The sequence below is a fragment of the Melospiza georgiana genome, chromosome 3, assembly GCF_028018845.1.
Source record: "Melospiza georgiana isolate bMelGeo1 chromosome 3, bMelGeo1.pri, whole genome shotgun sequence".
Classification (NCBI taxonomy): Eukaryota; Metazoa; Chordata; class Aves; order Passeriformes; family Passerellidae; genus Melospiza; species Melospiza georgiana.
Window position 1 is genome coordinate 66,328,073 of NC_080432.1, and position 101,646 is coordinate 66,429,718.

The following is a 101,646-nucleotide window of genomic DNA, read 5'->3' on the forward strand; positions in this document are numbered from 1 at the left end:
ATTCTCTGTTACCCCCAACTCATACAATTAAACTCTGCCACTATTCATGTCTAATTTAAAAAACAAATATCAAAGACAATCAAATTTCTATTCTGGGTCAACACCATGCTGACACAAAGCCAGGAACACACAGTAGCACTGTGCTCTACTACTTATTTGCAGTCAGGAGGGTTCCATCAGCCACGAGCTGCACTGACCTGAATAAAGAAAGCTTCCAGCATATGTGTAGCCTTTGCTGGTTTGCAGTCACTAGCACTATTATACCGTCCAGTTGGGATGCCTGCTTTATGGAACACACACGGATGCTTCCTCATTCCTCAGCTGGCCCATGTGTAAGCTGGTAAAAAGCTACAGGGAGGATTTGCCTCGTACTACATTCACCCTGGTAAAAACCAACATGATGGTTTAAAAAAAAAAGATAAAATAGTCTGGTGGATATACATAAATATTTATTATCAGTTTAACTTCATTTTACTAGAAATCTTTAAACAGTTTTTCTTCTTTTTTTTTTGCCAAAATGTTGCATCTGACACAGTTGCTACTGTCATAGCTTCCCTGCACTGGGAATGCAGAGCTTACACTTAAGATTCCAAAACAATCTATTCAAGATAAAGAGCTTTCAACTTTAGTGCATATGGAACTATTTAAGGATTGGTAAAAAGAACCCCCTTCCCCCTCCCAAATGAAGAGTCTGTTACAAAGAGATTTCATTACCAAAAAGTGAATATACAAATGCTAAAAAAATGCTGGCTTGAAAAAGTGATTTCAGAATTTACTGTACACATTGTAACAATTTATTATATAAGCTGCTTCTACATGCAAGCAGATCTTACATTTGGTGTAAAACATTTATACACATTCTTTACAATTTGTACATATTTAAATGGCTGTATCAAACAACACTGCTCTATGGAATTTTGGAAGCAAACTAAAATGGGAGGAGAAAAAGACAAGGCTTATAAAAGGTGAACAAAACTCGTGACACTAAGAAGCATCTAGACTTAGGCCTAGTCTGGCTTGGTTTGGTTTCAGGTTATTCAGGCAGACCCAGATTTTCCTTCTAGCACAGAAAAGTAACACCAATGCAAAACAGAGTAAGGCAACTATTGAACTGGCAGAATGTACCCGTCACTTAGAATGGCTTATTGGTAAAATGCCTTTTTAGTTGGTTTTTTTTTAAACTAAATTATTTATTTTCTAGGCACATCTTAGTAGAAACTGTGTTTTGGCTTTCCTGCTTGCCTATGGCAAGAAATTAATTACTGTACTTGGTGCCCATTCTGAACACAGTAGTGGTGGCTTTTTTTGGTTTGATTCTGTGAAAAGCCAAGGCCTCAAATGGTATTTCAGTAGTATGGAAGAGGATACTGAGTCACTTGATAAAAGCTGATGATCAAAGAACAGTTTGTGTAATAACTAATGATGTTATTCAGTACTTTTGTCACCTCTGATTTTGCATTAGAAGGCAACAAAAAGTTCACCTGAACCAACAGCACACCATACTACTACACGAAGACCTGAGCTTAGCTGGAATTTGGGGATGTCTACTAGTTGGGGTTAGATGTGGCACTGTCCCCTCTGCTGAAACACTACAAACTGTCAGAGGGGAAGCTGGCCCTGTACAGCACTGAGAAACACCAGTGCCTTATGGCATAACATTGGGGGTGTCAAAGTGCTGGTATGGAAAACTGTTTTTCACACTTTCCTGAATGGCTCGTTCCTTGTTTGTACTTTGTCTTCTTACACAGTGCATAGTGAAAAAGTGAGCCTGACATAAGCTCTGAGGTGGTGTGCCACAAGAACAAGATTTAGTTAGAAGGAAAAAGAAGAGAGGGAAGAATGATTTATATTTACCAGAAGTCATACTGGGAGCAGGATGCCATGGCTGCATATGGGAAGCAAAACTTAAGAACAAAGCATTCATTCAGGAGATATCACAAACATGTGCCAGGAACATATATGAATATAATTCCTCCTGGTTACTGAATTGCTGGAGAGCTCAACTGAATATAATGAGTATTAGGTAATTTTCTTAAGTTTGTCTGTTTTCCCATTAAAAAAAAAACTACAAATGTGTAACTCTGGTGTTGATGCAGAGTTTTTGGAATAACATCTGATAGACAAGTCTTCGTGAAGTCCATGGCAACATATCGGTTTGATAATTTAGATCCCTATAAGTGACAGCATTACCCACCTGTTTTTATTTAAATAATGATATAAATGGGAGAGCTTTCAAGACAGGAGAGCCTTACTGTATGATTTAGGCTGATAAAGTAAAATTTGAAATAATACTTTTTAACAACTGATTCTTGTTGGTTTGGGGTTTTGTAGGATTTTTTTTTTTGCAAAGGCTAACAAGTTTTTATTAGCATTGCCCCCACATCAGAAAAGCACTTTGGAGTTGTTCTGTATTGTTGAATACTCCTTACTCTCTACATCACAGGAAAGCGGCTGAGTGCCTGCCTCAGCTTCTGTGCAATCTGAAACAAAGAAACAGAAGATATTTAATACGTAGTTGCTTTACACTGTGCAGGAATATGATTGCAGGCTAAGAAATTAGGTGTTCCCTCATGTGATGAAAAACTGCAGGCATTACTGCAGGTTTTGTGTATGCAGGACTCTCAAAACATTCCATTACATACACTTTCTGCCTTGTTAATTTGGTACTTTCACTTCTCCAGTTGTGTTGGAGAAAGCATTGTAGGCAGGGCTGTTACTCTGCCTGTCTAGCACTGCACTGCACCGCACCAGAGAGCTACAGGAACACAGCCAGATTTTCCAGGAAACCCACTTCCCTGCTGAAGCAAGGCTGAAACATCAAAACAGAGCTCCTGTGCACTCCCCACAGTTCTCATGGTAGCCATGACCCCACACATGAACATATACTGAGGGAGAGAGCATTGGTAGAAGAAAACTGGTGAGGCTGCAACCAGGATTGAAATAGACTGGACAAGAGGCTGAATGATGGTAAGGGGCAACCTAAGCCTAACCCCACCAGATGTTTCAAGGAAAGTAAGCAAAGTGACCTGATGGGGGACCTACAGTTGTCACCCACTGAAGATACCTTTGAAGTCCACTGGCAACTTTTATGGCTGTGAAGGGGCACCAGTTACTCATGAGACTCCTTTTAGTGATAGAAGTCAGGCTGCAGCACATTCAAACTCAAATGTTTTATCAGCATATCACATTAGAAAGCTTGTTCTTGGTTTATTTTTTAAAAATCACAAAGGATACATGCATTAGAACACTGTCAAATGAGAACTACAGTGGTAAGAGAGTGCTCAGATTGAAAATATTTAATGTCACCTAAAACTTTCCTGTCCCTCCTGCTCCACACTTGTCTATATCAGGCTTTAAATCACAAAAGCTTCCCTTCTCACTGTCATCCTATGGGAGGAAAGTTTTGTTGAAATGTTTTATTGTTCTGTTCAGTGCAGCAGAAGGCCTGTAAGCAGGCCTTGCTTACTACACATCAGAGAACAAAAATTCTTTGTAACCCTAGTACTGGCATTGGGGGGAAGAAAAAAGTCAAGCTATCAACAATGTGGTTTCTGAACAGTGGTTCTTAGTTCTCCTGGGTTAATTGTAACAATCATGTACATAAGACAGTATCTATAGGAAAATATTTTAACTCATTCTTTCAGTTCTCGGGTTTTTTTACAATGCCTTTTACAATTTTTTGTACAATTCTTCAAATATGTGCTCTGTGGGAGCATGGATTAAAGGCTGCATTTCCTATAAAGCAGCAGCACAGTACATGCCAGGCCAGCAGTGCTGAAGCCCTGTCCTTACCGTTTCGTAGAACTGCGCCTGCTGCTCCAGATAGAGACGAATGACGCTGTTGTAGTCATAGATCCGGTTACTGTGGAAGTGATTCATCTCAGCTGCAAGCACACCCAGGAGACAAATTATTTAACAGAAGCATTTATAATTAGGAACAGTTTCACTCAGTTCAAGTTAGTTACTCTGCAGCAAGCTCAGTGTCCAGCCCTGCCAGCAGGGGAGGACTGTTCTCATGCTTCCACAACCTGTTCTGCTTGCAGCACTCAAGTTGTAGTGGAATTGTTTGTCAGATGGTAGGGGGTCAATTACACACCAACCTGAGTGCTTCCTGGACAAAGCCAGACTCTTGTATTACAATACTCAGGTGTACAAAGATTCAATAAAAAATACAAGCAGGACTTCCTTCTAACTGTTCCTTCCTGAAGGCTTTCCAACAAAATTTTGGCTTGGACATTCAGATTTCCAAGGGTATAGATATCAAATTGTAAGCCAACAGCTTACAGTAAATACTTAACTCAACAAAAAAGATACTACCAGTAGTGTGTGACTCCTTCTAGACTTATGCTGTTTCAATAGATACCTGAGAAACAGCATTACTGAATCTGTAACACCTTTCATCAATTTCTACATCTCAGATCACAGCTTATGGCTGAAAGAAGTTTTAAAATATATTTTGGGATATCAATGGAAGGAGAAGAAATATGCTACATTGTAAAAGTCATCCTAGAGGTCTCTTCCACAATCATCACACATAAAACACAATCCTCTTGCGTCACTGTGACTAAGAGGAAGGAGATGAGGAGTTTTCTTAGGAGATGAGGTTGTTTTTAAAATCAATTTTGTGTGCTGCTCTGACTTCATCACGTAATATATCGAGTACTCTTGGCTTTAAATCATCTAAAAATGATGCAACCCCCTCAGTAATGAGTAATCTCATTGAAGTCAGTAACAGGATACACTTAATGGCTTGATATCCTGCAGGATTGAGCCCTGACTACTCACATCCCCAGTTTTTCTAGTGCAGTGTGCTGCACCTTATATTTACAACACCTCTAACCTAAAGAGGAAAAAGATCATTCAAAAAACATCCAGGAAATAAAGATCTTATCCAAAAGAACATGAATCTCAGGTGGGAGATGAATTATGTCTGACTAAACTAAAAGTCAGAAAAACACTTCTGCTAATGATGACCTGCTTCTTGCACCAGAGTACATGCTTTTAATTTGAGACATTACTTTCAAATCAAAGAATCAGCCTGGGGAAGTTGTTTTGGGGTTTTTTAATTGCATTTTCAAAATATGTGTCTTTTGCAATAGCAATGTGATATAAAAAAAAAAAAGGGAGAGACAAAATAACTACAATTTAGAAAAATCTAAGCAGGTCACAAAAAACGCCCCCACAAATAACCCATGCCCTGGTTTTATTCCTGGTTGCAAAAGATTTTCTTTCAAAGTATGCTGCTTAACAGAAGTCTTTCAGAGGTCTACAATACTGCCATTTAGCTCAAAATTTGGTTTACCTTGTAGTGCATAAGCCATGGTGCTCACACGTTTCACCATGTTCTGTTTGTCTTGCGGTGTTATTTTACTGGTTGCAACTAACTTGTCACTTTCCTTCACTCGTTCTATTGCTCCCTGGAGAAACCAAATGCAGAAAGGTTCAAAGAGTAGTCAACTTACGGGTGTTCATAGTAATCTAAAATGCCACTAGCTACATTTTGAGTTTGCATTCAGTACACACGTACACAAAATGATCGATTCTGCCTTCTCACATTTTCATCCAAAGTTTGTTATTTCACTTTATTGATCCCAAGAGTCCTTGCAAAAAGTGACTTCCAGCATAGGCATGATCAGACTCATCAGCAAATTGAGTTTGGTACAGGCAGTAATGCACAAGAATATATACAAAAAGGACAAATGGACCAAGTTTCAAATTACAGATTACCAAGGTAACTGACATCCAAAAGCTTGTAGAACCATCTTCGCACATTTTACAAGAGAAGGCAACATAACACTGTTTTTCAAGAGACTACAACTCAATGCAATGTATAGCCATTGATTCAGGAAAATTCTCGAGTCACAAAAACATATGCCTCCCCTACACAATGTATTTGTGTCAAACAACATGCAAGAGAATCTATTTACATATCTCTTGGCAGTAGGTTTATGTTTCAAGTTTTAAAAACATTTCTTCTCCTTTTATGGTATTTCCCCCCAATGATTCTGTGGGATGAAGGACTGCAAACGTCCTGAAAAAAGAATACATTTATCTGATATGCTTTTCTTTGTTGCTCTTAGAAGTATATTCTTATGTTCTTGTTCTATACATTTAACACTTCAAGTGATCAAGAAAAACCCCCAACCTCACATATTTGTGCACTTGTTTTAATACTTCACAATATTTAGTTTCCTTAAATATATTGCAGCAGACCATAAGGAAAACTCTAAAACAAAACAGAGTATCCAAAACTGTACACCGTGGCTTTTGTATTACAGAGAACAAAATGGTTGGGTTTTGTTGCTGGTATTTTGTTTGGTTTTTTTCCCCCCAGAAATGTTAGAGCTTAGCTCTGATCTCTGGGTTTTGATATTAAAGAAACTTCAATGCAGTGCATGATTATTTATCACATATCACCAAGCCAGCCACACAAGTGTACACAAGTTTTCCTACAATACTCATATGGTTTTATTATCAACTATCACATAAGGCTCAAATATTACAAATTTACACTACTGCTATTCATCCCACTGGGACATGAAGTCAACTTGAAGAAAATCATGCTCTATTATGGCAGAAAGTCATGATATTATTGAGAGAAATTCTAGTTTTCCTTCCCTCTAAGTACTTCTTATTTTAAAAATCAACACGCCAGTTTCACAGAAACTTCCAGTGTTTCAGCAGCAGGGGCCAGGCTGCTGCACAAATGCAAGGTACCATACCACCCCTTTTGCTTGTGTCCCCACTGCCCAGCCCTTAAAAAGAAAGGCTCATCACATACCTTATGAGCTGCTATGATGTCAGGGAAGCAACCAAGAAATCCCTTATATTCATGATTTGTTTCCATCAAAAAGTGAAGATCTTTCTTTGGCTAATAAACAAAGCATACATGTAAGTAAAAGTATCTGTGGCAAATTAACATCATAGAAAGGAAACTATGATGCCAAGAGAGGGCAAAGGGGAAAAAAGGGAATGAAACAATCAAGAAAAACCAAACCAAAATATTAATTGTTTATGCAAGTTTTTAATATATGAAAAAGGTTTTTTAAAAAAGATAAGCTTTTTAGAGTAAGGCACTGAGCATAATTGTGCAGATGCCTCTGTTCTTTCAACACTAGCTCATGAAGTGATGGGGTTTTGCCTTTTCACCCAAGAAGAGTTTCCAGTGCAGTCTCTCATTACATATACAAATATGTACATGCACAGGTGCTTCTCCTTAGGTGTCAAAGTGGAAAGGTGTCTTAAGAAATTTCAGACTCAGCCTTGAGACAAAGAGGATCTGCATTTTGGAGACTTTAAGCATAACATGCTAAACATCAATGTATGTCTTGAATACCAATCAAGGTTTATTTAAGCCAGATTTTTACTGAAGCAGGCAACTGCATGTAAAGGCAATGGAGCAGGTTCCGTACACAGGTATGGAGCAACAGCAAAATCTGGATCCTGTAGACATTTGGGGAATGCAGAGGGAAGGCAGAAACTCTGTCCTTGATTAAATACCATTCTTTTGTATCAGTAATGAAAACAGTTCACAGACAACAAAAAATGAACACATTTAAAGACCAAACAATCATTTTAGTATTTAAGAAACCAGAATGTGGGCTTTCTGACCAACAGAAATGCCCTCTCATCACATTCCCCCTGACCTGACACAGAGTAGAAAAGAAGATGATAATGCATTTAAAAGTGTTAATAGCGATTTAATTGGTCTATAGCACTAGCAGCTATGTTTTAATCAAAGAGGAAAAAAGAAAAGTCAGAAGAAATCTAAACAGGTGATATGTTTGTACACAATATGCCATTGCATTGTAATACTCCTACCTGATCTGCTACAAGACTGGCAATTTCTTCATAAGTTTTTCCTGCTTCTGTTATTGCTCCGTTGAGATCAGATTCTCCTAGAAGTAAACATCAGTGTTCAAATTACAGTAGGTCAGTTACAACAAGAAACTTGCCTTGATTCAAGGCAAATTTATAAAATAGCCTATTTACAATAATAAATGGCTAGCCATCCTTTTATAACCAGCAGAAATAAAGAATTTTTGAAAACATTAAAGGAGGAAAACTAACGATCTTGTAGAAAATTAACGTTCTACCACAGTACTAGCACTACTTACTTCCACATTTAATTATTTTATGCAGTTTAAATACACAGGTATTCCTCCACATGGGGCAACAGGAGGTCTACCAGGATGGAAAGGATGGAAGAATGAGGAGGGTTCCAAAAGATGGACTGACAAAGCTGATGTGCTACTACCCCTGAGCTCTCTGACAGTCCTGGACCATAACTGTTCAACGGTCAGAGAAGCAAAAGGAGGCTCAAGTAACTTTTTTCCTGGACAACAAGACTTCTGATCTTTTAGGGAACTCTTAGACAATATTTTCAAGCTCTCTAAAAATCACTGGTTTTCAGAGTGAGTTTCTAACTTTCATCTTCATATGAAACAGATCAAAGGACCCTACAATCTATGCTTAACAATACAAACATCACCATAAATCCTAAGCTAGACAACAGCACAAGCACTCATAACATTGTATTACTAACAGGACAGGCTACGTGGGACAAAGATGGAAACAAGCCTTACATTCTTGTATGTTTCATGCAACTTCACCTTCCCATCCATGTTAGCTTGTCCAAAGCACGTAGTCAACAGTACAGAAAGCAAATTGAGGTAAAGAGTAGAAAGGCGAAGGTATAGTTTGCAGACATCAAACTTCAGTTTAAGAAAAAAAGTTTTCTTATACTTTCAGACATGACTTGATATTAGGCAGTGGTTAGTCTTTTATGAACTTTTTGATTTTATTCTACAGATATTAATCAGTGACTTAATTGAAAAATATAGATTTCATTAATGAATAATCTGAGCATTAAAGTATCTTGTTTTACTACAACATATGGTCTAATCTGCATTTTAGCATCTCCTTAAGGAAACAAGGTAATGACTGAATGTTGCTTCAGTTCTATCAATCGATTCCTACTTTCCATTAGATTGTTTTCATAAAGTCAAAAAGCTGTGAGGCAAAGTGACCAATCCTAAGAACTAATCAGTCCAGTAACACAAACACTGCTAAACAAATAATTATTTTTCTCCTATTTGGGCCTGTTAGGATAAAATTAAAAAAAGCCACCAAGACTAATTCCCATTGTGAGACTCAAGAGGTACACAATTCATTACATATCTTCACCTTTTTGTAAAACAATAAAAAAAATTGGAAGGTGATTAATTTTATTATTTCAGGCTTAAGGCTTAAGTATTTTCAGTATTTCAGAATTCTTTTGTGTGCTCAGAAGTAACGTTGAAGTAAGTGCTGCTTAGGCAACTGACTCCTAGATTTTGGGATAAAACAAGGTGTGGCTTCAGAGTTAGAAGCCACATTAGTCTAGATGTTTGCTGTTCATTTTATAATGCCATGAAATATGGTAACTTTCCATATCTGACAAAAAAAAAAAAAAAAAAAGAGGAAGAGTATGTATGTATATTTAAGTTGAACAACAAAATCCTCCCCTTTTGTACTCACTCAAGGAACCTTCATAGATCAGAGCTTCAAAGGATCCAGACAAACCCTCCCAAAAGCAATCATCTTTAATTTTTAGCATTCTCAGCTTCTGAACCAATGCAAATCTGGGAATTGCCTTCTTAACTCAGTCTGTGAAAGCTGAGTTGGGTCCCAGTGCAAGGATACATGAGGATGTCAGGGGTCCATTAATCAGTGGAGTAGCAGAAAGCCCCACATGTTGCTAACATTTATAACAAAATTATGTTTAGTGTTGAGTAAATATATCCCCAGAAGAAACACAGGGGGCCTAAAAGCATTGGCTCAAGGTAGCTGTAAAAACAGCATTACAATGGAATTAATATTCCACAGATATTTCAACCCAACCACATGAAGGAACAGGTATTTTCATTGATTTACAGTCTTCATACTGTCACAAGGAGATTAAGAAAGACGTAAAACTATGAGGAGCCTTTTGGAGATGTTTCATAGAACATCTCTTAGCAGTTCAAGTGCTTGGTAAATGCCAGTGATAATCATTTCAGAAGGAATACACCAGACACATTGGAGGAACTAATACTCCAAGTCTTGACTGGGACAGACAATTTTTTCTGTCAAGAAGTATTTTTGTTTTCTTTTCTTTCAAAGTACATTTTAATATAATTCAGTAGGAAAAATCACAAAATTTGATTCACTAGCAGCAAATGCAGCAAAGCTTTTCTTGATAAGTATACCTCAACCTGATAAGTTCAGCACATAAGCAGCTTGTAAAGCAGGATTTGCCTGTTGCTAGCTGACAGCATAGTGAAACTTGTGTGTAACTGCCTAACAGAATTCCTGAGGGGTGAGGTAGGATTAGGAGAGTTTACTATGGTTGAATGGCATACCAGTCATTCACATTTTCTTAATATAGGAGAAAGACTCCTCCAGATTTGGTGCCGCAAAAGAGAAGCCATGCTATTTAAGGCTGTGTTAACTTTACAGTATCCTGTGACACAGTAGCATAGGCAACACATTGCCAGGCTGCAGGACACTTCCAGGCATGTTCTGGTACTGTCCAATATGCATTTTTGGACCTGGATCATGCTTGCAAAGTGCACATTCTTGGAACCAACTGGGCAGTACATAAGCCCGTAGCCAAATCAGAACCTCTCAGTGTGTCCTTAAGAGTTTTAAAGGTACCCTTGCCTCTGCAAATACTGGGGACAGATCCCTAACACACTGGGGCTGACAATAAATAGATAAGGCTCATTCTGTGGCACGAGAAAAAGAGCTAGAGTCAGATTAACAAGTGTATCTTGGCTGGTGCAATCTTGAATATTTTAGGCTGGAAATTAGAAGAGAAGGCAGAAGACATCACTACACATGAAGCTTTGCAGAGCAAGGCATCACTGATGAAAGTGGTACAGGCAATAGATACATCTCATCCTGACTATGCAAATGAACAACTAACAGTAAATGCAGTATGTCAGAAGTCAGCTACCAGTATCTAGAAATGTTTCTGTCATCAATTCTGTCATTGCAATCATCAGTGGCCTATATGCTTAAACTTTCAGAACACTAGTATTACAAGAAATCTAAAAAACCAACCCAACCAAATGAAAAAAAAGCAAAGGATGAAGAGATTCAGCTCCCAACAGAAACTGAATTGCGTGTCCTTAAGCATGGCTGAATGAGCCATTCCTCTTTACTGACAGTCCAGAAAAATCATACAGAATACTCAGCTTAGCTACTATTTCTTCATTGGAAGCAATGTTCCCTCTTTTATATACTGACACCTGGAAAGCTGTGCCCTATCAGTTTAAATCCATGTGCTTACATCTCTTGCAGACTCTGCTTAATCCATAGACCCAGACCTGATGGAATGATCAGGTGAATCCATATATGAGCAGCAGGCAGGACAGAGTGAGAGAAGCAGTGACAAAGCCATTTAAAGCCACATCTACATCTTACTTGCTCTCTCTTCTTGGGAACTCAAATTAAAAAGCAAAGAATCCCATATATTATTAATTTGGAAACAATACAAGGGTACAAGTTATTGAAAAAAGCAAAAAATGGAATCAAGGCAAAGGCATCCATAGGAAGGGTACTTTTCTCAACAAGATACAGGTGCAACCAGCTATGACTGGACAAAAAGCAAAGACAGACATGCTTGCCTTGTTCCCAAACTATCGTGGGATCAATTTTTTCATACTAATCAAAGACGCTGGAAATCAAATCAAAGCTTTCTTTTCTAAGGCTGATCTGCAATTTTGTATCCTAGCTTTATGACATACAGTTTTCCCTTTACCCTGCAAAAGAATGTGCTAGAACGCATGCAATTTTCAGTTCTCTCTCAAGACTTCTTGCTACGGATTTTATCCAGGCAGGATTTACAGTTTTCTAACCCATGCTAAGAATACATAACCATGCAAATCCCCTATTTCATTCTCACATCCAAAAGTGACTTTGAAGCAATATGCTATGTTCAATTCTAACTAAGCAGTCATCCTGTTGCAGTACAGGACACAGATGAGAAAAAGCTATTGGCACAATGCCTGTTTCCAATACTTCCAGCAGCAGAGAATAATCTGTGTTTCAGGTGGTTGCATTTTAGTACATCATTTATGGGGCAAAATGCTTTAAGATTATAAAGCAAGATATAGATGAGTAAGTACTGGTCAACTAAAATTTCTAAGATTGTTTCTAAGGAAACATTTCAGGAAGCTTCTATGCTATAGCATTTAAGATTTTAGAACACAGTAATTTTGCTATCAAGTATAAAAAGAAAAAAAACCAAAACCTCAAACACCTTTGAAAGGAGAATCTCAGGGAAAACTGACTCAACAGGCATCCTCTACCTATGAGGAAATATTTTCCAGTTGTCTGGAAAACATCAGTAGAGCTTAACATATTTTAAATTTGGTCTAAAGATGACATTTTAGGAAAACTTTGAGCAATTGATGCCCTTCTTTTCCCTCCCTCATAGCTAAGAGGACAGGTTCTTTTTTAGGGCTCTTGAAGGAGAAGCAAAGATGAAGGACAAGAAAAGGCTGCAATAGCCAACCCTACAGAAAAGGCTACAGCAGCCAGCCCACATAATGGATAATAAAACATTGTAGTGTCTTCCATCTATGTGTGGAGTTGTATCATGAAGTCACACAAGTTCTGTGACAGCTGTTTTCATTTTTCTCTCCTTTCCCTTGATATCACAAAAATGCTCCAGCATGTTTGGTCAGTTAGGTCAGTGACCAGATTAATAAATCAGAGATCAAACTAAACTCTTCCACCACCACCAACCCACCACAAGATTATGCAGTGAGAGAAGACAAGATTGCAGACTAGAACATAAAAACCCCATAACATACACAAAGGAAAGGTTTTAGAATTTTGTCCAGAACCCTGTTTGACATCTATAACTCAGAGGAAAGCATTAAGATCTTCAGAAAAAGAAATGTAACATGATGTAATTAAATACCTCTTTTTAAGCAAAGTACAAATGAAGCTATAGAAGTACCTTGGTATCCACTAGTGCTGAAGACCAGTGCCAGGCTCTGCAATGCTTTTCCTATCTTCTGGTATTCCTTGGGTAGTGCTGAAAGCGGGAAAAGGAGGAAGAAAAGAGGGGGAAAAAAAGCAAAAAACCATCATGGGTAAGTGAGACTAAATCTGCAGCATTTCCAAAACTTGATGAAGCAGATGTCAAAACCAACTATGTTTTACATTTTCTCTAGCGACACATTTACAATCCTATTCTTTACCCCCTCCCCTGCTACACATGCTCCAAAACTGGATAAAGCAATTGCAATCTGGATTCTTGAAAGGTACAAACAGTTGGGGAAACAGGGAAACAGTGTGTGAATGCTATTTAAAAAAAATGAAATCTCATTGCATTTCTAGCTCAATCCTTCCATGCATACAGTGAGATTTTTTTCCCCCTCCCCCTCATGGGGGAAGAAGAGGGGGAAGTGCTCCAGTGTGATATCAAGAATAACTCTCATTAATATTTTAAGAGAGGAGATTGTTATATGGACCCATAATACGTAAACTCTCCACAAATAATGAATTTTATATTTAAAGGCACTAAAACCAAGATTATCTAGATATAAAAATTATGAAAGTATCTGAATAATAAAATTGTTTTTTACAATTTATTTATTGAATATGCATGCATAAATTACTCCATCACAATTACATCAATCAGCTGTGATTTATGAGTGCATTCATTATTAACACTTTGAACAACACCACTCCAGAGGCCTAAAAAGCAATCTGAAAAGCAAAAGCAATTTTTATATGCTGCCTATGCTAGCAGAAAAAAAACCCAAGTAGGTATGGGTTTTATCAAATATTTGTATTCAGGGGGTACGCAGCTCAGGCAATATAGAAGGTTTTTAGCTGTTCTAGCATCCCACAGTATCTGATTTTTACAGAAGAACACCTTTGTGTAGTATAAAAATCTACCACAAACCCCTCGAATCAACCTCCCACCCCAACTGCCTCATTTTATCGATTCTCTTTGATCAAGCTCTTCTCCAGAAGTCAGACTGTTTATGATAACTGGTCTGTCTTACACTATGAGAACAATTTAGAGCACTAGAGTTCTGTTATCAGCCATTACACTGATACTGAATCTCCAGTGGAAACTTAAGTGAAGAATCCTTGGTTTATTTTCACATGTATTTAAGAAGTTTCCACTGTCAGTGATTTTAAATCTCACTGAATGGAAGGCATGTAAGTATTGCTCAGGAAATGCCAATAATACTTCCGATTAACAGTCAAGTCTAGAGCTGACAGGGAACTTAAACATGGGAACTAAAAAAAAAGAGACTACTAAAATTTTGTATGTTCCAGTTTACCAGTCTTTTTTTTTTTTTTATTCAGTATGAATGTCTGGAAAATTAAAAGTTTAAAAAAACCCTTAAAATGTTAAGATTTAAAAAAACACAATCACAACTGTATTGCTGCATGTATGCTAACTAATTAATAGTTGTAAGTATTAGAAGAGTCATTTGGTATCTAAAGCACTAGTGTTGTAAGTTCAGGAAGACTTTGGCAGTTAAAAAAATACTGAATTTCTAGTGTAAGCACTAGTCAGAGCCAGCCCTTGGTTTGATCATTGCTTCTGTACCTGGAAAGCAATGCTGTTTTTCTAGTCTCATCTGAGGAACCTTATTCCTTCCCCTGTTCTCCACTTTCCCCTCAGTATAATTTGCTAGTGAAGCAAGATCTGTACTATGTTAGAGCTCTGTCATGTGTTAGACTATTTTTGTCCAGCAGGAGGGTCAGTGGTGTGTAGAAGGAAACCCTTTCTTCAAAGTTGAGAAATGTAAATAATTTAAAGTTAACATCCTATAGATACTAAAGTCTAATGTAATTACTCCCGTGAGAGATGGAACTTCTACACTTCCCATCCTCTCTGGTCAGCCCCAAATATTTAGCTGTAGTGTTTGATTAGTAAGAGGCAAAAACATAACTCAGGAAATATACTTTAAGTTCTGGGGACAATGTTTTGGGGTTTTTTGTGGGAGTTTAAAGGAGTATAAAAAAATTAGGGTGATTCAAGGAGATTTATGTGATAGGTCTTTGTTTGCCAGACACTACAGCCTGCCCTGAAGTGTTTCTTATTATGATCCTCAGCTGTAGTACCTGCTTCCTTTCAATAGCTGCCTTGTGGTGGCCACAAACACTGAACACTGCTGTGGACTAGGAAATTAGAGCCCAGGCAGAGTCATAGGGACTTGGTGTGAAGTTCTGCAACCCTAAATATCTGTGGGAAGGAAGAGACAAGATAGGAAAAAAAAAGAATTGGGCTAAAGATTAAGTTAGAATCAAGTTGGTTTTTCTTTTCTTTTTCTCTTAAACTCATTTCATCTTTAAATCACTCCTCCTAGCATGCAAGGATCCTAAATAAGGGGTTAATAAGATGCAATTATTTGAAAGTATGATTTCATCAAATAAACAGGTCTATTTTGCCCATGTCACTAAAATTCAAATAAATGACCAATATATGAGAACAGGTCCACAAGGGCATTAGCTGCATTACCAGAATTATTTACCTTTAAGTATTTTTAAACCTATGGGCAGGGAACAGATATTTCTGAGATAAAGAAAAAAAAAACCCACACAACCCAACAAAAAGCCCCACATCAAACATATTAACAAAAAACTTGCACAATTTATACTCTTAGACTGAAAATAGCCAGAATGCTGTACAACTCCCGTGATAACTTAAGAGTTTCTTTAAAGATGTGTCTTGAATTATACACATTAAAAAAAAAGAGAGAAAAGCACCACAGAAATGAGTGGTGAGTTCAGAAGGACACTTACGCCCTGTACACCTCTTCCAGTGCTCTTGTCCCACTGTCAGCAGCTCTTTAACTCCATCATCCATTGCTTTGGTGAACCTACCCACTGCATCACATTTCTGTTCTCTGTGGCATTTTGAGAAAGCAAAAACAAAAAATAGTTTAATACATGCATAATGCTAACTTTAAACACAATACTGAAATGTTAAGCAATGTCAACTCTGTCTCAAAAAATATCAGAGACATAAACCAGTTCCTTGAAATTTCTGCCATTTCACTGAATTCAGAATTCTTCTCTTTAAATATGGACATTATTTGTTCCATCTTTCCTCCTCTGTTAGACTCATAGACAGGTGGCACTGGATTAGCACTCTTATTACAATGTAATAGAAGCAGTGAAATTCATACAACAATGAAAAAATAAAAAGAAAATAACTGTATCAGATATTTTGATGGAAGTCTAACATAGGTGAATGGAAAGTAACATGGCAACTCTCCTAGGGAGATATATATGCATACTTTCATATTATATTGTCAATATCATTGTGCTGAGTTGCATTATAGGGAGCAAAAACCCAGAATTCTGAATTAGTATGTGCCTTTGTACTCCTCTTTAAGCATGTTTGCATGCAGCTATCAGAGCTTTCCATTATCACAGCACTGCATACACAGCAGTGATTTGTGAACTCTACAGAAGAAAACTAAACATGTATTTTATAATTTATTTAAACTGCATCCCATCTTTCACATGCTCTCAGCCAAAGCCTGCATGAGACAGCTGTAACAGCAAGGGGACACCGAGTGACTCCCCAGAGCCAGGGCAGCAGCTCCAGCTGTGGCCCAAGAACCCAGAGGTTCCCACCTCCCCAGCAGCACTTCCTTCCTCAGCTGGAAACCATACACACACAGTTACGTGCACAAAACCAGCACCTGGGCTTTCTAAGAGGCTCTTGCTTTACTCCCCTTACCTCAGGGACAAAACATCCTTTAATTTTCTAAACTTCATACTTTGTGGTCTCAAGATCACTGAAAATGCTCATGAACCTGTGCAGGACTCTCAAAATAGTAGCAAAATTGTTCAGTAAAGAACATCTTCACACTGAAGAACCTACCAGTTATTGAACAAGCTGGTTTGCCCACTTTGTAAGTGGAGTAATGGCTTTCAAGATTCACACACTTTTAACAGCATTCCCACGCACTAGAACACGTGGACATCTGAGATTTTACAGCCAGTCCTGTAACTGCTTGGAAACAGGTCCCCCAGCACTACTCCAGGCTGCCAGCCCCTGGTGAGCATTCTCCTCAGGCTGGTGTGCCCTCCCTGCTTGGGCACTAACTGTTTAGCTCACCACATGCTGGGCACTCTCTGCCAGGGATGTGTATGTATCTCACATTCCCTCTCCTGCACCCACAAAGTCCTCCCTCTCATTCACCCACTGGCATATACAGAAACCACATCACTAAAGCAAAGTAGTCAATGTTGAAATCCCCATGGTTGAAGTGTAAGTGACCTAAAAATGTGCATATTTTTCTGCTGGTACAAAACTGCTATCACACAGCCATTGTATCCACTCAATATGCACTGCATCCCTTGCATAAAGCCTGTATTGGGTGCAGATACACTACTGCTTTGCTACTAAAAACACTTCTGTCCAGCTCATCCACACACACAAAACATTAGCCAGGCTTCTGTGTTCCAGAACAGTAAGAAAAGCATGTCATACATGCTACATCTTCTAAGAGAAAAATTATTAAGTCTAAAGGAGTGAAATAAAGGCTGCATACTAAATCCAGTCTTTTAACTCTGTGAAACCCAAAGGTTTATCACCTACAGAATATACATTAAAAAGTGCATGTATATGTAATATACACATATATAAAAGAAATATATGCATTTGCACTTCCAAAATGAAATTTGGTAATTTAAATAATTTTTTATGTTTAATAGCTTTCCATGGATTACAGATATTCAAATCATACTGTGTGTACATTACATAAAACTATTTTACAGAAACACTGTTCTGCTGATTGGTCCATCTACAAATCCTAAGCTACTTGGTAAGTTTAGCATGTTTTGGAACTGTTGAAAGATTAAAGATCAAACCACACTTCCACAGCAAAATAAAACATAACTCCATAGGATCTGATAGAACTCTATCCCATCAAGTAATTTTACATAAATTGTTTTAGGATTAGCATTCAGCCACTGAGGTCAAAAAGACATCACATAGAGTTCCAGCAAGTATTGGAGGGGTTGATATGAAAATCTCATTATATAAACAAATTTTCAGCTCTGCCTTGATGAATACCTCCTCAAATCCATGAATATACATGGACACTTAGTATCTGAGTTTTGGATTATCTCAGCATCTGTTGTATACCCAGATGCATATGCCCATAAAAAAAAAAATCACCTTACATTTCTACCATGTCCAAGTCAGGAGCTTCTGGTTCCATTGTAGAAAAGATCATGACTCCTACAGTTTCATCTTTTTCTGCCTTCCTCTTTCCAGTTTTCCACTCCTTAAAAAGGAAAAAAAAAAAAGAAAAGAGACAAAAAGTTTGACCATCACTCACCCTTCTTTAAAGGCACGTGCTTAAGGAGTGAATTAAATGTTTAGGAGAACTGTTAATCAACAGACCACCCCTGAATTAAAACCTTTCATTAAGAAGTGAAATCTTCAGAGGAGCCAAGGCTTTTTACAGTTTCCCAAAGTTCTCCCCCTCCTTCTTTGTGCACTTTGTTATCTATATTCTGGGGTCAACAGACCCTTCTTGTTTATTCCTGAGATACAGTGTAAGAACAATGACATTCAGCTGTCTCCACACATAGGTTAAGTCTCCTATCAGAAGCTGCTCAAGAAGATAATGAAACTATTATGCAATTATCATTCTAAGTTCTTAGTGGTTAAAAATTACCTATGCATTGCAACATCTGTTCTGTTTATACATCTATAAATAAGAAACTAAGAAGTGCTGACTAGTTGGCAAAATTATACAACTCCCCACTAACCATCCAACCAGCATTTCACCAGGACTAGTATTTACTATGTTATTAAGCCTCTACTTACAGGATCACAGAATAATTCTGGTTAGAAGTATGTTGGTAGTTCAACCTCTGACTCAAAATTGGTCATCTGTGACCTCAGTCACAGGGGACTTGAACCTTGCAAATTTTTCAGACCAGACTGGATAATTTACTTTTTCAGCAAATTCTATGTGTATTTAGAAGTATGATTATTTTGAGGAGAAAGTAGCAGAGTGTTTCTGTTTATTTCCTAATTAGTAACAGAGCTGGAGCTCAATCATGAAGAAATCATTATTTACTGAAGGTTTACTTACTTTATTTATCATTTACTGAAGATATTAAAATCTCTTTTAAAAAGGCATAATAAAATGTGTGTGAATAAAAATCACTGGTTATATCTGGTAAGGCTGCAACATATTCTATTACAACCCATTTCAGTGAGAAACTGGTTTTGAGGGATAGGGATAGGGCAGGGGGCTGTTTTTAAATATATACAGGCACAACCTAGATCTGCTATAAAGTAGCTTTTGTTAGCAGAGCAGCACCACTCAGACAATCACAGTGATTATTAAATGCAGCAGAGACACAGCAGGGCAACAGTGAAAAGAGTTTTATGTATCTTCCTATTCTGCTGGATATTACAAACTGTCCCTTGAAAGACGGCAACAAAGTTACTTTGAAGAGCACAGCTGTGTGGGAAAGGTGTGTGGCATTTCACAGGAGTAATTTTATGCCTTGTTTTGATCGATCAGCTGAGTTAGGAATCCCAGCAGTTTGCAGCCCATCACTATGCCCACAGTGGGGCGGCTACAGAGCCAAACTCTTGGTTTGAAGGGAAGTGCGGGGGGACAGCAATTCCTCAATCTCAGTCTGTGTGAGAACTTTACTTCATTTCCTACCTTCTCATCTCGGAAATTGAGAAATTGCTGGAAAACTTCACTTTCTGAGATAACAGGATGGCGACACATTCTCGTCATCCAAGCCTGCAGCCTCTCCATACGCATTTTGATAAATTCTTCTTCAAAGCGCCCTGTTACACATCGAACAATAATTGTTACATTTACAGTCTAGCACCTTCAAATTCCTTTTTAAAAAAATTTTTAATTGAAATAACCTGTAATTCATCTGGTGAGTTATTAAAAATTTCATGACTCTGAACTTACAAGAATCACAGAATCCTGATTTGAATGGACTCACAAGAATCATTGAGTCCAACTCATAAAAAAATGCCCCTTATGCTAACAAACCAAAAGAACCTTAAATTGATTGATTTTAAATATTGATTAGTCATCAAGAGTTCTGATCCTTTTTAAGATAGCCACAAAATATAAAAAAAACCCGATACCCATCCCCAATTCAAATACATTAAAAAACCCAAAATCTAACAAACTTTTGGACAGAAAAACTAGGTATTCAGATGACCCAAGAGAAAAGCCAGGTACAGGCTCGGAATGAAAGTATTCTTCTGGTACAGTTTAGTAAAGTCTTGGTCAATATGAGGTTTAAAAACATTGAAGAAAAAAGAACTACAATCCAAGTTGTCATGTGCAAGCTAACAAAGTATTGAAATCAAACAGCTCAAAACACATTAAAATTGGATTGCTCAAAAATATTTGAAATTACTCAAACACAAATCACAGATTAAAAAAAGCAGTGCCTCCTTTAAACATACTTCCATATAGGAAAATTGTGGGAAAAAAATAAAAAAATATCAATAAATCATATGCACAAACTGATTAGAATATACACATATATGTAAGACAGTAACTGATTTTTTTGGTACTTTAGATATTTTTAATACAAACTAAATAAGTAACCATTTTTTCTGAAACCGGTAATGCATCATCACTGCGTATTCATAAGAACCTTTTTGTTTAAGTAGAAACTGTCTTCTTGAGAGAATCCTTTCTAATTTAAAAAAAATGCATGACATCAGACTTCTAAAGCATACAGGGAAAGGGATTTGTAAGGAAAGAGAAATTCCTCCAGCACCCAACTCCTCTGATTTCCACAGCAGCGCAGATGACAAGCCTTGAACGCATGTACTGTTTCAATATAATTCTACTGCACAGTTACTATGGCAGCAGATCTACAAAGTTGAGGTTTTTGTGGTTTAGGTTTTGATGTTTTTGGGGTTTTTATTTTTTTTGCAAATATGGAAACTAGCAAGACTAGCAGGTAAATAACAGAACTAATGAAAAATGAACTTTGTGTATGCGTATTTTTCCTGCAAATTAGCAAAAAAAAAACCCAAACACTGTGGAAGAGACATTCTATACACTTCAGTAATCCTTTGCTTAATTTTTAATCTATACAGAAATCTCCACAGCATTCCTGCAAGGAGTGCAGAACACCAGAACAGCAGCAGCTGCAAGTTACATGCTGATCATTAAGCATATCATCACCAGTATATCATTAAAACCAGGATCCTGACAAAGTCAGTTGGGAGTCTTGTTCTGTCAAGACAAATTGACAGAAATGCTTTTGTAGACAGTGTTCAGAAAGAAGCCTCCTAAACACAGTGAAAGATAAGCACCCTTTTTCTAGTTTCCTCATGTTTCAGAAAAAGAGACATGCTTTTTTTTAAAATTATTTTTTTGCATGGGGCAAGGTATTCTCTCTCCCAGATTCCACAGGACAGAAATTCACAGGCAATGGATTTTGCCAAGGTGTGATGCCAGACTCTTGGGTCTTTTAAGATATGGTTACAATGAAATCTAGGGACTCCATCATGTCTTCTGGTTTCCTGTTAACAGACATGAACATGTTTAATAGAAATGCTGGTCAATTCTAAACACGAGGCTAAGGGGAAGAAGTCACTTCCTCACTTTTCAGTTTCCTCGGCATTTATCCCAGCAACTTCATCAATGCTCAGCTTTCTTCAAACACAGCAGAGCTGCTGCATTTTGAGTGATGCCCACGGCCACGTGGCTGGCAACACGCCGGTGCTTATATGTTTGGTTTTGGCTGTTTATCTTAAATGCTGTATAAGTTTACCAGAAAACATACAAGTGGAAATGGGCTAAAGTAAAGCATTTTCCTCCTATACAGGTGTCCATTCTTTCCTTCACATGCACTTTAGCATACACTTGTAGAAAGGAAGCCAGAGACTACTGAAAATGCATAGGTATTGTTGCATAGGCATTGTTGCATAGGCATTCTGTTGCAATGACCAAACTTAGGTGCATTAAAAGGACCCAATCCCACTTTTCTTGAATTCAGAACAAAAGATTTCCACAAGCTTCAGACAGTTTGGTCAAGCCGAACTGACATCAAACCAGAGCAGAACACTATATGAATGAAAGATGCTTTCTAAATCAAGTGTGAAATCAAGCAAGAGGAGAAACAGCTGCAACATTTCACTTGGAAGTAAAAAATCCCCATCCCAATCAGTCAGGGGATGCTCCCTTTCCTCTGGGAACTTTGTGTCAAAGCTCCTACAACAGAACACATGTACAATCAAATGCAAAAGTGATTCTCCTAGTATTGATCTGTTATTATCAATCAGTCATAACAACTCATCATAAGTTTTGAGTGGAGAAAGGTAGGGGTTTCTTTGATACCTTATTTAAAAATAATGAGAAAAACAAACAGTAAGAAATAACCGAACCTTATAAAAATCTGATTTCCTTATTTCCCATGAATTCAGAACTGGGAATACTCACCTGTTACTTGCTTGTCTGGAAGAGAAGGGATTGGAATGGCTAATCCAAATTTAACCAGGAGCCGCTCATACAGCCAGTCAAAGTGCTTGTATCTGTGGTTGACAGACCGATTAGTGTTCTGGAAGAGAAACACAACTCTGAACTTGGACAGGCAGCTACACAGTCACATGAAACAAGCATGACCAGAATGGTAACCACATAGAATAAAAACAAAATTTATGAATTAGAGCCTTAATATAGAAGAGCTTGAAATTCTAGAAGAAAGCAAATCCTTGGGGTAAAAAAATATGACAACTACTACTTACTCTTACAATGTCCTTACCAAGTCACACAATTTCTATTTTTATGTACAAATGACACATATTTGTGAGACAAAAGATCCTGTTTCAGATACACTTACAGTGCAGGTCAGCTGATACTCAATGTAGCTCTTGAGACCATACATTTTAGAACCTTTCTTGGGATCTGCCACCACACAGTCAAATGTAGAGGTAGGATATACCCACATGGGGCCATAATCGCCAATCTGTAAGAAATTGCAAATATTATCTTTTAATACATCATGTTGCACAAGCTGCAAACAAGAGGATAAAGATCTTCTCTCTTCACTTGAGAGCTTCCATTGATTTCAGTGAGAGGCTGAGAGTCTGGAAACAGAGAGGCTTCTTGCAATCAGGGACAAAAGACCGCAGCTGACTTTATCTTGTGTATCTTACAATTTTTCACAAATAACAAAGGAATGGTGAATTCTAGGACTCTTCTAATCACATTTTGCTAGAACAGCATATAGACAGAAGAGTTTGGTTTTCAGATCAGAAAGTGACCTGACCATCAGGACTGAGTATTGCAAACCTCTACAAATGTAGCTCTTACATGTAACTATCTAGATAATGAATAGACAGTGTAATGCATTTGGTCTGCATCCCAATCCCAAAAAGGCATATGTTCATCACAAGTAATGCAGATAGAGCATGAGGAAAAAAGTACTGAAAAGAATAATCATCATCACACTTATAATTTTTATTATGGCAGTTCTATTTCTAATTATGTGTTCATTATCAGTTTCTTCTGACCCAAATATATATAGCAACCTTGACGATAAAAGTTCAGTAAAGAAAACAGGGAAAGGTAAAGAGCATTATAAAACCCAACCAACCAACAAAACCCAGCCAACCAAAAAAAGAAAACCAAAAAAACCCATACCACCCACACAGAAAAATTATACACAACCACAGCTTACAATTATGGGAATTTTTTCTTTGGGTTTTGCTAGCTGCTTTGCCAACAGATACTGTTCCATTCCAGGTTTTGCAAATCCAGGAAACCTAACAATAAAATGAAGTGATAAGTTAATCCTCCTTCCTTTGACATATGCAGAACTACCTGCTATTACAGGAAAAAAACCCTAAATATTTCTCAAGTATAGAAAATTTTATGTGAATTACTGCAACAGTCAACATTTTGCATGGAAAAAAGCAGAAGAATCTTGGCTACTGACATCCAGGTTTTTTGTGTTATCTTGTGTGTCTGTGTGTGCAATAGGCTCCTTATTGCAGAGCAAAGTTGTTATTCCTGCTCTGGTGACCATCATACCAAACATACCAGGAGGTCACAAAGTATCATCTATCACTCCTCTGCAGCTCCACCCTCTCTGGAAACACCACACACACAGACAGATGCTCATGCACCTGAGATTTCAAATTAGAAGAATTCAATCATCTGAAAGAATCATAAACAAAAGATGGACCAAGTGCTTCTAAACATGAGTTATCTTAAATAATTTATCCACCAATTAAAAGGAAGCCAAACAATCACTATAATATTCTAAAAGTCTTACAAAATTTCTTATAAAAAGTAAATGGTGGTCCTCTTTCTAATTAGGAAGATAATTAGCCCTTGCAGTACTGCCAAACTGCTTGCAGAAACATGAGCAGTAAAGCAGGACTTACTCCATGGACAAAAAAAAATCTCTTATAAAAGGTATTTTTCTGAGTTTACAACAAGTAAACAATGATGTGCAGGTACTCATGCAACACTGGACATAAAAACCCACTGACGAACAAAATTAACTAGTCATGCAGAGACTGTTGATTTTAGTTAAGATACCCAAGGAACCATTATTCTACCATCTTTTTCCATTCTGCTTTCATCCATTCAGAGATTACCACACACTAGTTCTCAGACTAACAGCAGCTTCAGAACAAACAAACATTAAGCTACAACATGAGACAATGCTAGTATAACCCTGAAAAAACTTGATGCTACTGTAGGATTTTTATCTATAAAATAAAACTTTCTGTGGCTCAAGAATCAACTTGGAAGATGCACAAACACAACAGAACAGAATTTTTCCCCACCAGAAACTCAGATTGCTCAAGAACTCTGGGGCAACATCTCTGATCAGTTTCTACTGTATGGACAAGTCATCCACCACCTTCGACAGTTAAATTTCAAAGACTTGAAGCTCAGGCATTGTGAAAGTGTCATCTCCCTGTATGACACCTTCAAAAATTACACAGCTTTGTCATGTAGTTTTAAGATTTCAGGGATCTGCGTCCACTGCTTGCTTAAGGAATATGCTGAACTACAAATCCACCTTCTCTTCTGCCCCAAAACTGTAATTTACATTGCTTATTTCAAGGATGTTGAATTTACACATCTTGACAAATTCCAATTCTCTTCAATATATACACATTTCCCCTGTATTTTCCATTACTTGTTAAGTGGTAACTTCATAGCAGCTGCACGAGAGTTTCCACGCTGGACCCCCCCAGCCTCTGATGCCTCCGTCTCCTTGTAACCAAGGTAAGATGGTGATGCTGATTTTGGGTCATCCCAGTCATCATCCCAATCATCGTCATCAGCAGCTGCTGAAGTACAGGAGGGATCAGGGGACAGGGAAAGGAGAAAGTTACACAATTTCTCTTCAAAAGCAGAAGCAGGTACTTCAGCATGCACATACAAATAATCTACCACGTAAATATATTAAAATCTCTTTCTATATTAAAAGCCTTCTATTTTACTATTCCTCCTCAATTACCACTATCTCCATCAAATACAACCCGCAAAGCAGTGCACTAAAAATCCAGTGAGGGAGAAGAAAATAAAGAAAAAAAAAATAAAGAAGAGATGATGGTGTGTTAAGATGAACTCAATTGTGTTCCATATTCATAGACTCCAAGTTAGCATTCCCCAGTTATAGGTTCTCCCCTTAATTTAGGCTGTTACTACAAAAGGTAGAGAAGCCTTCTGAAAAGCCAGTCACTTCTTAAAGATTTAAGAGACTATTTCTTCAAAGGCCTGAGAGCACAAATTCAAGAGAGTTTAAAAGTTTGTTACGCAAGCTGAACAACATGCCTGAGAATAGATCATGTATGTACAAGACTTTGGTTCGTCAGATTTCCATAAAAGTTTGCGGTGTATGTTATTGTGGAACCAATTTTTTTTTAAATTATTTGATTTTTTTAAACCCCTACTAATTACCCACATGGCAATGTGCTGTTAGGAAACTGGTTTGGTTTTGTTTTTTTAAATAAACCATGGTCTATAGCTATGAAAAACGAAATAATTCTTACCTCTACTGCCCACCTACTCTAATTTGTTAAGGAAAAAAAGAGCATTATTAGCACACCTGGTCCTTGATATGCCTGTGGATGACCAAATGCTGCTGCTGTCTCCCAGTTGTTTGAAGCACTGTTTCTCTGGCCAGGTGCACTTTCAGGTTTCGCTGCCCAGCTGTCAACAGCATTTCCATTATCCCAGTTCCCAGACTTCCCAACGTTCCAGCTGGACCAAGGATCATTGGCAATGCTTGCCTACATTGTATGAAGACAAAAGTAAAGAAGAATTGCTGAAGAAATGACCGACAACCACGTACTTTCCTCTTGAAGTCTTTCACCTCCTGTTGGTAGGCTGAGTTTGCATTCAGCACTTCACTTGGATTTAGAAGCAGCTGCCAAATCTTGCATTTCCAGCTACACAACTCTTGCATGCAGCAAGCACTGGGAAGAACTGCTCAGCTTTCCAGCAATGTGACACCAATACATACTAATAAGAGCGCTTCTCCTCAGGGTAACTAAATTATTTGTTGCAACAGTATTAGGAAGCAATCTCACCCATGACAATTATTTTACACTGACACCTTAGTAAGTATGGTACTTGTGAACTATTAATTACCTAAAGCCATGGGCTAATTAGCACATTTAAAACCAGAACTCAGAAGTCAAGAATTAGGTTTTTGTAAATATTTATTTTATCAAACTCAGATTAGTGGCTTTACTAAAAGCAAATAATAAATTTCCCATGCACACCATCACTACTGGTGTGGCAGTTAGGGAGTCAAAGCCTAACCTGATGAGCTTCCCTGTCGGAGCTTAACTCATTCACAGTAAAGATGGGGGAAGAAAAGAGACATCTGCCAGGGAACAGTCTGGTATCTGCCTGTAGACCTACTCTCTCAGCATAAGCTTGTGGTGAAGGCACTCACACACCCCCTTCTGCCAATGCTGCTGTGGAGGTGGAAACCTCAGTGAAGGAGTGCAGAGCAGACATGCTAACTGCTGCATTTGGCAAGTTCATCTTGGCTTAATAGCTTAGCATCCTGCTCAGCTCCTTCATTTTAACAGTACACTTTGAAAAAGCATTGACTAGTTAAGTGTAGTCTACTCCAGACACTTAGTGCAGAGACTTGCTGGCAGAAAGAAAAACTGCACACATATCGAAACCCACACACCCAAAGTGTAGGAGGAAGAAAGAGAAGAGGAAGGAAAGCAAACAAAGCTGAGAAGGCTTGTTTTGTTCAGCAGAGGGAGAAACTGAGTTTTGTAAAAAGAAATCTCAAATCCTACTGATGCTAGTTCATTATTTTTACCATGAAGAAGCATATAGAAGAAAAAGTGCCTTATATAAATTAATTACTATTAGACTATAACATTTACATGTATCTTAGAACATTTGCCAATACAGGAAATTTAATAAAACTCCCACTAAAAATTAAATTATTATCTGCAAAAATGTTGCATAAGTGTCTTACACAAAAAAGGTACAGCTACTCCACATCCCAATTTTTTCCACTACATATTCTTTCATCCCATTTTAACTTTGATAATCTACTTAGGAATAAGTAGTCTCCCTTCAGTTTTTTCTTTAAATAAAGTCATCTGACAGTCAGATTTCATAGACAGTACCAAATCATAAAGACTCAAAAATTATGTTATTACATAACACCTTTATATATTTAGGTTCACAACTCCTTACAGGATGTGGAAATTAAGACCAAGCCCCCAAGCTGGGGAGAAAAATCACCATTCACAAGACTCACAAGCGTCAGTAGGTCTCTAGGAATTGAGAGAGAGAGACAGATTATGTGGAAAGCTTCTATAGGGATAGCTTGGGAATTTTTTTTTTTTTTTTTGAGAATGAAACTGATGCAAGAACATTATTCCTTGAGGGAGCAACACTCTTGGATAGTTGATACCCAGTGCTACTTCGAGCAAATTACAAAGATAGCTTATACCAGTCTGCTCTCTTCCTATCTTCACCTGGTATGAGTCTGTAAAGAGAAATAACCACATGTGGCATTAGCCAGAGCTCATTCCTGGCTAAATGAAAACACACAGGGCTGGGGCCCAACCACATGGAAAAGCATGCTTGATTCTAACATAACTTGGAGCATCTAGAAAAGACTAGTCTGCATAATATTAATGTACCAATACTTCTGCAACATATGTTTTGCTGATCACTAGCAAATGAAAGTGCAGAAGTGGCATGATCACCAAAAGACGGAGTAAAGTTTTCCTCTTTTCTGTAGTAGTTCGTATGAAATCTGGTACATGAGTAAATGGTAAAGAAACCTTAAAATCTGCTGCAAAAAAAGAGGAGGGCAATAATATTGACACTACTAAAGAATGACTGTCAGGAGCAATCATCACATTCACAGACAAATGCTGATATACACAGATGCTGTACAGCAAAGGGAAATGTATTAATTAAATTGTGCTCCCAGATGTCTTATCTCCATGTACCTAGACGGAAGCACTCTTCAATTCAGAAAAATTTACTTCTAAAGTGTCCAAGAAAGCTGTGGGGTAAGCTCTTCCCCTGGGTGTATCACCTATAGTGATATAAAAGGGGTGGAATATACTATTTTCCCCTCTGTTCCTTTCAGCCAAAGGATCCCCATTTCTTCTGAAGCACCGGGGAAGAGAGCAAGAGATGGCTTAGGAATCTGTAGATCACAACTTTCAAGGAGCACTTACAGGACCCTCTTCAAATTTCTTGAAATGTTTTCCTACATGGACATATACTGTGGACACTCCTAAGTGGCAGTCAACAACCAGAAAACATGGAGAAGGGCTCAGGAATCAGGCCTGCCATCCTCAAGGTCTTGGAGCATCATGGAGGACCAACTAAGGACACAGCAGTTATTAAAAAGGTCATCTCAGCCCCAGTGAGCAGTTCTGTGCATTTCAGCCACTGACAATCTTCATACAAGAAACCATTTGTGTGGCCTAGCTCTGGCTGAATAAACTCTAATTAAACCTCAAGTATTTTGCATCAAGCCACATTGTTACAGCTTTAGTTCTCCATAACTGAAATTGATAATCCTCTGGTATTTCCTTAGTGAAGAAAGGAGAAGAGCCCTTGCAAGAAGCTGATATTTAGTCAATATAATTTGATACAGCACACCTAATATCCAAGTGTTCAAGCCTTCTCAAAAGTAGACAAAAAGAACTGCCACACCCCACAACTAAGAAATTGATCAACCTTCAAATTAAACATTGCAACTCCTTGCTCCCCAAGGTACATCAGCCACAGCACATTTTCCAAAGACTGATCAGGAGAGCAGAGCTCAACCCACGGGTGATTCAAACAAGTACAATGAGATTAAATTTAAGGATAAACTCCTAAAAGGCAGCTGATTCAGAGACTATTGGGTACTTGCTCACTCCTACTGTCCTAGGAGTAAAAACAAGACAAAAGGGCTATGCTGGGAACTGACAACAGAGGGACCCATTGCTGAATGTTCTAAGAGGATTCAACTAAGGGCAGATTCAAGCTCACTACAGAAACAGATCACTACTGGTGGGGCCTGGAGGATGGGAAGAGAAGCCTAGTATGTTTTTAAAGATCTACTAATAGTTGAATGAGAAAAAATTCCAGCACAACAGAAAAATCCTCAGCTTGGAAGTGGAATGTCAGTATCTTTACCAAAAGAATAATGAATTAAATAGAAGAAGTGACATATTTGGTTTTTTTCCAGAGAATTCAAAGCTATTGTAAAGACAGTAAAGCTAAGATGAGGCACTGAGGTATCTTTATTTGCTCTCCTGGCCAACTAATTTGTTTCTGGCAGACTCCTTCCTCCTATTAATGCATGCCCCTGATGGACAAATAGGTCCATTCTACTGCTGAAGGACAAAAGCCAAAACAAACTCAACGTTCAGATGGTAAAACTAATTTAGGTACCCAGAAAGACCTAGGTGAAGTGTGCCATCAAAAATAATGACCTCCAACTGTAAGAAATACACCTTGAAATCTACTCAGAGACAGAAGCCATGCTGAAGCAGTGAGTAGCAAAAGTAAGCCTGATCAGATCAAGGGAAGTTCAGGACAGCCAAAGCTGCAATGAGAAGTGTTATGCTCTTGAAGAGGGGTTTAAAAGAGACAGACAGCACAGAGCAATGGCAGAAAACACAAGAAAAGTCAAGGTGACTCAGTTCAATAGCTCACAGGAATGAACATACCTCTCCAGTTTTATAGCTGCCTTAGTTACCTGCATGGAAACAAAGCCTTAAGCATACTCAGACATTACACTAAACTTCTTTGGATAACAGTCTCTGATAGACACATTAAAAAAAACCCCAAACAACTGAGTATATAGACAGACACCTTAAAAATCAAGTGCTTTTCTCCACGAAGAAAGATGAAGGGCTAAAAGCCTAATCTGCAGCAATCACAGAACTACATTCACTGTGCTGTTTAAGATAGAACAAGTGTGCACATTAGCAGATAACTGAAGCAGCTGCCATACCTACAATACTTTATGGCTAAGCTTTCTTCTGGGTAGATAATTACGTTAGCATTGTGGTCCAGGGCACTTCTTCCATTTCTGAAGGAAGGCCCTCTTTTCTATAGTACAACACAAACATCATTAAAGAAATCCTCTAGGAAAAGCAAAAGTGGAGATGGGCTAGATTTTAAAGAATAACCAACTTTATGGATTTAGATACCAGAATGTTCCCTCAGATAAATACTTGACAGCAACATGACCTCCGGAAGCAGCTGCCAAGGAAGCTGTAGTAATGCTGTTCTAGGAACCCATCTGTCTTTCAGCCACTCCTGTCTTCTCACTTCCTTCCTGAGGAAACAATCATCCAACACTTCCACTACCAATCCCACTGCCCCCTTCAAAACTCTGCACCAGAGCTGGGCTTTGCAGCCTCAAACAACCCAAAGCCCAGACACAACTACTGGATACTCCCTGTTTTCAGCAGGAAATAAATTTAAACCACCAGTGGACAAACTGAGATAGTAGCATGAGCAGAGCTGTTTGTTTTTTGTTCTTTTCCTGTTTCAAATCCCATTTCCTTACCTATAAGCTTATTCACAACCAAACTGGACTAGGGGCTGCATTGCCTGTGCACAGTGCAGGCACAGGATTTCCGTCTATCATCTCCTGATTCAGCACAGAAAATCCATCTTTGAAGTATGGAATGTTGTTTTAGAAAGATACATAATTTAGACTTGAGTAAAGAATACTGAGTGATAGGATGAGGGGAGGGAAAACACATCTATTGTCACCTTGACTGCTTCAGGGAATTTTTTTTTAATTAAAGTTTGCTTAATTTCAAATTTCAGACACTAAAAATTCTATATAATTTATTCAATAGAGCTCTCTCAGGTTTCTGTTTTTGTTACTCACACCTGCATATGTAAATGACAATCAAGTCACTTCTTTATATCCTTGTCTTCTCTTAAGCTGATTTCAATTCTTAACGGTTTTTTATTGAAACGCAGATGAGAAATTTCAGACAGTTTTCTAAGTAGCAATCACAGCAATGCCAGAAAGAGAAGAAAGACTCCCTGTTCCTCTTTGATGTTGACTTGTGTCATCTAGACATCCCAGGATCTGGCTACAAAGATTAAACAAGGTTTTATCCCTCCTTTTTGGGAAAAGCACTCTATTTCTGTTTGGAAACAGAGAAGGGGGTGTCCCTAGTTGTCTTTTTTTTTTCTTTCTTTTTTTTTTTTTTTTAGGAATTTAAGTGTTACTGCCTTTTCAGTTTATCACTTTCAATTACAAATGCCCATGATTCTACTTTAAAAGAAGTGCTCAGTGAGAAAAAAACCCCAAACCAAAAACAAAAAACACCACCAAAAGCAGAAAACAAACAAACCCCCAAAACAAACAAAAAAAACCAACTCAGGAAGGAAACACATATTGCAGTAAGCCCCCTGCTGTGGTGCAAAAATGTGCAACACGTTTGCCACATGGCACTGTAAGTTTGCAGGTTAGCAGAAATGCTTACAATCCCAGGCACCAGTACAGGCTGGGGACTGACCTGCTGGGAAGCAGCTCTGCAGAGAAGGTCCCGGAGGTCCTGGTGGAAAACAAGCTGTCCATGAGCCAGCAGTGTGTCCTGGTGGCCAAGAAGGCCAATGACATCCCGGGGTGCATTAGAAAGAGCATTGCCAGCAGGTTGAGGGAGGTGATCCTGCCCCTCTGCTCAGCCCTGGTGAGGCCTCATCTGGAGAGCTGTGCCCAGTTCTGGGCTCCTCAGCAAAAGAGAGACATGGAGCCCTTGGAGCAGATCCAAAGGAGGGCTACAAAGCTGATTAAGGGACTGGAGCATCTCTCTTAAGAGGAAAGGCTGAGGGAGCTGGGCCTGTTCAGCCTTGAGAAGAGAGGACTGAGGGGACCTCACCAATGTCTGAGTATCTGAAGGGAGGGTGCCCAGAGGATGGGTCCAGGCTCAGTTCAGTGGTGCCCAGCAATAGGACAAGGGGCAGTGAGCAGAAACTGATGCACAGGAAGTTCCATCTGAGCAGAAGGAAGAATTTCTTTACTGTGTGAGTGACTGTGCACTGGGAACAGGTTGCCCAGAGAGGTTGTGGAGTTCTCCTCACTGGAGATAGCCAACAACCATCTGGACACAGTTCTGCACCATATGCTCTAGGATGACCCTGCTTGAGTTGGGAGGTCAAACCAGACCCACTGCGGTCCCTTCCAGCCTGACCCATTCTGCAATTCTATGAATCAGACAAGGAAAAAAAGCATACCAACACTGCAAATTGTGGAAAACTCTTTCAGTAGTAATATTTTGCCCGAGGGTATGGATGCAGATGAAGGCGATGAGTGATCACAGTATTACACCAGTTTAACAACTTCCTGCCTAAACCTTTGCATTCCACTGGATCGTCCACAAAAAACCTCAACACAACTCTATAATTGGAATTGATAAAATCACTGTCATATGTTGATGGTTATTTTTTAATATGTAAATGTGATTCATTTCAAAACAAGCAAGCCACTGTTTTCAGTACTGTAGAGAAGCCATTGCCTTGTACTTTGCTTAAATGAAAGTTGGTCACAAATTCCTGTTACCAGTCTGAATGCAGGTGGTGGAGGGGAAAGAGTTGCTCTCAAATCACATGCAGCAATAGAGGATTTTATAGTGTCATTATCTGTAACAGGAACTAGAAGTTACAACTGTAATTGTAGCTCCCTTGGTGAACCTACCTGCATACTTTATATGATAATTTAGCATACTGGTTTAACAAGACAAACTGGACCTAGTCAAGTACCAGTGAGTTACATTTCCTGTGATGATACTTCTCCTTCACTACACACACACATTCATCAGAGAACAGAAATGTTCTCTGCTACAGGAATTTAATAACATGCATGTCAGAATTTCCACATAAGTAGATTACTGCACTTTTAATAGAAGCACTATATTTATTTTCTTTAATCTTAGCATTTATTGCTGCTCACAGCAATTTAGAGAGGGGGAGTGGGAGTTATGGTATGCAAATTTAACAATGATAATTTGCCTTTCCAGCACTTCATATGAAGTAAAGATATGAAGTAAAATTTTGGGAATAACTTCCTTGGTGCTCTCCTTACACATGTTCAACAACTTATGTCTACATACCAGGTAACTTGAGTTGCCTCAGCTCCTGGACATCAAACTAAGTGTTTTCACTAGCTACTTATTCATCCTGTCTATACGCAAGTCCCACAGCTTTCGGAAGGGAAACGATTTTGCATACATACGAATCCATTTATCTCACTTTGTTTCTGTGAGAGAAACTATCCCAACTGATTTCACTCTCACCATTGGATAAAGCAATACAAACATCAGAGGTTTCTGTTAAATGCTTCCTGACCTATCCATGAGGCCTTGCTGCTCTGCTGAAGATACAAACATATGGATTCTCTAGGGTTAACACGAATCAATGGAAAAACTGTAATTCACAAAAATGCTAACTCTCAGGATACTTATTTTATCCCAAACTAAGAAGAACTGTGCAGTCATCTTCATCGAGAACTAGACTTGGCAGTGATTAGAGAATCAGTGTCAAGAAAAGGGAACAAATTCTTCTACAAATGCAACATACAGTTTGGTACAAGAACTATTTTTGTATCTTAAATATAGGGAAGCCACATCTACAGCCCCTACGTCAATGAAGCTGTGATCCACTTCCACCCTGAAACAGAGAAGCAGTAGCCCAATTTATTTTCATTTATACATCTCTAATACTAGCTTTCTATTCAGCAGAGAAGGGAAAAAAAAGAAAGCAAGCAAAAAGAGCTATACTGAGCTCTAGAATGAAGGGAGGAGAAACCATACAAACTAAAATACACAGAATACTAAAGTTTATAGCATTTCTGTCCTCTGTTCAAGGCTGCAGGTTACACAGGCTGTAAACAGCTGGACTACATTGTGACAAGTTGTACATACAGTCTACTTATGGACCACTCATGAAATTGCTGAAATTACTGTACAGAGAGTGTTTTAACTTCCCAACAAAAAGAAGTAGCTTGCACCAATATAGTTGTAACAAAATCTAAATAATTCAGATAAACACTATCATTAAAAGAGAGCTGCTACTTGTTCACAACTTTTAAAGCATTTTAGGTAAGATAAATGAAAAAATACCACAAGCTGTGGTTCAGAATAGGGGAAGAGAAATCATTGCTGTTAAAACAGCAGTCTCTGAACCTGAAACACAAACCAAATAAATGCAAATACATCCTTAACTAGAGAAGCACTAACCTTGATTACCAGAAAAAACCCCAAACCAACCCAGCTGGAGGAGACAACTCAGAATGAATTTTACATTACTGATTGTATTTCCATACATACTTAAATTATGAAGGCTCCAAAGTTACCAAGATAATAACCTCTTCATCAACTGCAATAAGAAGCACTATCTAGAGGTGTGAAAGAGAATATCCTCTACTGCTACAGCCTCTGGAATAAACTCAGCATCAAAGAAATACTATAAGAGAAAAACACATGATGCATTTTACATCAAAAATGATGATCTTTTTGTTCACTATTTGAGAGGTTCACTTGGCTTACCCTGACAAAATTTATATTCATTTCAGTGCCATTATTCCAACACCAACAGAGTCTACAGGTAACTTACTTTAAGATATATATATATGCAACTCTAACCAATAGAAATAGCAAAAGTGCTGATATACTTACTCACCGGTTGTTCCAAATGACAGACTGAAATTAGCACCTTGCATTGCCACTCAGAGGAACAGTGGATTGACAGAGAAGAAAGATTACTCATTCCCTCTGCACTCTATATCCAAGAGCTACCAAGTCAAAACAGCATGAGACTTAGAAAAGCCAAGCCAAGCCTCCATCCTTGGCAACTAAGGCTTCCTTAAATTGTATTTTCATGAATAATTTTTTAAAGCTTTTCAGACATTAAAGCACAAATGTTACAGGCAGATGCAACATTAAATTCTCCTATCTGCTTATCTTCTTCTAAGTGTGTGAATAGTTACCCTGAGTCAAATTTTTCCCTCATTTTGTGTTTAATTAGCTTCACTGCTTCCCCTTTGCTTTCATGTCCCCAGCATCTTCTCAGATAGCTCTTTAAAAGAGCAGCTGCACACTTTATCAAGGCAGCCATTGCTGGGACACTGCTGATGCCAGGAATGAGCTGGATAGAGTGAACTGCCAAGGGTCAGGTGGAATTTTTCTCCTTAGGAATCATCCCTGTGTCCCTTTTCTACTGTCACTTTACATCTGTGGCAACCCCAGGCAGGGTACAATATCAAAGTGTTGCTGTGGTTACTGAGTCTTTCTCACTGAAGAAAAGAAAGGAAAAGAAACTGCTTTTAATAATTGTTCTTTAATTACTTCTCAGGAGATTATTTGCTGAACAACAACAAAAACTTTCTTAAGAAAATAGACAGAGAGCAGACAGGGATAGAAAAGAGACAGGGAGCAGAACTGTGTTGGAGTCAATGATGTTTCCTTAACACCAAAAAATTATGGTTTCCAGAGTAGGAAACCAAAAGTCTCTTGTTGACTGGAAAGCAAAAAGGGATGGGGGAAGAAGGAGAAGAGTTGCTTTTTATCTTCCTGAGCAATGGTTATGCATGATGGGGCTCTGCTTTCCTGGAGATGGCTGAACACCTGAGTGCCCATAGGAAGCAGAAAATGACTTACTTTGCTTTGCCTGCATGTGAAGCTTTTGCTTTACCTACTATGCTGTCTCTATCTCCACCCAAGAGTTTACCCATTTTTACCCTTCTTGTTCTCTCCCCCACTCCTCTGAGGGGGTAATAAGCTCTGAGTGGCTTGAGCTGCCTACCAAGGTTAAATCACAACACTGTGGTTTAACTGGGCTCCTAAAAACAGAAAAGGAAAAAGCACCACACTCACATTTCAACTCAGCCAGATCTATTATTTTTAATAAAGCTTGGCACTGAAAGACTATACAACAACCTGGTTTGGGTTTTTTGTACTTACTGTTAGAAGGATGGAAGGAATTCTAAGAATTAAAACATCTTCTGACTTACTGAATTGGGGAGTGGGGGCGTTGTGCAACCATGTGTATGTGAGAGTGACAATGTTTATACAAAGCAATTTCTTCAATACAACAGTAGTAAGAAAAAAATCCTAAATCATCCTGTTTATTTAGAATTGCTTTTATAAAGATTTCTTGTAATAAACTTGCAACCTCAACATGTTACTACAAAATGTAATAGATACCATCAAATATCAGCATTTAGGAATATTGCTATATCTTACTCAGTCTACCAGACTAATCTATCTACAAATATTTTAGTTTCCACTACAGTGCTACCCCAGCATCCATTCCCCTTACACTGACACACAATTTATCATTTTTCTTAACCCTCCAGAGCCTGATGTGAGTTTTGTTTAAGATTAAAAACTTTGTATATTGACCTAGTTGGTCATTAAAGGTTTGAACAGGCTGTGCATCTGAACTCAAGTCTAAGTGCCTCAGCGAACTCATGTTGAAAAACATAAATTTTATTGCAACTAAATTCAGAGTAATACATCTAGGAAGAAGGGCCATATCCACAAAGTAGGAGATTGCATTCTTATTGAAAGTGGCTCTTATTGAAAGAGACATGTCAGTTTGCAGGGGATGAGTGACTCAGCCTGACCTCCTGGTGCAGCATTACCGGAACCAATGCAATCCTTCTCTCTATCAGGTGTTTCTACACCGGTGCAGCAATGTCAGATCTGTCTGACACTGCGCGATCGATGCACACAGGAGCAATGCGCACACTTCACAGACACAAGATCAAAGTCACTGCAGAAGAAAGCTTGCTTCCTGAGAGCAAGAAAATAGGGTCTTGCACCACACAGATAGAATGAACGGACAGAATTTCTTAATTAAGATGACAATTAGCCACAGAATTCTTGCAAAGAGAAAATGCCTGCACTAGAGAGCTCTCTGATCTGGGAGAAAGGCCTAACAGTCAAAAGTGGAAGCCAGAACTGCTTCCACACTGCTTAGTATACAAATTAAAATCCCATTAGCAATAAGCCACTAGAAAAAACTACCAGATATATGTCAGAAGCTGCGGAAACCAGTACTCAAATCAAAATCTACAATTTTCTAGAAATAGCAGTCACTGAACTCAGTTAAAGAAAAAAAAAGACTTGAGAAAATGAAAATAACTTTTGACATAAAACCCTGACCACACAACAGAATGGTTCCTCCTATGGAAAAAAAATAATGAAAACTGAAGACCTAAAGACACCAGCCTGATGAGGGCCTCCCCTGCATCTTGCATGGCCTTGACTCCATCCAGGTGCACACTGCCCTCCTCTCTCCCCCTCTCCATGTCACTAATATAGATTTACCATAATGCACTACAGTACAGTGGTCCCTCCAGCTATCTCACACAGCATCTGAAGGATAACTGAGAGGAACAGGACACTTCTAAGAGTAGGGCACTGATGCAAATGTGACAAGCTGTTTTCATGAAGTTACCCTTTTCCAAAATCTATGAAAAACCCCGCAATCTGTATATATTACAGGGACAGTACACTGTTGATCTTCTGTAAACTACAGTGTAAAATGACCCCATTTTCAAGCTTTTCACTGCTCTAGAAATGCAACTTCCAAAACTAGATTGCCAAAGTAATTCTCTATTATTTAGAATATAAGAGATTTTAATCTTTATTTTATAACTTTATTTTAACCTTTCCCACTGCACAGACAAGACCTTTTCTCTTCTCCAAGCACAAGCACGATGTGTTAAGCACAAAACAAGCTCCGACAGATACCTCTATACCCATTCCAAATATTCCGTGTATTAGATTAGTAAGTAATTCTTCCTAGATCAAATTAAGTTATGTTTCTCCTCTGAGAAACAGTACTCTCTGATTTGGCAGCAAGTAGCTGCTGCAAATATCTCAAGCCTTCTCAGATGCAAAGTTTTGCTAGAAACACTAAAGTAGGAAAAAAATGGGGCAAGAGTAACAGACAGCAAGGCAGAAGAGAGGTTCCCCATTTTGCCTCAAACCACTGCAGTTTTTACTGAGGCAAAACTAACCTATAATCAAAACCTTTGGCTCAGTCTGACATGAAAAACTCATGAAGCATTTAATGAATTCTGTGTTTAGCCTTACATATTAACTGGCTATCAATTAAAAAAAATGTACATTGAGACAGTCACAGTGAGGTTTGGAGTCCTCTAGTGAGAACATGCAATCGCAAAATAACAATCCTGGCATTGTCCAGCTGACTACAAGGAAGACCAAATCAAACACTCTATAGTCAATGAACAACATTCACTGTCATACAAATGTAGAGTTTTCAAAGGATCCCACTTCATGTCAAAGTCCTGTGGTGCAATTAAGAAAACTAATAACTGATATTTAACTGACCTACAAACCAGGTGTGTCCCCCCAGCTGTTACCAAAAGTAATGCATTTACTTCCCAACACAGAAAACCTTTGCATGCTGCTGTAGGAAAAAAAATGCAGATTTTGTTCTTCTGTTGACCTATGGACTTCAAAATGTTTAACTTCCTACATGTGGGACATGCACCAGTATGCAGACCATAAAATCCACTTCTGTTTAAGATAATGTGTCCTCAGATATTTAACCTGGAACTAAATATTTGCTGCTTAATGAACTGGTGCACCAGGCAAAAATCTGTGAATAGAGGAACAAAAATATTCTTGCAGCAAACCGAAAGTCAGCCTCTTCTCCAACTGATAATGCATGAATTTACTTCATCTTTTTTAGTCCAAGACACTACTCTTACTGAAATTCTGAGAAAGAAATATATCCATTCACTCTGGCTGCTGATGTATAGATCCCCTAATTGTATAAGACATCAAAAAAACAAAGCTCTGGTTCCTTAATAAGGTTAGCATACTAAAAGAAGTAGCTTGAAAATAAAATACATTTGCTAAGAGTGCACTTACACTTACAGAGACTGAAGTAGTCACAGATTTATATCATTGCAGACTGGAAAGAATAAAAATGCTCCATTTCTGAAAGTGTTAAGACTACTAAATTTTCCAGCAGTGACAGTATCTGACCAGTCACACACATCATTAATATTCAACAAAAACGTTCCCTAATGAAAACACAATTATTTTAATTAGTACTTTCATGAAGGTTCACAAATAAAGTACAGCAAGCAATTACATCAATAGAAGTTTCCATGCCCACAGTGCCCAAAAAACCACAAGACATACCTGATTACTGCTTTTGGCAGCAGAGTTGGTCTGAGCTGTACTTGAAGAAAGGGAATCAAAAAAGGCCTGATCAGCTAATGAGTTACCACAGCTAATGCCATCCTTTGCACCTTCTGTTATAATCTGAAATGGAAAAGGTTGAGAAAGATTTTTCATGCTTCAATTAACCAAATTATGCTTTATCATGTATAATCATCCTAACACTCATATCACTAGACTTTAAGATGTTTGCACATAACCTTTTTAAGTTCAAATTCGATTGCATTTTTTACAAGAAGCTGACATGATACTCTGGAGGATTTACTTCCACACCAGATGGAACTAGGTTGCCTTACAACTACAACATACAAGACTGTTGTGGCAGAGAACACCTATCTAGAAATTGCTTAGGGAATAAAGGTTGTTAATGCAAGTGCCTGGAGGCTGTTAACTCAGTGCTCAGGGGATGGATTTGGGCCAGTACGTTTAGAAAGCCAAAAGCTACCAGACCATGAGCTGACCAACTGAAGCAAAAACACAAGGTCATGTGAGCCAGAGTGATCCTGCTTTCCTTCCCCTCCTCCCCCTTTTGTTTTTATTTAATAAACACAGCACTGCTGAAGGAAGAGAGACACATGCCTTAAGAGGCTGCAGGAATTACAGCCAAGGTATTTACCCACCTAACCAGCAACCTGCACACATGCAGACACTGGGCCATCCAAGAGTGAATGTGACTGCAGTCTTTGCACTGTGATCCCATTCCACCCCCAAAACAATACCACTGGTCTTTAAACAACAATCAGGACAACACACACTGAAGAGACAACAGAGGGTCTCAGTAAGAAGAAAAGCTGAGTAGCCCCTGGATTTGGTAACCCACATCCTGAGTCCCAGAAATGTGGCTCCATTCCAGATTTATAAGCATGTGTCAAGTCTGCCACAGCAACACCAGTGTATATATGCATTACTCATTTAACTTTCATATTGCTATCTTCAGACAGAAAAAAGCCCCAATTATTGGATTATGAGACCCCCAAAACCAAAGCAGATTCAAAACAACTCATGTTCTGCAGATCAGCTGTATTTACTATAGACAGCTTCCTCTTGCATTTCTTGGTAAACCACTGAGAAGCTCAGGAGCTTTGGATGGCACGTTTGCACTGGTGTCCAAAGCCAGCTACAATTGCTACAATGAGACTATATATTCCAAGCTTTCTGTTTGAGCATTTCAGTTTGGTCAGCAAACCAGAGGATGGCCTTTTCAGCAGTTCTGCTTTCTTAGTGCTGAGCAGTGTAGTCACTTACCTCAACATAATCTGTTGGAACAAGTCCTCTCTCGCCTTGGCTGTTTTTTCCTTCTAACCAGCCTCCACCAACATCCTAAAAGAATTAATATAGACATGATTTTGCTAGATGGATCCCATAACACGCTTCAAATAGCTCAGCAGGAAGCACTGTCCTGCTGTCAAATGTCAAATGCTCAGCAGGAAGCACTGTCTTGCTGTCAATGTTCAAAACACAGTTATGACTGTGAAACTGAACAAACTCACTCAAAGCTGCTGAAGCAGCAGATACTCATTTAAACATAATGCAGATCATGCTGATTTTACACAACTATTCTGGACTTCAGATTTTAACAAGCATGAAGGGGAAAAATAATTGAATTTTCAGCACTTTTGATCATTTATGAAACCACAATCAATTGTCTGGCCACAGACTGCATATAAACACAGCTATTAGTATGTCCATTTCAATGAATTAATTTTAATCAACAGACTATAAAGAAATAAGACGCAAAGAACAAAACTGTTGGCGATGTCTGTAAAACCTCTGCCTCATTTATTGAAGGTGCAGAGACATGTGATGAGTGAGAGCTATCACTCATGTTAAGGCTATTCTCAAAAATTAAAAAAGCCACATGCCACGTAAGATCTGGACTGATTCTTTCCACTTCACATTTCTTTTCAGAAGCAGTCTTATGCTATTAGTTTAGAAGGAACTAACAACGCTTCAGCTCTGATCTCAGTGGGACATCCTGATAATGCTTGGGGTTTTTTAGACACATATTCTACATACACTACGAAAGCTCTGTAGACATTTGCAGTTAAGTGAAGTTAATTCCAGGACAACATTATCTGGAATAAGCCAGCTCTGCTTTAAATCAACCTGTTTAGGGAACACACAGCTACATGTCAAGCTAGTTCACAAATGAAAATTGGAGATGTATATTCTAGACAGTGATTACTAAATTTTACATTTTCTTAATTTGCTTTTTAACTGATGTATTTCTTTATTCACAATTTTGTTCTTTCACTTCAAAATTTTATATAGTCCTGCACTTTACAGGCACTCCAATAAGGAGAAGTCTGCTTATGTATTCAAGATTTTATGCAGTAAAGATCAAGCAGTTAGTGAAATAACAACTTGAATTTATTTTCTCTTACATACCTAAAAGCTTACTATTCAAGAACACAAAAATAATTAGACATCTCAGATTATAAATTCAACTAGCTTGATTAAACTGCAAGAGCAATGACATCTTGAGCCAGAAGTCATATTTGCACTGCTACACTTGAAAGCAATCATCATTGGACTTGCATGACTTCAGCTATTGCCATCTAAACTTATCATATAAAAAAAGACCAAGAGCCTTTGGGGCAATGTATCATGAACACATAAAACAAAGTTTTACTTGTTTTTGTGTGTACTGCCTTAAGCCACAGATGCCTTGGTCAGTGAGAACTAGCTTAAAAGTGGTGATCTACTTATATTTAATCTTACTTTTGTGAAATAGCATTAAGGTCCTGAAGTCATTCAAAATGTTACCCCTGCCATAGCACGGCACACTATCCAAGAGGGTGCTGGCTCTGTTAAATATCTGCTTCAAGTATCTAAGATCAGTAGAACTAAAAATTATCAGGATTACACATGACTACAATCTTCAAAGAATTGAGTTTATTCTGCAGAATGTGTGTGTTTTACACAAATGGATAAATAAGACCTGGCTTCATGATCAGGTAGTTTTTGTTTGTATTTGTTTCAAAAGGCAAGCCTATTCACTAAGCCATATCATTACACAAAATTCAAAGCAGAATCAACTAATACTTTGTTACCAAGGGTAATTATATATGACAATTAAAGTACAGTGAAATTCAAAATGTGGACATAAATCAAATGTCAGTGCTAAAAAGCCTATTCATTTAACAATGCCCTGATAGCGTTGTGATAGTATTGTCACCACTTCTTTCCTACGCCTTGTTCATATTTCTTTAAAGGACACAAAATTTCAGTAAAAAATTTTTGTTGTGAGTTGTTTACCAAACTTGGAATGCTGAAGTCATTGATTAAGAAACTCAAAACCAAGAAGTGAACTGGATGTCCCATTTAAATGCAAGTGGCAAGCACATGAAAGATTACATACACACAAAATGTGCAATATTAGGCACACAAAAATAGACAAGGCATTCAGATGTACAAGTTATCACCACCATTAGTTCCTTCCTTTTACTTGTCTCTCAGCTCTGTTTAGAGGAAAACAAAGCTGAGTACATTCTTATGTATGTGGGCACAGTTTGAGAAGGCCCCATCCTCCAAAACATTGCATTTGTTTCCACAAGACTATTAGAAAATTCTTTGTATTCTGGTTTTTTTTTTCCTAATTCTTCAGGGAAGGGTAACCAGGCCTTTCAGATATCACCAGCACCATTTTCCTTCCATCTGCTGATGGAAGTAGGTCAGGAAAGTGCACTGAAGCAAATTCCATCTCAGTTTTCTTACCGGGTTGGTGATTGTGATGATCTCCCCTTCACTGACCGTCAGCTCATTGTTTCCAGGCTCAGCAGCAAAATCATACATAACACGAGCCTGTGTGTGGGAAAGAACACAACAGTGAGGCTTCCAGCTTCTGTGGAAGGTTTCATTAAGAAAGCATCAGCACAAATTATCCTGAACTTACAGAAATAGTCACTGGGGGAAGGCTGAATGTACAAAGAGCAACTCAGCACATAGGAAGCTGACATTTCCTAGATTTGAGCTGCACACTCAACAGTAACAACAACTTCAAAAGATAAAAATCTCATGTGGAGCTTGTTGGAGATAATCTACCACAAGGATTAAGACTGGTTGTCTTTGCTCATGCCCAGAACTACATGTACAATGTTTTCCAGGGGAAAAAGGAAAAGTTCCTAACTTTAGCAAACAATTCTTCTTTTTTTTTGTTTGTTTTCTACAAGACATATTTCAACTTCAATTTGGGTAAAGGGAAGTAGTTCACAGAGCAAGCAATTCAGAAAAAGAAAAGTAAGTAACTGCAGATGTAAGTAACCACTGCTGTGCATAAAATGTAATATGTAAAATTATGTTTTGAGACTCTATATGGGAAGAATTATGCAAATGCAGAAACAAGCAGTGAGACTAGACTTGTTATACCTGGCATGAGGAGGGAGAGAAAAACAAAACAAATCTAATTTTTAAGTGTTTAGATACACAAAGGCTTTGCTGTGCACTGACTCTGCTCTTACAGTACATAAAGAAATGTTTGAAACATTTGGTTTTACTAATAACATCATTCAGTGTACAGCAATGAGTTCCTTCTTGTACTTGGAGGGCGAGGAGAAGAAAAAAAACAAACTAACCAAAAAGAAGTATTTTCAAAGTACATTCAAAATATTATTTTATTGTCAAAGGAGACAATAAAACAATTTCTATTGAAAGAAAGCTATGTGATAGGAAAAAAACCCACTGAAAGACAGACATTTACCATCAGGTCTTGCCTGTCTCAAAACTGCAGGTTTTATAATCCTCAAAACTAAGGATTATAAAATCCTCACCCAGACACAACTTCTTACAGAAAACCAGAGGAAAATAGAACTTCCCACCCCCACATTTTAATTTCATGAGTATCATGTGGAAATACTTCTGGCCGGTCAAAAGATACTTTACTTCAGTGTAAATAAAAACAGTGCTGAGAAAAAAACAGACATGTTTCAGCTGTTCAGCTGACAAATCTAACCCCAAACCACGTGCACAACAAATCGAACACTTGGTCTTCTCCAAGAGAAGCTGCTCTCCAACACTAGAGCAGCACAACATTGCAGAAAACCATGCATCCTAAGCACTCTGAATGCTCCCTTATATGAAAACTTTTCCCTTAGAATGGAGGCTTTCAGCACTTTCAGATTATGCCATGCAAAACAGAGATGGAGAGGTAAAAACTGTGTTCAATAATAACACTGACTGCTTTCTTTCCAGCAGCACATCTGGCCTCCATGGAAATATAAGAGTAAGCTGCTTTACTCTCCTGAAAAATGAACTGAAGAGAAGCAGCACACCTCTAGAAATACAAGAACATTTTAAGGGGGGGGTGTAAAAAGCACCACTCTCCAGAGCTCTTCCCTCAGCAGTAGGCGATGGAAGTGTTGAACATGTCCTTTTTCCAGCAGGTTGCCAACATTTATCCACTTTCTGCAAGTCCATTTAACAGCAATCAGATGCTGGGCATCTGAATCATGAGAAAAGCAGGGAGTCTTTCTTTACCAGGGAGTCTTCTTAGCCTTTTCCAAGTAATACACCATAATATTAAATTCTTGCTTCTATTCACAGGAATGATGAGAGTTTACCAGAAAAAAAGGCAACAAACAAATTTTATCAGCCTTCAGAAAAACTGGCAAAACATCCCCAGCCAAATTGGAAAGGTAAAAAGTATTACTTCTAATAAAAGAACAGATGCAAATACTAGATTCTCTAGATACAGCAGTGAAATTAAAGTTACGCAGAAAAAAAAAAATTGAAGTATTCAGCTTGTAGAGGACGAAAAAACAAAAAATACATAGAATTTATATGCTGTCATGCCAAAGTCCACTTATTGACCTGCTCTGGATGCCTGTTTCAAAAGTCAGAAAAAGTAGAAAACAGGGAAAAAATTACAAACAAACCTTGCTAACTACAGTTTAAGAAACTGAAAAACAAATTTAAAAAAACCAACCCATTTGCAATGCTACAGAAATGGATTATTACAGAGCATTAAGAATTTGAGGAACATCTGAAACCTGGTCTGTATATTGGCATTTCAAATACACTCCTCATCTTTTTCTGCCAGTACTCTCCATTACACCTGCATTTCTAGGCTCACTTGCCTAGGCTGGAAATGAAGACCTTAAGAATTTCTGGCAAGTAAGCTTTAACACTATCCTTCCACTGTTGTGTTTATAAACTCAACCAGTTCCAAAGTAAAACTAAGTGACTAAATGTTTTTGCCCCAACTATTAAGTGTATAGTTAATGGAAAACCCCCTAGCCTTTTCCTGGACAGATACCTCAGCCCCAAATCTACTTAAATTTCTGACAATCAGTTCCAAAATACTATAAAATAGAAAATGGTTTGACTTTCCAATAAGCTTTTTCCTTCTTACCGGCCATACATACTGTGTGTTTGCAACTCATGCAAAATTGCAAATGGGCATGGAAAAAAAAGCATTTAACAAGAAAAAAATTTTAGCTCCTTGGCACTGCAATACACACACTGAATATTAGAGCTAAGCTTAGGGACACTTTAAATATTCATGAAATGGGAATCTCTGATGAATTCCAGATCATAATCTGGATCAGTCCAGATTAATGAACACCATGAAGATAACTTCTTCAAAACACAGTTTAGAAAAAATTGTTACAGTAACTGTTGTGTTTTGTATTTACTTCTGATCATATACAAAAGGATCAAACCGTTCAAGAATTACAGTAACTTCAGAAATTAAAATACTTTTTAGTGGAATAAAGGCCACTGCTTCATTTACAGAATCCTGCCAACATGTAAAACAAGAAAGAACCATTAGCAAATCTATTAGCTATAAGAAAATTAATTTCATCTACTAGTTGCATGTATATCTCCCCTCTGCCACCACCACCTCTGCTCCAAGATACAAATGGTTCTGGATTCTGAAGTTGTTTTGTCAGTTCCTTTGAGAAAAAAAGCCCTGCTAATCCAAAAAGCTTTAACTGATTTCACTGACCAGAGAGCAGGCCTGGGTCTTGTACTGTAAGCTACTGCTCCCTTTGCTCAGGCAGCAACAGAGCATCTCCACTGGGAGTTTGGAACACATCCTGACATCACCTCATGCTCCCTGGTGTGAGGAAGGACTGGCACAGATTAAGCAGAACCCTGCCACAGCGCATGGCAAGAGGGAAAGGGTTCTCTGATCCCCAGCATCCCTGCACCTCTGGCATACACTGCAGTTTCTCCAGAATGAGAGGGAGCCAGCAGTTTTATCTACACGTCCAAGATGGGGGAAACCAGTAAGAGTTAAATGAAAATTAGCTTTTCTGCAGTATGGATATAAAAATTCAGATTGTAATAAAGGAAATAAAAAGGAAACTGGTAATTCTCAGTGTTGTATCAGCATTCTTTGGAGCTTGTTCTACCTACTGTAGTTACATAACTGGACTCTAGTTTCCCAATTTACAGATTTACTAACTTACTACAGCGTGAAGCCTCCCAGTACTGAGCATTGCAATCAATAATTATTATTGTCTTTTTAGAATTATGATACAATCATACCTAGAAATATTAAAACACCAAAGATTCCCCATATTGAAAAGCAGTATCTAGATTAGTGAAACATTATTCCTCTGCAGGCCAGACTTCACCTTCCTCCACTACTTCTGTCCAAGTTGAGTGCTTCCCTGTTCTTCCCATAATACTAAAAACCAAAAGGAAAAAAACCCAACAACAAAAAACCAAGCATTTGCCAACTTATTTCTGAAAGCAGACGTAAGACAATGCAACTCTACCTGTCAGTGTTAAGGCTCTTTAGCATAAATGAAGTGGGAAGGAAGTTGTCTAGCAAAAGTCATTAAAATAAATTTCCAATGAAAGGTTGCACTAGTGCTTCACTAAGTTACTAGATGAATATCCAAGATCTCTACAGACATCCTGATCCACTGGCTCCTGCTGGATGCCCCCCAGAATCTTAAAAGAGGTGATAAAGCAACAGAAACACCTATTCCTCATGAGAAGAGCCTTTCTGCCTTTTTGAAGATATTTCACTCAAGGCTAGGCTCAGATAGAAAAGCACCTCACCCCAAAATTGAACAATCCTGATGCGCACAGGGCCACCCTTGCCTGCATTACAGTTCAGCTGCAGCAGGGTAGCTCTGTCATGGAGAAGGACAGTGGAAGCCCCTGTGTATTCCTCAGCAGCCACAAGCAGACAGGCTGACAGCTAATGCACATCAGTTGTGCTCAGAGCAGCTTTTACCTTCCCCGCCTCAGCCTTCCTTGACATGAATGACCAACGACCCACATAGAATCACTACTGGTTTTTCTTTAAGTTCACATTTCTGAAGTAAAATGTTTTTGTAATGCTGGATTTCCTGACTGCAGTGCAGCAGTTCTGCATCTAAGTATGCTTTATAGCACAAAAATTGGAGAAGCCTCTAAAAAATTGGACACACCTTTGAAAATGCTTTCCTTACACACAGGACTTCATTTGTATTAGGAAGAGATCTAGTGTTACACCATAGATTCATCTGTTTCAACCATGTGTTACAATTTAGGAAACTTGTACCACAACTGCTTTTCTCGGTCAGCTGGCACTGGCAGATAGTACAAAGGAAATATCCATAGAAATTTCATAGCATGAAATTTCCGTAACTGCATACATTTCTCTTCACAGTTGGCACTTCAGCAGCTCAGAGCTTCAGCCACCCTGCACTGCTCTTGTCAAGAGACAGGGATTCACAGGTTTAAATTGCCTGGTGCCACTGTCAGAAATACAACTGCTGTATCACAGCAGCAAGATGGCAACACCTCATGCTGGTGGCAGCAGTTCCCATATTGACAGAAAGAGGATCAAATTCTGGATTTCTCTTTTGGGAAGTATACGAGGCAGATAAGTGCAGGTTTCTCTAAAACCTGCATCCACTGGAGGAGCAGAAACCATAATTTGAAAAGCCTGGCAGAATGCCAAAAATAATATAAATAATTTTTTTTTAATAAAGAAAAGTTAGTCATCAGCACTAGCTGTAAACAAGTCAAAGTCCTCACATTTTAAACAGCCGTGTCAGTGAGAGGACTTGAACTTCTAGGAGAGCAGCCTAAGCTTTTAGCTGGGATGAACAACAAAGGGCTTTTGGTCACCTCAAGTAACTCCAGTAACACATCTGGTATGAATAAACTTCAGAACAGCTTGCTACAAAAACTGCTTCAGTTAGTACAAATATTCTTCAGTAGGTCTAGCAAGCCTTTGAAATCTGCTGCTTGTGAAATACTGATAAGCACTATGTTGCTCACACCTGGAAGCATAGAAGAGGAAAATGCATTTATTTCTTCCCAGACTTCATTTTATTAGTTATCTTCTAAAAGCTTTTTGGAGGTGGGTTTGCTTTTTAGTACATTTTTTGTGAGGTTTCTTTCATTAGTTTTTTTTCAGAATTACTTTTTCAAATATTTACAAATATTGCTTTTAGAAACAAAATATTCATTCTAAAGGGCAGTTCTAAGATAATAAAACAGAAATAGCATAGCTGGGATACAGGTTGGGATCTCAGGATTGGAGAAATTAAGAAAGCAGAAAGGAAATAATAAAGACAAAAGCCTACCTGAAATATACCAGTTCAGAAATTAGCAGTATATTTTGATTACTCCTAAAGAATGGTTTAAAATGAAGCATTTAGTCTAAAGAGTGACAATACTCTTCCACACAAAAACCAAATAACTTAAAATTATTTTTGCATTTTCTTTCCCCTGCTGACCTTTCCCAGCAATTTGCCCTGTGATTCCTGTCTGTAAAAAACTAGTGGTTTGTAGGTATTTTACTGCTTAGAATAAGTGCAAGACATTTGACTTGTTATCAGCTGAAGCAGAAGCCTTAAACTCCTGGCTGTCCTCACGGTGCCAGCGAAGCTCCAGGGGAGACTCAGGGTAGGCACAGATCTAAATGACAGCTTAGCCATTCACCATTCACAGACTACTCAAGTTGCCATGTTTTAATCAATGCATCTTTGAAAAAACTCCACAGATCAAAACACATGGTAAGTCCCTCTGTGGAAATTATAGGGAATTCTGCAAGAAGTTTAAAAGGGCTGGTGTCCACAATGCTGAGAAAAACAGTAAGAACACAGGAATACAGACAGGACTCCCTCATGTCTTTCCCACCTCAGAGGACTGAGGACACCAGCTTTCTTCCAACAGTGCCTAACATTTTGGTAGATTTAATAATTTCCTTAATAATTTCAGCATGAAATCTAAGCTTGTTCAAAAGCTAAGTGCCCCAAGTCCGAAGATATTTTCACTGCATCATCTTCATCACTGAATCTTACAATGGTTTGGGTCAGACTGACCTTAAAGATCATCTTGTTTCAGCAACCCTGCCATGGGCAGGGACACCTTCCACTACACCAGGCTGCTCAAGGCCCCATCCAGCCTGGCCTTGAAAATACAAAAAACATTTATACTACTAATGAAGGAAACATCCAGGGCTATGATTTGACCAAAAAATGCCTTTTCGTTTTAGTCCCTCTATCAGACTGCAAGGCAAAGTGTGCATTTGGACAGCCTATGCAGAAATATCAAGTGGCTCCTCAAGTGCTATTCCTCTCAGCCTGGAGAAGCAGCTCCTCTCTGTCCTGACTGTGGTAAAGAAATGTCCTCGTGATCCTCTCACAGGCTTTCCTAAGAGACAAGACACAAACCAAACACTGACAATAGAAGAATAAGAGGACACAAGGGACACTTACAGACTCCTACAGAAACAGTACCTTAGGAATTCAAGAGATTATCCATTATACTAGCAACTGCCAGTAAAGTGATAAAGATTTATTATGAAAGAGACACCAATGTTTATCTTTTTAACTACTCTAGAGAAACTGGAGAAAATGTATATTGCTTGTACTGGGCTAGGCATCACTCCTTGTGCATGTGTTCAGCAACATCTGCCTAGAAAACTAGCTTGAAGAAACTGGAACATTTTATACTATGATTTTATTAAACAATAAGCAAAAAATAAAATTCACTTATTTAATTAAAACCTCCCTTTAGTATTACATTTCTTTTCAACACAGTTTTGTTTTGCTTTTAGTAACATCAGAATTAAAGCAAATTCATCCAAAAAGTAAAACTAAATTCAGTAAAGAACTCCACTTCTGGATGAAGAGAGAAGTTCACAGTATTCAGGTATCATTACTCCAAGTTCCCTCACCAGCTCTAACTGCTGGATCCTCACATTACTCTACAAATTTACATTAAAAATGTCTCTTGACCCACTGGCTCACTTTCCTCTGGGCAATTTTTCAACTCTAAAATAAGTTCACTAGCCTGCAGCTACTCATTTGAAGTCAACAGTACTGACTATAAGCATATTAGAACTTAATTAAACACAGACATAAATCTAAGAAACAAGGACTTGTGTAATTTCTTCCCACTACTAAAATATGCTTGCAGACAGATGCAAAACTCACAAGTTGCACGTGCCTACAATATTTCAGGCAGGTATTTAATTAAGTATTTATACTGGATTAAAAGGTCTATCTCATATTGGAATTGACAACAAAATATGAAGTGTTTCCAAAAAAGTACAAACCACAAAGTCTGACACCTTTATACTGTAAGGGACAGGAAGGCAATACTCAATTCCCACCAACATGCATGTGGTTTAAACCACTGGCGCTTCTAGAATTAGAATGGAAGTAAGAAAGAAATGTCTAGGCAAGTTTTCAAGTGTTAAAGAGACTTGGAAATGTTTTCTGTAGTAAAAAAGACAACAGCTTACTGGCCACTTCAGCAACTTGGGCTTTCCTCAGTGAGGACAGATTAACTCTTCAGATCTACCACACAGGACTTCACTGTCTTGCTGAAAATAATTTTTGGTCATGAAAGACCACCTGAACTTAGTTCAGACTTGTCCCACTCATTTTTTGTTTCATATTTTATTTTTGATTCACAGAACATGAGCTTCTTTACAGCTGTCTACCTGTCAGCAAACATCACCACACCCCAAAGCCCAGTGAAACGTGCTCCTGGCCAGCATTACAGGCAGAATGCACACCAAGAACTTGCATTCAAGTGAATTCTGACACAGGAAGCCTCTTGTTCAACTCAAGCATCTGGAACTAAAAGTCATTGATGCAGAATGAGGTCTAAAATGGTTATATGACTAAGATCTCTTAAAAGTGTTAAGAGTAAAACAGATCTTAAAATTTTTAAGATGTTGAAACAAATTACAGCTGCTTTCCATGCAGTTATAAGCCAGGTGGGTAGATAACCATGCCACGGAGCATAAAAAAAGCAAAGAGAAACTGTGATGTTTTCCAGATTTACAGCAGTGCTTAAAAATATTAGTCTGAGAACTATCTATAAGCAGTTCAGTGGTTTAAAAAAGCAGCAGATTTTCAGAATAACTACCATGCACTACTAAAAGAGGTGCTTGGTTACATTTTGGTGTGTTCATAGTGACTTATTTATGGAGTATTGTCAGACCCAAGAACAGAATCTCCAAGCACCCAAGCAACACTGAAGCAAGGGAAATTCAGCTGCAGAAATACATTCAAGACACCCATGTGATTTAGAGATATTTCCAAATACTGACTCAGATACTCCCCTGAATCACATCTGAGCTTTCCATTGGGTTAAGCACCTGAAAAGCTTTTTTCTTGTTTAAAACATTACTTATAAACTAGTCATCAATTAAAAATGTACTGCAAAACTCCTACCATGAGTGAGGAACTCCAGTGATACCAGACCTTTTCAGAATCAATTTACTGCACTGCTCCACGTGCCCAGCCTTCCCCATGTTTTCCTTTCTGAATACCAACCTTTCCCAGATCCTCAGATAAACTGGGGACTCAACAATTTTGAATTTGATAACATTAATTCCAGTTTCACCATGACTCCAGCAATGCATATAAATGCAGCAAGTGTATAATAAAAGGTGTATAATAAATGCAGCAAGTGCAGTATGGGTTTGTATTTACGGATGTCAGGCAGGATGCATTTATCTCAAGTGTGATTAAAATCTCTGCCTAGATTAATCATTACTGTACCTCTGAAATCAAACTGCAAAACTTACAACTGTTTGCTGAACCAATATTTAATGGTGTGTTTCAGAAGCCTGCTGTGCCAAGTCCCCTAATGTTTGCCTGAAACTTCAGGGCACAGTTCTGTCTCTAAAGAACAGAGCCAGTAAGATGTGAAGGTTTCAGAAAAAGCCAGCAGCATTCACCAGAAAAATTGCCACATTGTGACCTACTCATTAAGACAGCTTGTAGTCACACAACAGTGCTGCCTCTACGAGAGCAGAGATTAGAAAAAAATTAGTAATTATCTTAATAATTGGAGAGGGACAAAGTTTCACTAAGGCTATCTAGCAAACTTTAAGCCCTTCCAGACTCAGCACACTATTACACATTGTGGATCTCAATGTACCACATGCACAGACCATTCTAGAAGCAAATTAATACCTGGCAAAGCAAACTAAGCGTACGTTAAAATGATGCTGCTTCAAATAAACTTCATAAAATACATAAAATACAGAATGCAATAGCTGAACTACTCAAGTCCCAAACACTGGTAAATATTAATAGGAAAACACATGCTGAATAGCATGCTCACTGAAAGCAGCTGGGAAGGAATCTGACACACAGCAGGATGAGCTCTCCACGTGGAATTCTGCTAAATTCTCTGTTACTTGAGTAACCAACATTAATCAATATATTAATGTTTTCTTATATCTCAGTTTTTATTAGAAACACTACTTTGTAAAAGCCTATGTTTACTTTCATTTTATGAACACAAGTGAGGAAACAGCTACACCAACATAAATGCATTATCATTTTATCAGATGAAGCTTCTTTACTCTAGAAGTGGGCAAGGTTCACATTTTTTGGGTTCTAAAGTATCCAAGCCCACAGCTATTTTAGGCTTTTCTCTTGGCAGTGTAGAAAAGTACAAGATCCTGTAAGATAACAAACTTTATTTCATGATAAATGGCAGCTCAAATAAGCAAAGCTCAGTCATTAGACCTGGCCAGAGAATACCCACCACTTGAACTGGACATTAATGACCTGCAATTTAATGCAATGTGCACACTAGCAGTGTAGGCATATCCCACTTTAACACAAAGAGTTAGAAAAAAAGAAGAAAAGGAATGCTTGAAGAGATGCATTTAATAAATAAAATAAAAAAAACTGAAGAGATGTAATGAATGACAGAACTGGATTAAGTCATGCAACATTGAAAGTTTGACAGAACACCTCACAAACTTTTCTTGTACCAGCAACCTTTACAGTGACAGAAAGCATCAAAGAAGTCTGAAAAGAAAGTTAGAACTTCTGCTTCCTTACGAATTACTAGAAAATTTGGCAGCTTGACAGAATGTGCCAGAGCTGTTGATAAAAAAATTGTCATTCAACAACCTTGATACAAACATCCAAGACTGTGGTCTAGTTATTTGCAGCAAGGAAGATGTTTAATTTTGTATTCCACAAGCAATCATTTTCAGAAGAAAAATATAGGGCTATTAAGGAAGGAAATTACAGCACTGCTGAAAGAAGTGTGCTGTAACTAGGTAAGCACTAATTACATTATATTATCATATGTAATTGCAATATTCAATTACTGAATTAAACCTTGACCCCCCCAAAAAAAGAACCAATGCAGTGGAGGAAATATGACATTTAAGACATTTAAAGACATTTAAGCTTCACTCTCAAATCCCATGAAGTTATAAGGTGAAGTGAAGCACCTCATCAATCATTGCCTTACTGCTGCAGAAAGATGAATTGTATAGGCTCTTCAGGCAATACTAGAATTTAAATAAGAACTAGAAAAAACAATAAATGTAATAGCCTTATATTAATTGTCTTTCTTCTGGAAACCACTTACACAATCACCACAGAGGGAAAAAAAACCCAAACTCATCATGCAGAAGGGAGGTACGGTCTAAAGCTATGCTAAGAGTATTTTTATAGCTGTTCTTGCAAATTAGCCATTTTGTTCTATCAACCAGGAAAGCAAACACTTTGCTTGAATTGAGATGACAACTAATCTTTGCTCTGAACAATGAGAACTGCAGTCTCAGAAGGCTGGGAAAAGCAAAGCAAGTCCAAAACCTACTGTGTTTAAACAGAGATACCATATGAATACACAAAATAAAAGCACAACAGTTCCCATACCAAGGATGGCAACTCAGAGCAGAAGTCAGTAACTCAATGACAAGTCATAAGAAATAAGACCCATCAACCAGTTCTTCACCAGTCTCCACTTTTTTACAGGAGTGGGACTGAACGATTTCACCTGAGCAAGTCCCACTTGCAGAAACCCTGGGCCAGCCATGGCTGCCTCTCCCCAGATGCAGCTGTTTCGCTTGGGCTCCCCAGAGACCTCCCACAGGCTGCACTGCCCATCTTCTCACCACCTCCTCCTCCTTCCAGCCACCTATTTTGCACATTGGAAACCCCTCCCATACAGTGGCTTCCTTTAAAGGGCAGGACCTGGGGGAAGAGCTGCTGTAAAATACAGGAGGAAATAGATTTTACCCACAAAACACACGTTCACAGGCAGAGTCGCTGGTTTGACTTTACCCAGCACACTTCTGTGAGCACGCACCCTGTTACCAGCAGTGCCCAGGATGGCTCATGTGCCCTTCATTCCATGCCATGTCCCAAATGTCTCCTCACAACTACACAACAGCCGGACCAGGCTGCGTAAGGGCAGCTCCCCACAGGAAGAGCTGTTCCTTGTGCCCTTCTCCCCTTACTGTGGGTCTTACAGAGGACTATCTGCCAAAGTTAAATGATTCTGGTCTTAAATGTCTTTTTCTTTTTTATATATATTGTTGACAGAGGTTTCTTATTTAGACAAAGCTCAAAGATAAGGAAGGTTTGGGAAAGAAAGTGATATGCTCAGAGTTTAAGTTAAATTTTCCTGTAAGCAATATGCCTTTTTTTTCCTCTCTCTTCAGTAGCACTTGAATTTTGCTTATTGGGCTACTACAAGATTGCTCTGTTGTTTGAACTTTCAGTTACTTGGGAAGCTCCTTTCCAATCATAAACTGCTGAGAAAGCAGGAATGCAACTAAAGAAAATAAAAGCACAAGCTCTGGTTTTCAGCCCTCCAAGAAGTGAAATTCGTAAAGTGAAGTAAAGTGAATTCGGAGAAATTGTCATTGTGAAACACACTTTGAAATAGAAGAGGTTTAGCTTTAAATGCTGAACACTGCAATAGGTATTTACTTAAAATAATTCTAGATATCAAAATGCTCATCTGTTCTATTGCAGGGCTGGTTGAAATAAATCACTCCCACTATTTCACAGTCTCTTCTCTATTACCTGATTTTAAAATGTTTTGCAAGACTGCTTCCAACATCATAAATGTTACAATTGCTTGTAAATTTAATACAGGAGGGAACCCACGTATTTGAAATGGCAAAATTCTCAAATGATTTTTACCTTGGTGATCTCTGTAAACTTTTAAATTTGCCAGATGCCCTAATCAAATAAGGAGAGGTTTACTGAATATTCACTCTTCCAGGACCTTTTTCAAGACCTGAGAATCTGAGGAGGAAGATAATTCAGAGGAAAACCTTGAAAGAATGCAGTAAAATGAACCTTCTTACCAAGCTACAGTTACCTGTAAAGCCTTATTGCCAAAGTAATACTTATATATGAGAAATTCTACCAGAGTGAAAACTTGAAACTCTGAATCTATAAACCAGATGTAGCTTATGACATTTGATACCAGACTTCCTTCTCTTTGGCTGCTGTAATCATGTTTTTAAATGATGACCTCTGGTAATGAGTCTCTGATGACTCTGCCTAGGTGCTCAAAATAACTTTGAAAAACTGAGTCAGAGGAATCATTACTCAAGAACAGCATCACTCAGAATCTTACCAGCTCTCCAGCACAGAAATGAGAATCCTTGAACTGGTAATTGCTGCAATTTAACATAAACCACGTATCACTGAACCTTTAAAAGACCATAAGGCCAGACAGAAAGACAAAAGAACAGAAAACCTGTGTCTTCATAAAATAACTGCATCAGTTCTCATACTCATCCTAGCATCTCACTCCTCCAACAGGTGTGGTTAATCTGCATTACCAACCATTTTGCTCTTCTCTAGTCATCTTGTTTCCCCTTAAAAAACAAACCACCAAACCAAAATAACCTAAAAAGCCCCAGGAAGTACCCCCACGTCTACTTAATACTAGCCTAAAAGACCCAAACAACATTTTACATCCTTAGACTGTAACATCAAAATCATTGCTTCATGTAATAATTTTGTTCCATCACAACCTACATACACAGATCATCTGTGATCTCGTGTTTTGAATTATGTCTTGTTTTGCTTGAAATAACGGAACATGTTGAATGGATTAGGATGTGATCTGCATAGAAGAGGATCATCCCAACTCACAGATGCCTTAAGACTGATTAACTGAATCTTCCTTTAAGATGCGATTTACGAAAGGAGTCTACTTCCAAAGTTAGGACAATGCAGAATGCAGATCAACAGAACACAAAGTCTGGGTATTTTGGAGGGTTTAGCACAGAGGGGTACTTCACTTCCCTACTGCAAATCAGAACAAGGAATTGTTTCTAACCAACTCAAGTGATGGTATAAAGGAAAATGTGGGACTTTGGGAAGCCTTACACTGCTGTGAGTAACAGAGAATGAAAAAGAAAGATGAAAGGAAAGATACACACTTAGGGATAATAATCTTTAAGGCTAATGTGCTGTTACCTTTCCCTCCCTGAAATTTTCATATGTAAATCATGACCTTCCTTCACCACAACTACAAGAACTATGCTGAATTCAACTATACCTGGTCAGTGACATTAAAAGAGAAAATCCAACGTGTTTAGATGGACAAGAAAGCCTTGAACAGCATTTCCTTGTTTTAGAAGTACTGTTAAATTGTATCTTCTTTAAAGAACAGAATATTTAGACTAAGCTTTCATTTCAAAGGGCTTCCTCCCACAAAAAGGGGCCCAGTCCTGAAAACAGAACCAGATAAATGAGTCCTCAAATTACACAAACCATTAAACAATCAAGAACACAATGGTGAGATATAAGTGCCCTTATATGTTATAAAGAAAAAAAAAACTGTTGGAATTGACAGTAAGAGGGGCCCAACTTCTCAAAGCTTATCAACAACTGCCTTATGAAATACCTCTCTTGGGAAAGCAACGTCACCAACATCAACAATGTTACACGAATAAATCAGCTCCTAGTTTCAACTTCTAAATTAAAACTCACCATATGTTATCAGCACAGGTTCCAGAAGAACTGGAAGAACTGTCTGCCCAGAGCCTATTCAGTTCTCTCACTTCCTTCTGAAATCAGGGCTTAACAAATGGCAAAACATCAGCCTTTTCAAGAAAAGGACTTGCCTACATTTTAAAATAATAAATAAGTTTAAAAATAGGCTAAGGTAGAGAGAACGTTGTTTAAAAGCCAGCATATTGCTTCCTGACAATTCTAGCTCTCCCTATTCAATGCAGCTCAAAAACAAAAGAAAGGACATGAGTAAAGCTGGGACTTGGCAAACTCCAGTGGGGAAATAATAGGAAAGGCCAAAGAAACCACAAAGGAACAAATATATGACAATTTCACCTGTGGCTTTTGTAAGCAACTAAGACATAAATATTTACCAAACTGCATCTTCCTTGTGACCAAGTTTAGAAAATTTTTTAGGCTCAGGCACTTTCTGTGTCACATAATTGTGACACAGTTAAAAAGAAGGAATTAGTAAGGTTAACTCTCCTTCTGAAAAGCATCCAAAATCAAAGTATCTAGCTTAAATCACCGGTTCTTAAACGTGGACATGAAATTGCTTTACCTCTGAAGTTGGGTTCAGTTAAATGACTGTGAAACTCCAGGAGTCCCCTAAACAACCTTCTTTTTTTTCTTATTTTGATAGGGCTTAACATTTGTTTCAGTTTTTTGAGCACATAACCTTGAGCTAACCACAAAGTCCACTGCCAAGCTACAGTAAGGATCTAGCCAACAGAAGAACTGCCTCCAGAAACCTTAGATCCTCCATTTCCCATTTATATTTTCACCCTTCTCTGTGAAAGTCTCCTGCTGCCAACTATACCACCCCACCCAACCTGCTGCCAACTATACCACCTCTGAGCAAACTTTACTGCAACTGCCTAGAACTGGAAAAATGACACCACTGTTTCCATTCAGTGAATGTTTTTGCTATTTCAGCAACTTACTGTACCTTAAAAACAGGCCTGACAGGTGTTGGAGTAGACTCCTGGGATGTCCATACAGCATGGGATGAGGAGCAAAAAGGAGAAGGAGCAATGGTCACTGCTAATTTAGCTCACATCATCAGACACAGCCTCCACAGCCTTCAGAGTGCTTAAGGCTTGTTTCGACAGAAGACTCCCTACCTAGTTGCTAGCTAACAGATATGCTAGGAAAGCATATTTGTTAGCTAGTAAAGGCTTCTTGGTATGAAAATAGTAGTCCTTTCCCCTAAAAGCTTCTATTGTTTCAATAAGAAATGCATTGCTTTTGAATGGTACAGAGCAGAGCCAGCACATTACCCAACCGTATATCACATCTTCATACATGAAAACTCAAGGAATTTAATTGCTCTGGTTTATCAAAGTGGGAGCAAGAAAACTGGCCAAGGATCACATGCTAGCTATGGAAGAAACCCCTATTTGCATCCTTCATCCTCATGAAATCTAACACCTTGATTCAAGCATCTGTAAATCTTGTAGAGAAAATGATAAATCTGAAAACAGAAGCTGGGCGAGTTCAGATTCAAAAGAAAGATGTATCAACAGCAAGAGAGATGGTTTAAAAACAACAACAAAAAAGACAGACTGAATTTTCCGTCATTGAAAGCATTCAAATCAAGACTGAATTTACCCCCAGCCTTCCTTGGAAAGTATATTCTGGTTTAAACAGGAATCAATTCAGGAAGCACTAACAGCCCATGCAGCACAGGCCAGGCCAGACTGTCAGTCACCTTTATCAGCTATATAGGATTTGACACCATTAAAGTTCAAGAATTCATACTCCAGACAACTATAGTTTAGTTTTGTTAACATTTCACATAAAATACAAACACACCTTGCATATTTCTTTCAAAAAGAGGCAATTTGTGAAGGAGCACAAGCAGAAGGTGAGAAATTTGTTTACAATTTAAAAAACAAAAATTTATGTTCAAATGAAATGGTGACTGGTTAGGTGGCTGAGCTCCTAAAATCTGTTTTTTCAGCCAGTTACTCCTTTACCCTGCTCAAAAAGACAATATATCCTTTATTATAGCTGATGTTTGCACAACATGAACAAAATAAAATCCAAACCAAGGCAGTTTGCAGAGAGGGACCCATCTCCTGGGCAGAGCTCACAGAAAATAAAGTAAGCTTTTCTTCAGCACTGCTCAGAGTTACCAGCATAACAAAATAATAGCAATAAAATATCAAAATACTCTTTCTTGACTACCACTTACCAATTTTAGCCTTCAAGTCTAAGTATATTACCATATCTTGCAATGTGTAGAATGAAAAAAATTGCACCACCTGATTTTAAGCCAGTCTGGATTAGGAAGTCAGAAATTATACGCCCTTCCGTCTGGGGCCATAATGTTTCCAAAAAATAAAGAACAGCAAAGTGAAAGTTTCCTAATGTATAAATAAAATGGATCATGTATTCGGCACATAACACAGGATCCCATGAGGACACTGCACCTCAAAGTGACCTGAGAAACAGTACTGTGTATTATGTGGTATATACTCACCAGAAGTAATTTTCTTGCTACCTACAATCATTAGATTGAGTAAAAAATATTCACACGCACATCCCATGAATTACTGGAACTCACCAACGTAAAAACCAAATCTATTAACAATATTCTAAAAGCTCAACAGAGACATAAATTTCACTATATTGACTATATTCATTGTTTTTTTAAACTGCGTAAGTGATTTTGAAACCTAAAATCAAGTTCTCAGTGCTTCGGAAAAAGTTAACCCAAACTTGAGCCACCACCATCTTACATGGTTACAAAGACAGCTACTTATACACTAAATCTGACACATTCAAGATGTGGAATTTCTTCAGAACTGAGAAGAGCAACATAAATAGTGCACTGTATGAGAAAGGCCTCAGTAAAAGGAAGTTTTTTAAACTGCTAGCCAACCTAATGGAATCAGGTGACTCAAAGTAATACTTCAAATACCAAAAAAGTCTTCCTGAGATACTTAGACATGTCACAGATGAGTTGCTGGTGCATGTTAACTCACACCTACACAAGCAGAGATGCTTTCATCAACCAATATAGTAAACAAATATTGTTTGTTTAGAAAGGGGCCACTTTCAGATAGGACGGGCTAATTTTGACAGCAGCATTAGCAGCAGATACTGTTGAAGAACTGAACAAACAATTTAACTTCCTGTCTTTTTTTTGTTGCTGTTTGGTTTGGGTTTTTTTTTTTTTTTTTCGCGTGTAAAATCACAGCTTACTCTTAAGAGGTCGCACAGTGCGGACCCTGTGCTCCCACCAGAGACACGGCACAGCCACCCCCGGATGCTACCGAGGGGGTCAGCATCAGCTGCCCTGACGAGCGGGCCGGGACAGCCGGGCCGGGACAGCCGGGGCCGGGGACAGCCGGGGCCGGGACAGGACAGGACAGCCGGGCCGGGACAGTGGAGCCGGGACAGCCGGGCCCGCCGGTGGCCGAGGCCTCTCCCAGCGCCCCGCCGCTCCCCGGGCAGGGCGGCAGCGGGGCAAGGGGCGCCCGGGCTGCAGGAGCAGCACCCTCGGCCTCCGGCGGCTCTACGACCCTACAGTCGTTCCGCCGAGGAGCGGGTACGGAGGGGCACAAACACGGCAGAAAAACAACTTTCCCCCGCCCCGGAGTCGCCGAGCCCCGAGCAGGGGCCGGGCAGTGGCGCCGAGGCCCGAGCGCGGCGCTCCCTCCGTCCCTCCCGCGGCCGGCGGCAGTCTCCGGGGAGGGACCGGCTCCCCCGGCCCGCAGCCCGTCCGCCCGGGACCCCCGCCCGCCCGGCCGGGCCCGCTGGCGCAGAGCGCCGGGCGCTGCTCACCTTGGTGGCCATGGCGCTGCCGGCCGGGCTGCGCTGCCGCTCTGCCCTCCCTCTCTCTCCGTGCCGCGGCTGCTCGCTCGCTCGCTCGGTCGGTTGGTCGGTGTGTCCGGCCCGCCCGCCGCCGCCGCTGGGCCGCGCAGGCGGCTCCTCCTCAGCGTCCCCGGCCGCCGCCGCCGCCTCCTGGGGGCCGCTGTGCGGCTCAGCAGCCAAGCGCCGGCGCTGGGCAGGCGGGGGCTGGTGTGGCCGCGCCGCGATGCCCCCGCCTCGGCCGCACTTTCCGCCGGCTCGGCTCGGCACCGGGGGTAATGGCGGGGCTGTGTGCCCGCAGCCTTTCCGGCAGGGCCCGAGGGACGGAGGCACCCGCCGCGCCGCGCTGATCCCCGGGGGAGCCGCCCCGGCCGGTGCCGGGGACGATGGGGGCGGGCGGAGGGAGCTCGCCCACCCCCCATGCCCTCAAGGGCTTTGCTTTGTAGGCAGAGTTTGGCCTCACATTCCCTCGCGTGGGGGAGAGAGCCCGCAGGAAGGCGTTATGTGCCCCTCGGGTGCCTTTGAATGGAAATTTCAAAGCAACCATACAGCAAGAAAAGCAATTTTTTCCTCGGCCAGGCTCCATCCACGGCTGCCAGGGCAGTGTACGTCGTCCCTGACCCGTTTCGGCAGGGCCTTGATGTACAGCAGTTATCAGCAGCAGTACGAGGCACCAAGGAGCTATAGCTGCTCAAGGGCGGTAGCATTCCTGTTGGGCACTCTGACCATCTCATAAAAACTGCCTGCAGCCCCACTGGACTCCCAGCCTGCAGGAGAGAGGAGATGGGAGGCTAAAGCAAAGGGAATTTGGAAATACGGTGGCAGTGATTGTGCAAGGTACTGCACCATCCAAAAAGTGCAGCTTCTTGTTGGTATATTTATAGTGGTTGGCCTGGAATCAGGACACTTCCTTTCTGTAGAAGGAAATGCACAGTGAAATCATCAGGGACGCCAGGGAGAGCCCCAGGAGGCAGGTAGGCTGTAGGGAAACTGCATAGAACTCTACATCTATATTTCCTTGCCCATAGAATTACAAGATTTTTTTCTGCCGTTGGTATAGTTTCTCAGTGAGAGCTTTATTAAAAGAGAAAAATACATTCACAGGCTGAACATTGGAAAAAAATTTCCTAGTTGGACCTGTGAAATAGTTTCCGTGGAAAGTGAGGATGAGGAAATAAGAGGAAGCTGACTGTTCATTCACCACCATTTTTTGAGTGATTGAACTGATTAACTTCAGAAGTTTCCAAACTCATTTGCTTCTGGTTTTAGCTTTTTCAGAATTCAATTAAATACAACATTTACAACTTCCTACTCTCTGTAACAGCAGTACCTAAAGTGAAACCTTCCTGTGTGGCTCACAAGTGACGTTGTTGGACACCACCTTTAAGGTGAAGTATTGTATTTAGCATCAGTTTTGCCATGTGGTCCATCAATAGACTGGCATCTCATCTACCTTACAAGCAAAACTCTCTGAAAGTGGCTTCATTCCTGTACCAAGACATCCTGTTCTTCCATTTTCTCAGCAACAATCTTTCCAACATGGCATGTTTTGATCCTTTTTTTTATAAAAAGGGGAGAGGTATGGAGCCCAGAGACCCAGCACTGTCTCCTTTAGGGATCCCTAGCTGATAGGACTGTGAAGCACCCTCTGTCCTTTCTCCAGATGCTGCTTTGCTATGTGAAATATAATAAACTTGTGGCTTTAGCATAAGCTTGAGTCTGTGTCATTCTTTACCTGTGGTCAGCACAACTGCCAGAAAAGTTTAATGTGCAGCTGCTACCCAGTGTGGTTTAGCAGAGTTCTGCTTGCCATCTGGGGAATGAAGAGCACAGTCATGATTTGTTCAGCCTGTGTGCTTAAAGCCTCCACAGTTTTCCACTGTGAGGTACTCCTGAAAACGTCTTACTTGTCAAGTTTGAGGGATGAAGGAAATATTACCATTTCTCTCAGTGTGAGAGAATATTCTGAGGAAAAAAAATTAATGGGATTTTTTCAATACTGTTTGCAATTAATTGCTGTTAATTCTTGTTTCAATGAAGATATTCTTAGGAATCGCTTTGGATTGCAACTAAACCTATCCCTTCTTAGCAGTAAGCTAACAGAGAGCCAAACAGCCACAAATTGCCAATGAAACCACCTAAAATTTGCCAGACTTCTCAAATTAGTTACTTTTCTGCTACCAAGCTGTGTCCTAGTTAATTAGGACTAGATGTTTGCTTAGCATTAGATATAAAAGAAATCTCAGTGGCTTCAGTGGGGTTGTTTACATATCTAAGCATTTGGTAGTTTTGAAATGTAGTGCTCTGTGTGGAGCTTATCAGCTTTCAAACACAGCTGACTAATTATTCACTTTGTACTAAAGCCCCAATGTATACTATAATAAATATCTCCACCTCAGAAAAAACCAATCAGTAACAGAAGAAAATCTCCTACCCAGCATATAAGTAAATTCTCTCTACAGGTTTTTACTAGATGTGTGTTTTTGCAGCTAGCTGGTCTGCAGTGGTTCCCAGGAACGCAGAGTTCATGGGGAAGTGATCTTCTGCAGAGCCTCATCAACTGAAAAGCTCCTGCCAACAGTGCTATGCAGATTTTTTAAATTAAAGCTGGACTCTGAGAAGGGACGTGGAGAACATTTGCTGAATATGTTCTCTGCTCAGCAAAGCCTGCCTGTAGCTTCAAGCTCACAGGAAGTCAAGTGACCTTGTATGTTCTGACTTATGCAAACTTGGTGGGGAATGATAAAGAAACAGTGTTCTTCAGATAACCTTCAAACTGAAAACCATCTGGAGAAAGAAGTACATTTTGGGTTTATAAGTTACCGTCCTCAGGAGCTCCTAGAGGTGGTGCACCTTGGATTTGTCCCTGCTGGGAGCCTGTGCCCCGGCAGTACCTGGGTGATTGAGGTGGCCCTGAGGCGTTCAACTCAGCTCTGGAGGCATCTTCAGCAACAATTATCACTAGTGGCAAACAACTTTGCAAATGGAGCAGGCTGTCAAATACATGTTTCTGGGAAGTCCTTGCAGAAGGCATACAGAGATTATATTGTCCTAGGTCTTTATTTTCAAAGGTGTTTTAAAAAGTAAGAAGTGATTTAATTTTTTTCTTGGTTGAAAGCCTGACAATGTGGTGCGCACGATAACATCAGTTCCACACTAAATGCTTTTAGCCCAAGGTTTCTAACTACATTAATCAGGAAAGCCTAACAAAGACTAGGGAGCAATTACAAAAACATTCCAACTATTTTTTATTCCTTTTAATTATCATGTTTACCTTAGTCACCTGATACACACCTCTTTGTTTAAGAAGGGGTAGATATTTTTCACATTTTCAAAGCCTCAAAATAAAATTTATTTTGTTTATGAATCAAAAAGACAAGTACTGTATTCTTCATCTTCAGAAGTCATATCTGCACACCTTCACCCACTTCTTCCCAAGTGATTCTTTGGGTGTGATGCTTCCTCTCAGCTGAGCAGCAGTTTCTCTTTCAGAATTGTGTTAACACCATTTCTTCAGGGTTTCTGAGAAGTCTGCTAGATAGCAATATAAAATAGTGCTTCCTCCTATCTTCTGTATCCTTCCCTCCTCCAGATTTGGACAGAAAATGATAGAAGCTGCCACATGCATGAAACCTAGTGTTATCTGCACAGAGAAGGAAGGGAGCAGCTGCTGAATCCCATTTGTGCATTGCTCAGTTCAGCAAAGTCCAGTGGCATCACTTGCAAATGTATCTGAAAAATACATTTAACATAATGTATTCTGAGCAAAAAAAAATGCTAATATTTTCCTTTGTTTTATGTTGGGAGCTTTTGGACACAAAGCACATGAAATCTTGAATCATATGGCATTTGCAGGAAAGCATGATTTTACCTCTCATTTACCCAGAACTATGCGTGGCAGTTTAAAATGATGCTCAGGAGATTACAGACATGCTTTCCAATCTCACTCTGCACCTGGTGCTGGAAGATCACTATCAAAACAGTAAGGCAGCCAGTCCTGAAATACTGTTGGATTTTAGGTCCAGACTTTCCTGGAAAAGCTGCTTTAGAAAATTGCACCCAAAATTGCACCCACATTCCTGGGAGTTTTCAGTCTCTGAATTTCTCTCTGAATAAGCAGTTCTCAGAAAAAATGTGCTTCATGCATTTGATTGTGAATTGAGGATTTTATTTTCTTAGAGCTGATAATCCAATACCATTATCATCTGAACTGTGGTATATAATGTGGGCCCTTTTCAAGGTAAGTTCTGTTTCTATATAGTTATATTTCTAATAAACATACAGCCAAGACTGGTTTTGTGCTGTGTATGAATATGCTGTTTTCTTTACACTGTGGGAAAAGTGCAATGTCACGCTTTGCCAAATTCTTTACTCAGGGTGTTGGGGTGTTTTTAACACATCTTTGTGAAGCTAACAGTTTGAAGTCATGGTGGACTCCCCGGATTCAATTTTCTCTTAAAAATTCATAAAAACAGCTTTCACAGAAGATGTGAAAAAGCTGCTCATCTACTCAGAAAAAAAAAAAAAAAAAAAAAAAAAGAAAGAAAGAAAGAAAAAAAAAAAAAAAAAAAAAAGAAAAAGAGAAAGGGTGGGTGTTCCAGAGACAAGATGTTGTTGCAATGCAAAGACATTGACATGGTCAATTTTTTGAAAGCACTTTTTCTCTTTTATTTTTTTTTTCTTTTGTGAAGTTCATTGCAAAGGTCATGTTTTGGTGCTGCTTTGATCACATTCAGGGGAGAGGGAGGGAGAGGGAGATGTATGGATTAAACATCTAGTGCAGATCCTTATAGATGAGCACCATGGCTGCAACAGTTCGGAGAAAGAAATTATACAAAAATCATGCTTTCTTGTGCAAGGTGTTTCTTAAAACACCTAACACTAATAAAATTCTTACTTTTTTGCATTCCTTTCTGAACTGTACCCTGTTTGGTATCATAGATGCTTACATCTGAGATGGGATACTTGTACCTACATATATGTCATGCACTTTTAGATGGTTTAGATCTTTTGTTCATATTCTATGTTCATTTGTGTTTCAATGCAAGGGCTGCTGGGATCAGTAGGTTTTGGACTCAGCTTTCCTGAAAAATAGAATACAGTTTAGTAAAAAGTATATTTTAAAAGAGATGTTTCCATTTTCTTCTTGCTAGTTTTAGTAAAAGTGACATACCATTAGCACTATTGATTCTTGCCACTACTGACCCTTTCCATCTGGAGTGCTGTCTGCCTGTGGCTTATTTCCATTTTTGCTGTTGTGGTGGAAGGGCTGTGCCAGCTGCTGTGCCCTCACACCTCAGGGGACTGCAGTTTCAACAAGCAAAGCACCAGGAGTGTGATCCACTACATATTCACCTAAATATACAAATACATAAATGATGAGGTCAACTTTAATAAGCTTTTGCTTCTTAAGATGGCGTTCAAATTGTCTTCCACCACACAAGATAGCTGATTGTGCTCAAGATGTAAATGATTATTCTCTGCTGTTTAGATGAAGGACCAGCTGTTTGTCCTCACTGAGAAGAAAGCTACAGAAGGCTACAGAAGGACAAACATGCTCTGAGGCCTTCTGTGCTGGTCTCTGAGTTTCTTTGGAGGGGAGCAGTGGCACACTGTGAGTCTGCCAGTGTAGCACCAGGCTGCAGTGTTTTAAGGCCCTTCAATGAAAGTAGGGTCAAATCTGTGGGCATTTATAATGAAATTCAAAGGACAGCAGTATCAAACCTTTGTAAGGCATGTTTTGCTCTGCATTGTGACAGTGAGCAAGCAAAACTGTAGACCCTGTGGATAAATGCTCTGTCATGAGTATACGCTTTTAAATGTAAATAAACTAATTTGTGTGCTCTCTTTATAAAAACAAGAATTATCATTTCAACTGACCAGCACTGGATTTCAAATTTGTTGTATTCCTGGTTTACTCTTTGCACCCCAGTGTGCACAGCAGTCGCTCACAATTTTTCCCCATGACACAGACAGATGTTTTGGGGCAATACAATTCTGACTTTTCAAATAGTTTGTGATTTTCCATTTCTAACAATTTATTACTCTGTCACATTTTTTCTGTTTTCATCATGGAAATTTTGGGGATTTCGTGGTCTCTTGTTGGCTGTGTTTCCATACACAAGGAATTCAGTCCTGTAGCATTCGTATTATGAGATCACCAAAAAAGACTAAATCAGCTTTTAGTGTCCTTTAACCCTCAAATATTATTTTGAGCCACTGATCCCTTTAGAAATAATTGTCAGTGAAATTATTTCACAGAAAGAAGCTGCTGATCAGCAGGTCTCTCTGCATTCATAAACCCACCTTTAATGATCACTTTAAGGTCAAGGTGATGAGAAATGCTTCAAAGCAAATGCAAAGCAGTATTAATTTCCACAAGCTGTTCTCTGTAGCAGGGTTAGGGTGCCCTGCAGCTAGAGAAAGAGCTATAAAGCCTCTGTCTAGTGCTTATACATTTCTCACTTGTGTCAACCCATGTTAGATCTCCAGTGCATTATCTGTCTTCTAGCCCAGACAATTCCAAGAGGGGATAAAATAAAGGAGCAAGTAGAAGCTTTCATGAATTGCATTGTACTATAACTAGATGTAGACCTCTTATAAGTTTATCCTGTCTTGAGAGAGGAGCTTGGAATCTTGAGGTCTCTTAAACCCTTATGATTTGTTTCTGCACATTGTAGCCAATTAAGATTGTGCTGTTCCAGTACAGAGATAATAATGCACAAGAGAAGAAAGAGGAAAGCCTATGACTAGATGGAGGCTACAAAAGAGGCTTTGTAGGCTGCATATCTTGCATTGCTGCTAAGGAATTTATGTGACTGTGGGCAGGTCAGAAAATTTCAAGTATCTACGTGTTTTTTGTAACACTGCCACAGGTTTTGAAGAAAAGCATTTTCTTTGGTTGCAGGGTACAACATGGTTGATTAGTAAGTGTATTAAATAGTTGGCAGTTCCAAGGTACTTTATAGAATTAAGTATTCTAACCTCTTCTAAAAATCCAGTATTACTAGCAAAACCAATGAGTCTACTCAAGCATTTAATTTATTACCAGTGTTAAAATAAAAATGATACCTTAGGGATTTAAGCACATCACTTCTTTCTGTATGTGAGATGTTCATACTAGCTGGCACTTCTTTTCTTCAAATTATCAGAAGCAGCCCTAGGGATAGCTCTAGCTACCCAGGAAAGGCAGATGTCAAAACCCCTACAAATATTTCCTGGAAATCTGACTCTTACACTGAGGTTAAAGAGAGAAGACAAAGAGGAGCAAAGTCTGCTTCTCCTTTTTCCAGAGTACAGATATTCTTAGTTTTTTTAATTGAGGGTAAAATTTGGAGCTTGCTTTGATGAGGAGCTCTAAACACATTCTGTAAATTGAGAGTTCCCCTTTAAGTTTACTTGTTCAAACTGTTCAAACTGAAAGGGAACACAGCAAACACAGCACCACTCAGTCATGTGCCCTGTTTGTGGTTAGTCACACAAAGACAATTTTTTCAGATGCTAAGCTCTACTCTATTTTTTTTAAATAAAGAAGACTGAACACAGCTGCTCTTGACATCAAAACCAGTCACTGAACAAATACAAAAGCACTATGCTATAAAAGTAACAGCTGACATTTAGAAATGACTGCAGTGAGCTTACCTAAGAGATGCTGAGGACAAGATCTGCTATATGACGAAGTACCTTTTCTCATTTTCTTGAACCCAATCTGTGGGTTTTTCAGCATATCACATCCTTCAGTTTGTCTCTGGTGGTGTGTTTACCCAAAAGGTGTTCTTTATTAGAAGGTTGCTGGTGTTTCCTGTCATTGCTGCATTAGTCCAAGGAGTTTAGAAGAATAAAAAATTACTGCTACAGAAAATGTCACAAAATTAAATTGAAAAGAGACTCCTTAAAGTTATGATAACAAATGGTAGAGAAAATGTGACTGTAATATGACATTTAAAAAAACCTAAACAAATATAAAACCCCTTAAGCAGTGCAGTGAGTCATGAAACCAAATATTTTTAGTTGTCTTTTGTGAATCTTCTATTTCCAAGCTTTGTTTTCCACCATAAACAATGCAGGATTCTCCCTGCAGTGTGAGATAGGACTGGTGGCAGCCTCTGGCCATCCAATCTACAATTATGGCCAATGTACCCGCACTGAACATTTTTTCCATATTTCTAAATAGTTGACCTGTCCGTTGGGTTTCCTAAACCTCTCCTCCTTTTCCTCGCAAGGCAAATTCAAAGATTTAATTCCACATCAGATCCAGAGATTAGTTTTCCCTGGAATTTTTAATGGCAATGAAATGGAAGTTTCCTTTTCAGACCTGCAGTGTCTCTGCAGAGAAGCGAGCCCTGGGCACTGCAGACCACCATCAAGGAGGCAGCTGCAACACAGATAGAAATCCAGACCTCACCTCATCCTGGTCCCTCCAGGTGGCTCCTGACCTGCCAAGAAGTTTTTCCCAGTCCACAGAAACTCACTTTTGAAGAGGCCACTTCTCTCATTGCTAACCTCTTTACTGTTTTCCCTAGCAATCCCCAAACAAACCCTGCTGAGCTTCTGCTTTGACCCCAGCTGGCAACAACCATTTGTTGGCTGGTTTGGGTTTTTTTCCCTCAGGCTGCAGCTGCTCAGCAGCTTCCTGGCACAAAAGCAGTTCTAACTGCAGACTGCTCCTCAAGGACAGATGACTTAAAGACTTAAACTCTCCAGCCTCTCAGTCACATGATTTGGGCAAGGATGGGGACTGGCAAGGTGGAACTTCTGCACAAAGGCTGTTCACCTGGAGCTAAGAGGTGTTCCCTAACACAGGCCAACCTATTCACCTGTATCCTATGCCCAATGAGACAGTGCCCAATGAGACAGCCAGATATATCCTTTTAAACAAAAAGGACTCTTTCTTTAACTCAGCCATCAGAATATCCTGATCTGATCCAGCAGGAATATCTCTCAGCCATGTAGATGCCATTACTCCATTCATGTGGGCTGACTGCCTGGAAACATCTCTGCAGCCAAATCTACAGTGGTGTCCCCTGCAGCAATTGCTGCTGGCTCACTGTCCTCAGCCAAATGCCTCTGGCTGTGTTACAGCCTTGGATTTTGTATTCTGAGTCATTTTCTCTCATTTGTTTTAATGTAAGATGTTGAGTCTCCCTTAGGACTGTTTTTTTTCTGAAGGAAAATCTTGACTCCTCTTATGTTTAATTACAGAGTATGTGAGAAGGGACATTTCAGGTTGTTTTCTACTGAATTCCTCTGACACCATCCCTCCTTCAGGTATCCCCATTAACTGGCAGTTTTTGCTTCAAGCGTCTTTCCAGTACAACTGAGCCTGATAGCTGTTATTCCAACCAGCTGGCTCCTGGGACATGAATGCCCACAGACAGTTCAGAGTAACCTCATAGCATTTATTATTTCTCCTACCTGCTTAGCAAAGTCCAGATTTCACAATGTCAAAATAATTGGAATGTTACCATCCATAGGAGAAGTTAAACCAGCAGATTTTGCTGTGGGCTTTCAGTGAGCCAGCCAAATGAGGAAAGGGGCTGCAGTCTTGTTTTAAAGCATTGGTAGATGAATTGCTGTGCAATGAAAGTCTCTGTTGGCTCAGTGACAACCTGAATCAGCAGAGAGTTGGGGCCTGGCAGCGATGATGCTGCCACTGCTGCTGCTGTACTTTGCTCTTGCTAAGGCTCATTCTCTGCCACCAGTGAGAAGCGTGTGGGGAAGTGCCCTGGCTGTTCTAGGGGCCAAAGGTAATTTTAAATAAAAGCTGAATGTGTAATAGCTTTTCTTTGTCAGCTTTCTGGTCTTGTATCATTATTTGGCCATTCTTTCTCTCAAGCAGAAAATTGTCTCCACTGATAAGGGATGTCACAGTGTATTTCTGTTTAAATCAAATGATCATCTTATTTGTCAAGCAAAACAAGAGCCACTTGCTTTACTGTGTAATCCTCATGGCAGAACAGCTTGTGGGGCTCCCCATAACTTCAGCAAAAGTGCTCCCAGTGACAGGTACTGATTCTCCTTTCTGATACCTCATGGTCACAAAACCTCTGGAAGTGCACGCTGCTGTTACTCTAGGCTAATGCCAACACAGCAGAACCAAGTGCCTACAGCACTCCTGAGGTTTGCCAGTCTCCTGTGACTGTTTGTACTGTAGGCTGAAGGCAGTCACTGACACTGGTAAACCACAAGGTTTTTCTCTGGCTCCATTTTGGCCTGGGAACATCCCCAGGCACACTGGAATTCCTAGGGCATACACTTTCTTTACTGGCCTATACCAGTGTAGACAACCTACCATAGCAGAGATCCTGACCAGGAAAACCCAGCAATAAGCTCGAGCTTAGACATGGAGTAGGATAAACTTCTTGAGTAGTCTTAGAGTTTTACAAAGGTTTGGATGAAACTGCTCACATCTGTTTCCTTGTTCAACATACTGCATTTTGACTACCAGAAATTCCTCTAAATAATACTAAGTAACAAAGACCTTAGCAGGAGAGGTGGAATCAGAGTTTATGTTTGGTGGGGAAGGAATAAGTGACATTTGTCTAGTATGTCATCTGAGTAGTTTGAAACACAAAACTTAACTGGGTGCTTATGTATAGGTCTTGATAGGGTAATTATCTTGAAAGTTATGGTGTGCAAAGACATGCAGAAGCCTTTTGGACTGGGTGGAGATTCTGGATTCAGCAACTTAGACTTTAGATTTATGAACTGATGGATACAACTGACAGGAACAAAGTATGGAAATGAACAACAGGATTTAGGGCTTCTCAAGACTGAGACTGACACAAGAACTTCAATTGGCAAAGTGAACGTGTGTCCTACAAAATGTCCTAGGCTAGAAAGCCAAAAAGAAAAACATGCTAACAGCTATGCTTCCACAATAATTCAGAGCTGCTGTTTGAAGTACTGTATATCTATTTTCAAACACATATAGTTCAGTAGATAAGAGTGTACTTGCCAAAGCCTATGCAAAAAGCTAGAAAATTATTTTGTAAAGTTATTCTCCTTTGAAATAAATTTAAAAGGAATGAATTTATAATAAATTAAAAAGGAATAAATTTGTATTAAATTACAAAGGAATGCTAATTGTAATATTTTTATTACAAAGCTTGGCTTGGATAAACTAGCACATGAAATAACTTAAAATAGCTTTTCAGTCATTTCTTTGGTGATTTGAGCTTTGAGACCTGCATAATTGAGTAGGAAAAATCTGAAAAGCTGGCACATAATTTGTTTTAACTAAGGGAAGTTCCCTAAATTTGCAGAGCCAATTTTTAGAGGATTCTAAGATTCTGAGGGTTTTGGGGGGTTTGGTTTTTTTCCTTTGTTTTGGGGATTTCTTTGAGAAAAGTTTAAAAACATTGACACTAAATTCTGTTAAATGAACTGTGAAATCTGACTTTTTTTTGTAAGAAAAGTCTCTGCTTGTAAGATTTTGGAGACTTCTCAGCTTCAAATTCTTTATAAACCAAGAATTCCTCATAACATTCTTTCAAAATACATTCTCAGCTGAGGTTTTTGAATCTGAGTACTGTTGCTGGATTTACATTTTCAAAAGCTGTTCTACTGATAGAAATGGACAGGAAAGCTTATGATGCAGCTACTTATATATAGGGGAAAATATACTGCAGCAATAAAGGAAACCTTAATATTTGGGCTACTAAGATAAACAGGGTAATTACAATATTTAGCATAAAGGTAGAAGAAGTCATAGTTCAGAAAGAAGGAGGTAGTATCTATTTTGGGTTACAGATAAGCGACAGCCCAATGGGAAAGGAAGAAAATGTCAATTCTTTACTATAAAACTTTGTATTTTGCCGTTATTGAACAATGTGCTTACACTCCCATAGCACAGCATTTCCTTTTACATGTGTCACAAAGCAGGACAGGATGGGGGATGAGGCTTCAGAAGATAGGAAGAAAGGCTGTATAACACCAATTTTAAACAGAGGGAAATGGAGGAAGCAGCTAATTATAGTCTTTTCAGTAGGAGGAAACCTCTTGGAAGAGCCCTGGCCCTTGGGGAGACACTGGGAAGAGAAGTAGCTGTCAGGATGGCTTCACGGGAGCAGTCCCAGCAGACAAAGAGCATCTGGCTAGGCAAGGAAAGGAGGTCACATTTGAAAGCAAGCTATCCAGGGTAGAGACAAAGACTGATCCTAATCTCTCAGATATGTTAAACCTGCTTCAAGTAGCATTTATCATTGGTTTGTTTGGGGGTGGGGGTGCTGACAGCAGGTTACCCACTTTTTCAACATGACCTGTTTTCTTCATCTGGCAGAGACAACATGGAATTTTTCTTCTGTCAAAGGAAAACAAACAAACAAACAAACACCTATCAGGAAAACTCAAAATTCATGTCAGAAACAGGTATATTCTGAATGGATTTCGGTCAAGTTTTTTAGTAATATATTTCAAAGAAGATTAAATATTTAAATCTGATCACGATGCTTGTTCTGAGAGAGAAGTTCTGCAGAAGGCCAGGGAGCACAGCTCAGAGACAGTAATTGAGCTTTGACCCAGAATATTTCACACCTGGGAGGGAGTCTCCTGTTTGGGATTTCAGAGAGAGCATTATCAAAGCTACTGAATATCACAGCATAGGATGGGGAGCTTAAGAGGTTCGTCCTGTCATTCCACTACCCTTCTGCAGTGTCTTTATTCTCAAGCTAAGGAATTTTAGCTTGCACTGCTCATTAAGAAAATGAAATAATATTTTTTCCTAGTAGTTAACCCAGGTGCAGAGAATTTATGTACAGGATTTTGTAACCTTTGCTCATGCTGGTGATTGCTCACTCATGTTTTGTAGCCAGAGCACTCAGTGGGACTGCTCATGTGTTTCCCATGGTCATCACCATGAGTAAGGGTGATACTACCCAGCCCAAGTGCCTGGCACACAAGGTTGCATGGGAAGTATGTGGAAGAGCAGGCAGAATTCTCCCAATTCCAGTACCTCTGCTGATCAAATAGGCAAAAGTTCAATGCTATTAATGTAGGAAGTTATATTAATACAGTAGAATCAAACTGCAAGGGGTAACACATGAATACAAAAGAATGAAAAAGGGACCTGTGGACAAGCGTGGCCTAGAAGTATAGACCCTGTGTAGGGAGAAAAAAATTTAGTGCACAAAGTTCCTTTCAGTGACATTAGGGGTTTTATTGGGTGGAGGAGCTGTTCCTACAAACTGTCCTGTGCCATCCTATAGCCAGAGCAAGACTTTTAGGGGCAGAGGTCAATGGACCAGGAGAAGTGAAATGGGATGTTTGGTTTTTAAGTAATTAAAATGTAGGTGGATGGACTCCATCTCTGAATAAAAGTTCTTGGTTTTGACCTCATTAACCAAGTCTGTGAAGTAAACAAAGTCTAATGAACAGTATTAATCATGTCATATTTTATTATAATATAGGATTAATATATTTCCCAAAGAAAAATTTCTATAGGACTTCATATTCTCAGGGACTGTGGAACTTGTAGGTGGGAGGAAAACACTGTAAAAGTGACCATATTTAAATTCAAAGTGCTAACAGATTAGAGAGTGGTTTAGCCACCAAGCTGTAGCTATCTGACTAAGGGCCCTCTATCAGTTCCACCCTTCCAGCCATTTCTTTGGAGTCATGGCAGATAATATTTCCTCACAAAAGATGATGCCCCCAGACCAGATCTGCTCCTCTCTTGACACTTAAAATGCTGGAGCAGGTGCTGGTGTGGGAGGCAGCAGCTTTTTATCCGGAGCTGTACCTAAGAGGGAGAATTACAGGAGGGCACAGTCAGCACAGCAAGCTAATTTCCCTTTTCCCTGTTCTCAAGTGCAATGAGTGTTTTTAAGTTTATGATAATGATTTATTGAGGAGGCTTTTAAAACTCAGATAGTTTTCTGTTCTATGCCAGACTGAAACAAAGCAATATCATTTGTGAGATAAATGCTAATCATTCATTAGTAAAACTTTCTGCTACGTTCCAAACCCTGTTGGCTTTGCCTCAGCCGATGGAATGTGTGCATTTGGATTTATAAAAGCAGAGAGCGTTTTTGACTATAGGAAATTTCTTTTAGCACTTAAATAGCAAATCAAGACAAAAAAAGACTTCTTGCATTGTTTCAATTTCAGAAAATTGTAAACAGCTTCTTTTTTCCCCCTTTCTCATTTTTCAGCTCTTTATAGCAGCATAAATAAAGCTGAAGTGTTTGCTGCTTGGTTTGTTGGTTTTTTGTTTTTTTTTTTTGTTTTTTTTTAATGGAGACTTTACAGCCTGGTAAGCAAAGGAGTTTCTGAATTAACTCCATTCAGCAATCTTCTGGCACTGAGACTGCTCAAACACCACATTCTGCTCAAGTCTACACTCTTCGTGTTGCTTCTTAAAACTAGACATTTTGCATTCCTTTTTGTAGCCAAAGAGCCCTTGTGCAGATTTATCTCAATACTGGGAATCCTCACAGAGTTTTAATCTCACCAAAGCTGACAGACAGACACCCCTTTACTGACTGTGGACAAGCTTTGGATCAAGACTTATGTTGAGCCCCAAGTCAGAGCTGTGGCTGGGCAGACAGATTAACCTCTTTTCGTGGAAGGGAGCGTGACTCAGTACAATGAGCAGTCAGCTGCTGCCTGCCAACAGGCAGAGCTGTCCTTTTATGAAATTTAAATTGATTGCCCCTTAAACCCCCCAGATTTGGAGGAGGCTGCAGAATTGGGTTGCTGCTGTCCATGTATTCTCCTACATGGCAATCAGGAAGGTGAAGAGGAATAAGTCGTATATCTCCAGACTTCTTACAGTTCCCAAAGCCACGAGTAGCAGCAGTGATTTGTCAAGTTTCAGTGCAGTTCCCCCTCATTGCCCTCCTCACCCAGTCCTTGCCGGGGGGAGAGCTGGCTTGATGCAGCAACAGCAGTTCTGGCCAGACAGCAAACTTCTGTGAGCAATGAGCTCATGGAAACTCATGACATCCAAACCCTCATTTCCAGCAAGGTTGATGCGTGCAAGGTGCCAGCCCTCACTACAATTACAGCAGTGTCTGTCTGTCTGTTCTCCTGGAGCACAGGAGCACCGTTTGTGCAGGGACAGGTAGTTTAACTTGCTGTGCTAGCTTGTCTCTAGTTCTTTGCTTTTTTGATAACTTATTTTTGAAGGTACTTACAGCATGACCTATTTTACAGAATATTCCAGAAGTATCACACAGAGCCATTGAGAGTGTACACACAGCTACTCAAACTTACCTGGTCAAAACTTCATATGCACGTTAAAAACTCTTGAGTGTGTTAAGATTACTTAAGCATTTTGTTCAAATACTGTATTTTAAGATGGATATACCATTTTGTGATCACAAAAATATGACTAAATCCATGCTTAAAGTATTTTCATTAATTTTGATGGGTCTACAACAACATTACACTTGATCACAAGTCTCCAAACTCAAAATCTGAATGTCTCTCCATCAGCGCTTTGCAGTGACAAAGAAGAGAGAAAACCCTCACATATTTTTCCAGTCACTGCTGCCTTTGTAACTTAATTTCACTGCAGCTCACATTACTTTTCTTTTGAAGGTAGCATGTATAATTATTTGCTGAGCTAGATGCTAACAGCACCTATCTGGCCTCAGATATGTAATAAAGCTGTGCTCTTAAATCTTCACAAATCATTATTTAGTCCTAACCTTACAATTAAACTCTAGCTGTGTGTTCTGTGTTGCTGGCCCACTGCCTTTCTGCTTTAGAACAGCCCCTGATCTGTGCCAGTGAGCTTGTTGTTGAGGTCACTTCCAGTGTGGCCAGCATCTCCTCACCTGAGGGCTCACACCCAGAAAAACACTCAGTGATTCATCACTACAGCCTGAAAAGGCTGAATTATCCACTCAGGGATTCCTAAACCATGAGTTTGCTGCTATTTCATCACGTGCTTTGCAACTTCCTTTTCCCAGCTCTTTAAACCTGATGGGTCAGCAGGTGTTTAATCCCCTCTGCTACTCATTATTTACACACCTCCCCAGACACGGCTGGGCTCTGTTTGTGTGTGTGGTGTTTTCATGACCCGACGGCCAAATTTCTTCACAAAGTGAATCAGGCTCTGCTGCCAAACCAGTCCTCCACCCATCAGCAAACAGAGCCTATCCACGCTGCCCTGATGCAATCACCATAAATAAGGACCATGAGATAAGAGCTTCAGGAAGAGTTTGAAAAACAGTGACAAGATGGTGTCTGTGAGAAGCAGCCTAAACTGGAGCAAGGCAAATGCACAGGGCTGGTGCCCCATGCCTGTGCTAGTGCTGAACTTCATCCTCAAAACAATGTTGGCTGTCTCCTATTTTTTCTCTAAGTTCCTTGTACTCTCGCCCCTACAGACAGACCTGCTGAAGAAAATGACCCAGTAAACACAATTAAACCCAGAGCTGGCTCTGTATAAGTTGCCTGTGTGGAATATCTGACTGCTTTTTACAGCACAGTATAAAATCTCTGAGCAAACACAAGCTCAGCTTATATGCAGGCATTACATGAGAAATTTTTCAGAAGAACCTTGGACTCAGAGCATAGAAGTCTTGGAAAACCCAGCCCTTGATAGCTGCTATGATGCCTGACACAAATACTTCGGAGGAAGCAGCAACTATTATATAAAATAAGAATTTCTATAATTTAGATTGTAATTAGATTTACAAAAGAAAAAATAAATTTAATGCATATCCTTGAGCAAGACACAACATTTTTTTCTATTAGATCATGTAGTAACTATCAAGGTTGCATCCTGTAGAGGCACTAAGAATATGAACCAACACAAATCTTGAGTTTCACTCTAATGACCTACATATCTTTAATCAACCTTCACTGCTTTATCTGTATGCATCTGCTTCAGACTGGATTTATGCATAATTACAAAATAATTTACAAAAAGACCTTCAAAGAATTTCATAGTATCCAAGCATATTTAAGTATCTCAGGATCCTCCTGACTAGCAAATGACATAATTAGACTCAAACAGCAGCAAAATTCAGGATGTTTGATAAAATATTTCTTTTTCACAAGCCTCTGGAGGAAATTTTGTGTCAGATGCATCCTGAGAAGATGGATGGTATCCTGCAATTAGGAGGCCTCTATCCTGCAAAAAAGGCATTTCCCTTTCCTACCTTCTCCACTCACCAGAACGGCACTGCTTAGTTAAGGGAAAAGAATTGAGAGATGGGGTTATTTTTTGAACAATATCATGCTAAATTTAGGTTAATCTCCTTGTCTGCCTTAGGGATATATGCCAGAGGGATCAGGAACTGGTATCACCACATTGCTACAGAGCGGGCAAAACATGCTGTGGTGACAGATGGATTCAGTCTGAGGCATTTTAATTTTGCCATCCTCTGGCAGAGTGGAGGATGTTCCCTTGCACTGTGTGTAATGGACCGGCTCACCCTTTCCCCAAACAAACTGGTACAGAAGCAAGAGCTGCTGTACTGGAGTAACTCGTCTTTTTTTGTTAGGAGAATTGTGAAACCCTTTCATGCTGAATCCAGGAACAATCCTCTTTGCTGTCCCACTACTGCTTCTGTCTAAAAAAACACACCATGGGTATTAGCATTCATCATCTCGTACAGTTCCTGTACCCTTCTGCCCTGTGTCCCAAGCTGCTCATTAGAGATTGAATTTCCTGAAAACTAGTTCTTGAATCCAAATTTTTTATCTTGCCACATTACATTGTAACTAGAAGGCATTCTTGCATGCTATGCTGCATTCCCTGTCAAGCCCAAATTTCAACAGATCAGAGTAGTTCAAGCAGTCCAACATCCTAAAACTGTACTTTTAACATTCCACTTTGTGTTATATCTCCTCTGAAGTAATTCTTGCCACCATTTGCTAAGGCCACTAGAGTTTGGCTGTAATTACTAAATTCAGTATTAGAAGCAGATTATTATTATTATTATTGATACGTAAATGGAGCATACACTTTAAGAGTTAGATTTCCTTTTCAACTGCTGAACTGAGATGGCTTTTTTGTTTGTTGGTTTATTTAAGATATTAGAATCAGATTCATAGATATTCTAAGCCCTGAGAAGAATGGTGCTAGGAAGCATTTTCAGCTCTTTCCAAAGTCATATGACCATGATGATTCTGATGGGAATTTCTTTGGATTAAGCTATTCTGGTGTTGTGTATGTTGTGTATGCTTTGTGTTTGAAATGACATGATTTTTCTCATCTTGAATTTTTCTCTTCTAAGTTACCATATTTCCTCAAATTTTATACTGTTACACACTTGAAAAAAAAATCCCATTATTAGGTAGAGATTACAGTGAAAACACTCCAGACAGACCTACACAAGGCCTGAAAAAACCTATCCAGTTGCACAGAGGCCAGCTGGAGAAAAGCAGCTGACTTACTGGAAAACCAGCTGAATGTGATCCTCAGAAGGGTTGCCAGGGGGGACAAGAATTTCCATCTCAGATGCAAGGAAACAAAAGCAATTTGGGATAAAAGTTAGAGTATATATTGTCTGTACACTGGAGTTCCTTTAAATAGATACCAAAAATATCAGTATATGAGATAATAGATACTGGCACAATTAAATGCATCCTAAAAATTGTAAGTTTCCTGGTTTTGTTCAATCAAATAATTTATTTGGACCAGAACTCTAGCAATTGATGTTTTTAACCAGATGCACACAGCTGGGCCAGACAATTTTTCAGAACCATATTTTCCATTTGCCTCACATTAGTCACTTATGGGAAAAGATCAGCTTTCTGGGACTTCAGGCTATTTGTTCCAGGGTCATCTCTTACTGACATTGACTCTGTTTAGACACAGGCTTTTTGACACAAATATTGCGTAAAGCACAAATATAGCACGACACTCTCAGTGACTGTCACAGAGCTGGATGCTTCTGCTAAACAAAGCCAGGAAATAGTCAAAAGCATCTTGGAATTAAAGGCAGGAGGACAACGAAGGTGACCTTTTAGTCACCTCATATTGGCAGGACCAAGAATGCAACAAATCTAGCTTTTATTTAATTCAAGCATCATAATATCCTCTGATAAGTTCAAGAGATTTTTATAAGGCCTAAATTAAAATTGTAAAGCAGTTAAGTTTCTAAATTTTATATGCACATTATATGACACTGTAAGGAAACTATTTGATATTGCCATTCACTGCATTTTAAGGTCTATTGCTTTTTCCATGAGCAGCTCCCTCAAGGAGAGGATGGATTTCATTGGTGAAAGTTCCAGTCTGGACTGAAATCCAGCATGAAACCATCCAGATTCATAATTCAAACCATCTGGATTCATAACACTAATAATATCAATCAGAAGTATGCAATGCTTTCAGAAAAGCTGTTTTCATCTGACGAGCCAACACCGTAAGACATTTTCCTGTGCTGGTCACGCTGCAAGTGGTGGCCAAGGACAGTGCCCAGAGCTCGGATGTCAAGTGGATCTCGGCGTTTTGTAGGTTCCCCCAAATCCCCCAGATTCCGGAGGCTGGAGGAGCACCCTGCCAGCACCTGCAGGTGCGCACAGGTCCTGCCTGCCGAGCCAGGAGCCCCCGGCAGCGCCAGGGAGAGCGGTCACAGCCGGGGGTGTCCCCGGAGCCCCCGGAGCCCCGGGTCACGGCACAGCCGGGGTGTCCCCTCTGTCCCCTCCCGCCCGGCCCTGCCGGCTGGGGCCACGCTCCTCCGGGCAGCACAAAGCAGCTGCAGCGCAGGAGAGGATCTGGCCCTGCAGTTTAGGGCAGGAGCACACACTGGGCTCCTTCTCGGCGCACAGGAGCACACAGACGGGGTTGTGTTCCCCCGCGCACAAGCGAGCATTTATTCCGCCCTCCGCACTCTGCCTCTCTCCCCGCCGCCCGCCTCCCGGCTTCCCGTCCCCTCCAGCCGCAGAGAAAACACGGGAGCACAAGCCAAGGACTCGTGAGCTGCAGCCCGGCTGCTGGTATTGACTCATTGTTTGGCCTTGCTTAGTCATTTAACCTCTGTGTCCCTAGTTCCCTCCCTGGAAAAGGACGAGGCAGCTGCGTTTGCCTGGGCAGGACGGCTCTGCCCGGGAAACAAGCGGGGCCGTTCGGAGAGCAGAGCAGCAGCTCTCCCCGGGGCAGGGCAAAGTGCGAGGGGCACGGTCTGTGCCACTCGAGGTGTGCCGCTGCTAATCTTTAACCTCCGAGAGCCGCGATCCCCAGCTCCCAGCGCTCATCCCCGCAGCTGCTGCAATGTGCCGTACAACGAGCTGTCCTCTGTCCTTCTGACAAGGAAATCGCGGCTTACCTCTGCTCACCGACAGCGGGATCCCCTCTGCTCAGAGGTGCTGGCTGGCTGCCACATTCCCCTTGGAAACAGAGCGCAGAAATGTGGGACTAACAGGCTAAGCCTTGGACACAGAGAGGCGTTTGAAGGAAGGGAATTGCTCTGCTTTGGAAAGTACCCACATGTCCTTGCTAACAGCGAGGAACTTTGCAGATACCAGCCATTACACCAACAAACCTACTGCATATATGAGAGGCAAGTAGTGCTGCCCAAATGGCTGAACCAACACAGCATGAAGATTTGTGTCTCTGTGTTGTTCCCTGCAGAATTTCCTCCTAGCAAAATTTTAAATTTCTGTGACCTTTGGTGAGGGTTATTCACTGCCACATGTCTCACACACAGTGTGACTAGCAATGTAACGTCATGGTTTTATTATTATTAACAACAATGAATAGTCGCTTCTCTTTTCCCCTCCCTAATTTCTAGATTTTAAAATTCTGATATGGCAGCATTTCTTTCTCAGCCATAAAAAACCCCTTCAAGGCTAGAGGTTGTCATTTATCATTTGGCTTTAGGAGCTGAAGCTTAACAGAGCAATCCGATGGCTTCTGACAAAAGCCGGAAAGCTGCCAATAGAGGCACTTGCCAGTATTAAGAGATAAAAGAGATAGGAAAACATTTCAAAACACCAGGGAAGATGTTGGAAAGCTCTTTAACTGAGAGGTGTCCTTCTACATTTATCCAGCCAGGATGAAGGCAGAAGAGGGAGCTGTGCAGTTCTGGCCAAGTAGCTCCTCTAAGCAAAGCCTGAACCCTTGCCAGGGCACCAGCTGGCTGGCTGCTTTATCGTTCCTACTGCTCTTGCAAGGATGCAGCATGGAAGTGCCCAGTAAGGGGGAAACTTGGGCATGTGTGCACCCCACAGATCCCACGCTTGCAGGCCACAATCCATAGGCAGGTACAATGATGGGTTCCAACCACCAGGCAAGGACTGTGCTGGGGGCTTGCTCCAGGGAGGAAATGCAGTTGGACTGTGCCAGGAACAGAAGACCTGACTTCCTTTTTCCTCTCCAGAAGAGGTCGGGAGTAAGTCATTTGGCCTTGGAATGCATACTTGAACACACCCTCACTCAAATGCTTCACAGTAACTCTTCAAAATAATTTAAGCACCAGTCTTACTTAAGTACCTGCACTCCTACAAAGACTGCTGAAGCAGGTAGCAGGTGCCCTTTACTACCTTTGCAGGCCTGGTCTTTACCAGCTGGGTATGACTGTGCTGGTGTAGAACCAAAGGCACAAGCAGTGCCTTTGAAAGGAGGTTGTGGAAGAGCCCAGCCATACCCTCACCTCAGCCCAGGCCACAGGCAGGCAGAGCACAGCCAGGGTGCAGTGTGCCATGAGGAGGTGCCAGCACATATCCTGGACAAGTGCAGGACATGTGCAAAGCGTTCAGATGTGACAGTGATAGGTCCTGAAGCAGCACCTCAGACAATAGTAACAGCCCCATACTGATGGATAAATATCCCAAGGCAGCTGCAGCTCAGGGAATTGCCATGGGGGAAAGCTCCTACACCAAAGCATAGAATCCTGTACTAGGTCTTGTAAGGTCCCAGGTTTTGGCACCCCTTGGGGAGCTTCCTGGGGTACATCAGTTCCTGCCCCAGTGAGGGACTGTGGTGCAGTCTGCTGACAGAGATTCTGTCCCTCAGCTTCCCTCAGGCCTCCTTTTGCAGAAGGAAGGATCTGGACCCAGATAATGTTTCAGATCTCATGCCTTGGTGAAGAAAAGCCAAAGTGTGCTGCTTTGACTAATAAGTCCCGTGAAGAGATAACTCTCTGTCTGTTTCAGAAGCACAGTTTGGGCAAGCTGTTCTTCACAGAGGCTAGGCTGCACTAAAGGGATTTAATCAATACTGCATCCACAGTAGTAGGTTATGTGCATTAAACCACATTAATTTTATATGACAAATTATACTGTATACTACCCCATAAATTCATATACTCCTATCAAGTACATGGATAATTATGTGAAAGAACCTGCAATATGAATGTTGTCCAGCCTCATGTGGAAGGACATTCTGCTTCACAGTGGGTTTGCAATCTGTCAGGACTCAGGTTGGCTCTGAAGTGCTAGTTACTTAATGGACTTTAACATTTGGGAAGGCAGGAACTGCAGCAGGAGATGACAGCACAAAGTTTGGCAGACAGGAAAATGAAACTCCAGACTCAAAAATAAAGTAAAAATGGGATATACTAATGATTCTGCTTTGTTAATCTGAAGTTGTCTCTTGGAAATACACCCTGAAAAGACTCAACCCTTTTCAGTATCTACAGCTTGTCACCTAGAGAAGGTGGAATCCAAGACTTTCACCATTAGATAAATAAGCATGGCTTTTTTTACTGCCTTTTATAAGAACTCAGAGGGAGTTTGGAACAACTTCTCAGGCACACCTTACTGAACATGGCAAAATGATAGGGAAAAAAGGTCACAAATCAATCCTGGGTTTGCGTGCTTTGCTGAGGGAACACCTCCTGCACAGACACTGACTGAACCTCAAATCCTCTAACTTGGGAAAAAAATGTTGAATTGCATGGTGAGTGCTGTATACAACCTAAACCACTGGCCTCTGCTGAGAATACATTTGGAACACTCATCTATTCTGCTTCTATTCACCAAGAAAATTACTTGTTCAAACAAAACTTTTGGTTCACTGGATAGTGATGGAATTACTCCAGCTGGATATCTGTGCAGCAGGCAGCAGAACACACCCCTTTTTAAAAAAATGCAATGCAAAATAGCTGGCAAGTGTCATGCACAAAGGCTATGAAAACACTGATTCAGGCAATCTCTTTGTTTTTTAAAAATTACTTTGGAAGACCAACAACACAAGCAAGCACAAGGCAGCCAAACCCTTCTTGCCCCAGTGTCTTGCTGCCCTGGGAGGAAAGCCTGAGTATTTCTCCCAGAGCCTCCCAGCACTGGTGGTCAGCCTTTCCTGCCCTCCTGATCACAAGGTCTTATTTTGCTAAAAGCAGGCACCAGGGGAGAGGAAAGGAAAAGCATGGGCAAATTAAAGCTCTCTAGGATTCAACTGCATTACCAGAACCCTTGTGGATGTATAGCAGTGTACTCTAAGAGCAAATAACACATCAGAGGCTGAGCTCAGGGCTTGGGTAACAGATACCAGCTGCTGCCACCACTGCACAAATATCAGAGGGCCAGAAGTCAAATGACATTTGCACTCTTTGTAGACCCTAATTAACACTGCAGCTTTCCCATGCAGGCACTGTGAAAGTGCCCTGCAAAAAGCCATCTGTCCATGTTTAGCTGGAAGATGCTCATTAAGGTATGTGCTCTCAGCCCCTGTTGAAGAGGGCTTTGTGCATTGCAACATTTAAATAAGCACACCTTTAAACGTGCACACTGGATGGTCAAAGCTCCACAGCTACCTGCACTGCCAGGCAGCTGCACAAAAGGAGGTATCCCAGCTCAGCTCCAGTGATTTAACTGGAGGCAAGTCCTGGAGAAAGCAGTGTCTGGAGACAGCCCAGGGGATCCTGAGCTTTGCTGTGAAGAGGAATGATCTGCAAGGAGTGATGCTCCTTGCAGATCATTCCCAGCCCAAATATAAGGACTGGCCCTGCATCTGTCTCTATGTGCAAGCAAATCACAGCAAACCTAACTTCACTGATGATCTTGTACCACAGACAAGCAATGCACCTCTTTGGTTTGCCTCAGAAGGCAAAGGAGAAAACAAACCAAACAACAACAAAGTATTTAATATGGGGATCAAAAGTAAGAAAGCAAAGTGTTTGAAAAATTATTATTTGGGGAGGAAACACATATTGACTAAGCTGGGAAAGCCACTACCACATGTATCCAAGCAAAACAAATTCCAAGATCTTAGTGGGAACAAAAAGCAATGGAAATTTCTAGGGAAACACAAACCCAGCTTTTTATATGTGTCTTTTTAAACAAGAAAAGAACACCACCATCCTGGATGTTATGAAATGGCTAAAAGTCATCAGGTTTCCTATCTTGGGCCTGCCCTTCCTCTGAGAGACTATTTCCTCACTGCTCATGGCAGGACATAGTGCATCTTCCTTCTGGCCATTGCAATCAAATGTGACTGGACTAAACAGATCAGTGATCTGCCAGCTCTTCTGGTTCTATGTTATATGTGTAATTAAGCCTAAAGAACAGGCAAAGTTTAAATTTGCAACTTGAAGTAACACGTAGTTCTACTTCTGAAACTTGCTCTGACTTTCTATTTTATTAATTGTACAAAGACATTTTTAAATTATTAAAATAATCCTGAATAATAAGGAAATAAAGAAACCAACCAGCTCCAGGAACCTTTTCATGTGAAACCAGTCCTGATTGAATTAATCTAAATGATTTATTAGGACACTACAGATGCCACCCCTTCTGCTCCCAGGGAATTAAACAAAAAGAAATAAATACTAAAATTAATTTCATGTTGAACAGATTTGATCTACTACTGGATTTTTAGGGAACAAAGCTGTGATATTAGTCAAAATTTTCTACATAACATCTTTTACACTAGTGCTAGTGAAAAGGAGGATTAAAAAGTATTATTTTCCTAAAGTTTGCTGAGGTGAACATAACTTATAGAGGTTCTTCACAGTTTTCTAGACATTTCAGTAAGCAAGAAGCTATTCATTTCAGTAAGATAATTTCCATAGAGCAAATGTTTCAGCATGAACAAAAACTCACTGGGCTGTTGAGATCTTTTCTTGTTCATTTGGGCACTGGGAGAGCAGTTGCAAGCCAAGCAGATACAGCTGGTCCCCATTCCCTTGTGTCTACTGTAGGCATGTATCACTGCCTTTGGCTGACTGAAATCAAACCCTCTCCTCTCCTTGCAATCTACTGACTTATCAAAATAACCCAAACTATCAGAAAACCCCAACCAACAAAAAACCCCACACCCCAACAACAACCAACCAACCAAACACAAACAAACAAACCACCCCAGCTACAACCTGGAAAATGGCCATTCAAATTCCAGTATGATTTAATGATAGGCCAAAAATAACATATATCTACCCTTCACAGGTGTATAATTTTAGCCAACGTGACTACATCTGAATCATCTTGAAATATGGGTTGAAAGGACAAAAGAAGGTGCAGAAATAAGACTGCAATGGGATATAGACCCATGCACTGTGTCAAAATGCAGATCACAGAAAATACTGGCTTACACACTCCTAGGAAATAATAATAAAGATTGAGAGGGCTAATTAATAACAAGGGTAGCTACAGCACAGGCACATGTTCAGCTGTGGATAACCACAAAGGTAAGGAAGGGGTCAGAGTTAATGGGATGCTTGAAAACTTGCTGTCCCCACTGGGGTAGTGCTAGACTGCAGGGGAAAGAAGTTGGAATTTGGCTTCCCTTTCCTATGTTGCATCCAGTAAGGACAGCCCTAGAATTTGGACAACACCATTTCATCCAGGCTTCTCAAGTCTCTCAGCATACATGTCTGCCAGACATTGGCAGATACACTTGATGTCTGCCAACAATGAGACAGCCTCATCCAGGCCACAGCCCAAATAGAAGAAATCAGAACATTTCCTCCTCTCTTCCAACTCCATGTGCTTAAAAAGGGACTGGCCTCGATTTTGGCTTGCACAGTCACTGCTTTGAACTACCCTGGCAGCACTAAAAGGCTCTAAGGCTGATGTCATTGCAAGGTCTCCACACTGGAGAGCAAATCTCCAGTGGCACCATGACTGTGCAGCATTTGCACTGCATTCCTCTTGGATGAGAAGTGTGGATCCTTGCATTCTGCCAGCTTTTTTCAGCTGCACTGGATTTCTTCAAATATTATCAGATAAGCCTGAGCTGCAGCAATTTGTAGGACACCAATCTGCTACTCAGAGCATCAGGACAGCTCACAGCAGCTGGGTTGGGGCAGCACACAGAGTAAAGTAATTTTTGTGCAGTCTCCCCCTGGAGCTGTATCATCCTGCCTGTGACCAATGTGTAGGATCCATAAGTAAGGACTCCATAAAAACTGTTTCAGGATCTGGAAGGTGGCAGCACTATGCCTCAGGAAAGTGCTTCTGTGATGCCTTGGAGAGACAGCTGAGGGAGGAAAGAAATGACTTAGCATTTCAACACCCTGGCATGTCTGAGCTCCTGTGCAACTCTCGGAAATCTGAAGGACAGATTTACAATGAAGCAAACAAAGCTGCACTAAGATCTTCTGAACCTGGACTGCAATCTGTCCACACAGATTCTGGAAGAGCAGGAAAAGGTTTCAGCTCAGTACAGAATCATGTGGCTTGGCAGACACTGCAGAAACATTGTCTGGAAAAGTCTGGCAGAGCCAGAGGTTCTCAGTTCAGTTCCTAGACTGAAAACGACTGCTCTTCCTTCTGCTAGCGACTGATAACATCTTTATGGCAATAACAACCATTTTTTTCTTACCGAGGCAACAAATTAAAAACCAAATTATAAATTTCAGCTTCTGTTAAGTCTAGTACAGCAGCAACAGCAGCAGCAAACAAGAAAATATAATTTTTTAATAGACTACTAACAGGAAGTTCAGGTAAAATTGCAGGTAGTCTGAGAAACAGACTTTGGAAACCACTATTTTAGCTGTCATTAGATTCCTTTATAGTGTCTAACACAGGGTCAAAGTCACCACAAGCTTTTGTTCAGCAACATACCATAGGAAACACGTTCCACTTAAGAAATATAATGCCACTTGGTATTATATACTTATTAACAATATAGTATTTACTTAATTTATCAAGTATTAGTTAGTATTATTTATAATAATAAAGTAAATGTCAATCAAAGTGCAACATTGTCACATTTTGTCCCCTTACCCAAAAAAGCATCCCTGAATGGAGGCAGTTTAATGCCTGAGGATAACTCAGGAAGGGGAGTGATTTTCCTCTTTGCTGACTGTAACCTGATAGCCATGACTATCAATATCAGAACTTGTTTATCTACACACAGATACAGCTATTATAATGTGCTTAGGTGTAGGTACATGTGCACATATGCAAGTAGTAAATTTATATACTAAGGATCTGTGTGAAAAGTACTTGATCCCTGACAAGTCTATGAAGTGCTATAACATACACTTAAAGCACATCACATATAGCACATATTACTCCAGCAACCTGGAGCACCTGGGGACTGCAGGACATGATGAACTTGAACTCCAGAATTCTCCAGTTCAAAATCACTGGTATTTGTTTTCATTGGAGTAAGCAAATTTAAATAAATATAATTCCTCTCTGGAGGGGAGGGAGGGAACAAGAAACCACATTTTATTCATGAGGAAACAGAAGATTATGAGAAATTCCTTTTCTGCCTGGGAACTGCATCTTTGTATTGTAACACAACATTAGCTCCCAAAATGAACTCAACCAGTTTGTGGAACATTTGGTACAGCAAACATGATGACAATAAACAACTTGCTTGAGATCACACAAAGCAAGTCAGCCATCCAGCTTCCTGAGTCCCACGGCTCAGTCACGAAGCGTAGATCTGCATGGCACACTTGCTCCAGATGACTGGCTCTGCTGACTGTACACCAAGATTAATTAGCCCACGATTACTGTGCAGACGTGCCTTCAATGGTTCCCAATCTTCCAAACCACCCCCCAGCCCTTAGTGCTACTGCCTTGTATTCAAAAGAGGGCTTTCATCTCAACAATAAACAACTTGGAAAGATCGTGAAGTTTCAGTGCTTGTGAAGCATCTAACTTTCATAGCAATGACTACTATAATTTTGTGTTTCCTGCTTTTCTTTTTTTGTTTCCCATTCCCTGTGTAAGTGATATCTTCAGCAAAGTGGCCAATTCAGGGCTCTGCTATTTCCAGGCCAGTGATGATTTACAGGATTTCTGAGGACTGGTCTTCACCTCTGCTTGCTGAGATACCCAGACTTTCCAGAAGTTTTCTGCTGAGGGCTGAGCTGAACCAGAAGCTGACATGCATTTGAGGTTCTACTTTCATACATCTCTCTTCCTCTACAGCGATCTCATCAAGCCATTTATAAAGAATAATTGAAGTTGCTTTGGAAAAGACTGAACTGTTGGAAGTGTAGTTGGCTGTTTAGGGCAGGAGGTACATGCATCCAAATTTCCTTGCCTACACACCTCTCACCTGCTCCTTAGAGCTCCCTTTCAAATCCTCTGAACACCCTTAGAGCACTGCTGAACCACAGCACCAGACACATGCTGCCTGCCAGTGAACAGCAGCACCCTTCTGGCCCCACACAGCCTCTCATCAAACAGAGAACACCAGCAATGCTGCTTAGTTCAAGTTCTCTGATAAATAAACAAACAAACAATAACAGCAACTGATATATACAAACAAGCTGTATTTCAGCCATGTGAGAGAAGGGAGCTAAGGACCCCTGAACTGACCACCTCTGCATGCCCAGACCTCTGCTGGGGCAGCTGAGCCCCAGGATATTTCACCAGAACAAGGGGACTCAGTACTTGCTGCAGTATTACTGGGGAGCACTGGGGCTCCCCAGGACTGAGAAGGGAGCCTGAGGGACCAAATGAACACTGCAAATCCACAAAAGCCTTGCAAATGGTAGGTGGCTTGAAACTACACATTATGTTCCATTTGGTTAGGTATTTGCTATTTATACTATTTTCTCTGGGGTGAGAGCAGGGGATTTGCTGCTTTTAAGGTCCTTTCCACAGAGCAATCACGAGGCAGCTGCTGGAGCATGAAATTTGTTTACTCTGTGCTAAGCAAGCAGAACTTGCTGTAAAAGCCAAGCACAGACCCTACATATCCAAATGATTTCAGCACAACGCATCCTAAAGTGCAGAACTACGTACAAATAACCTTCTTACTTGGACTTAAACCAGGCAATAGTTCATGCCTGTAGAAATACATGCTTCTTCTTTACTTCATCCCTTTCCTTCTCTCCTTTTCCTTCCCCATCCATCTCCCAATAGACCTCCATTGCTGAACGATCTGTGTTGCACCCAAACTTTATCAGAACTGCATTATGAAGACAAGTTTTCTTCCAAAAGAATTATACCAGTTGTATGAGGAATTTTGTATGAAATGGCATCAACAGACTGTCATAATGCATCCACAGAAATGAAGTTATTTAAAATCTCCAATGTCTTCCCCATGTTTTTGGTAAGATAATAGGATCTAAGTACTTGTTCAGATTTTTGTCACTTTTACTGCATCTTAGGAAAAAAAAACCAAAAACAACCAACCAAAATAAAATCAAATCCAGTAAGATGTCCATTGAAGACCTTTACAAGCAGGATTTATAAAGCCTCCCTAAACAATAGCAGTGATTGTTTTTACAAAACAGCCCCAAGTGTCCTATGGAAACAGTGCAGAACATGGCCCAAGCAAGTAGGGCTGGCTGGGTAGCAGTTCTTCAGTAAAGATTTGGGGCTCAGTCTCAGATTTGGCTTTCCATGGGGTTGCTGCCAGTCCAGGGAGGTGGGAGAAGGGGAATGAGCATGGTCAGAGAGCTGGAGCCTCACCAGAGCAAACCAGCAGCACCTTTGCTCAAGGAGAATTCGGGTGCCAGTGCCAAGGAAAGTGTCGCCTGCCCAACATTCCCCAACAACAATGATGAGGGGCAATAGGAACCAGGCACCTTGTGGGAGATTGAATCTAAACTCAATGAAAATATAATTTAAGATTTATTTGAGCACCTGAGAAAACGTGTCTAATGAATCAGGCTGCTAAAGCAACAGAAGGTGAGAGCCTGGAGAGTCTCCCTCATTAAACACAATACAACCACAAACAGTTCAGGCTTGAACTGAGGACTGAGACATTTGTATGTCTTGGGACACAAGGATGGACTAGAAGCTTTCAGGGTCCCTTCCAGCAACACTCCTCAATAACTATTTCCTCAATTTAATCTGGGGTTTAAAATTCAATCCATTTTGTTTTCTGGGAGATACAACCTACTGCAGTACTAATATCTGTTTAATGACTTGATTGGGCCACACACCTCTAATTTAGTTTGCTTATAGTGAAAATGGGAGTAGGGAACAAAAAACACCCTTAAACCCCATATTTCTCTTCCTCATAGAGCTAAACTTTCCACTCCCAGAGCCTAGAACATGGGTTAAATTAGAACAAATGACACCAATTTTAAGACTAGAAGGCTTCAAGCAGAAACTAATTTCCTGAAAGACACAAAAGCTTCTTACTTTCTTGGAAATTATAAGAGACAAATAAAAACTCCAAATCCCAGAATTTTCTGAAGGCAACATTAAAGCAGCAAACAAGAGAGGATAACAAAAAAGTAATCTGTTTGCTAGGTCACACACACATCTAACTCTCCTCACTGCAGAGCACCACTGACTCTATAATTTAGAAATTGAACCCTGCATCGATGCAAACCTCTTTACTTAATTGTTCTTTTAAAACATTAACCTGAGGCAACGGTGACTCAAAGCTTGGCAGATAATGCAATAAAGAGATCAAATGAAAAGGGATTTTTTTCCTACTTGTTAATCTTATTTAAATCTTGGCTGATCAAACCACTGGATGATGAAGTTTTGTATAATACCACGTGTGTTAGCTTCCAACTCCTGTTACATGCAATGGGTGAAACCATCAATTGCTTAGCCAATTTTGCAGCATTACAGGTAGGCAGGAAAAGAATTTCAGATGATCTTGACTGCAGACAAAATGGGGGAAGCGAGGTCCTTTTTTTCCTCATGGGAATTATTACAAAACTCTTTCCTATTCACACCATTTTGCTAATTTTGTCTACATCAGATCCTGAAAAAGCAATTATTTTTCTTTGATTGATAAATATATTAATTCCCAATTAAACTCTCATTTCATGAACAACGTCTTCATAGCATAAAGACATAGAGACCACAATTTTGCACAGGTGCCATATGTGAAGGCACATTTCACAGTGGTTTTTCTTCAGTTTCACTACTAAAAATTACACTACAATCTTCCCATATTATTTTAAGTGGGCACAATTATTGCATGGAAACTTTCCTTTCTAAGAAAACAGCAGCTATGAATTATACTTCAGTAAACTAATGGAAGAGATGCATATTAAGATGATCCTATAGCACACTTATCTACAGCACAGATCCCTTCTGCAAATCCATATTTTCACAGGAAAAGAAGCAGTAAATTTTCTGGAGGACTGAAATAGCACATCACTGAACCCAACTGCACTGAAACGAGCAGTTATTCTGGAAGAAAAAAATAACAAACAACATCAGTTTTTATAATCCAATAGGTTTTAAATGCTACAGTTAAACAGGGTTGTTGCTGTTCCTGTTACCTACTAGATCTGGGTACATAATCCTACATCCCTTTATTTAATGCAGAATGAGGAACATTGAACAATGATGAAGGACAAAAAATTACACCTGAAAGCAACAGATTTATTTTAATACTGGGTGAGTCATGTTTCTTTTTGTATGTGCCTGTTCACTCAAGTGTTAAGTATTTTCTGAATTATAGAACACATAACCTAGCTTCAGCCCTTCTGGAAAGACAGGCACTAAATAATTTACTGCTTGAGTCGTCCACCAAGCCACTTACACAAAGTAATCTGCTATCTTGAAGCTTTCAGCAGACTTTCAAATGAGCTCAAAGAATTACTTTAGATAAAACTCAGAAACACAGGAGAGTTGCACAAGTATACTGAAAAAAGCTCTACTCTATGGCTTATACTCTTTGAACAGGAAAACAAAATCAGGTTCAGCATTCCATGTGTGTGGATAAGAGTCCATGCTACAGTGGACTTGCTTGTAAAGAAAGCCAAAGCATAGAGCAAAACTAAGCAGATTGCTTAGAAGGGTTTGCTAAGGAAAAACAGACTCAAGCACTCAGCCTGAGCGTGAGGGTGTGGATCCTCCTAAAAGCCTTGGAGCTGCCAGAGAGGGGATGACAGCAAGCTGTTGTATGGTGGGTGGGGATGGGCTTCTGTCAGTGTGCTCAGGGAGCCTGAGGCAGGACAGAGCACTGGCAGCACCCCTGAGGAGTTCAGCTAAAGCCAACACAGAGCAGGGCAGCCAGAGCACAACAAACCCCTGGAGCAATGCAGGGAGCATGCATGATGCACGTGTGTGTGCACATCTGGATCTATATCATCTATATCTATATCTATACATATATGAACATTACAAGGCTGTGGGAGATGCTCCTGTTGCTGTGGCAAGAGAATCATAGAAAAGATGAGTCTTGGGCAGGAAACCTATACTCTTAAAATGGAGAGAGTGAGGCAGTATATTCTTCCATCACCTAGCTCAGAGTCAATTGATGTGTTCTGAATTTAGAAAGCAAATGAAAACACAAAAATGAGTAGTGATGACAAGTGACAGTTAAGTGTAAGTACCAAAGGTGAGTGTGGCCAGAAAAAAAGGCCTCCTTTAAAAATCCCAGAGTGTAGAGGAGCTCTTTTCCCATGTTAATCAGATGTGCCTTTTTGTTTGCCTTTGAAATGTATTTCATTGACAAATCCAATACAATCTTGTTATTCCCCATTCCTTAAAATTCATACAACCATGAGAAAAACTTTTTTCAGGTCATACATCACCAGAACAAGTTTCAATTTATCCACTCACTTGATCATAAATATAACTGCATCTTTGTTATACCTGTAAATTCCTATACTCACTGAGGAAACTAAAAAAGACCTACAGAAGTGGGGACACCCCCAGACATAAAGTCCTGTCTCAAAAAGAAGACAGGACACCTCAGGCCCAGTGGAAGGCTACAGACCTCACCAGCTTCCAATCTAAGAACTGAACATTTGAAACTCTCTTTATAGCTGATCCCTCCTTGAAAGAGGTGCAACTAGAAATCAAAAGAGAAACATAGCTAAATGTTTCATTAGATTAAATTTCCTAGTAAAACATCTTGCTCTAGAACCAAATCAGAAAAACAGAGCAGGACAGAAGAACATCTGGAAACCTAGAATAAAGAGAATAAAGAAGTGCAGGAGAAACTGCAGAGGCAAGTATGAAACTCAAGTAGCAGAAAAAAAACCTGGAAAGATTTCCTGCTCCTTGACAGGGGCAGAACTGTAGGCAATTGCATTATCCATTAGGAAAAGCTTTAACATTGAGCACTAAATAAAGCAGAACAGAGCCTAAATCTGCAAGGACAGAAAAAGCACCTCAGATCTACATGATCATAATGTCTTGGGAAAACACTAGGCTCTGTGAAATCAGCTAAACAACTTACTGAGACAACAAACCAGGATATTTGTTTGATTTTTGATATAGATTACATGACATCAAATACAATTGAACAGAGTATTGGAAAGCTGTGTTTTAAAAAAGTAAAATCAAAGACTTTCTACACTCAAGAATAGTACACTGGTCTTTTAATCTATCTTGCTCACAAAATATGGCTCATTTAATTACAAGAGTCTGCATGTCAAGAATGTTGTTACATGAACAATATTTGCCATTTAGGTAACTCCTGAAATTATAAAACCAAAATAAATACAAAGCCTTTAATTATGTGGGGCTGCCTGAACTAAGTCAGAGATTTTGGCCTCTGAGCTGTGTTTTTCTTTTGGAAATTCCACTTATCTAAACTTATCAGCACTCTCAAGACAAATATCCAAAATTGTGATTTCACACGAAGACATGCATGTGGTCCTATTTCTAAATTACTTATAAATTTAATGTTAATAACTAATCATGTCACACTGCATGTCCTTTAATTCATGATAGCTCAAACATTTTGGTTATATAAAACTGCCTAATTATAACCCTGGGGAACCATTTGTAAAGAATTTTTTTCCTTTTTTTTTTTTTTGTGAGAAATAAGCAAAAGGTAGCTTGAAGAAAAATCAAGGAATTGATGTGTTTTGAGACTGATTACTTAGAGTGTGCTTTGGTACAGAATTCTCAGTGTGAACAAATGGCTTCAATGCAGATGCTGGAGCACGGATAACACCAACAGCATGCTGGGTCAAGACCTAGTCTCTAACTAAGACAAAAGCACTGACCAGTTGGAAATTTTAGGCTTGTAGGTGTGCTTGATTTGCACACAGCCCTTGTGACTCACGCACCAGGCTGCAGGCAGCATTCCCCTCATTTTCCTTTAATGAAAAGGCAGCACCTCTGTCACTGACCGTGCTATCAACACCTCGTTCTGTGTACCTCGCTGCAAAGACACTGAATTAAAGACTTTTAGGCGACCTCTTCACACTCACGTGGCTTTTTCACAAACTGCAGGGTGACCAGGAGTTTGTGTGAATGTGATAATGCTTGAATAAGACTAGATAAAAGCCAACATGCTACACCACGTTTCTCTATTCTTTAATGCAACTCAATATTCTTTCCTTACAGTCAGTGGAAAAAATGCACTTCTTAAAGACTTTTTAGGTGTGTAATCTAATCAGTGCTCCTTAATTATCCTTGACATGTTGCCAGTAAATTCTGTAGGATGCCACTGTCACTACAGCCAGCAGAAGCACGTAGGAATATGCAACCATCAGTCTTAAAACACGAATCCATTCCTGAGGCATCAGGATCACTAATCACTATGTCAAGGATGTAAGATCACATCAAGGAACTATTGAGCAGAGACAAAAAACTTGCCATAATTCAGCAACAACATAAGTAGTTGAAATAAAACATACTTTAAACTCTTCAAATAGACTTGCATAAATTAAAACAAAGTAGAAGTCATCTCCTTACAATAATTCATGCTAAGGCTCATCAACTAACCAAACTGATATGGACCAGAAAAGAGGCCACTAGATTTGTAGATGACAGGTTGTCAGAGTGAATAGGCAGCTTACAGAGGAATATGATGCTACTGAAAGCTCACCCTTGAAATGCAAGTGTTAGTCTTGCATTTGACAAACGTTGAGGAGCATTTTTTCAGCACATTGTTCATGTAAGAATTATTTTTTATACTTTAAAGAAAAACAACCTATGAATAAAAGCTAATTTTGACAGATACTAGGTTCTTGGGGTTTTGCTTTGGTTTTTTTTTTTTTTTTTTTTTTTTTTTTTTTTTTTTTAGCTAAGAAAGCACAACTTCAGCAGTATGAACCAGAGGAACAATACAAGTCAGTTGGAAAACAAATCTATGGTTATACCTACTTTCACAAGCAGTGAGTTTTATATGCACAGATTTCTGCAGCAAAACATTTGGTGCTGCTCACCTCATGTCCACACCGTATTTGTTTTGAGGACAGAAACTCTGGACCAGCTCCAGCTTCCAGGAGCATTTGGATTGCATTAGGTATGCTGCTGGAACTTACCTTCTGGTAATTTTCTATTTAAAAGAAACCTATTTTGTTTCACAAGACTGCTCCATGGAATGAGTCTAAGTGCTAAGCAGAGCCACCAAGAAAACAGATTTCCAAAATGCATTAAAATACTTATGTGGATACATGCTCAACCAAAGGCCAGAAAAACTTGGTCCCAGGAATTTATATCCAGAACATTCTAATTAAATCTTCTTGCTCCCTCCCTCCTCACCAACATATTCCTTTCCTTTTAGGCTGTCAATGCAAATTTTTTAGGGTTTTTTTTCACTTTGGTTTCCTATGTGTATGGGTCAGTATGTGGAATCCAGAGCAAGTAATCTCATATCAATTGCATGAATCTATCGCTATTGTGAAGTCATGTGACAGAAGTAATAAAAAACAGCACTTTGAATTTTTTCCTCCCGATTTGTGCATACTGTTTTTAGTAGTCCTGACTTATCCTATCAGAAGCTTATTAAATAATTGAAAAATCAAGGTACAACAAGTTACAGAACATTAATTTACAGAAGGAAGAAAATGTTAAATCTTCCATATGAGAGAAAAAAATATTCAAGAGTAAGACAAGAATATTAGAAACAGCTGCTACATGTGTAATTATGGAATAAAGCATTTAACTTTGTTTTCTTCTTCATTTCTAACTGTGGTAAAAGCGCGTACCTGCTCACGGCAGAGGGGCTGGAACTGGATGATCTTTAACATCTCTTCCAAACCATTTTATGTTTTTGTGAATACAAAAACAACAGAAGAACTCTTTGATGATTTTTTAGTATTTCAATTTCATATATGTAATAAAATAAACACGAACTGTTTATTTAAAAATCAAACACCATTTGTGTTCCAAAAGGTTCTTCAATTGCAGTCTCCAGAACCTGTGGAAAACCTTTTTTGAACTTTATTTTTCCTTTCAACTTAGGAAGAAAACTAAGGTACATTAAAATATTAGGTATCTTTTGCATGCTAGAAAATTAGCAGCTCTCCTCACATCACAGATCATTCAGCCAAGCTGTTTTAAGGTGGCCCCTTCATGTCTGTTCTGTAACTACACCTAAATAGACACAGATAAGTTCCAGCAGCTGTTACCAGCTTCGGGTTTGAGGAGATTTGAATTATATTAGGATGAAACTTGGTTCTGTTTTTCCAGGTTTTCAGAAGTGGCAATGTAGCTAAAGTTGGAAAGTGCGTAAAATACATCAAGATAACATTGTCATGAACATCCTGCTGCCAGTGGAACTGACTTTGCTATATATTGCAAAGTAAATACATCTCTGTGGGACAGATCTCTCCAGTTTTCAAACCACAAACTTTATCTAGCCTGTAGTCTTAATTCTGATTTGCACAATAGTCACAGAAACTCTGACTGAATTCCAGGCTTCATGTTAAATTGATGAAACTACTGCTTAGGAAAACACTCTGCTAAAGGATGGGCAAATTTAATTAAGGCATCACCAAGAAACACTAAACCATATTACCCCACTCGTTTTTCCAAGGCAAAGGCACTTCTGGTATGGAAATACAGAATGCTCAAACAATTAACAGTCTGGAAGTTCAAAATGCTAAAGCAATTCCCATTTTCATCATATTCAATGTCTTTATATTTCTATCAACTTCTAAGGAGCCAAGACTTCACCTGTTTTTATATTTACAGATGTGTTTTCAAAACAGAAATAGAAAAAGATGTTAAGGGAAAGGAGTCTGAGGGCAAACTAACTTCTCACATTTTCCTTACCATCTTCCTACAATCACTTTCTCTCAAATGTCTGACCTTATTTTTTTTTCTAGAATGACTTTAAAGAAATTTCTAAAAAAAATCAAAACAAACCAACAAACAAACAAGAATACCAGTGAATAGTTGTTGTTTGTTTTGGCTTTTTAAAAAATATTGTTCGATCAATATTGACAGCTGTCCTCATTTTCTTTCTCATGAGGCTCTTTTGTTTCTACCTCCTCCCTTGCCCTCCACAGCTTACAGGTAATTCTTCTTTTCCTCCATGTCACCTGATAATCTCTGTTCTGCTTTCACTCTTTCTCCCTTTGATCTTCTTATTCCTGTCCTCTCTGACCTACCTTAGAAACAAACTACTATTTAATCTCCTTAGAACATCCAAAACTTGTTCTCCCCAACTTGTCTTGTTTGTCATCAACTCTCAAATTGTATAGTTGAATGTTAACAGACAGCTGCCTTCTGGTGATAGAACTGAATTGCTGCAATGACCCATAATTAATCTAGATATCCACAGGTTTAAATAGCTCACTTAATCTCATGAGCCTTTTGGTAGCCCAGGCAGTGCACTCAGATGTCAAACTGCAACATCTTTGCAGGCAGGCACCAAAATCAGGGAGCCCTGACCCAGATGAATCCTGAAAACTAGGACAGCTCTAATTTAAGTGAGCTAAATCCACACACAAGTGTCTAAAACACATTTCATTCATATTTTGGGCCTAGGAGTATTTGAAATTGTGTTGAAGTATACTACTTCATCTCATGGCAATCCCTAAAACAGGATCATTTGGCTTTTAATACCAAAACTCAGAATGGCCTGTGGTCAAACACACCATGTTCAGCTTCAGATTACCACTGCTGATAAGGAGGGGAAGGGAGAGAAGGAATAAGTCAACAAATACATGACAGCTCCCACATATCATATATTTAAACTGGAATATAACTAAAGTAAGGACTAGATCTCTCTACAATATTGCTGAGTTGTTCTTCAAGCTGTATTGAATTTGGGAACTAAAAGACAAACAGAAGCTCAATTTTATTGGTTCTCCAGTGAAACAGCTTTGTTTAGGATTTTGAACATTAGCAACCCTTTAGGTACTGTGAACTGTTACAACTGCTGAATAGACTGAAAAAAATAGGAAAAAATCTCCATTACCACAACTTGGTCATCACATTTATAAGATGTGTCTCATAAATTTGTATTACCCATGTCTTATGTCTTTGGGTTTATGACATCAGCTTGCTTCTTCTGGGAGCATTGTCTAGGATGCACATAACTGCAAATCAGCTATTCTTCTATCTATAAGATGACTTCTAAGGAATGCAGAAATACATCTACCTGCATCATGAGTTCACAGGAAGGGACAAAAAGTTACCAAAGGATATACTATAATAGGAAAATACAGTAACACTTGGACATTTATTATTACAAGTTTGTTCTTGGACATGTTTAACTGCTATGAATACAAATCTCACTTTAAAATAGAAATATCTTTGAGAAATCACAAATATAAAGAGGCTTAAATAAATGTATGAAGCACTGTATTTCATTCTACAAAGATTATATAGACAACCAGAAGAGGAAAATATTAAAAAAATGAAAGCAGAATAAGTATTTTAAATCAGATAGACTAATCAGTTTTTACACATTCAAAGATTTCAGGCTTTTAAGAAAAAAAAATTACTCTTCTGAAAATCTCAATTTTTATTCTAGATTTATAAATCAAACATGGAAAGAGCTATTTAATAGTAGTATTCTGTCACAGAAAATAAAAATAGAAAAAACCCTGCGCAGTACTCACAAGGACTATAATTTTGGATCCTCAGTGTGCATGCTCTGTCATCATACCAAATAAAATACCAACAATCAAATCTGCAGAGAAGCTGATGAATAGTTACTTTGCTGACTCATTCCAGATAAATACACAAGTTCCAACGAAGGGAGTGCCCAGAACTGAAGACAGGTGTGATGGAGGTGAGGGGAAGCATCCAAAAGCCCTGTTAGAGGTACCTTTGTGACCAACCTGCTGCTGAACCACTGACTGCGCCAGCCAAAGGCTGCAACCACCGATCCCGACGGATCTTAGGACTTAGTTCCGAAGCCTTCCAGCAGATGTCCTCGCAAGGCAGGCATGTCTGGGAGGTTCAAGATGTCACCATTTAAAACAGACAGATGGGGAGGAAAAGAGACTTAAAATAGGGGTGATATAAATGTATAAACGAATTCAAAGCATCCAGTATGTTCTCAAAAGCCAAATTTAAAAACATAGGCAGCAGCTTCAGAAGAAAAGTGTCATCTTAAAAAAACTAAAAGAAAGTCACGTGAACAAGTGTGTTTGAAGCAGCACATCTGTTTCCACCATGTTTCGTAATTCTTACACTTCCCATGTAAACAAAACAGAAGGTTCAAAAAATGATGGTGAAAAGCACGAGCACAAGGCAAACAGCATAAAGACTAATCCCATCCCCCTCCCTTCCCTTTCATGTTAAAACTGACACTAATTTATTTGTGCACAGAGCCTTCTTCACTACTCCCTAGTGGCAGTGACATACAAATGTTGTCACGAAGCTGGTATTCTTGGAAACATAAAATCCATCTGCTATTTCAGGGAAACTTAAAAAGAACAATTTCCTTAAAATAATCATCCTCATCATGACTTGTACAAATGGAAAGCTTTGATACCACATTAAAAATAT

The 101,646-nt window shown here is 39.6% G+C and overlaps 1 protein-coding gene across 2 annotated transcripts; it reads right to left on the bottom strand.

Annotated features, from left to right (window-relative positions):
* Positions 1-429: 429 nt before the first annotated feature.
* On the bottom strand, positions 430-61,841 carry SNX9 (sorting nexin 9). Of its 2 annotated transcripts, none has more exons than XM_058021496.1 (18): positions 61,738-61,841; positions 43,457-43,543; positions 40,985-41,059; positions 39,701-39,823; positions 26,107-26,290; positions 25,192-25,342; positions 23,716-23,800; positions 22,876-23,001; positions 22,476-22,593; positions 19,710-19,840; positions 18,202-18,305; positions 15,805-15,908; positions 12,992-13,069; positions 7,822-7,898; positions 6,782-6,871; positions 5,303-5,417; positions 3,793-3,884; positions 430-2,480 (listed from the first exon to the last, which is right to left on the bottom strand). In XM_058021496.1, exons 1-18 carry the CDS (start codon positions 61,747-61,749, stop codon positions 2,433-2,435), a joined length of 1,800 nt encoding a protein of 599 aa, XP_057877479.1. In that variant the 5' UTR covers positions 61,750-61,841; the 3' UTR covers positions 430-2,432. The 2 variants fall into 2 exon arrangements, with proteins under 2 accessions (XP_057877479.1, XP_057877478.1); XM_058021495.1 differs by having other exon boundaries at positions 25,192-25,345.
* Between the last annotated feature and the right edge of the window lie 39,805 nt (positions 61,842-101,646).

Excerpts from the sequence above, each read along its gene's own strand:
- SNX9 (XM_058021495.1), bottom strand. Across the intron at positions 26,291-39,700 it reads CTGCCAAAAGCAGTAATCAG|GCAAGCATTGCCAATGATCC; the intron begins GTATGTCTTGTG and ends CATACAATGTAG. Across the intron at positions 23,801-25,191 it reads ATGAAGTTACCACTTAACAA|GTTTCCTGGATTTGCAAAAC; the intron begins GTAATGGAAAAT and ends TTTTATTGTTAG.